Source organism: Notamacropus eugenii, chromosome 1, assembly GCF_028372415.1.
Source record: "Notamacropus eugenii isolate mMacEug1 chromosome 1, mMacEug1.pri_v2, whole genome shotgun sequence".
NCBI classification, from domain to species: domain Eukaryota; kingdom Metazoa; phylum Chordata; class Mammalia; order Diprotodontia; family Macropodidae; genus Notamacropus; species Notamacropus eugenii.
This window is the reverse complement of record NC_092872.1, coordinates 482,835,749-482,963,375: the sequence shown is the minus strand read 5'-3', so window position 1 is coordinate 482,963,375 and position 127,627 is coordinate 482,835,749. Positions and strand designations below refer to the sequence as shown.

Here is a 127,627-nt window from a genome sequence, read left to right as displayed (position 1 = left end):
TTTGTGCAGATTGGAGTTACAGTAAACATGATGACATCTAGACTGTGGAGAACTTTGAATATCAGACAATTGTCTGGTAACTATATGACTATGGTCAAGTTAATTCATTTTCTTCGGCTTCGGTTTTCCCCCTGAGAAATGAAAGAGTTGGATTATTTAATCAAGAATTCTTAACCTATGATCTGTGGATACCCAAGGGATCAATGGATAGATGGGGAGAGGGGTATGGATTGTGAAGTTAAATGGGGAAAAAATACATATTTCCATTAACCTTTGGCTTCCTTTATGTAATACTTTATATTTTATTTTAGCACTTAAAAGTATTAATCTGAGAAAGGGTACATAGATTTCACCAGATTGCCAAAGGGATCTATGACACAAAAAAGGGTAAGAACTCCTGGACTAAATGCTTTTTAGCGGCCCCTCTAGTTCTAAAATTCTGTGACTACAATTTATTCTGTGGCAGTAAAAAAAATCCTTAAAGATTTTTGAGGAGAATGGCATCACCAAAGGAATATATTAGGAAGATTCATCTTAATATATTATGTAAAATTGGGGGGGGGTTGGAAACTAGAGGGGCACTATGGAGGGTATACAGTCTTGAAAAAGACAAACCTACTAGTCAGGAGACTATTACAATATTAAGAGCATGGTATCATTTGAGAGACCTTGGAAGGGTTTCCTGCATTCAGATATCCTGGAATCCCAAAATGTCATATTTACATGGAACCTCAAAGTACATTAGAGCATACCAGAACAAGAATTCCCTTTAGAGTGGTCCCCACTCAAAGATGTCCAGGGATGGATGCCTTTCAAGGCAGACCATTGCACTTTTGGATAGCTCTGTTAGAAAGTTTTTCCTTGTGGAACATAAGATCTAGTTCACTCCGACTTTCACTTGCTCCTGGTTTTGTCCTTGAGGCAGCCTGTCTCTTCTACCTTACACCCTCAATCAATCAATATTTATTAAACTTCTACTATGTGCCAGGCACTCTGCTAAGCACTGAGGACACAAGAAATAAAAGACAGTCCCTGCCCACAAGGAGCTTACCTTCTAATCAAGACAGCATGCAAACAAATATAGACAAAGCAAGCTATATACAGGATAAACAGGAAATAATTAATAGAAGACAAGCACATTTAAAAGGGAAGGCTTCCAGTAAAAGATGGGACTTTTAGTTGGGACTTAAAGGAAGCTAGGGAGAGGTCATTAGTTGGAGCAGAAGAAGAGCATTCCAGGCATGGGGAAGAGGCAGAAAAAATGCCCGGAACTGAAAAATGAAGGGTCTTATTTGTGAAACAGCTAGAAGACCAGTGTCGCTGGATCAAAGAGTACCTGTCTGGAAGTAAGGTGCAAGAAAACTGGAAAGGTAGGAGAGGGCTAGGTTACAAAGGACTCTGCCAAAGAGAACATTTTGTGTTTGTTCCTAGAGGTAATAGGAAGCCACTGGATTTTATTGAGCAGGGAAGTAACATTTATGGGGTGCTTGTGTATGGACCCCAATTCCAAGATCACATTTCTCCCTAGTCTCAAAACACTTTCCCAGACAGTTTTCTCTCCAGTCCAAGGACACTATGCCTAGAAATAACTCATGAGTGTGCTCCTGTGAGGTAAACTATCCCTCCCTGTTCCAAGAACAAGCTGACCTCTGTAGAATTTCCCTTCTGTGAACAGGACTACCTTGTGCCAGTAGAATTCTCATGTATTGATTCCCAGTTATCATATACAATCCAGAGGTCAAGCTATAGACATCATCTCTCAAAGTTATCTTGCTACGGACATAACAGACCAAAAATACACCCCTTAGAAACTCCTTTCTCTGGTTTCCAGGAGTGAAAGATGCTGGTGACTAAGGTTGTACGATATCACCTAATTAGTGTATCTACCAGATAATCCACCACTTTTCCTATCTAAGCTTTAGCATCATTCTTGTTAAATTGCAAAGTTCCTTAAGCAGCTCTATTTGCCACATTAGCATTACAATAAACCTTTGAACTTCACTTAAAGAATATTTGAGTCTGTGAATTCATTCCAGATGACCCTTTCCTGTACTTTATTCCTTGAATCTCTCAAACCTTCATCTACATGACTGGACCTGAACTTTAAGAAAATCACTTTAGTGGTCGAATGTAGGAGTGGGGAAAGACTTGAGGCATGAAGAACACCAACAGGCTAGTACAGTAATCCAGGTATGAGGTGATGAAGGCCTGCACTAGAGTGGTGGCAGTATCAGAGGAGAGATGGGGTCATATAGGAGATTTTACAACGGTGAAATTGACTCCATTTGGGAGGTGAGAAATAGTGAGAAGTCTAGGATGATTCCTAGATTATGAGCTCAAGGGACTAAGAGGATGGTGTTACCCTCTATACTAATAGTGAAGGTAGGAGAGGAGAAGGTTTTAAGGTGAAAGGTAATGAGTTCCAGTTTGGATATATTGAGTTTAAAATGTCTACTGGCCATCTAGTTCAAGGTGTCTGAAAGGCAATTGAAGATATGAGATGGGAGGTCAGCAGAGAGTTTGGGGCAGGATAGGTGTATTTGAGGATCATCAGCATAGAGATGGTAATTAAACCCATGAGAGCCAACAAGATCACCAAGTAAAGTAGTATAGAGGAAAAAGGGAATAAAGTCCAGGTCCCTGAGGAAAACCTTCAGTTAGAAGGCATGATCTGAAGGAGGATCCAGCAAAGGAGACAGAAAAGGAAAGGTCTGATAGGTAGCAGGAAAAATAGGAGAGAGAAGGAGTGTTCTGAAAAACAAGAGAGAAAAGAGTATCAAGAAGGAGGGACCAACAGTGTTAAAGACTGAGGCTACTAGTTAATGTAGAGATTACACCAGTAGAGATGAATGCTCTTACTTAAATATCATAATTCAGTGAAAATCCACCTTAACCAAAGAAGAAAGGAAAACGTATTTACATAATATTTACTATGTGCCAAGCACTGTGCTAAGCACTTTTTACAAATATTACCTCATTCGATCTTCAGAACTCTACCAGGTAGGTGCTATGTTATCCTCATTTTACAGCTGTAGAAACTGAAGCAAACAGGGCTTAAGTGACTTGCCCAAGGTCATATAGCAGTGAGTATCTTGAGTCTATTTTTTTAACTCATGTCTCCCTGATGCTAGGCCCAGTGCTCTAGCCACTGTGCCACTTAGCTTCGTCTGACTAAAAAGAGTAATACATTAAAACTTAATTAATGATTAACATCTTAATGTGAATTAGTGGATCAAAGCTATTCCAAATCATAACTACTTTCCCTAGGCTTATCTTACTGCTGAGGGTGAATGAAGGTTTGGCAGGGAGGAGGGAGAGAAGTACCAAACATCTGTAGGGAATAGATTCAAATGTCAATGCTAGGGACTCAAGACACCTAAGAGGCACCTGAGGGAAGAGATTAAAGGAGGAAAGAGGAGGCAATCAAAAAGGCTTGTTGATTGTTTAGTCATGTCCAACTCTTCATGACACATTTGGGGTTTTCTTGGCAGAGATACTGGAATTTTACCATTTCCTTCTCCAGCTCATTTTACAGGTGAGAAACTGAGGCAAACAGGGTTAAGTGACTTGCCTAGGGTCATACAGCTGTGTATGAGTGCACAGTGAGTATACAGTGCCTGAGGCCAGATTTGAACTCAGAAAGATAACTGTTCCTGACTCCAGGTCTGGCAATCTATCTACTGTGCCACTTACCTGGCCTATGGCAAAGGCAGCAGGGTTCAAATAAACTTTCTTAATTGTCCCTACCCAGAGTCCTATTTCCCTTTTCATTAAAATATGTTTCCCAAGGGCAGAACCCTACTGTAACCTAAATGTATCTCACTTGGCACAATGAATATGTAGCAGAAAAGAGCTGAGTGTAAATTAAACTTTATCAATTAAGTCACACTTCAAAGTTCAATAAGAATGCTTGTTTTCAGGCAGGAATTCTTCAGGGGGGTGCTGTGAATTCTTAAAATAATATTTTGATAATTGCATTTCAATATAATTGGTTTCTTTTATAAATTCTATGTATTTTATTTTTATGGATTTAAAAACATTATTCCAGGTAGAGATCCAATGGCATCACCAGCTTGACAAACATAATATACAAAAGATTAAGAAACCCCACCCCCACCCCCACCCCCACTTTAAGGTAACATTTTAGTCTAACCTTCTAGACAACAAATAATTACTTCTAGTTTATATTATGAGAGGCATCATGATAATAGTAGAAGGCACACAGGACTTTAAATCAGGGTAGCTAGACTGGAATCCTAATTTTGGTGCTTATTAGCTTAATCCTACATAGCCAAACTCAAGAAAAAAAGCCTTCTGAGGCAGCTAGGTGGTACAGTAGCTAGAGCACAGGCTTTTCTATCTGGAGGATCAGAGTTCAAATCTGATCTCATACACTTATTAGCTGTGTGACCCTGGTTAAGTCACTTAACCCTAATTACCTCTGAAAAGAAAAAAGCTTTTATGCTTATTGCCTCCCTTTCCTGACCTCCCACTCACTCATAAATCCTTTGCAATCTGACTTCAGACATCCCTATATAACTAAAACTACCCCTTCTACAAAGATCTCTTAAGGGCTATATGCAAACACCTTTTCCTCACTCCAAATGTCTCCACATCTCTGCAGCTTTTGACATTGTTAACCACTCCGAGATATTCTCTCTCTCAGCACTTGCGACGAAGCTCTTTCCTGGCTCTTATCCTACGTAACTGTACCTTCTTAGTCTCTTTTACTAGGTCATCCTCCATCTCCATGTCCCACTCCTTAATCTTGGATGTCCAGCAAGACTCTGACCCGGGCTCTCTTTTCTCAGTGATTTGATTTCCTCCTATATGTTGGATTATTATCCATATGCAGATAATTCACAAATTTCTATTTCCAGTTCTAATCTTTTATCTGAGCTCCAGTCTCAAATAACCAATGTAATAGCCTACAGGCAACTCCAATTCACTATGTCCAAAGCAGAACTCAAAATCTTCCCCTCATGAAACCATCCCTCCTCCAAAATTTTCCTCCTCCTCTTATGGGTACCACCATCATTCTCATTACTGAGGTTTGTAACTTCAAGTCAGCATCTCCATCTCTCTCACTCCCCATATCGAATCAATTGACAAGTCTTACCAATTCTATCTGGACATTTTCCACATTCCTTTTTCTCAATTCACATAGTTGCCATATTTGTTCACACTCTCACAGTCCCATCTCCGGACTGTGGTGGTAGCCTCCTGGGAGCATTTTCCTTCCTTTCCAGTTCATTCTCCTCCAAGCTGCCAAAATAGTTTTTCTTAAAGCACAGATCTGACCACATTACTTCCTTCCTCATTTCTTTTGCTTCTAGAATAAAATACAAATTCCTCAGCTTGGCATCTAAAGTCCTTCAAAATCTGACTCCAACCTAGCTTCCTAGACAATTATGACTTCCTTTCATACACTCCCAGCCAAATGGATCTACTATCCCTAGAATTAGCTGTTTTCTTTCATACCTTTGCACTGGCTATCTCTCATGCCTGGAATGTTTTCCTTTCTTAACTCTCTCCAGCTTAGACTCCTTAACTTCCTTCAAGGTTCATCACAGGTACCACCTATTCCAGGAAGCCTTTCCTGTTTCCACCAGTTCTCTCACTCTTTATATTATCAGGCACTTACTCCTGTCCATTTGATATCCCCTAGAAGAATGTGAGCCTCCTTAGGACAATGTCTGGTTTTCCTTTTTATCTTCCATACCCAGCATGATATAAAGCCAAATGGTAGAGTGAAGGGTCAGTCTTAGGAGGACCTGGCTTTAAATCCTGCCTTTGCCACACATTGCTATGTGACTACAGACGAGTCACTAAATCTCTCACTGGCCCTGTTAACTCTCTAATATTTATGTTAGGGAAGAGATGGTGAACTGCATTGGTGAAATTTCCACCCTAGTAGTTCTGCCCATTCAATTCACAGGTACAAAAAAAAAGAACGCTCAGCACCTAGCTCACAGCCTTACATTGCTTTGTAAATGCTTGTGGAATTGAATTGAATGTGACCATGGGCAATTCTCATATCCGAGCTTCCATTTCCTCAGTGGGCATATCTGTACTTCCTATCTCACACAGAGTTGTTATGGAAGGGAGAGGGGCATTAAGATTGGTGAGACAGAACATTCCAGAGAGTGAGTCGAACTGGGAATGAGGTGAACATGGCTGGGGCCTCTCAAGAAATGGTGAGTCAATCCAGGGATGCAGGAGGATGAGACATCTCCTGGTGGTCAAGGTTGTAGGTGTGACTGCGTTATAAAACTGCATCAAGAGTGTATAACCTAAGCCCCATGTCAGTGGGCCCAGAAACTCCAAAATAAATAACCCCCAATGACCATTTTGTCCAGTTTATTTTCAGTCTATAGAAGTGACCCTCCCCACCCTGTGCTCCCCTCTCCCCAGACACACAAACATACAAACAGACACTTCACTCAGCTCAGGTGAACTCTTCGTTTTCAGTCACAAGAAAGGGTCCAAGCCCTTGGCGAAATCTGGTTGAGTTATAACTTGGTCAGACTTGCTCTTTCAAAAGTAAAAAGTCAGGATATGAAAATCCAGCACTTGTAAGTCCAAGGCAGAAAAGGCAAGCCGCAGAGACAAAAAGCAGCTCCTTAAATCCATCCAAGGTATCACCCTTACCAGAAATGGTTCTGTGCAAGGGGCAATTCCAACAAGTTGTAAGTCTCAATGAGCCATGGAGAAGGAGTTGATGTGTTTTATCAGAGGAAACCCCTTTCAAAGAGCAATATTTCCTTCTCTGCATCTTCTCTGAGCCCATGAGCAAATCACTTGCTCCCATTTCTTGGGGAAGTGGAAGGAAATGATCCCCAAGGCTTTCCTGGGGTCACAGAAAGCCACAGAACCCACTGAAAGAAGCCCAGCTCCTTCTTTCTTTTCTTCTAAGGGAGAATCATTGTATCTGTATCTGATTGGGATGCCAAAACAGACTTCATCTTGCTCAAAGCACATCCCAAAGAAAAAGAGACAGCAGTTTTAAAGGGGAAGGGGGAGATTTCAGCTGCTAGCTCTGTTGGTTGTCTTAAGGAAATAATAAGGGTAGAATTTATAAGGAGGAATGTTTCAAAGGTTAAACTTCAACTATGTTTGCACATATTGGTAGCTACTTGGGCCAAAATTCAACCACTCATAGCCAAAAAGGTTTCCTTGCTCCTGAACCTGTCAGGACCTGGTAGGCTCACATGCAACAATGACATGGCTCTCTATCTTAGCTTATTCACCCTGCCTCCAAGTTAATTCAGAAAACTCTTTGCTTAGCAGCATGTATTGCAATTAAGAATGGAGCAAGGTATAACACAGGCTAAGCCCTGCTCAGAATGGGGGCCATCCTAATATTCATAGATATGACTACTTACGTTTTTTCAGTCTTTCTCCCCCTGACAAGGTTGTAATTAACAACACCAAATAATACGGTAACATAGATCCACCCTCACTCCACCAAAGGGACCTAGGCAGTGACAAACTCCATCTTTGCCACGTTTTCTTCAGAGCTCTATTTATGCCTTTCTTGGTAAAGACATCCACGCTGGCATTACATGATCACCTGCTGCCCTGAGACTCAGCCATCCTGTCATACTATTATTGATGATAGGTCAATGCTATATAATAATCCCCTTCCACAGGCCCACTGCAATGCTGCTTCCAGAGAGACCTCCATATGGCTAGGCAGCTCAGACTTAAGGGTACTGTCTGTTAACTATGGATCAAGAGACTAACTTTGCAATTTCCTAAAAAAATTTCCAAGATTTAGCTTTCTGAAGCTAGGGAGGGCAGGAGGCAGAGAGGTCCTTTGATGAATGGACAGCCCACACAAATGGATTCCTCATGCTAATGCTAGACTATAAAGGCATGAACTGAGATACCCAGTCATCTTCATCTAGTTGTAGGATTTACACGAAGCATATACCTAGAATTTCTTTCTGGCTACCTTTCTCTGTCCTTTTATGCCACAAGAGACAGGTCTAGTCTCAGCTATTTACTAACAATGAGGTTGGACTAGAGGGTCTCCAGTTCTAATATTCCACGTTCCAAAATCCCTTCTAGTTCTAACATTCTGTTTCTGTAATACACTTAGGGATGCATCACAGATATCACACTCAGAAACCAGAGGTGTAACTTAATAACAAAGGTCAGATGAGGTTTGCAGGACACTAGGCCTTTGCTATCAAGAAGCATTAAAGCTTTCTGCAGAAAGTAAAAAACCAGCCAGGTCATGGTCAGAAGGGTTACCTCTTCTCCCCTAGTTCTATGAGATGTTCTTCATATGCCACTTTTTCATAGTGAGCCAGGTGTAACATTTTGATATTGGGGGTGTCAGTTCCCCACTAGCCTCTGATGCTGTTTTCAAGATTTTCCCTTGAAATGAGACTGAGACTGTGTTGACTCCCTGTGATGCTCCCATATCTACAGTTAGAAGAAAGTCCTCCGAATGTCCCCTCATCTTTTTCTCACATCTTTCTTGCCCCTGGAATAGACAGCATAAAGCCTAGTCTAACCTTCACTTCTCAGCCACCCAGGAGTTAGCTTGTTGTTCACCTCCGGGTCATCATTGGCCCCCTAGATGTGTTCACTTCCAGAGAGCAAGATCCCAAAGGTAATTCTGGTAATACTCTGCTGGGCCCAACTTTTTAGCTCTTCTTCCACACCCCCTCCCTTCTCAATCCTGGAGGCTTGATTTTAGCACCTTTACCTTCCTTCATTCATGATAACAGGAGTTGGCGCTTAGAGCTAGCAAAAGGCTACAGGAGACTTGGATCATACCAAATGAAAATGCTGTTGGCAGGATCTCTAGAAGACAGAGAGGTTCAGGAGCATCTGGGACCACAGAGCTGAGAGGGAAAAACTTAGTGGTAACCAGTTGTTTTGCTTACGTGCCTGGGTTTCTAGCATGCAATCTGTGAAAAAGGTATCTCTATCATGAGGAAGTCAGAGTTCTAAGGAAGGTAAAGTGAAATTCTGGCTCAGATCACCCCAAAAGCTACTGGCAGAAATGGGAAGCTAACTATAGGTCCTAAATCTAAGTCCTTTATCTCACTAATGGAGGGCACCTAATCTCACTCAGAGACCTCATGAAAGAAATAGTGGTCTCCAAGGATGGGTATTTGGTTTGACATCAGTGATACCCTGACATTCATCTCAAGTCTGATGAGACCTTCTGCAAAAGAAGGGAGGGACCAAAGGCACTGGATTCCTCCCATTTCTAACTCCTCTAAGGAAGATTAATTTGTGCCTTTAAAAAAAAAAATCACTAAAACTCTCTAATGTAAAAAAAGAAAAAAAACAAACCAACAAAGAACAAACAAAAAACACAAAACTTATAAGGGACAAACAAGAAAAGTCACAAGGAGACAGAAGAAGCCCCGTTGAGTGCTGGCCGGGGAAGCAGGCAGGCAGGCAGAGCAGGGACTTTCAGGGCAGGCTGGCAATGTCTCTCTCAGGAGGGGGACCAACAGGCTTGGGGGTACTCTCGTTGGCTTTTCCTTCAAACATCATGACTCTTTTGAGGGTGGGGAACAGAGAGAAAAGAAAATTGGATTAGGTTGGTATGTGTGTTCTCCTACAATTGGAATATGCCTTTTATTTACACAAACTTTTATACATGACCTCATCAGAATCTTACAACAACCTTATGAAGATAGCAGGTAGGATGGGAATTATTACTCTCATTTTACAGGGGAATAAATTGAGACTCAAAGTCTTTAAGCAACTCATCCTCGCATGGTTAGTAATTGGTGAAAGCAGAAGTGACCAGCCAGGTGTCAATGGATAGAGCACTGAAGTTGGAGTCAGGAAGACCTGGGATCAAATCCCACTTTAGGTACTTATTAGGCATGTGATCCCTTTAACTTTTCCCAGCATCAAGGTTCCTCATCTGTTAAAAGGGGGATAATGCAATTTCTGGGAGATTCTTAGCTGTGACATGCCAGTTAAGTTCCATGAAATTCCTGAGGTACTCAGGCATGGCATGCAATTGTTAGCTCCATGAAATTCACGGACCACCTAGCAAGCTTCAAAGTACACTGCATACCTTTAAGAACCACTGGTCTGTGGGGGAAGGAACCTTCTGACTTTGGCTCTTTTATTTCCAGTGATCATGTGACTAGGAGCAACTCCAGTCTGGTTCTACCTAGGACAGCCTGGGGCTACCTGAGTGAAGGTCAAGGGGGCAGTGAGATAGTAGGGATTTAAATTACTTACTACCCTCTGGTAATAAGAAACTAGCAGTTTCCAGTCGTAGCTGCTTTGCACAGAAATTTAAAGAAACTAAAATTGGCAATAATCACGTCAGGAATAGTAAATTTACTAAAAGGATCATAGATTTATTTTTTTTTTAAGGAAAGTCCTATTCTTCTCTACTAGGAATTAAGGCAAACTTTGAGAACAGAGTAGAATCATTGCTGTGCCCATGGAAAGATAGTGAGAGTCTGGGAGAGTGAAAAGAAGACAGCACGTGGGGGAAGAGCACATTATCTGAGCTGCAAGAGACTCTAGAGGTCCTCTAGTCCAATCCCATTTTACAAATAAGAAAACTGAGGCTCTAAGAGATTATATGGGTTGCCTAGGTCATACAGCTATTGAGCATCTGAGGCAGGATTTTAACCCAGATCTTTCTGATTCCTAGCCCAGTACTCTATCCACTATGACATTCTGCTGTTGGTCAGTCATTTTTCAGTTGTATCTCACTCTCTGTAACCCCATTTGGGATTTTCTTGGCAAAGATACTGGAGTAATTTGCCATTTCCTTCTCCAGCTCATTTTACAGATAAGCAAACTAAGGCAAACAGGGTTAAGTGATTTGCCTAGGGTCACACAGCTAGTAAGTGTCTGAGGCCACATTTGAACTCAGAAAGATGAGTCTTCCTAACTCCAGACCTGGCGCTCAATGCACTATGGCACCACCTAACTGCCCACTATGCCACATGGCTACTTAAATATCAATGTAAGCAGATGGAGAGGTACAGTTATTGGGAATCAAAAGGCCTGAATGATAATAATTCCCATTTGTATCATGTATGAAAGTTCCTAGGACCTTGAAGGAGTATTAGGGTTTTGAAAGCATTATCTCATGGAATTCTCTTGCCAACTCTGCCTCTAAGTTCTTATGTGACCTTGGGTAGGTTGCTTCTCCTTTCATGGCTTGTTTTCTCCTCTGTAGGATGGGAGTTGAATTAAATAATCTCTAAGATTCTCTAACAGCCTTCCATTCTGCGATGTCTCTAAATAACCCATATACACCTCTTCAAGGATGAGAAACAATGGACTGCGTGGGATGGATTCAGTAAAGAGGTAAGGACAAAGGCAGGAGTGCAGGGAGACCAGAATGCAAAGTCCCAGGTTGGGAAACACGCCTGCACAGAAAGGTTTTGGCTTCGAGGCTTGGGAAGGTGGGTTCTGGGAGTGCTACTCACAGCTTGAGGACAGCGGAACGTTTGCCAAGCATCATGTTCACGAAATCCCGGTAGGAGATGGTATCACTGACCCCACCTGTCACCTCGGAGATTATCTTCTTCATCTCCAGGTGGGTCTTCGGGACACCTAACTTCTCCATCATCCTTTTCAGGGACATCAGGTCTGCCAGGGAAAAAGCAAATTTTCTGAACTTGAACAAACTATATATACAAGGAAGACTGCCAGTCCAGGATATACATTTTTCTCTTCTCTTTTTCCTCACTTTCCTCTTCTTAATGACAGCAGGGTTGAGCTAGATCAGGTGTCAAACTCAATGCTGCTCCCCATGAAACACAGGTGGGAAGTGTTTAACAAAACAAATAAAAATACAACACAACATAGACAATGTTAAATCGTGACATATGTGGTCTGCAGAGATTCTTTCTATTTGAGTTTGACTTCACTGGACTGGATGACATCTAACAGGCCTTGCCTGCTCAGACATTCAATGGTCATTGTGTCTTCTAAGATCCTTTCTAGCTTTAGGATTTATGATTTTCTCTATAAAGGTACAGAGCATGGGATTCTCTCCTAAGGAGAGGTATGTCCCAGTAGGAGTAAGGGAGTCAAAGCTTGGTTTGACAAAGAAGAGATGAGAAAATGGATCTTCTTTCTTTGCAAAGGGTGAAGGCCTGGCTGTAGAACATGACATATACGGTTGGTCTTAGTTGATGTACTGGTTAAATACACAGAACTTCTTCCCCCCTCTTCTTGTTTTGTTCCAAAGGATACTCTCTGGGTAGGGAAGGGAAAAGGATACATATGGAAATGAACATCATATAAAAGATATCAATAAATATTAAGATTATTTGAAAATGTAAATGGGGTCAGAGTGTGTCTGACCATGCCACTCCCTGCTTAAGAACCTTCTAGGACTCACTCTTGCCCTGAGGATAAAATACAAACTCCCATACTGCGAATTATTTTGTTTTCCTCAATATTTGTTTGGATTACATCACTCTTTACTCTAATCACTATTTACCTTGAAATATACCAGTTGGAATGTAGGCTTGAGGGTACACTGCTTGCTTCATTTTTTTTTTTTTTTTGAGGTAATCAGTATTAAGTGACTTGCCCAGGGACAAGCAGCTAGTAAGTATCTGAGGCTGGATTTGAACTTAGGTCTTCCTGACTGCAGGGCCAGTGCTCTAGCCACTTCGACACCTAGCTGCCTCCTTGTTTCATTCTTTATATTTGTATTTCCAGTACAGAGTAGAGTGCTAGGCACACAAAAAGTTCTTGATAAATGCTTGCTAATAGATAGATCAATACTTATTTGCATATTCCTGAGCTCCTATTAAAAGATAAGTTTATCACAGGCTGAGATTGCATCTTTACATCCCCAGAACAGAGCACAGGGTCTTGTCATCCAGTAGGTGCTTAATAAATGTTCGATGGATTGTTGAAGGAGGTTACAGTAGGGGTCATTCCTGCCTCCTGTTGCCTACTTCCTGCAATAGAGTCAGGTCTCTGTTGACTGTGGCTTCTTTCTTAGTTTCATGGTAGGGTGGGGGCAGCAAGTTGGCAAGTCAACTTGTACTTTATGCAATTCAGCAGAACAGCTCCTCACAACGTCCCCCAACCCACGGGGAAGTGAAGGGGCACCTCCCCAGCTGGGAGGAACTGAGATGCCAAAAATACCACACAGAGCAGGAAAACAAACAAGAAAAAAATGCAAGAAAAACAAAGAAGGCACACACAGGCAAAAACCCCCCACCCCTGTGGAGCTGGTGCTTTGGACTGAACCCCACCCCAGTCCCAACCCCTTCCCCTCCACCACCCTTGCTCTCCTGTGAAACAATGCATTATCAGCTACCAGAGGAGGAGACTGCCAGGCTAGTTTCAAGACTTTGGGAAACAGTGGCTCAGGATGACAGGGTCTGGGCAAATGGGAGTGAGACCAGCCTACTCCCTTCTTTCTCTCCCTCTCCCTCCCTCCCTTTTTCTCTCTCTCTAAAAATTTTTGACATAAAATTTCATTGATATATTTTGTTTTTTACACCCCTACAATTTTTCCTAGTAATCTCAACCTTTCTACTTCTCAGAGAATCTGGGGCCATCTCTAGTCATCCTGATTTATATCTGGCCACTGGACCCAGATGGCTCTGGAGGTAAGAGCGAAGCTGGTGACTTTGCATAGCCCTCCCTCACTTAAATCCAATTCACTTGTAAGTCATGGCATCACCTCCCTGATGCCATGGTCCTCTTTGAGAATGAAGGGCAAACGTAACCTCTCAGAAAGCCATCCCATATGACAAATAATATATTTTTAAATTTTACTTTTCCCCCCCCAAAGACCAGCCATTTCTCTAGTTCCTAACTTTCTACCCTTGCACTTTACAAAAGGATGTTGGTGGCACCTTGCCTACCCAGCCTTGTACCAAAGATGAACAGAGAAATGCCACATTACCTTCCTTAAAATACATATTTCCTCTATCACAAATATATACATATATATGTATATGTATGCATGGTCAGGACCTGTGATTTCATCAGTATGATGAACCTTCAACAAAGGAATTCTCTTGACTCTTGTCATACTGACATCTGCTTTGCAACTTCACAAAATTAAAGGCTTTGGGAGTTGGTAGGGATCTCAGAAGCCACCTAGTTCAGTCCACAGATGAAAATGCTCTATTGACTGACATTTAGATCCTAACTCTGTCATCCACTGTGTTAATTATCTAACCAATCAATTAATAAATTTATTAAGCATGTATTAAGCAAGTGGTATCATGTACCACTGTGCTAAGCACTGGAGATACAAAAAGAGCCAAAAGTGAGTCTCTGCCTTCAAGGAGTTTACAATCTAATGGGAGAGACAACAGGCAAGCAAATATATACAAAGTGAGCTATATACAAGATAAATAGAAGATAATTAAAAGAGAGAAGGCACCGGAATTAAGAGGAGTTTGAGAAGGCTTCCTGTAGAAGGTGAGATTTTAGTTGGGATTTAAAGGAAGCCATGGAGATCAGTAGTTAGAGCAGAGGAGGGGGAGCCAGCCAGAAAAGCTGAGAGATGGAGGATCTGGCTTGTGGAACAGCCAGGAGGCTGGTGTCACTGGATTGAAGGATACCTGTCTGGAAGGAAGATGCAGGAACACTGGAAAGGTATGAAGGACTTTAAATGCCAAAATGAGTATTTTGGATTTGATCCTGGAGGCAATAGGGAGTCACCAGAGTTTATTGAATGGAGGGATGATATGATTGGTTCTTTGCTTTAGGAAATTCACTTTAAAGGCTGAATGGAGGATGGCTGGAGTGGGGAGAGATTTGAGGCAGGTAGACTTACCAGCAGGTTATTGTAACAATCCAGGCATGAGGTGATGAGAATCTACACTAGAGTGGTGGCAGTATTGGAGGAGAGAAAGGGGTATATTCTAGAGATGGTGCAAATCAACAGGCTTTGGCAACAGATTGGATGGGGGTTGGGGAAAAGCCAGTAAGTCAGTTAATAAATATTAAGTACCTACTATGTGCCTGGTACTGTGCTAAACATTGGGGAAACAAAAAGATGCAAAAGACAGTCTTTTCCCTCAAGGAGCTCATAATCTAATGGGAGACTGCAAGAAAACAAATATGTATAAGCAATCTGTATTCAGGAAAAATAGGAAATTAGGAAAATAGGAAAAAGAAGGAAGGTGATAGAATTAAGAAGGGTTGGGAAAGATTTCCTGTAAAAGATGGGATTTTAGCTGGGACTTGAAGGAAGTCAGGAAAGCCAGGAGACTCCCAGTTTTCTGTGATCTGCAAGTTTGATGAGCATACCACCTACTTTTATCCAAGCCATTGATAAAGGGCCAAACATAGATCCTTTAAGCATTTCTCTGGAGACCTCCTGCAGCTTTGATATGAAAATAGTAATGACTATTTTTGTTGGGCCACTCAACCAGTTCTGAACCCAGCTGACTGTACTATTGTCTGATTCATATCTCTCCATCTTATTTATAAAAATAGTATGAGAACTTTATCAAGGTAACCCATATCTATAGTATTCTCAGCTACTATTGTCCAAAAAGGAACTTAGTTTAGTCTGGTATGACCTATTCTTGGTAAAGTCATATTTGTAATCATAGTTTCAATTTTTAAATATTTGCCAACCATCTCTTTAATGATCCATTCTAGAATTTTCCCAGGAGCCGAGTTTACTGGCCTATAGTTTACTATTGGCACAGAGGGTTACCCAGAGGGACACAACCAGTATGTGTCAGACGCAGGACATTCTGAGTCTTAAGACTTACTCTCTATCCACTATGTTCAAGCTGCTTAAACCGCCTAAAAATGTTTTTTATTATGTCTGTGTTTGATTTTTTTTGGGGGGGGGGGGCAGTTGGAGTTAAATGACTTGCCCAGAGTCATACAGCTAACAAATGACTGAGGCCAGATTTGAATGCAGATCCTCCTGACTCCAGGGCAGTGCCCTATCCACTGTACCACTTAGCTGTCCTTGTTTGATTATTTAAAAAGAAAATTGAGACAAATAGCATGAGAACAAGAAGCTAAGGTCTTCTAAAGGCATTTGACTTCTTGTCTACTTCTAAAATAGTAGAAACATATCTGGGGCCAGGACACAGTTCAATATCCTTCATTCTCCATATATCCCTCTCAGATCTAAAGTTTCAGGCAAATTGCTGAGAATGGAGGTAGACTTTGGAAGAAATGGAAGGCCTAAAGAGGAGTGAGAAGCCAAAGGTTATCAGTTGATGCCAGAGGCTAGGCTTAGCTTCAGCAGTAACCAATTGGCCTCAGTAAAAGCCTTTCACTTTGGAGTCTGGGAGATGGGAAAAACCCTGAAACAGTAAGTACACTTCCTAGAAGCTCAAACTTCTCTGGAAATGTTACAAATGGGGGTGGGGATGAGGGGAGAGGAAAAGTACCAAAGAGGTAAACTTAGGCTTGATGTCAGTAAAAGTATTCAAAGAATCAAGAGCTATCTAAAATGGAATGGTCTTCTTTCTGAGATAGGGGGTTCCTACTCCTCGAATGTCTTCAAGCAGTGGCTAGATGCTCATTTGTCATGCATCAGTTGAATGAGTTTCCCTCTAAATTCTGTCATTCTCTCCCAATCACATCCATAGGTCAGTGTGAACTCTCACTCATCACCGTTGGGTATGTCTTCTGTATGCATGCATTTCCCTTCCCACCTTCCCTCTCCTTTACTCTCCTCCATGCTGGACCATCTCCAGTCATTCTGATCGATATCTGGCTACTGAACCCAGATGGCTCTGGAGGAGAAGGTGAGGTTGCACAGTCCTCCCTCCCTTAAATATAACTCACTTCCAAGTCATGGTATTATCTTCCTGATGACACGGTCCTCTTCAAGAAAAAGGACACACCACCACCACAACGACCCACCTCCATAGGATTTCCCAGCGCAGCCCTGTTTAGTCCTCAGTGAATTGACTTACCAATTTCTCCTTCATTGTTCAGGTCAAATTCCATATACTTCTCTGGAAGACAGAGTAAGAGTCTATGTTAGATAGAGTCCAGGGAAAGCAACAAACAAGAACTTCATCAAAGGGCCAGACTATCTCAGCATCAGTTGGCTCAGAGAAACAGGAATGGGGAAAGGAGAGCACAGAACTGAGTCAGAAGGCTTGGGTTTAAGTCCTAGCTTTAAGACTTCTGAGCTGTGTGACTGTGGGCAAGTTGCTTAATTCTGAGCCTCAGTTTTCTCATCTGTAAAATGAGGATGATAATGATGATACTCCCATCCTCATAGAACTGTTGTGAGGGAAACACTTTATAAACCTTCAAAAATAACATAAATGTGAATTATTATTTTCTTGGCAGTCTACTCAGAGAACTAGCATTTTCTTTCATCCTTATTCACATTCCTCCACTGACATCCAGTTTATCTTGAAAGGAAGGGTTTAACCTCTCTGAGACCCAGCCCTTTCTGGAAAGTGGAGGTAATGTTACCTGCTTCCTCCCTGTCTTTCTGTAATACTATGAAGATAATAAGAAATTGTGGAGAAACAAGTCCATCCATTCATTACTGGTGGAATTACAAGCTTGCAGAATCTTTTTAGGGAATAGTCTGGCAATGTGTAGTAAAAGTCACAAAAATAATCACACTCTTCTACCCAATTGTTGGGAATACACCCTTAAAGAGTCATTTTGAAAAAGAGCAATCTGTTAAAAAAAAATTTCAAAGCAGCATTTTATATGGATATATAGATATACACACATATATTTATGTATATATGTATATACGTGTATAATTGCAAAACAAAGATGGAAAAACAACCCAAATATCTAACAATAGAGGAATTAAGGGTTAAATTATAGTACATGAATATAATGGAAGACTATAATGCATTTGAGACCAATAAACTGGAGGAATTAAAAAAAAAAACTTTGTAAGGAATAAGCATCGTAAGGTGGCAAGAGTCCTGGATTTGTAGTCTGAGGTTCTGGGTTTGAATTTTACCTCTGCTACTTGCTACCTGTGACTTTGGGCAAGTTTTTTGACCTCTCTGTTTCTGGTTCCTTATCTGTAAAATGATGAAGTTGGACCAATGGCTGCTAAGGTCCCTCCCATCTCTAGATCTATGATTCTATGACCCTAAGACCTTTATAGAGTAATGCAAAGGGACCGCTCCTCCAAAAAAAGCAAAACTAGAAGGACAGAATACACTATGTCTATATGATAGCACAATAAATGAGAAAACAAGAAATTCTGATGTGGACTTAGAAACTAAAAGGCCTTTTGCTGAAAGTGGGATGAGTCTTTTAAAAAAATTTTATTTATTTAATTTTTAATTTCTGGAATAAAATAAGCGTTTCCATAATGTAGTATAATAAAAAAAATATGATTGCACATGAAACTGCAAATCTATTATGTACAACTTGCTATTCTTTTTAAATATATAATAAAGTTATCAGGGAACTTTCTTTTTCCCTTTTTTTCTGAGTCTTGAAGAAAGTCAGGGAGACCTAAGAGATAGAGATGAGGCAACTAAATTAAATTAAAAAGTACCAAAAAGTTTTTACGATACTTCACTGAAATTAAGATGTACTAACCAAGTTTAGTTGGTTGTGTTGATTTTTAGTAATGTTTTTAGTAAAATATTTAATTTTCCAAAAAAAGTGATCAGTGAGATGACACATAGGAGATTCTTTGAACCACTAGGAAGAAAGGTAGTCTAATTATCTATGAGATTGAGGGGAAAAAAGAAATGTAATGAAAGGGAATGTTGTCCAACCTCTCCTCTCCAGTATCCTTTGCTAGGTTTTGATCTGTGTGACATAAGCTCCTGTGTCACATGGGCATCCTCTAAGGTTCTGTCATGAGCTTCCTCTCTACTCTAAACTCTCTTAGTTGGTAAACTCCTCAGCTCTCAAAAGCTCAAGTATCATCTGTATGCAGATGATTCCCAGACGTACACATCCACACCTAGTCTCTCTCTTGAGCTACAGTCTCCAACTGCCTCTTGGACATCTTGAGCCAGTGTCCTACCGGCATCTTAAAGTCAACATTCCCCCACCTTCTGAACTTTCCTATTAGTGTTGAGGTGACTGCCTTGCCTCAAGTCTCTCCTCCACTCAGCTGCCAAAGTGATTATCCTAAAGGGTGAGCCTGATCATGCTACATCCTATTCATTGAACTCCGATGGCTTCCCATTACTTCCGGAATCAAATATAAACTACTATTTGGCATTATGCTCTTTTCAACCTGTTCCCTCTGCACCTTTTCTGCTTTCTTACCTCTCTGGACTTTGCCACCATGACCCAGCTGCCTTTTCATCCTGGAACATCCCTCCTCCAGGCAGGCCTCCGTTATCCACTGGTGTGTTCCTTCTGGGTCCTTCACTTTGGGAATGGGCACAAACCAACTATGGTTCATTCTCCTCCTAGCTGTGCTTCTGACTCTCTGGACCTCATCCCCTCACACAATACCTTCTCCATCTTCCCTTTTCCCTCTGCCTTTTCAGCTCCCTTTTTTTGTATCTCCCCTCACACACATTAGAATGTAAGCTCTTTGAGGGCAGGAATTGTCTTTATTTTTGCTTGTAATTATATCCCCAGACACTCAATTTTCTGTCTCTCGTGCCTGGCAGGCTCTACTTGCTCACCTCCACTTCTCGTTTCTTTAGCTTCCTTCAAGACTGCAAGAAGCCATGCAACGATTTAAGACAGTTCTATGAGGGAAAATGCTACTCACCTCCAGAGAAAGAACTATGGAGTCTGAGTGCAGATCAAAGCATACTATTTTCTCTTTTTTGTTCTTTCTCATAGTTTTTCCCTTTTGTTCTGATTCTTCTTTTACAACATAACTAATGTGGAAATATGGCTAATAGGATCGTTCATGTATAGCAGAATGCATGCTGTCTTGGGGAAGGGGGAGGGAAAAATTTAGAACTCAAAAAAAATTCACTTATAAAAGGGAATGTTGAAAATTAAAAATTAATTAAAGAAAAAAAAGACTGCAAGAGGCCTTTCCCAGTCTACTCCGCCACTAACACCCTCTCTCTGAGACTGCCTTCTACCCATCCTGGATCTACTTTGTATATATCCAGTTATTTGTATCTGGTCTCCCCCTTTAGATAGGGAGCTCTTTGAGGGCAGGGACCATGGTTTTTGGTCTTTCTTTGTAACCTCAGTCCTTAGCGCACTTTGTAAGTGTGTAGTAAATATTTGTAGACTGACTGGCTGATAGCATGCTATAAAGTTTGTTTGCTTAGGGTCACGAAGTTGTCTATTACTGCTTGTGTGTCCTGCCCAAGGACAAAGCTTCCTCTGCCCCATGTGTATGGACCCTCCAGAAAAGATTTACCCACTCACACTCCTTACATATATATTTCTTCTTTGGGGGGGATTGCTGGCTGGAAGCTGGAAGGCATGGCCTGAGACAGAAGAGTCTTTATGCTGCCTCTTTTCCAACATGGGCTCCATGTTCATGTTTTCTTTTCATCCCGTGCTGCTGGGATTCAATGGGCAGAAATCCTGTCCCCCTGCCCCGGTGCAGCTACACAAATGCCCATTCTCCACAGGGGCTCCTGAGACACTCTGCTTGGAGGGGGAGAGGGCAGCTCACAATGGACCAATTGTGCAAGGCTACAGAGAGCCAGTGGGGCTCGGATAGCAAAGCAGAAAAAAGCCAGCCAGGCAAACCTGAGGCAGGGGAGGAAGAGAGGAAAAGGAGGAAGGGTCTTGCCTAGGGTGGACTCTAGGGCAGGGAGCCCTAAAGGTGTGGAAAGTATCTTCTGGGCAGGAAAGGTCAAAGTGAGCGCCAGTCTGAGGGACCAAGAAAGGAATAGGAGGGCAAAAACTCTTCCCTCAGTAGGGTTCACTGAGAACCCCCACACTCGGTGTATCCGGCCTGGATTTCACAAAGGGACAGGGTGAGTTCCAAAATGGATATAAGGTCATGGCCCAGACCCATGGGACAGAGATCTATCTGGCTGCTTTGTTTGCTGCCCAAGGAATGAATCCAAAGAGAACAAGGGACAAGTCAACATCAACTGACCCTGGGCTTTCCCAGGACAGAGGGCTTCGTCTGGAAGCCCTCCCAGAGGGGTTCCGGGGGCTGCCAGCCCAGGCTTACCCTTGAAGGCTGTGAGTTTTTCCTCCAGATTTTCTTCATCACTGTATTTCTGGTCACAGAGAAATTCCTGAGAGAGAGAGGAACAGTCCTCAGGGGAGGGGAAGACAAGGAGGGCGGATTCAATGACAAAAGTTCATTTGCTTACAGACTCCCTCCACAAGCCAATGAGCCAAGGAGGGTTTCTGTACTCCAGGGTGGCACCAAAGGGAGAGGTCAGGCTCTACGATGAGAGATACTGGTTGGATGAGTTCCATCACTAATTCATTCATTCAACAAACATGAGATAAGCACCTACTGTGGGCAAGGGATGAGCTCAGTGTTATAGTTAGCTCACAGTAGCTCTCTGAAGTCTAGAGATGGAGACAGATGCAAAATGGGAGACAGGAGTGTCTTTCAACAAAATCTGAATATCTTCAACTGTACCTGGCCAGACACATCATGACTCCTGTGCTTCCACTTCCCAAGATAGCCTGATGGAGTACCAAGAGTATACCTGGGTTCCAATCTGAGCTTCATTTTGTAATCCTCAGCAAGTTGAGGTTTTCAGAGCCATAGTTTGCTCATCTGTAAAATGGGACTATAAATATCTGATCTACCTAACCCTATTCCCTGAGGACTACTATGAGGGTCAAATGACATCACAGGATCATAGACCTAAAGTTGAAAGGAATCTCAGGGCCATCTGGTCCAACCCCCCTCACTTTTACAGATGAGGAAAATGAGACCAAGAGAGGTCATACAAAAAGCTTAGAGGTGAGATATGAACTTCTCCATAGTTCGTTAAGGTCCTCTGATAATTTACAGGAAAAGTGCTGCCACTTTGAACCTTTCAAAAGTAAAGAGGAATGATAGATCTCAGAACTTAGAAAGACTCTTACAAGATCATCTGGTTCAACCCCCTGCCTTCAAGCAAGCAAAGTATGTATGAGTAATTCAACTTTACAGATCAGACATAAATCTACTTAAATAAATACGAGTGTGTTGGGAAAATATGAAGTTATATGTATATATAAGGGATTAATATTCTTTGGGGACTTTTGTTTGTTTTCTTTCTCACATTCCCTCAAACTTCCATTTTTCTCCAGAATTTGGGTGGGGGGGGTTGGAGATTGAGAGAAGTGACTTTGGGTCTACCTGGGGGGATGTAAAGGAAAATTCAATCAATTTTGCTCTAGTGAAACATAGGCAAATCCCTCCCCTACCCCCCCCCCCAAAAAAAGTACAGTCCTATGCAAAAATCACAGAATACAAATCACAAGGTTTTTAAGGAAAATGGGATTATGGGCACAAGGCTCAAAAACTTAGTGACAAAACATGACACTTTTCGTTCCAAAAGCCCTAAAGTTTGCTTGTGGAAGTGGGCATTGCAAAGGTTGTTGCTTGTGAGTTGGTATGAAGTGGTACCGTTTTCTGCTTTCTCAATGTTCCTCTTGGAAAAAATAGCGTATAAGTAAACTTGAAACTGGAGTTATGCTCAAAATGTTCCCTCATATTTCAATTGCATTGGAACAAATTTGTGTTTTTGAAACAAGTATTACAGCAGAACTATATGCTGACTATTTCAGAGTATGAGTAGCAAGGGCAGGAGGAGATGGTGTTGCCAAGTCCTGTCATTGGACACATCTCTTCTAACATACACCCCCTTCTCTCCTCTGACACTGTCAGCACCCTGGTGCAGACCCTCAACATCTTATGCCTGGCCTATTGCAATAGCTTCCTGGCTGATCCATCTGCCACAAGCCTCTCTCCATTCCACCCACTCTCCAATCAGCTGCCAAAGTAATCTTCTAAAATGCAAGTCTATAGAGCACTGGAGTCAGGAAAACCTGAGTTCAAATCCTGCCTCAGACACTTGACACTTATTAGTTGTGTGACCCTGGGCAAGTCACTTAATCCCAATCACTACCCTTCCATAAATAAATAAATAAAGTAGAATGTAGGTCTTACTCCCCCACTAAAATAAGCTCCAGTGACTTCCTATGACCTCTAGGATCAAATATAAAATCCTCAGTTTGACTTTGAGAGTCCTTCACAACCTGACTCCTTTCTACCTTTGCGGTCTTCTTACTGCCCTCCACACATTGTATGATCCAGTGACACTGGTTTTATCACTGTTCTTTCCCATTCACTCTGTGCCTTTTCATGGGCTGTCTCCCATGCTTGGAATGCTCTCTCTCCTTGTCTCTGCCTCCTGGCTTCCTTCAAGGTCCACTTCAGATCCCACCTTTGGCAAGAGGCCTTTCCTGGTCCCCTATCCCCCCAACTATTGGTGCTTTCTATGAGATTACTTCCCACCTTCCCTATATATATGCTGTATGTATAGAGTTGTTTACGTATTCTCTCCCCCATTAGAATATGAACTCCTTGAGGACACGGTCAGTTTTGGACTTTCTCTGTATCCTCAGCATTTATTATAGTGCCTCCCCCCAAATAAGCATTTAATAAATGCTTGTTGACTTGAGTTGGTCCGTGAAGAATATCACATACAGGGGCAGCTAGTTGCTGCAGTGGATAGAGCATTGACCCTGGAGTCAGGAGCACCTGAGTTTGAATCTGGCCTCAGACATTTACTTTGGTCACCTCCAAAAAAAGGAAAGAAAATTTCCTCCATGGCTCCTCTCTCTTCCCAGGACCCCACATTCCTGCATCAACTAAACCAGAAACCAATGAGATTAAATGAAAAGAGCAAGACAATGTAAACAAGGGTGAGGATCTCTGACTCTGTGACATTCAATCAGTTATCTGAGCAGGAATTGAGAGTCCTGCTTCTGCCACTGACTCTATGTGACCCTGAGCCTCAGTAAAATGGGGGCTGCCCTAGAATTCAGGAGTCCTTAGTCTAGGGCTTGTGACCTTTTTCTTAAAAAAAAAAAACAAAAAACAACACAACAAATCTTAAAATTGCATTTTAATATAATTGATTTTCTTTGTAATCTTACACATTTTATTTATGCATTTATATGTTATATGTATATTGTATTTACACACGTGTGTATGGATACATACATATGTGTGTGTTTACATATACACATACACATTAAGAAAGGTCTGTTAGGCTCCACTGAATTGCCCAAGGGGTCTAAGACATGATAATGGCTAAGAACTCGATTAGAGGCTCTCCTTGGGCCCTTCCAAAACCAACAGCCTATGATTATAGCTGCACACCCTTTGTCAAAGGAGGAAGCAAATGTGACCACCATGAATGAGGTACTGGAGTTTGGCAGCTGTAATTCCCTAGCTTAGCCACCCAGGCACTGCTAGCCCTATCCTGAGACAAGGCTCAGCTGACTTGGCTGGCTACCACGTCCCAGTGACTGCCACACCTGGGGCCTGATTTGTATGCGCCCCATCCCTCTCTTCTGTATTCATTTTACTGTAAACTGAATCTAGTCTTCCGTGGCTTCAAAGCCTCTCTTCTCAGAGGCCCCTCTCTTTCAAGGTTTTCTACTTGACTTCCTCTTTTCCAATCTTTTTTCCCCCCAGGGCCTTCCTCTGGGTCTTAGTTACTTCCTATCTAAAATGAAGGAGTTGGAGTAAGTCATCTCTACTCTGCCATCTTTTCACCTCTAACATACTGTACTACTCTAAGATCCCTTCCAGATCTGACATTTGACAGCCTATGGTCCCTTTCAGCTCAAAATTTCTATGAAATCTTGTAACAGCTCCTGATACTATATTGAGCGTGGATGAATTAACTTGTTAATTCATGCATTCATTCAACAAACATTTATTGAGCACTACCTGTATACATGGCATCTTCCTAAGTATTTGGGGAGTGGGGTCAAAATCAAGGTAAGTACAAGGCAGAGTCAATTCTCTCAGAAACAAAACCTACACCCATGAAACAACTAGGAAAAATTTGCAAAGTTGGACATGAATAAATGTAAGAAATAGAAACTGTATTCCCAAGTGCATATTGGAACATGGGCCAAAAGAATTATCAATACTGGGTGGAGATAAACAGGGAAAGCTTCTTGGATTGCATCTGATGTAGATATTTTCATTTTGATCTCTAAACAAATTCCTTTGAGAAGATTCAAGTGTGGTGTAGAAGAAATAATCAGAGACCAGGTGTTAGAACACCTGGCTTCCAGTCTCAACTCTGCTATTCTCATAAGATGGGAGGGACTTGAGAGATCATCCAGTCCAAACACCCCTGTCCCATTTTACAGATGGGGAAACTGAGGTTCAGAGAGGGAAAGTAATTGGCCTATGGTCATAAGATAATTAGCAGAAGGGCTATGATTTGAACCCAGTCCTCCAACTCCAAATCCTACTTCTGCCACTGACTTGCTGTTTGAATTGGGGCCTCAGTTTCCTCATCTGTAAAATGATAGGGTTGAGTCTTTTCTACCATGCACATTCTATGTTCTTCCCACTATACTATGCTATTAGCTCCATGAATTAGTGTATGATCTTAGCCAAGTCCTTTCCCATCTGTAAAATGTAGAGAGTTGAAATAGATGGTCTCTAATGTCCATTCTAGAAACATTCTATTTCTCTAAAATTCTATTTATAAAGAGCTGTGAGTTTTCTGCATTTCTTCTTTCCTGCTGCATCTAGAAGCTATCCTGGTCCCTCTACTCCTTATTTCTCCAGTACCCATAAGGCTTCCCTTGGGGTATGTATTGTAGTAGTATGAGGCCCCAGAAGGGAAGTTAAAAGTAACCTCCTTCTTTTGGTCCCAAAAGCCTAAATGCCTTAGCTAACAGAGGGGCCAGTAATGGAAGAAGCAGCTGAGATCAAACTGCAGGAGAGAGAGGCTGACCCTCTCTCCTCCATGCCTCCTCCAGATGGTCCTCAGAGCTGGCTCACTGCTCACAGCAGCTGCTGCTGACTGAATTCCCCTCCCTCCTTCCCCCCATCCCCACCACAAGAGGAGGGAAAGAACACATCAGAGGCAGAGGCTCTTGGGAAGCTAAATGGTCAGAGCAGGCTTCTCAGCTTCATGTGTCTGACTCTAACCATTTGAACCACCTGCCTCTTGTCCTGTACTGTCCACAGTTTCCTCCTTAAAAGGAGAGTGGAAAGGGAATAAGTACTTATTGAGTACCTCGGGTACTTTACAAATTATATCTCATTTGTTCTTCTCAACATCCCTGTGAGGTTGAGTTTTATCCTCCTTCTGCACTTGAGGAAACTGAGGCAGGCAGAGGTTAAGTGGCTTGCACAGGGTGACACAGTAAGCACTTAAGGTTGAATCTGAACTCAAATCTTCGTGACTCCAGTCCCAAAGCTCCATCCAGTGCACTACCCAGCTTTCTCTGATCTTCCTTGTCTTTGGATAATGACTCAAAGGTATGTACTACAGTAGGAGCAATGACCCTTGGCCCAGTTCTCTGATAAACCCTTTGCTAGTGCACTGGGTTGTAAATTAGGAAAGTGGCTGGTATGGGAAGTTTCAATGGAAACTGAAAATCTTAAAAAAAAAAAAAGCCCTCACAGCTATGGATAGGAGATATATTGTGAATCAAACAAGAGATAGAAGCAATTACAAAAGATAAAAGAAACTGAAAAGATTCTGCACAGACAACATTAATGCTTCTATGATAAGAAAGGAAATGATTGAAGAGGTAAAATATCTTCTCATCAAACTTCTCTGATAAATAAAGTGAAAGAAATGTCTTTATCTTTTGAACCAGAGAATCCATTGCTGGGCTGATATCCCAAGAAAGTTTTCAATACGAAGAAAGTCTCCATATACTCCAAAATATTTTAGAAGAGTTTTTTGTGATAGTTAAGACTTAGAAACAAAAGTTGATGCCCATGGATCGGGCAATAGCTAAACAAATCATGGTACCTGAATGTGACGTGTAGAATGAATAGAGAAGCATGGAATTTAAATGAATTGCTGCAAAGTGAAGTAAGCTGGGTCAAGAAAATAATATGCACTATAACTACAACAATCTAAATAGAAAGGACAACAAGAAACAAAAATCTGAAGTAAATATAACAAAAAGGTCCCTTCAAGACTTGAATGAAGAGATTAGAAGGCACTCCCAACCTACTCCTTCCTGGAGGTAGGAGGATGACAATGGACATGATTTCAGATGTTTTCAATGTATCGGTCAGTTGTGCTGATTGCTTTCCTCTCTAAAAAATTCCATTTGTTCTGGGAAGGGGTTGTAGAGGGATATTTGGATAATTGTGATGATGTAAGGAACAGGAGATAGCAATAAAAACTTTTTTTTAAAAAAAGCCTAAGGATTCCTGTCTCTCTGTCTGTCTCTCTCTCTCCATCCACCCCCATGTAGGCAGCTCAACACTGCTCTAACTATCATCAAGACCAAATTCCCTCCACTTTATCACCTTACCTATATATGCAAAATACACACATTCACACATACCCACGTGCCTTTTCCACTTCAAGTTACCTTATTGCAAAGGGTTCTTAACCTGTTTTGTGTCATTTGCCCCTTTGGCAGAATGATGAAACTTATGAACCCTTTCTTAGGATGATGTTTTAAAATGCATAAAACACAATGGATTACAAAAGAAACCAATTATATTTAAAAGTAGTTGTTTAAAAATTGGAATTGTCAGTTGACCCCATGTTAAGACCCCCTGACTTATTTTCTCCTTGAAGACCACCCCTGGAGTTCATTTTAAGCTAAGTTCACCAGAATAAAAATGGTTTCTTGTGTTCGGGTGAGGGCATCACACAGTGTGACTTGCCCTGGTCTTGAACTCTTTCTAAAGAGAATCAGCATAGCATGGCAGAAAGAACTTTGAACCTGAAATCAGATGCCCCAGCTGGGCTCACAGTACGGGTTCTGTCATAGATCTTGCTATGTGACCTTGGACAAGTGACAACCTTAAGTGGAATCAGTTTTCTTATCTGTAAACTGAAGATGTTGAAGAAAAAACTTGTACTCTGCAATTTAGGTTCAGGTCTGCTAGAAACAATTTAATTTATCATCTAACTTCTAAGCTATTTCTAACTTAAGAGAGATGTCCAAACTGGCGTAGTCTCTCGTGCCCCTGGATGAGACTTTCTGCTCCAAGAAGATTTCCAGTAACACTTAGAGGAACCTTAAACAAGGAAAAGATATCTTAAAATGGGAGTCTGGGTTAACATTTCAGAAGGGACCATCCAAATCACTACCCTCTATCTGCCTCCAGGACTAGTTGGCCTCACTCCAGAAGTTAAACAAAAGGGACCTCCTACCTCCAACAGATAACTTAATCCCTTCCCAGTGTAGAAGGCCAGCCTACCAATCATTTCAGGTGGGCAGGTAAGGCGATTTCCCTCAGATGGGTCAATAACCAGATCACTTCAAGGTTAGGGAAGGTGTAGTTAAATTTGATTATCATCTTTACTCCATTTTCCTAACGAAAACCATGTGTGCTTTTGTCCTCACCTATCATCCTCTTTTCCAAGGCGTTTTCCCCAAAAGTCTGGAAAGGCCTTTAAAGAGATATATTATTTCTAAAGAAACTAAAAAGGTTTTTTTTAAATATGCTTCTATAGGGCTAATAATCCTTACCCTTCTTTTCTCATGGAAGTGTTGTGAGGATTGAATGTTATAATTGTAGTGAAAGTGCTTTGAAAACTGCTAAGGTATTATTAGTAGTTTTTCCTCCCTTTCTTCTCTTCCTTTCTTTCTCAGTCTCAACCTTCCCTAAAGAGAATGACTTCCACATTTAAGAGAAAAACGTATCAGCAAATGATAGTGAAGCCTCTCAGAAAGGAGGTGACAGACTACAGGCACAGTGACACATATTTACAGACATGGTCAATAGGTTGATTTGTTTCACTTGAGTATTACAAAAGAGAGTGTGTTAGTAGGGGTGGGGGTGGGGAGTCGTTGGGAAAGGACTGTGATGCTAAAACATTTTTTTAAAAATATAGACATGAATATTGGGCATAGTGGAGGCAAAATGACTCAGCAGAAAATCCACTAGACTGAGTATTCTCATCCTTGGGGAACTGAGTTCAAATCTTGCCTCAGTAACTTAGTTGACTAACCTTGAGCAAGTCACTAAACCTGTCAGGCAGTAAAATGGGAAAGATAACCCCTATTTTGCCAGGCAGTGAGGTGCAGCATTGGATAAAGCACTGGACTTGGAACCAGAAAGACTAATCTTCATGAATTCAACTCTTGCCTCAGACACTTACTAGCTACGTGACCCTGAGCAAGTCACTTAATTCTCTTTGTCTCAGTTTGTAAAATCTGCAAAATGAGCTATGGAAGGAAATAGCAAGCCATTCCAGTATTTTCACAAAAAAAAATCCCAAAATAGGGTCAGAAAGAGTCAGACATGACTGAAAAAACTCAATAACAACTACCTTACAGGGTCCTTGTGAAGATTAAATGAGCTAGCTTATATAAAGTGCTCTGCAAGTCTTAATGGGCTATAGAAATGCTAATTGTGTGTATATGTGTATATGTATATAACATCATATATGTACATGTAAACACATGTATACATTATATACACATATTGTATATATATGTATATAAATCGTACACACGTATGTATAAAATCATTATTATTGTCTGGTGGAAAAAATATAGAAGGTACTTAGCTACATCCCTGAGACCCCTGGGAAATTATTCACCACTTGTACTCTGGGTGGTGCAGTGGGTAGAGCACCAGTGCAGGAGTCAGGACCTGAGTTCAAATCTCACCTCAGACACTTGACACTCACTAGCTGTGAGTGTCACAATTGCCTCATCCTGGGTCATCTCCAGTCATCCTGATGAATATCTGGTCACCAGATTCAAATGGCTCTGGAGGAGAAGTGAGGCTGGTGACCTGCACAGCCCTCCCTCACTCAAAACAAAATCAAGTGCAAGTCACGTCATCATTTCTCTGATGGCATGGTCTTCTTGAGCAACAAAGGACAAACACACAAATCTGTCCAAGGCTCCAGCCCAACTTTACCTTCTCCCAAAGTCCTGGTTTTCCAAATCAGGGCAGTTTCCCTGGCTAGCCACCATCTCCATGGTTTCTTCCCTGCTCTAGCAGCCATGATAGTTAGGAGTGAGTCAACTACGGGCTGCAAGGACCAGGTAAAGGAGAACCCCCACTCTGATGCATCCTATAGAGGCTGCATCTTTAAATGCCTCCATTGAGGATCCACCTCCAAAATGAAAAGGAAGAAACCCAGAGGATTTTTGCCTCCATTGACAAAACAAAAAGTTGGTATAGGAATACAGGACAGTTATAATTTTGTTCTCTAGAGTTTTCTATAAGGACTAGTGTGTGACCATCCTCAAAAGTTGTCAGGGGGAATTTTAGGAGCAATGGAGACTTCCAGCCAGTATGAGAAATGTGGGAAAGCACAGAACGTAGGAAGATAGCTCTGGAAGGGCCCACAGTGATCATGCAGCCCAAGCCTCTCATTTTACTGACGAGGAACCTGAGATTATAAATCGCTGTGGTATAGTAAAAAGAATATAGGGCCTAGAAACAGGAGAGATTTGGATTTGACCCCCAGCTCTGGCCTTTACTACTGATATGCCCAAGGAAAAGGAAATGGGCCTCAGTTTATAGGATTGTGGAATGGAATCAGACACAGCCTATACCAAGCAATGAATGTAATCTAAACGCTAGCTGATATAGTGGAGAAAGTACTGGACCTGGAGCCAGGAAGACTCATTTTCCTGAGTTTAAATCCAGTCTCAGACACTTACTATGTGTGTCCCTGGGCAAATCACTTAACCTAGTTTGCCTCAGTTTTCTTATCTGTAAAAAGAGCTAGAGAAAGAAATGGCAAACTACTCCAGTATTTTTGCCAAGAAAACCCCCAAATAGTGTCACAAAGAGTCAGATGCAACTGAAAACAACCAAGCAACAACATAAATGCTATCTATTTTAATAATTATTAGTAGTATTATTTTAAAGAAGTATACTTGAACTCTGCAGAATTTCCAGAAAAGTTAACCATTTGTAGAACTATCACAGAAGGCATTCAAAGTCCGGCAAGAATTGAACTTGATGGCTTTTGAGATCTCTTCCTAGAGTTCTAAAATTTAGTGATTCAATATGACATTATTTGATATGGAATGTACTATGAGAACTGGTACTAGGATATGGGGATCCTAGTACCTTTGCTCCTCATTAGGTTTTAGCTATAATCCTCTGATCTTATCCTAATGAAGTTGAACATTTGTGAATCTAGCAAGCAATATATTATTGGGCATCAGAGCTCACTTAGCTAGAAACATGTTTATTGACTGATTCTATGACCTATTTATTATCTGACTCTGCTAGCCTCGCTTGCCTGTTCCTTCCTGACTTAGCTGACTTTTCTGAACTTTACATCTTACCTGCCTGCACCTTCCATACCCTGCCTGGTCTTGTTCTCTCCCTTGGAGGGATCTATATGGCAGAATAGTGTGGAAGGCAGTTACATTCTGGACCTCATCCAGAGGGGTTCAATGTCTCAAAGGACCAAGAGGATTTGAGTATAAACCTTGAAACCAAGTTCAGCCTTATAGAAAGCTTCCAATGTCTTTACTAGTGTAGCACAGAAGCTTCTACAAGGTCAGGGCTCTATATTACTTGTGATCTGGGTAGTGCCTGCTGAATTGTAGGAGCTGTGTAAAGGTGATCACCAAGACCAATGATCTCACATTCGCCTTGGAAGCTCTCTTTCCTTGAGAGGACTTAACCCTCTTGCTAATGATCAGAAGGAGAGAAAAACAACCAATTATGCAAACGAGTCAAACCCCAAAGAAATTCCATCTTCACCTCCCCATGACTCTGGTCCCAAAGTGGCCAAGGCCAGCTGAACCTTTGGTGGTGACACTGTATCTGGGGCTCACGTGGCAGCTTATCAGCCATCTCCCTTATAATATATTAAGGAAGAGCAAGAGAGAAGGGTGTTTTTGTAATGCCAACTGGGCACATTCACTCAGGCACATATATGGGTGGCACACAACCTTCCCAGGTATAGATATAAACCCTTTTCTTTCCTCCCTTGTGAATTTATACCCACCCACCCTCTGCACACATTCAAATGGGTTGTGCTTAGCTTTTTATTGTTTGTGCGGGTACGCATATGTGCATGTGTGCGTGTGTGTGTGTGTACCTAGGTCTTCAATTGTTACTTTCATTCTAAAGTGACCCTTCAGAAATAAGGTGGATGTAAAATTTTAAATGTCCTTTAAGCCATTTGGGAAGGCTAGGAGTATGGGGCAGGCTTTGGGCCACAGATCCTTATCCTCATAAGCAAGAGAGCACTGTGTAAGAGCAAGGCTGCAACAGGCTGGTGAACTGGAGGACAGGGCAGACTATGTCTCTACAAAAGTCAGTCAAATGGCACCCTGAAGGTTTCAACTCTCCTTGAGTTCATAAGACTATCACAAAATCCTAGATTTAGAGCCATCAGAGACATGAGAGATCCAATCTCCCTCCTCTTCCCCACCCCTCCTTAGTTTGCAAATGAGGAAGTGACTCGTCAGGGGACACAGTCAGTAATGAACAGAACTGTGATTAGAACCCAGATCATCTGACACTGATCCAATTATCCTTTCCACTCTACGGCAATCTTCCCAGACTAGGCAGAGGCAGCTTGGGCATTCTAAAGCTCTGCCCACACAGTCCTGGGCCTCCTGGCCCCTGTGGGAAGTCTGAGCAATTTCTCTCTTTCCCATATAAGGCTGGACCTGGCTGGCCTGGGGTCGCCCCTTTCCTGTCGTCTGGGCCGTGGAGAATGTCAGCTATGTGGGGGGAGTGGGGAGCAGTGCTCAGGCCCTAATCTCCGTAGTCCTTTAGACAAAATACACAGTGAGAAAACAAAAACATAAGGCTAGGGCTGGACTGTCCCCAGCCCAGACATCACAAGGGAGGGTTCCTAGCTTGCTCAAGAGAGAAGAGAAAGGAGCTATAGAGTAGAACCATATCAAGTGGCCCTTCCTCTGATGCCATCCCCCAAATTAGGGGCCAGATTCTTCAATCCCAAAGTCCCCATGGGGAATGTTTCTATTTTTCTCTATCAGTTTTGTGATCTGGAGCCCTGAGTCACTGAAACCCCACAGAACCTGTTGCTGGGATCAAAGGAGTCTGGGGATGGAAGGGTACTTTGGATAATCTCCTCGACCCCAATACCAAGCTTACCCGTCATGGTACAGAACAAATCAGTGTCTCCAAGCCCAACATGTTTGGTACCAAACAGAGGCTGCACATGAGGATCTGAACTGAAGGTGCTTCCTCTCACAATGACCTCTATTCTTCTCCAGAGCAGGCAAGGGTGGCTGGGTGCCACTTTCAGCAAGCAGGCCAGTGGCTCAGTGTACACACACATATCTCCCTCCCACAGTGGCATCACCAATGTGATGGGGGACTCTGTTCTTAAGGAGGGAAGGAGATGAGTTTACACAGTCCCAGAATCTCAGAGTTGGGAGGCCCTTCAGAAGTGACTGAGGCAAACTTGACCTTGAATGAAAATCCTTTCCACAGCATCCTTGAGGTGTCATTCATTTGGGTGACTCCCCCAGAGCCATAACTAGTAATATTGGGGCCAGAAGTGCACAAACTTTTCAACTGGTGCAACACAAGGGTAGCTGGAGGACAGGTCTAGGAGGAACAGTCCTAGTATTTGGGAGTAGGGAAGCAGGCCAATCAGTAGCTTCATTTTTTAGTTAATTTGTTTTTGCTCCCTATTTATTAAATTCTGTGCCACTGAAAGATTTGCTTCCACTGTAGGGCTCTTGGTACCCCATAGATTTGGTACCCTAAATACTCATCAGTGGGAGAATAAGTGAAACACTATAGTGCATGAATATAACAGAATATTATTGTGCAGGAAGAAACAGCAAATTCAATGAATTCAAAGTAACATGGGAAGATGTGTATAGACTGATATAGAATATCTAGACATACAATATATCCTGATATAGAATAAGCAGACCCAAAAAGATGATATGGACAACGAACCCAACAATATAAATGAAAAGCCGATAACAACTCTAGAAAACTGATAATGAACCATAGCTCCCAATTCCTAAGCAGAGAGGTAGAAGACTGCTGAGACAGAATTGTATACATAATATTATATACATTGTTAGCTGCAATATTATATACACGGTCCCCACGTCAGATCTTTTGTTTATTATTTTTCTTTGTTACCAGGGAAGGTTCAATCTGAAGTTGGGGGAGGGGTAGGGTATTTCTAACCCCCAAGAAATGATTATAATGGGAAGGCCATCAGTAAACACTTAAAAAATAAACTTTGGTACCCTGAAACAAAGCCCTAATTGCTTCACATTTGATTTTTGTCTTTGGTACCCCACACTGTCCATTCCTTGATGGCCCACCATATCTCTATAACTATCCACTAATGTGCCAAAGGAGATTTTAAGCTATGGGCAAAGCTTTTATACAAGCATTTCTTAGATTCTGGTCTTCTAAATGTTGCCACTGCTCATTGTGTTTCTAAGTACTTTGCAAAATACAAAGTTTTTTGGGGGAACTCACCCCACCATTCCTGAGCCTGCCATGCAGCTCACAACTGACCCTTGACTATCAACTCACCTAGTAAATTCTACAAGGTACACAGAGACCTCCTAGCCTACATTCCTAACACAGAGGCTTCTATGGTGTAAGAAAGCTGCTGTTGCTTGTAGGTAAGTTGGGGCTCAGGTGATGAGGGCTTGGCCCCTAGAATTACAAAACCAGATAGCTCCAGGTTAGGTTGAGATCAAGCCCCACCCCAGGGTCAGGGAGAAAGAGACAAACTTGCAACGAGACTAGCTCCAGAGGCCCAACCAATGGTCTCACTAACAGATTTCCTCATCTTGACCCCACTCAAGGTAGAGTCTACGTGGATCACTAAAATCCAAAGCTCCTCCCTTTCCCCAAACCAGGCTCAGTCCCTCCCAAAGCTAGTCCTCTATTTCCTGTTTGACCTTGGGCTAATTACTTAATCTCAGTTTCCTCATCTCTAAGATTCCAGGGGGAAGGAACTAGATGATCTCGAACTCTCTTCTACCCCAAAATTCATTGCTTCTAAAACTCCCACCCCATTCCATCCCATTCTACCCCACCCCAGATCCCAGAAGGGTGTGGCTGGCTGAGGAAATAGCCAGTTAAGCCTGCCTCCCTCCATTGTTTCTCCAGCCTGACTGCGTTCCCCAGTTCTGACTTCAGCAGCCAAATGCTCAGGGTCCTGCTGGCTTTGGGTGGACTCGTCCAGCATGTAACTCAAGCCTGGACTGGAGTGGCCCCACTGGGACCTGGAAGAGGTTAAAACACCAGGATCTTGTCCAGTGGCCTCATAAAGAGCCAAGAATGAGTATGAGTCTGGCAGTATCTTCCTGATGACTTGCCAGGCAGCTCCACAGCAGGGCTGACCTGAGAATGAACAGAAGCATCTTCCAGAAAGGCCGTGGGCATCCTTTCTAACTCTCTTTTCCAAGGAAGAAGAGCTATGAGGGGCAGAGAGTGTAGGGTGAGTCAACTCATTTGGGGGACCTAGGAGACATAGGAAATGCCTGACCCTAGAAGTTCCTCTGCTTCCCCAAATCTCTAATGTTTGGAGGAAGAACCCCATCCAATAGAACAAACCAAAACAAATACTCTGGGAGGTTAGGAAGTGTGCCACTGCATTTGCCCCACATGTCTTGTCTCAGCACACCCTGCCCAGCTCCAATTCCATAGTATAGCACCAGAGGGACAGACTCTGGGGAGTATGCCCCAGGGGCACAGTAATTCAGCATGAGGAGTAAAGGTATATACTGGGAGAGGGTCAGGTTTTGGGGGAGAGGGATGGGAAGTCTGTGTAGTAGAGTTAAAAGATCAGGAACTAGAATACTTTCTTTGAAAACCACTAGCTGGGTGATCGTAGGCAAGTCAATTCGCATGTTTAAGATAAGTCTTCTTATCTCTAAAATGGAGGTATTGATAACCACCCTACTACTTGCCCTAAGAGGATTTTTGTTTAGAAAGCGCTTTGGAAACCTTAAAGCACTATATCAATTCTAGCTATTATTATTATTATCATCATCATCAAGGCAGAGTTTGAGATGGTTTACTTTTCCAAGTAAAAACCTCATTATTTTGCTCAAATTATACATGTCAGGTATCCCCCACCACCACAAGATTAAACTCCCCATTCTTCTTTAGTGTTAAAAGAATTTTCTTATACAAACTATGATTAAAAGAAAATGATAAAAAAAATTCCTTTTCTCTTGGTCCTAACATGTAAGACATCAGCCCTCTTTGCCTCCCCATGGGGAAGTTCTAGGAGCTATGAAGGAAACATAGAGGTGGGAAGCTTGGCAGTGGGGAAAGAGTAATGAGTGGTATTCCCTGAGCCCAGCTTATGGATGAGGTGAGGGAAAGGGGACAAGAGGGACTCCAAATATCTAGAAACCAGAGCATGCATTTAGTTCATGAAACCTAGTGAAAAAAGCCATGATCTCAAAGTAAGAAGACCTGAGTTCTTGACTCAGCTCTGAGTGACCTTAGTCAAGTCATTTGACTTGACTCTATCTATTAAATGGAATTGAACCAGATATCTAAGATCCAGTCCAGCTCTCACCTACTTTGTTCCAAAGTCCTATCCTGTGCTAACTTTCTATGCTTTTATGACTTCTGAACTGGTCTTTAAGTCATTTGCTTTCAGGTTGAGAGTCCCTAATCCAGGGAAAGACAGAACCACACACTCACCAGCAATGGTCTATCCCAGCCCCCACTTTTCATGGCTGGAGATTCACAATTTGCAACCTGAAACTTCAGTGACCTTGAGCAAATTGAGAGAAAGATCTAACTTTAGTGGACAGCGGAATGGGTCAATTGGGACGTATATTTAGAAAAGAAGGTAGAGAAACTTGTAGAAGAGGAAAGTTTAAGTAGGGTGTGGGGACAACACAGATCTATTCCAATCATGGTCCCTAGGACAAGAAGAAAAATAAAGGAGAGGAAGGAGGGGGAAAAAGGGCCCAATGAAGTTTTAAGTTGCAAAAGTGAATGGAGGCAGATTCCAAACTTCTTTCCAGAGGGGACACAAATATTTCCCAAAGAAAGATACAAAAGAGGTGGGGGAGAGGTTCCAGGGTGACAGAGACCCAGGGAGCCAAAATATACTCCCCAGTTCACGGTGCTTACGGAAAAAGAGAGAAGCAAGGCAACCACGTCCCAGCGTGAGCCTGCCCGGACCCATGGCCTGACCTACGAATCGATCAGAGGGAAGTTTTTCCAGCCACCTAGAGGCAGCCAATGGCTTTCTTACCCTGTTAATTTCCTCCAGCCTCCTCCCCTGCCGGGCTTTCAGCAAGCCGAATGCTTTCCCTCCTGTAGAAAACAAAGACAGGGGAGTTTTGAAGGGGATCATCTTTTCCAAGCGGCATGATTCCCTCTCCCCCAAACTTTCTAGGCTGTAAAAAGTTAACTTGGAAAACCCGACGCAAGGCTGAAAGTTGGAGGACCAGGGGAAGTGGTTTGGGGACAGGCAGGTGTCCGAAGAAGGATGGGGGGAGGCGCGGGGGGTAAGGAGGATGGAGGTAGATTGGGAGGGAGGCGTCAGGAGAACGGGGAGACCGAAAGAGATTGGGTTACCTTGGAATCTCTTGCTCAGGGCTACAGACATGCCGAAGTCCATCTTTGCGGCTCTCCGGTGTGAAACTCCAAAGCAGAGTCAGTGGAGTGGGCTGCGGAGTCCTCTGGCCAGAGGCGGCAGTGGCTGGGGGCAGCAGAAGGGCGGAGGGACCGGCAGCGCTCCGGTCACACCCCCCTCCTCCCCGCCCCCGTCCCCCCTCCCAAGACAGCCCAGCCTCCCTTGAATACAACTATTATGTAGGACAACTGAGACAGCCCAGACCCTCTGCTGGAGAAAAGGGAAGAATGCAGAAACCAGCCCAGCCCGCCTCAACCTGTTGCTGTCCTCCTAGCCAGAGGGAAGTTTTAACCCTTGTGTGCCCACAAGTCGCAACCCCCAACCCCTCACCACCCCCAGCAGCAGAATCTCCTGCAGAAGGCCCCTGTATATGCTCAAGGGGAAGGCATATATGCGTTTGGAGGTCACAGACTCCCTGAAGGATTAAGGTGCGCCTGCCACGAGAGTGGCAGCCACACAGTATCAAGTCTAGGATGGAATTCTGGTCTGGGAATCGGTAAAGGAGGGGCGGATGGGGGGACACGCCACGTCTAAGCTCTGACTTAAGCTCTGACATTTTCTCTGGCTGTCTCCCATGCCTGGAATGCTCTCCATCCTCTGCTCGGACTACTAACCTCCCTGGCTTCCTTTAAGTCCCAACTAAAATCCCATGTTTGACAGGAAACCTTCCTCAATTCCTCTTAATTCCAGTGTTTTTCCTCTGTTAATTAATTCCTATTTGTCCTGTATGTAGCTTTTTTTTTTTTTGGTCTTTGCATATTGCCTTCGCCATTAGATTATAAATTCCTTGAGGTCTAGGGCTGTCTTTTGCCTCTTTTTATCCCATGTGCCTGACACATAGTAAGCCCTTAACAAGTACTGATTGATTGATTGATGGTTTGACTTTGGGCAAATCTGCTCTGAGACTCAATTTCACTGACTGTATGAAGTAACATATGAAAAAGATACTTGAATTCTTCTTTGGGACAAAAAGATAAGAGGCAGCCTCCTGTAGTGGAGTGTTGGACTTCAGATTGTGAAAGAACTGTGTGCAAATTCTGCCTCTAATATTCACTGGCTGAGGGGTCAAGTCACTTCACTGCTCTCTGAGCTGGGTGAGCCTGTTTCATTATCTAAAATGAAGGGGATCCTTTCTCCATCTGCCTCATTTGGCCCCTTTGAGCAAGGTGCACCTCAATTTCCTCATCTTCAAAATGGTGTTGCTAACCCCTGTAATGCCTACCTCACAGGGTTGTTTGAGAAAAAGCTTTGTAAACCTTCAAGTTTTATAGAAATGAGCTATTATTAAAGAAGTATTGAGGCATTTGGAGAAGAGAATGACAAACTACTTTAGTATCTTTGCCAAGAAACCCCCAAATCGGGTCACAAAGAGTCAGACAGGGCTGAAAAAGGACTGAAAAACAAAATGAGGAATTACTATTTGATAGAAGGCTCCTATTTCTAGAGCTATGGAAGGGACCTTAGTGGTCAAATAATCCAACTGAGGAAACAGGTTCAGATAAGACTTGCTTTTCAAGTCACACTGTTGGTAAAGGTGGGAGCTAATTGCGACTCAAGTCCTCTCACTCCAGATTTGGACCTCTTTCCACTTCATGGTGATACTTTTATAAACATCATGGCCTTCTGGAGGTGGGCTCTTGGATTCTTTTTGTCATAGAAACAGTTAGAGGCCAATAGTGAACAGTTTACCATTCAGTGAGGGGTGCAACTGGAAAAAAAAAAAGAAGTGATTTCTAGTCCCTGGTATTGGTAGGAACTATTATATCTAAGGATTATGATGGTGAGAAGAAAGCAATGGAAGCAAACAGAACAATAATATCAGGGTAGAATTCAGATCCTCAAAATCTGGAAATTCTGCCTCATCCTGGCTGAGTTGGCTTTATATGTATGGTCAGCCTTCCTAAATCTTACTGTCATTCAGTGGCAGTAAGGAGTTCCTCTTTCATTTCCTGACCTCAACAATTGTATGGTGTTAAAAACCAGATGTTGAACAGCTGTTCTGCTCCTCTGTGGGGTAGCAGGGATAGTGATTTCTTGAAGGAAATCAGATTGTTAACAATAGAAAGTCATGGCACTTCCAGGTCTCCCATAACTCTAAGTTGGAGAATTGTCCCATCTTCTTGAATGCATAGAGGGAGTCAAGTGGGACTTGAGTTGATAAAAAGAATTAAAGCCTGGAGAACAGTCACCAGAACCAGCTTCATCCCTGAAACCGCAATAGCTATGTTAGAATGCAAGAGAGTAAGGATTGTCCCATTCTTTGCATGTGTATCATCAGGGCCTAGTGATCAGTAGGTGTATAATAAATGCTTTTGGACTGACTGAATGACTGGAAGATAATGACAAAGATCTACTTGATAGCCAAATCCAAAAGATTATTATACATCTTTATATGTCACTATTGATAGTAATGACTAATATTTTATGTAGCACTTTACAAATATCATGTCATTTGATCCTCATAATAACCCTGGGAGGGAGGTGCTATTCTTTATCCCCCTTTTATTGATGAGGAAACTGAGGCAGGCATGTTATTAAGTGACTTTCCCAGGTTCACACAGCTAGTAAGTATATGAGGCTAAATTTGAATTTAGGATTTCAAGATGACTCCAGATACAGCATTTTCTATAAAATACACCCCCTAGCTTGACTATTACTCCTGCCCCACAGCTGTACTTTAGCAGCATCAGACTACATTACAAGCAGCTTCCTAGGTGACCTTCCTGACACTTGTCTTTTTCTCATTCTAATCCTACATATGTTGCTGGACTTAAATGCCATTTTTGTCGTCACTCTCTGACTCAAAACTTCCTGCATTTTTACAGGGTTGTCTTTCATGCCTACATTTCTCTCCTTCCTCATTTCTGTCTCCTGGCTCATCTCACTTCATTCAAGTCCCAGCTAAAACCCCACCTTCCACAAGAAGTTCTTCTGAGCCACCTTATTGCTACTGCCTTCCTTCTGGTGATTATCTCCCATTTTTTCCCCATTAGATTATGGGCTTCTTGACAGCAGGGACTATTGGGGTTTTTTTGGGCCTTTTTCCATCTCCCCAGTACTTAGCATGGTGCCTGGCTGTATCAGTAAGCATCCTAACCTACACAGGGGCGCCTGCTATCACAGGTTCTTTGATTTACTTTTCTAAAAGGAAAGGCAACTTTTGAGGGGTCAACAATCACTTTAATCAAGCACATGTATCATTTACTTAGTTAGGGGGAGAAAGTCAGCACCCTGAGCTTCAGAGAATACAGAGAAATAAAAAAACAACATAAGCAATATATATATCATAAATCAACAGACAGGTCCAACTGTCTGACCATAGTTACCAGAGAGGGAAGCACCAACATCTGGGTTTTCAAAGCCAAGGGGCTGCTTAACGGCTTCCCAGAGTCTCATCTGGCACACAAACCTTCCAAAAACTAAGCCCTCACCCTCAGAATATTCATACCTTTTTTAGAGTTAGAGGGCATCCCAACCTTTGAGAAACCATGCCTCATCTACAAAAGGTGTAGACCTTCCTACAAATCCTCCTCAATCAAACTCCCCTTAATGGGCAGGCCCATTAATGGGTGGGGAAGATCTTTAATTACATTAACATTACAAATACATATACTGTTTCTACTTAAAGAAACTTTTGTTTCTGTACTTCTAGTAAAGACTCTTGGTTGATAAAGGCTAGATTCAATCAGAGGCACTTGATTATACTAAAACAAAAACAGCAAAAGATCCTACTTTACTTGCCATTACACTGGCACACAGTGTGCATTTATTAAATGCTTGTAGGCTGTTTCCTACAAGATCAATTTAAGTTGTCTCTCTCTGACTTCCCAGGGCTCCTATCAAATTATTTGGTATCCTTTTATTTACTTTTTATGTGTTTTTTATATACTTGTGTATATATGCTTCCCCCCTTCCTGCCCCCATTAAACGTAAGCTCTTTGGGGGATGGCAATGTTTCATTTTTGTCTTGTTATCCGCAGTGCCCAGAACAATGCCTGATACATAATAGGTGTTTAATATATGACTGTTCATTGTTTGAGTGATGAATACGCGTACATACATGTGTACCCCCCTGCATCTCCCCACAAAACATCAATGTTGTAATAAAACTCAAATATCCTTCTAAGGCCTTTTATTTGGAGATTAAACAGAAGGGCTTTATGCTATTGCTCTGTCTCCAGACCACATTCTAAGGTGTTGCCTTCTTATTGAAAAACCTTTGGGGATTTGGGGACCTTCACTCCATATCTCTGTTTACAGCTAGGAATCTATGCAGCAGGTTGGTGGGAGAGGGAGAGAGGTGGCAGCATTCAGAGAGGTGCTCAAACACCCCATCTCTCTGCTCTTCCTACCCAATGCACCAGAATCCCTCATAGAAATCCTCCTTTTTAGCCTCTGTGATCCTTCTTGCATGTATGCCCTTATCTGTTCTAAACCTGGAGGTCAGAATTGGAGGAGCAAGCACCTGATTAGATGAGCTGAAGTAGTGAGATCTCCTCCTGGCTGAGGAGATGCAGAAGTCAGCCTTTTGGCCTTCTGAGCTCCAGCTCGACTCCATTTCTTTGGATGCTCCCTTGTGTGGGCTGTGGAGGGTGGCTAATAAAGTCCAACAGGAAACTGAGCTGCTGAGTCAGAATCCCTCTAGCTGACAGAAATATCTGTGCTCCTGTCTACCCTCTGACCCAGGCCTGCAGTCTTCTTCCCTCCAAGGTACAGGCAATTTTGAAATGAATTCCATGTGGCACCACATAGTAAGAGGGCCTCAGTGCAACGGAAAGGGCTGTCAGGGGAGAGTTCCTTAGGAGACTGTAATTAATTCCAAGAAACAGAAATTAAGCATCAGAATAAGCCAATAGAAAGAGAGAGAGAGAGAGATAAGATATTAGGAGGGAGAGACAAGACCCTGCAAACCTGCCTAACTGGTCAAGCAGTGGACTCAGGAGTCATTTGGTTTCAAGCTCTACCACTGAAAGACCCCATGCCTATTTAGTTTCCCAATCTGTGAAATGGGTGGGGGTGGGGTGGGAATGGAGGAGACACTGATCCCAATCTGAGTGGAAGCTAAAGAGTCAGGGGGTGAAGAACTGGGATTCAGAAAGGGGTAAGGTTGGAGAAAACACAGATCCCTCTGAATTCTACAGCCTGAGCTATCCTGTTTCCCCAGTGATCATCAGTTAGCACCTGCCAGTTCTCCCAGCCCAAGGGAGGCAAGAACTCTGTCCACACAGCATCGGGTTCTTGAGAGTTGGTAACTGTACATGGGAACTTGTAGGCTGGCAAGCAAAAGGACTTCACAGCTCACCTGGCATGAATGGATATGAGCGGGATACGTGCATCCCAGCCATAACATGGTGAGAGGTCTGTCTGTGGGGATGTGCCATGTGGATGGATGCATGCACACTGGTATGAGTGTGAGCACACATGGAAGAGCATAAGCACACATACTTATATATTCATGAGTTGTTAGAGGGAAGAAGGAATTGTATTCATGGAATAGAAATGTGTACACAGGTGGTTATTTCTATAAGCGCATGCTGGTATTGGTCTATGTGTATGCAGAAGTGTACATATATATACACATACACACAGTGGTATGGATGTGAACATACTTAGTAAGATAGAGTATGTGCATATAGGTGGAAGGATACCCATAGACATGTTGCTATGGGTCTATAAATATGTTTCTCTGAGTTTTTGTGTGCCCACATGGTGGTACAGCTGAAGGGATACTTGTTGGCATGAATGGCTGTGCAGATGTGGAACTGTATATACAACGTATGATAAGCATACATACAGGTAGGGTATATGTGCACAAGTGTTGGAATGGATTGTGTGCCTATCTACATATTTGTGTGGTCACATGTTGTGTACCTGGTGTGTATGCACATGAGTCTCAGTGTACTCACAGGGGTATAGGTATGTGTGTGTGCGCATGTGCATACACACATGTGTGTGTGTGGGGGGGGCTTGGGTTGGATTCTCACTGCCAGGTAGCACAACCTTCAGGTAGGCTGCGCAGAATGTCCTCCAGGTTCTGTTTGTCTGCCTGGATCTCCTTGAGGTCACTCTCCAAGTTCTGGATCTGGAGCTCCTGCTCTTCTGCCTCCTGCTGCAGCAGGCTCAGTTTCCCCTGCAGGGGCCCCTGTCCATCCAGGCGCTGCCTCAGAGGCTCCAGCTTCTGCTCTGTCTCGTTCAGGGCTGAGGCTAGGGTTTGCTGGGTGTCCAGCTTCCCTGGGGTGGGGGGAGGGAAGAACAAACACTATCCCACAACTCTCCCAACCCAGACCCCCAGATGCCCCTGCTTATCATTCTATGGGGCCGGTAGCTCCAGGGTAGCCAAGACCATCTCCCTGCAGAGCCAGGTGCTCTTTAGCTAGAGGCTGTTTTCAACCAACTGTGTTTAATGAAAGAACTTGTTCACCCCAGATACCATCTCCTTCTAGGAAACTTTCTCTGGTCCCTCTCTCTCTCCCAGCTGAAAGTATTCCCTTCCTCAATTTTTCCTTTGCCTGGATCTCTCCAGAGAATCATTTTCAACCTTGTATGTATAGGACACATATATGTCCTATCTCTTTGGGAAGACTGTTAAGGGGAAGGACTTTTATCATCTGTGCCTCTCCAGTTCCCAGCTCAGGACCTTGAATTTGGAGGGGTGAGATAGAATAGAATGGAATTCAATCCTGAAATAAGATTGCTAGGCAAGAGACAAGCTGGGATAGTAGGAAAAGAGCCAACCTCAAAATCAGGTGGATCTGGGTGTTAGCCCTGTCTTGGGCCATGTGACCGTTTACATGTCAAGGTTCTACTCAACCCTCTGAGGCTAGCAGATACAGTTCTGTATTAGGAGACAGTTTCTTCACCAGGAATTTCTTGGTCTTTACATTCCCTACCGAACCATATTATCTCTCTATGAAGTCTTCTCTGACCACCCCAGCACACAGGGATCTCTCACTCCTTTGTTATTGTTCAATGTTTTTTCAATGGCATCCCTCTCTTCAAGACTCCATTTGGGGTTTTCCTGGCAAAGGTGCTGGAGTGGTTTGATATTTCTTTCTTCAGCTCACTTTACAGAAGAGGAGATGCAGGCAAACAGCATTAAATGATTTGCCCAAGATCATACGGTTAGTAAGCATCTGAGGCCAGATTTGAACTCAGGGAGGTGAGTCTTCCTTACTCCAGGCTGGGTGTGCCAATTGATTGTGCCAACTAGCTGTTTTATCTCTCTCCTCTACCCTCCTTCAATCATGAGTATCTATTTAGTCACCCATTGGGCACTTACCTGGCAGACACACACTACTTTGTGAATGATTTTGTCATGAGTCTTATCCCATCTTCCCTTTAAACTCTAATCTCAATGAGGGCAGGGATTGAATCTTATCTATTTCCTTATCCTCAACAGCATTAAGCAGAGTGCCTTGATATAGCAGTTAATAAAGATTTGTTGGTGGTGATGAAGCCCTTCATGGGAGACAGAGGAGAAGGTGTCCTAAGAGACACAGTTCTTACCCAGTCTAGTAAGCAGGACAGACAAAATCTTGATGTCCATCTCCAGGGAGATCCGGGCTTCCCTTATGCTTCTTTCCACGTTGTTCAACCCAGTCCCTACCTTCCAAAAGAGAAAGATGAGGTCTGTGAGTCAGCCAGGGAAAAACAGGAAGTAATCAACCAAAGGAAGGCACTAGAGGAGTGGTGAAAAGCTTCCTGTAGAAGGTGGGATTTTAGTTGGGACTTGAAGTCGGTGGAGATAGAGTACTTTGTGCAAGGAACAGCAAGAAGATTAATGTGACTGGATTGAAGAATATGTGTGGGGAGAAGAGGGAATGTGATGTGTAAGAAGACTGAAAAAGTATATGGGTGAGGGCCAGGAGGGAGGCTGGTCTACGAAGGGCTCTGAATGCCAAATGGAGGATTTTATATTTGATCCTGGAAGTAGTGGGGAGCCAATGTAATTTACTGAGTAGGACAGAGTGACATAGTTGAATTTGCACTTTAGGAAAATCACTTTGGCAGCAAAATGGAGGAAGAATTAGAGTGGGGAAAGATGAGGTAAGCAGATGCACCCACAGGCTATTGCAATAGTCCAAGTATAAGGGGATGAGGGCATGAACCAGGGTAGTGGCAATGTGAGAGTAGAGGAGGGGGCTTATTCAAAAGATATTGCAATGGTGAAATCAACAGGTCTTGGCAACAGATTGGCTACGAGGAATAAGAGATGGTGAGAAGTTAAAGGTGACACCTAGAATAAGAGCTTGGGGAATTGGGGGGATGGTAATGTCCTCAAAAGTAATAGAGAAGGTAGGAGGGGAGGGTTTTGGGGAAAGATGATGAGTTCTGTTTAGGGCATGTTGAGTTTAAAATATACATGTGTAACTTATGACAGAGAGGCCACCACCCAGTAAGAAATTAAGTGGGCTTTGAGAGTGGTCAACTTACCCACTCAACTTTCTCCATCTCCCTCCTTCGTTCCTTGGACACCATCACTTGCCTGGAGATGTCTCGGAGGGTTCCTTGTGCTTGGTTGGCAAGTTTGACGGCTTGTCGGTATTCCTGTTTACTTTCCCTCAACAAGGCCTTGGAATGCTGGAGGAGGAGAACAGGACAAAATAAAGAGTAGCCTGAGTTAATTACCACCATTTAATGGAAGATGATTATTACCAGAAAAATGCCCAGGAACCCCAAGCACCACATGAACAAGATCTCATTCAGCTGTCCCAAAACAAGAATGGTAACTGAGGGGCAGCACTGTGTACTGGGGAGAGAGTTAGTCTTGGAGTCAGGGAGAACTAGGTTCAAGTCCCATCTCTGACACATTTTGGTTCTGTGATGCTGGACTAATTATTAATCTTCCAGCTCTGGATCTATAAGTAGCACTCCTGATCCATGACTCTTTCTACTAGCCAATAGCTCTTTGTCTGACCAAAGACTTTTCATGGGTGCTAAGTAATGTTAGTTACAGAATGGTTGAAACAATTGGAGGGGAGGGCGGGGTAGGAAGAAATGCTTATCAGAATTGGGTCCCAACTTCAAGTAGGAAGGCCAAGTGTGATTCAGGCCAATCCCCTTCTACTGGCCCATAGGGACAAGAGAAGCAGCTGTTCTGACCTTTATCTTCTCTTTAGCCAATAGCTCAGCTTCCTTGGCCTTCTTTGTAGCTGTGGCAGAGACAGAAGCAGCATTTCCCAACATCCTCTCTGCCTGTTTACTCTTCTTCTGAGTGTCACCAATGAGTCTGTCTTGGATGATCCTTGCTTTTTTCCTTAGAGCTGCCTGGTCCTTTGGCTGAGGAAATGTTTTGCTCATGTCTGCAAAACAACCATGAGATAGATAATGCCCTTAGAACTTTTGATTTTAGATATTGCTGGTTCATTCATTCATTCATTCAACAAAGGCATCATTGCATAGTAGAAGGAGCCTTGGCCCTGGAGTTGGGAGATCTGGTTTCAAATCTACCTTTGACAATTATTAGTTATGTTACCCTAGGCAAGTGACTCAAAAGGTATCTGCTTCAGTTGCTTTATCTGTAAAATGAGGGTAATAATACTTGTCTTCCCTAACTTTTAGGGCTTTTGTGAGGAAAGTGTTTTGTAAACCTTAGAGAACTACATAAATGTGAACTATTATTATTTTTTCCATTAAAAAACTCTTTATATCCATTTCATGTTGTTTTGAAAACACAGAAATAAGGTGTGTGTGTGTGTGTGTGTGTGTGTGTGTGTGCGTGCGTGCGTGCATGTGTGCGTGGGAAACCTAAGAGGACAAATACAGCCGTAGAATACAGTGTCTCCCAAAAGTTCTCAGCTTTCACAGGAGTCTAGGGAGAGGAGGGGAACAAAACCCCTGTATCTTCTACTGTGTAACTTAGTGAAAGGAGTAAAACTCAAGTCTTCTTGAAGGTGTGTGGCATAAGAGATGGGAAAGGCAATGCGAGCTATTATTAATGTGCTAATTGCATACATTGTGTTAGATGCTGAGACAGATGTAAAGTTTAAATTAGATATAGGCTCTGCCCTCAAGAAACTTTTAGTCTGTTAATACCTAATAACCCATGAAGTTGTAAAAAAAATTTCTATGCAAGATTCATGAAAGAAAGCTCAGGGAAGACTTCATGAAGTAGGTAGTATTTGGGTGCTGATTAACTTAACAAGTAAAGAGAGGAGTGAACGGCATTATAGGAACCTGAGCAAAGGTGAGGTGAAATGAGATTACAGACTGAGTTTGGAGGGACAGAGAGCAGTCCATTTTGGCTGAGCTATAGCATTCATGAAGGGGATTGATATCAGAAAAGGCTGGAAAAGTTGAAGGGTCCCAGACTGTGGATGGCTTTCAATGGCAGATAGAGGAGTTTGGAGTTTACTTAGTAGATAATAGGTAGCCACTGAAGATTTTTGAGCAGAGTAGTAGCATGACCAAATAACAGCATTGATATAACACTTTTAAGTTTTTAACATGCTTTTAAATCTGAATCTCATTTTGCCTTTCTTTGAATCCCCAGAATTTAGTACAATGCCCACCACATAGTAGGTGCTTAATAAATGCTTGTTAATTTGACTTGATCCTAACAATAACCCTATGAAATAGTTGTTATTTCCATTTTGCAGATGAAGAACCTAAAGCTGAGATAAGCTAAGTGACCTATGGAGGAGCATATACTTACTACTGTATTACACAATTCCAATTCAAGCTTTCTAATTTCTAAGACTAATACTCTATCCACTGAACTGCCCAGCTGCCTCAAATCTATAGATAAGAGAGATTATTCCCTTAAAGTAAAATCAAACACCATAAAGTATCTGCTTGTACAGATCTGTGTTTGATTTCTCTCAATAAGAGTTAATAAAATTTAAAAAAGCAATTTCCCTCAAAACAAAGTGAGGTTAGCTCATCTCAGAACAAGTAATGAACATTTATATAAAGGTTTACAAAGTACTTTACAAATATTTCATTTTATCCTCAAAATAGGTAGGTGAATTTATTAGCCCCATTTCACAGACGATAATTTTACAGATGATGAGGCAATCAGAGGTTACATGATTTACCCTGGGTCACACAGTAGGAAGTAACTGAGGCTGGATTTCATCCCTATAAACAAGCATCAACTAGTGAGTGGTAGAGGAAGGTCCCAGAAACAAGTTAAGGATTCAGAAATGCAAGTTTCGAATGATGTTCATCAAGAACAAAGTTCACTTCTTCCTAGAAAATGCACTTGGAAGCAGTAATAACTAATGTTTATATAGCACCTCAAAGCTGACAAAGAACTTTATATGGTTTATCTCAGTTGATCCTCAGACTGTCTGAGATAAGTACTAAAAATGTTAGTACTTTCCCAGCCTACCTTAATCTTAGTTCCTTCTTTCAGACTACCCCTGTTTCTCCCTTTTATATCTTTGTTTGTACAGTTGTTTGCATGTTGTCTCCCCCATAGAAAACAAAATGAATTTAATTAAGCAAAAAGTGTTTAATAAATGCTAATTGACTGACTGACTAGATTATCATCTTTACAGATGGAGAAACTGAGGCTCAGAAATAACCTTTCTGCATTACTCTTCTTTGACTTACTCATCTGGTCACATGGCTAGTAAGAGTCAGGGGTAGGATTTGAATTCAAGTCCTTTGGACTTCAAGTTTAGAACTCAACCCACCACACCAGTCTCCTGTGTATTTTATAGCTCCATATTAGAAAAAAAAAATTGTGATATGAAGAAATCTACCTGTCTTCCATGCCTGGAATGCTTGCTCTCTCTCCTCACTCTGCCTCTTAATTTCTCTGAATTCCTTCAAAAATTTGCAGAAATCTCACCTTCTCCTGGAGGTCCTTCTTGATCCCTCCAGCTGCTGGGGTATATCACATTCCTTCAGTCTGTATATATCTTGCCCATTTCTAGTTATTCTCCCCTTGATCTACCTTAGAATAATGGTTCCTTTGGAGAAAAGCACAGTATTTTTGCCTTTCTTTGCATCCCTAGGTCTTAGCTAAGTGCTCGGAGTTGAGTTTAATAAATGCTCCTTTTGGTTTCAGACCAAAACAAGAACACTGAGAAAAGTCTTGTTCTTTTATCTTCAGATCTTGAGGTTCTTCCACAGCAATTTTATCCTAGATGGGACGTCTGGATCCCCTTCATCTCCCTTCACTCACCCAGTGCAGGCTCAGAGCATCAAAAGGACTCTATATACATATGAAAAGGCTGGAATGTGGTTAGGTAGGGGGGAAACAATTACTATGCCCCCTAGACTTAATTTTGTTCTCCAGGGTCCCTTCTCTTCCTCCCCCTTCATTTGCATGGAAAGCAAAAGAGTTTTAGAAAAGAGAAAGTGGCTTGCCCAGGGTTTGGAGAATCCTGGGTAATCCAATTGTAATTGGGGTCTCTAGACTAGGAGATTTCAATCTTCTTTGTGTCCCAGGCCCCTTCCCAGAATGTTTTTAAAGATATATAGGAATGATTTTTAAAGATATATAGGATTTAAAGAAACCAATTATGTTGAAATACAGTTATCAAAATATTTTAAAAAAGCAACTTAGAGACCCTATGGTAAGAACCTCTCCTAAATAGATGCAAATGACAGTATAGCAAGAGGAAATTAAGAATTAAGGTATATAGAATTTTGTGCCCTTCTTTCTATAGTAATGTGTATTTAATTGTTCTGTATATATTTGTACTGATTCACTTTGTATTTATGCTGCCTGTGGATGGTCATTAGAATATAAATTCTTGGAGAACAGGGATTGTTACATTCTTGGTACTTGTATCCCCAGAGACTAGCACAAAGTAGGGGCTTAATAAATACTTTTTGGTTGATTGACTCTTAAGTGAGATAGTGTGTGGCTCTTAGAATCCAGGAAATACAGTTCAAAAAAGCAGATTTAAGATTGAAGGTATTAGGGAGACGTTGGCACCTGGGGCAAGGAATAACCTTCTGGAGAGGGAACAATCTTCCTGGTAAGCCAAAACTCTGAGAAAATACAGCATTTTATGGAGAGGGCCAGAGGATCATAAAACCATTAAGAACTAGAAGGGACAAAGCTACTGGAGTTTTTTCCTGGTCCAGTGATTGGGTTGTAAGGGCTTTGGTCTTCATAAAATGGCTTGTAGCAGGCAGAGTCAAGATGTAGCAGGAAGAAATGTAACTGAACTTCATCCCACAACATCTCCACAATGCTTGAGAAAATGCCGCAGATTGAGTTCTGATTGGACTCAGTAAAACACACACACACACCCACAGACACACAGACACACACACACACACACACACACACACACACACACACACACACACACACGAGTCATTTTCCCAGTCCAGGTCAGCAAAGGGAGAGTGGTCTGTGTACAATGAAGATGAAGGAATGGCCTTGTGGAGTATTCCAGTGGGAGAGTCGGACTCTAGGACAAGAGGAGGTCCCAGCAAAGAGACCTGACCTTGTGTAGAGGGCAGGGATAGATGCCAACGGGCAATTCTGTTGCTCACAATCCAGTTCTGAATTATCCCTGAAATCACACAACATCCAGTGTCCCAAGAAAGCAGCAGCAGGACCCTTGAAGATACAAACTCAGCCTAGAAATTCCCTTCAGAAGTTTGCAGAGGCTAACTCTAACATAAATCCCAAAGTCAGGAAGTAAATCTGGCAGAAAATGAAACAAAAAAAGAATCTTACCGTAAAAAGCTATTCTGGTGATGGAAGTGCTCAAGGCTCAAACTTAAAAGAAGAGAATGACTCAAAAACATCTACAAGCAAAGCCTTGAAGAAAAACACAGCTTTGGCACAAATTCAACTTCAATTCTTGGAGATAAATCAAGAGTTAAGAAAAAGAGTTTAAAATGTTTTTATAAAAGAAATGAGAATGCTACAGGCAAAATTTGGAAAAAAAATTAGTGTTATGGAAGAAAGAATTGGAAAGGGAATTAACAGCTTGGCGCAAGAGGTACAAAACCAAACCCAGGCAACAAACTCTCTGAAAATTAGAATGGACCAAACAGAAGCTAATGGCTCCATGAGACAAGAAAAATTATTAAAGTTAAAAGACTTAAAAAATAGGAAAAAATGCAAGGTATCACATAATAAAAACAACAGACTTGGAAAACAAATTGAGGAGAGATAATTCAGGAATCATTGGATTACTGGAAAGTCATGACAAAAAAAAAAAGCCTAGTCATCACATTTCAAGAAATTATAAAAGAAAACTGCCTAGATTTCTTAGAATCAGAAAGCGTAGTGGAAGTGGAAAGACTCCCTTACCATTTCCCAAAATGAAAACTTCCACAAATATTATAGTCAAAATCCACAGCTTCAAAGTCAAAGAAAAAAGTACTTCAAGCAGTCAGGAGGAAAGAATTCAAGCGTCCAGGAGCCACAATCAGGATCATATATGATTTAGCAATCACCCCTATAAGGGAGCAGAGAGCTTGGAATATGATATTATTGATGGCAAAAGATATAAACTTATATCCAAGAATAACTTACCCAGAAAAGCTGAGTATAATCCTACAGAGGAAAAGAAAACACCTTTAATGAAACAGAGGCTTCCCAAGCACTCTTGATGGAACCATCAGAGCTGAGTAGAAAATCTAAAGTCAAATACAGGAATCAAGAGAAATATGAAAAAAACAAACATGAACTAGCCATCATAAGGGATTAAACATAGATAAATTGTTCTCATTTTAATATGGGGAAATGATAGATGATATGATCCCTCCAAATCCTATCATCATTAGGGGTCACAGGAGGAGTCTAATTAAACAAATGACTTCAGAGTAGTTCTGTTATGTTTTGATTATCTTAAAAGAAGAATGGAAAGGGAGGGAAAGAGGCAGAGGTGTGGAACCAGTTCTAACTAGATCATGAGAGCTGATTGTTAATTTTTCAATGTGAACAGCTACAGCTTGGAAATAGGTAAATGCTATAAATCAGGGGTTGATTTATTGTTTTGTTGATTTCTCGAATTAAGAAAGTGATGCTGAAATGTTAAAAATTCGTATTAAACTTAAAAGTGTGTTGTGTGTACATTTTAAGTGATCCAATTGTTAAACATTTACCAACAATACCACAGAAAAGAGAAATACACTAGGGGGAAAAATGAGGAGGAAGGATGGGGAAAATTATCTTACATAATCAGGATGCCCAAGGAGGAAGGGGTAGGGAAAGTGACAACACTTAAAGCTCACTCTCTCGTTTACGAGAAGAATATATACATGTACATTCAGTTTGGTACAGAAACACTTTTTACTCAATAGGGAAATAGGAGGGAGAGGGGAGAATGGAGAGGAGGCAATAAGAAGGAGGGTAGACTAAGGGAGGTGCAAGTTTTATGCAAATTAATCCTTACGTATAGATGTACAATCAATCAATAAATATTTATTAAGTGCCTACTATGTGCTGGGCATGGGTAACTAGGTGGCAAAGTGGATAGGGTGCCAGGCCTGGAGTTGGAAGACTCATCTTCCTGAATTCAAATCTGGCCTCAGAAACTTACTAACTGTGTTACCTTGGGCAAATCACTTCACTCTGTTTGCCTCAGTTTCCTCAACTATAAAAAGAGCCGGAAAAGGGAATGGCAAATCATTCTAGTACCCTTGCCAAGAAAACCCCAAAAGAGATCACGAAGCCCCAGACGTGACTGAAAAATGACTCAACAACAATAAATGTGCCAGGTATTGTGCTAAGCACTGGGGATACAAAGAGAGGCAAAAGAGAGGTCCTGCCCTCAAGAAGCTTACACAAAAATATTTATAGCACCTCTTTTTGTGGTGACAGAATTAGAAACTGAGGGTATATCCAGCAATTGAGTAAAGGCTGAACAAAGCATGATATATGAATGTGATGGAATACTGTTGTGCTGCAAGAAATGGTGATGGTGATAGTATCAGAGAAACCTGGGAAGATTTGTTTGAACTGATACAGGGTGAAGCAAGCAGCAACAAGAGAACAATACATGCAGTGACAACAATATTGTAAAGACAAACAATTTTGAAAGACTTAGGAACTCTGATCAACACAATGACCAATCATGATTCTAGAGGACTTATGATGAAATATGCTGCCTACCTCCTGATAGAGAGGTGAAGGACTTCCATTTGAGAGTACAGTTGTACAATTTTAGAGGGTATTTTTGGGACATGGACAATGTGGAAATTTGTTTTGCTTGACTATACATGTTTGTAACTAGAGTTTTGTTTTTCTTTTTTTTTCAGTGTTGGAGGGGAAACTGAAGGAGAAAGTGGGAGGGAGAGGAAGATTTTTTTTTATTAAAAAATGAAAAAAAACAAAAAAATAATTGTAACAAAAGTCTTAGTCTTTAAGCAGAGACATGGTGGAGCAATTCTCCTTACAAGGAAGAGATATCAAGAACTTTATGCCCAAGGAATCTTGCTTGGCAGCAAGCAGCAGGAACCACGGAAATTTTGGAATATCTCTGAATTGTATCCATCGATGACCAGAAGGGAGCAATGCCTGGCAGAGACTATAAGTTGGTCAGAGATTACAGGTCTAGTAGAGACGACAAGTTGGGCAGTGACTACATTTTCTTTAAAGATGATACCCAGGGAACAAAATCAGAGAAGACTGTACAGTGATGTCTACCAGAAGATGTGAGGGACAGTGGGAGAATTCAGTAGTGTCACAGATCCCTTTATAAGGTTGCCCCTGGCCACATGTTTTCCTCATATGCATGCTCCTCATTGTGTGTATCCTATATACACACCTTCCCTGTGTGTGTCCCTCTCCACATATACTCCTAATGCACATCCTAATGCATAAACCATTCCCTCCAGTGGTTATGTGTGTTTATTGTAGAGAGTGTCCCAGGTTTATAGGGAAAATGTTTTATTGCTATTTTCCTTGCTTTGCTGTTTCACTAAATGTCTTTACTTAGAGTTAATTGTGTCCTCTGGTTGACTAGATATGGTTTTGAGCCGCTATGGGTCTGAGGATGTTGTGGACCCAAGGCAGCCCTGTTCAGGTAGAGTAGAGAGTGGTGCCTCAGCATACTACATTCTTAACACATAACCACAAAGGAGGGGAGATTCTCCCTGGAGGAGAGGTTTTCTCAGGAAATCTGTTCCCCAAGGAAGGAGATGTGGAACCATTTGCCTAGTTCTAATAGGTACAGGCTGTCTGGCTTTTAATTTCAGCTCTATTGTGTCCCTGTGCTCATGTATCAAGTCCTTTCCTGTTTACAGCTCATTTTTCTCATCTGTAGATCTGGGATTCTACTCTTAATGTGCTGAAAGCCAGAGGGAGCAGCTTGGATTAGGACCAGAATGGATAAGAACTTAGATGAAAGAACTAGGTGTCCCCTAGTGAAGGAGCTCCTATCTCAGAGGGTAGCTGTACCTTCCAGATCGGTCAGCAAAGCCTTGGAATAACTGACCGTGCCTCTGGCGTTGGCAATGGAGGAGGTGGCCAGGGTAAGGGCAGCATCCACGCCATTGTGCAGCTGTGGAGAGAAGAGGGAAACGGGAAGAACATTTCATGTAACCATATCTCATGGAATTGTGATCTGATATCAGACCACAGGGAGAGAGAGAACCAACAGGAATCCCATATCTTCTCCTGGAAAGAGGCAGCATGGTGCCATGGAAAAGCTCAAAGGGTCTGCAAAAGATAGGAAAAGGTAACGACCAATCTCAGTTCCAGAGGATCCCTACTTCCCTCATTAGAGATAGAGAGGTGGTAGCCTGTACGTGTGTGTGTCACTGTGTTTGTTACACTTACCTTAATTTTTTAAATTACAGGGTAGTTAAACATTAATTGATTTATTAGTAATTATTTATAAATATAATTATTTGTAGTTATATATAATTGTAAGATATATAATATGTAATTGCATTATATATAATATAATAAAATATAGCAGCATATATTGTTAATTTTTATATTTTTGTATTTATATTTTCTGTTATATATTTTATATAAAATACATGTTATATGATATATTATTACATATTATATTGTAATATATTATATATTACTATGTTTACATATTTTATATTATTATATTAGTAATGTAATAATATAATATGTAATTATAACAATTATTTATAAATATAATTATTAATTAATTTACCTGTAATTAAATTACAGGTAAAATCCTCTATGAGGGTTGTAGGGATATTATGAAGTGTAAAAAAATTGATAAAAACATTAAAAAAAAAAATAAATAGTCATGGAGTTAGGCAACCTTGGTTCTAGTAATAATTCTAGCACTAATTCTCTGCATGACTCTGAGCAAGTCACTTCCCCTTGGTGAGCCTCACTTTTCCTCAACTGTAAAATAAGGGTGTTAAATTAGAGATCCCTTAAAGTCCTCTCAACTTTGATATTTGTATTATTCCAACTTTAACTTAAAATTTTTTTTTACTTTAACTTTTTAGTGATTCTGTAAAAATAATGATTGCCTGGAAGAGCTGAGAATGAACATGAGGCCATTCTATCCCCTTCCCTTTCAGCCCTCTGGAGTGATGTGAGGTCCCTTGGATTTCAGAGCCAGGGTGAATGCAGTGGAAAGGACCTCACCTGCTCAAAGGGCTGGATCTTCTGGAGTTCTTCCTGGGAAGTGGCCAAGAGATCCTGGGCTGCTTTGGTGAATGCTTGCTCCCTAGCAGCCACTGTCTTTTCTAGATCCTGTAGCTTTCTGTCCAGGTCCCTGGCAAGGTGTGTGAGAGGCTGGAGGAGGATGCAAAGTCAAGAACTCAATTCCTTGGCAAGGATCTCCAAGGAAGGGTAAAAATAAGGGAGTTGTGGGGAGAATCCCATTTATTAACCTTTCTTACTCCTGACCTGGCATCCAATCCAGAGCCTCCCCAGAAAACCCAAGGAAAAATAATCCAGTGGGGATTCTGCCAAGCAAACAGATACACTTCCAGTATAGGGATAAAGAGAGGTGGGACAAAACCTTCTGCTTTTAGCTGAGCCCTTGCATGTTCCCTCTTTAAAGGGAGTCCAATATCTGACTCCCCCACCCCCACTCCCAGAGCCAGGAAGGAAACCTGCTCTGACCAGTATTTCAGGAGGGGAGAGCTTCACCAAGCGCTGAGCCCCCTCTGAGCTGACGCGCTGAACAGATGCTAAGACGCTCTTGGCTTCTTTGGCTGTCTGCATTGTAGATGTTTCGAGCTCCTCCTGGGCCTTCTGCATCTCCTGGTACCTATTGAGAATGGAGCCAACACACATCAGGGACCTGGAGTGCCCCTCCCCAGATCTTCATCTTCTAAGGTCCTTTCTAGTTCTGACATTTTGGGATTCTTTGGTCCTGTGTCGAGAAGGTCTAGTCTGGAGTAATGCCTCCCTCCTCATCTCTCTGTCCTGGCTTTCCCCCTCAATGCTAGGATCTCTCATATAAGATTACCTCCAATTTACCCTGTATAAATCTTGTACATACATGATTGTTTGCATGTTGTCTAATCCTTTAGACTGGGAGCTCCTTGAGGGCAGGGACAGTATTTTTGCCTTTCTCTGTATCCCTGTCTTCTAGCACAATGTCTGCTGCTTGGTAAGCTCTTAACTTGTTGACTTATTTATTGACTGACTGATTTCAGACCAAGTGAACTTGTCTGAGACACTGATTAGCCAAATCATCTTAGGCAAAAACTTAAGATCACATGACCACAAGTTTTAGAACTGGAAGAGATTTTGGAGATCAACCTTTTCTTTTTACAGTCAAGGAAACACTTCACCTTCATGAACCTCAGCTTATCCATCTTCAAAAAGAGGGGAGCTAGGTAAATGAAGGAAGATCAGAGCTTTCATAAAAGATCTTTATTAAACACTTATTATTTGTGCTTGTCAAAATAAAAGGTGTAGATGAGATACAGACTCTGCTCTCAGGGAACTTGCGGTCTAGCAGGGAACCTTGTCACTAACTAAAAAATGTAACATAAACATAAAAAATGCATGACGTAAGGGCATTAGCATACTTTAGGGGGAAAAAATGAGTTTCATCCAGGCAAACAATTTATTTAGTAATGTATGTGGTTGCCAAACTAATTGGGTCCAAGGCTCTTGGTAGACAAGGACTCCAAAGCTTGGTTTCTACACAGATAAAATACAATTTGGAGAGAGTGAGAAACAGAATTATAGGAATTGAGACACCTGGTTTCTCATTGGTGGAAGGTATTGGGAGACATTGAGGTGCAAGTGAGAGTAATTGTTTTGTGACATTCCTTAAGTTGGATGGCCTTTGGAAGGGGAAGTAATCTTGTGACTTCTCCAAAATCAGGCGACTTATAAGTAGCTGAAACTTAGCTTTACAAAATTGTGGATAAAGGCAAAATGAAGTCACTAATGTTATTTTTTTTAATGTAACTTCAGAGTTGTACAAAACAGAGTACCATGGGAGAGCCAAGGATGGAGTATGTTTGCCAACCTAGGGGATCAATGAGGGCTTCATGGAGTAGATGATGTTTTGGTTGGCCTGCTTGACAGTTGCACAACTAGATGAGTTCTAAAGTTCATTTCAGGTCTGAAGTTCTATGATTCTACATGCCACCCCTTACTGGTTGTTGTGTTCCCTTGCCTGTCCAGTCATTCGCTGGCTTAACTCTTTGTCTTTTCATGCACGTAACTCCTAACCACATTCTATATATGCGCCTTCCTCTCTTTATGGCCATCCCTACCTCACTCTGGGTCTTCTTGTTTCCAGGTTAGTATAGACCCTGGAGATAAAGAGATTTCAGAATACCCTGAAATATCAATGCTGTCTTTGCAATAGGGTACAAAATAGTCTGGGGATAGACAAAGTCTTTAGCCAGTGATTCCCACTTTTTTTCCTCTCTTCCCATTAAATCCACAGCCTCCTTGGAGACTTACTTGTCTTCTAGCTCACGTTGTATCTTCTGTGCATCTGTGCTCTCCACAAGACTCCACAGAAGAGTATAACTGGTATTGGAAGCAAGCAGGGCCCTCTGTGCTGCTTCCTCTATCTTCATGGCCTTATCTCTATAACTGTGGGAAGAAAACACTCCAACCAGTCCACATCAGCAAGACACATCCCCAATTCACATGTTCCTCTGGTCTCCCCTACTAAACTGTAAGCTCTTGAAGGTCGAGACCAGGCTCGATATTTCTTTGAAACCATCACCAGAGTGCAACATAGGTAACTTTAAACAAATCAGTTCCTCTCCCTGAGCCTCAGTCTTTTTATCTGTAAAATGAGGGGTCTAGAGGGTCTCCAAGGTTTCTCCAAGTTCTAAAATCCTTATAAGCTCCTAGATTTACAGCCAGAAAGGAAATTAGACATCACCTAGTCCAACCCCCTCATTGTACAAACTGTGGCTCAGAAAGTTTACACACATACACTCACTTCCACCTGCCACAGGGGCCCTAGGCTTCTTAAATACTCTAGTGACACCTCTAGGTATGGGCTGGGGGGAGTTGAAGTATGTATTTGACATGGGTAGATCCTTCCAAGGGCTGATTATTTGTGTTTGTTTTTTGAAAGTAATAAAGCATTTTTCAATCTGTATTCAGATACCATCAGTTCTTTGGAGATGGATAGCATTTTTCATCATAAGTCCTTCAGAGTTGTCTTGGATCACTGTGTTGCTGAGAATAGCTAAGTCATTCACAGCTGATCATCTTACAATACCGCTGTTACCATGTACACAGTATATTTCATTTTGCATCAGCTCATGTAAGTATAGTTTTTTCTGAGAGCATCCTGCTCATCATTTCTTATAATATAATAATATTTCAGCATAATCACATAGAACAGTTTGTTTAGCCATTCTCAAATTGATCCCCTCAATTTCTGATTGCCACCAGAAAAGAGTTGCTATAAAGATGTTTGTACATATAGGTCCTTTTCCTTTCTGTTTGTTATCTCTTGGGATACAGATCTAGTAGTGGTATTATTGCTAGATCAAAGGGTATGCATGGTTTTATAGCCCTTTGAACATAGTCCCAAATTGCTCTATAGAGTAGTTAAATCAGTTCACAACTTCACCAACAGTGCATTAATGTCTCATTTTTTCTCACATTCCCTTCAACATGGGTCATTTTCCTTTTCTGTCTTATTAGCCAATCTAAAAGGTATGAGATAGTACCTCAGAATTGTTTCAATTTGCATTTCTCCAATCAATAGTGAGTTAGAGCATTTTTTCATATGGCTGTAGATAGCTTTGATTACTTCATCTCAAAGCTGTTCATATCTTTTGATCATTTATCAATTGGGGAATGACTTTTGGAGTCATCATTCCTTCTTGCGTTTTGTCGCCCTGCTCCTCTCCTACCAAATAGTACTTAAAAGCCCTGAGCTTCTTATATGCATCCAGTCAGCCTAGAGTCTCCCACCCTTATGCCTCCAAAGACCTGGGACCCACCACAACTTAACAATATCTCTCCTCATTTACTCACACCCAGTCAGTGTAGCACTTAATTAGTGTTCATTGTAATCAGATTTCACCAGGATACAAATGTGGTTTCCACCTCGCTCCACCTGTTTCTTTTCCCCCAACACATATACTATATGCTTCACCCCTGCAGCCTACACTCCTCCTAGCAGGACAATCTAGCTGGGAGTTGGGAGTGTGTGCACAGTGTGCAAGGACAGGCAGGGTCTGCATTATTGGTGCTGTGATTCACCTCTTAGCCAGGGTCTGAGACTCAGTGGCTAGACGACTCCAATTAGTGAGCTGGTTGGGCACTTCCTGAGGTATCACCTGTTATTTTAAAAAGAAAAAAAGAAGCAAGAAAATAAGAAAGAAATAGCACATCCTTAAAGGCTTCACTTTTGGACAAGTCACTCAATTCTAGAAGTGCTACGTTTTGAATGAATCATATAATGTCAGAGCTAGAAGGGACCTTAGAATACAAATGTCAGAGCTAAAAGGAGTCTTAGGACACAGAATGTCAGAGCTGTAAGGGATCTTAGGATACAGAATATCAGAGCTATAAGGGATCTTAGGACACAATGTTAGAGCTGTAAGGGGCTTTAGAACACAGAATGTCAGAGCTAGGGGGATCTTAGAGTACAGAATGTCAGAAATGGAAGGAATCTTAGAGACCATCTATTCTAGGAACCTTTCTGTTACAAAGGGGAAACCTGAACTCCAAAGAGAAGTGACTTGCCCCCAGTCACATGGCTGGGACTAGAACCCTTATCTTCCTAGTTCCCAGTGGAGCATCTTTTCTTCTATGCCATGTTACTGCTCTTTAACTTAAAAGTCCAAGGGTCCCAAAGGTACCATTGTGGTGAGGACTCCAGATGCCTGCTGAATCTCCAGTTCTGTGGATAGCAGCAGATCCTCGATGTCCACCATCTGGATACAGGTCTTCTCCAAACTACTCCTGGTGCACCTAGTACTCTTGCTAGCTGTCCTCAGCTGATGCCGGGCAGCCCTCATGGAATGCTGTAATTCTTCCATTTGCTCCAGGAAGGCTTCTCTGGTGCCTGTGTGGCCAATAATCAAAGGATTAAAGAAGGTTGATGAGTTAGAAAAGAAATGTCCTGTAACTTGGCTTCCTCCAGCACTCTTTCCAGGCAATAAGACAACTCTCATTTTGCCATACCCATCAGGCCTTCCCACTTATCTACTGGTATACAGCCTAAATGAAGGCAGCTAGGTGGCTCAGTGGATAGAGCACTGAACCACAAGTCAGGAAGACCTGGGTTCAAATCTGGCCTTTTTAATTTCCTTATCTGGAAAATGGGGCTAACGATACTAGCTACCTTCCAGAGGTGCTGTGAGGAATGAAGAATATAACATTTGTAAAATTCTTTATAAATCTGAAAGTGCTATACAAATGCTAGCTAATATTATGTTATTTAAAATTTTTTTTTTCCAAATGTGATTTCATTGGTATAGGAACCTTCTGGGTTCTGTCTCTATCAATGCTGATCTTCAACTTAGGATCTTAGAGAGTTGCCTGAGGAACAGCCAGTATTTGAACTCAGGGCTCCTGCCTCTAAGGTTGGCTCTCTAGCTATCATACTATTCAGCCTCAGAGTCCTTATCATTACTGTCATGATGATCAGCCACTAATGACCTCTAAGCACGATGGATGGATGAAAAGGCCAGAGGTGGCTTTCTCTTCTAGGGGGTAATCTGACTCTGACTTGGTAGCTTCCCTAAGGATTCCCTTGCCTCCTTTACTTTGTGACCCAGTTCTCTTACCGTACCTTGAAGCAGATAATGACCCTGGTAGGCGTCTCCTCTTGGTGACTCTCCAAGCAAGATATAGTCCCTCCAGGGGCTGTCACAATCAGATTTCTGCAGCCATTGCTCCATCACTGCTAGCTTGGCCTTAAGTTTGGTGGCCTGGGGGCAACATGAAAACAACATTTCAGTAAGGGATGAAACTTAGAAGTTGGTGCCTAGATGAATTTCGTTATTATTTTTTCTAGCTCTATAAAATATATTTTTTGGTGATTTGATTGGTATGGTACTGAATAAGTAAATTAATTCAGGTAGGATTGTCATTTTTATCATATTAGCTCAGCCTACACATGAGCAACTGATATTTTTCCAATTATTTAGATCCAATTTTGTGTGAAAAGCTAACATAATAAAAATGACAATTTTAACTACATTAAATTACTTATTCAGTGCCATGCCAATCAAACTACCAAAAATTATTTTATAGAATTAGAAATGAATAATAAAATTCATCTGGAAGAACAAAAGGTCCAGAATATCAAGGAAATTAATGAAAAGAAATGCAAGGGAAGGTGGCCTAGCTATACCAGATCTTAAATTGTATTATAAAGCAGCAATCATCAAAACTCCTGGGTACTACCTAAAAAATAAAATAATGAATCAGTGGAATAGGTTAGGTACATAAGACATAGTACTCAATGACTATAGTAATCTACTGTTTGACAAACCCATGGGCTCCAGCTTCTAGGATAAGAACTCACTATTTAACAAAAACTGCTGGGAAAATTGGAAAATAGTATGACAGAAACTAGGTATAGACCAACCTCTTACACCTTATACCAAGACAAAGTCAAAATGGGTACAGGATTTAGATATAAAGACTGATACTATCAGCAAATTTGGAAAGCAAGGAATAGTTTAACTGTCAGATTTATGAAGATTGGAAGGATGTATGACTAAAGAAGAGCTAGGTTGTGAAATGCAAAATGGATAATTTTGATTACATCAAATTGAAAAGGTTTTGCACAAACAAAGTCAATGCAACCAAGATCAGAAGGGAAGCAGAAAGCTGGGAAACAATTTTTACTGCCAGTATCTGATAAATGACTCATTTCTAAAATATATAGAGAACTGAGTCAAGTTTATAAGAATACAAATCATTCCCCAATTGATAAATGGTCAAAGGATGGCAGTTTTCAGATGAAGAAATTAAAGCTATCTATAGTTATATGAAAAAAATTCTCTAAATCACTATTGATTAGAGAAATGCAAATCAGAATAACCAAGTACCACATAATACCTATCAGACTGACTAACATGGCAAAACAGGAAAATGATAAATGTTGGAGAAGATGTAGGAAAAATTCAGACACTAAATCATTGTTGGTAGAGTTGTGAGCTGATCCAACCATTCTGGAGAGCAATTTGGAACTATGCCCAAAGGGCTATAAAAGTGTGCATACCCTTTGACCCAGCAATACCACTTCTAGGTCTGTATCTCAAAGAGATCATAAAAATGGGGAAAGGACACACATGTACAAAAATATGTATAGTAGTTCTTTTTGTGGTGGCTAAGAATTGGAAGTTGAGGGGATGTCCATCAATTAGGGAATGGCTGAACAAATTGTGGTATATGAATGTGATGGAATACTATTGTTCCATAAGAAATGATGAGAAGAAGGACTTCAGAAAAACCTTGAAAGACTTACATGAACCAAAGTGAAGCGAGCAGAAACAGATCATTGTATACAGTAACAGCAACATTGTATGAGGACTAACTTTGATGGACTTAGCTCTTCTCAGCAATGTAAGGATCTAAGACAACTCTAAAAGACTCATGATGGAAAATGCTGTCCACATCCAGAGAAAGAACTTGGAGTCTGAATGCAGATAGAAGCATATTGTTTGCTCTCTCTTTTTTTATTTATTTCTTCTTTCTTGTGGTTTCTCCCATTGGTTCTAATTCTTCTTTACGACATGACTAATGTGAAAATATGTTTAATATGAAGGTGTAGCCTATTTCAGATTGAATGCCATCTTGGGGAGAGAAGGGGAGAAAATTCAGAACTCAAAATCTTATGGAAGTGAATGTTGACAAATAAACAACAAATACAAACAAACAAATAATAAAAGAAATTGGTGCCCAGAAGTATTTGCCTTTGGTCACATTAATCCCTTCACTGAAATGCCTCCAGCTGGTATCTTTATATTCCACTTATTCTGGATATATCTCCTTTGTATCTATTTATAGATTGGCTCCCTCATTAGAATGTAAACTGTTAAAGGATAAGGAGTGTGTTTTCACCTTTCTTTGTATATTCAACAATTAGTATAGTACCTTATACAAAGTGAAGGCTTGATAAATGTTTGTTGATTGATAGATTTGCCTACTGGAGGCTACTTTTTCTTTTTCAGTTTTCAAAATTTGCTATTATAAGATTTCAAGTTCAAAATTTTTGTCCCTTCCCTTCCCTCTCCCCTCCCCCCAAAAGCAAGCAATCTGATATAGGTTACACATATACAATCATATTAATCATATTTCCATGTAGTCATATTGTGAAAGAAGAATCAGAACAAAAGGGAAAAACCATGAGAAAGAAAAAACAAAAAAAGTGAAAATAGAATGCTTTGATCTGCATTCAGACTCCATGTTTCTCTGGATTTGGATGGCACTTTCCATCATGAGTCTTTTAGAATTGTCTTAGATCATTGTATTGCTGAGAAGAGCTAAGTCAGTCAACGCTGATCGTCACACAATGAATGTTTCTGCTACTGTGTACAGTGCTTTCCTCGTTTTGCTCATTTCACTCAGCATCAGTTCATGTAAGTCTTTCAGGGTTTTTCTGAAGTCCTTCTTCTCATCATTTCTTATGGAACAATAGTATTCCATCACATTCATATACCACAATTTGTTCAGCCATTCTCCAATTAATGGGCATTCCCTCTATTTCCAATTCTTGTATACCACAAAAAGAGCTGCTATAAATATTTTTGTACATGTGTGTCCTTTCCCCATTTTTATGATCTCTTTGGGATACAGACCTAATGGTGCTATTGCTGGGTCAAAGGGTATGCATAGTTTTGTAGCCCTTTGGGCAGAGTTCCAAATTGCTCTCCAGAACGTAAATCAGTTCACAACTCCACCACCTTTTATCATTTTCCTGTTTTGTCATGTTAGTACTTCTGATAGGTGTGAGGTGGTACCTCAGAGTTGTTTTAATTTGCATTTCTTTAATCAGTAGTGGTTTGTAGTGGCTACTCATTCTTATAGGCCCTGCTCAAGTCCCTCAGCCCACTCTAATCTGCAAAGGTCATTCTTTCCTCTGCATATAAGTATTGCACTCTACTAATCAATGCCAAGTGGGTTAATGGATACCTTCCTCTGCATCTTTGCACAGGCCTAGAATGCTCTCCCTCCTCACCTCTGCCACCTGCCAATCTGTAGATCTCTTCAAGACTCAGCTCAAATTTCACCTCCTACTCAAGGCTTTTTCTCATCACCCCAGATATTAGTACCCCACTCTGAAACTACTTTGCTTATGTTTTATGTTTTATGATTTATATATAGATTTTTTTCTTCTCCCAGTAGAATGTAAGCTTTATGAGAGCAGGAATGATTCATTTTTACCTTTGTATCCTCCGTGCCTAGCAGAGTGCCTACAACTGGCACTCTGTATGTGCTAATAACTGCTTGTTTAATTGAATTGAATTCAGCTAAAAAATGTGTGACCTAACGTCCATGTCATTGAGGCTAGAAGAAGGAGGGTCATGTATTTTGTGTGACTTCCATCCAAATAATTGGGTGAAACCCCAAAAGAAGAGGGGTAGAATGAGGCAGAGTGAGATGGGATGGGGTTGGGGTGGAGAGAAATGTGAAGGAGGGTAGTAGGAAATTGTTAGGGAGAAGAAGAGGGAGATGAATTAGTATTGGGTTGAAGGAAGGAGAGGTAGGAGTGGCAAAATGGGGAGTCCAAGGAGTGAATTACCTCTTTCTTCACTAGGGAGAAGCAAATTGGGCACTCCTGGCATTGAGAACCCTCAGCAGTGAGGAAGAAGTTCTCCTGGCAGCGATCACACTTGTAGCCCACAAAGCCTGGCTTACACACACACGTGCTGTTCTCATGGCATTGGGTGGTGACAGAGCCCAGCGGGGAACAGTTACAGGCTAGACACAAAGGAAAGTTTATTAGGAAGTGCCCCATCAGCTACTGATTTTTGTGTAAAGGCTGAAGTAGAAGGAGCACTCAGTCTGGGTTGGTATGTGAGTTGTGTTATGAACTCATTGTGTGAGCTTTGGTGACTTAACTTCCAAAACCTTAGTTTCCTTATTATTTAAAGTAAAGTTGATGGATTAAATGATCTCTAAGGTCCCTTCTTGTGCTATATCCTATTATGGCAGTTCCCAAGGCTGTGCTGGGGGCAGCTTCTCAGCCACAGCCAGTATTTTAAAATCTCCTTGGAATGAAAAGGACCTGATGCTCTTGGAATTTTAGGTCTGGGTGGTCTTTTAGAGGTCACCAAATGTAACCCTCTGTCTCTGTGCTGGACCATACTAAAGCCACTTTCTTTTCTACCTTCTTCTTTTCACCCTCCCTTCTTCCTTCTTCCCTTTCTTCCTTCCTCCCTTCCTTCCTTCCTCTGTTACCTTTTCTCTCTTTATCTCTCTATCTTTCCTTCCTCCCTTTCTCTCTTCTTTCTCCTTCCTTCCTTTCTTTCCCTCCTTTCTTTTCTTCTTTCTTCCTTCTTTCCTGCCTTCCTTTCTTTCTCTCTTCTTTCCTTTCCCAGAATTATGACTTCATTGGTGTGAGGAATTCCCAGCATGGAAAACTCTCTCCACTGATGCATCCCAGCAATTCATCTATAACTTATAGTCTTTTTCTAATTTTATTTTTTTAAATTAATTTGCTTTCAGTTTTCGACAATCACTTCCATAAGTTTAAATTTTTCTCCCCCTTCCTCCCCCCTTCCTCCCCGAGACAGCATGCAATCTTATATGGGTTCTACACATACATTCTTATTAAACATTTTTTCACATTGGTCATGTTGTATAGAAGAATTAAAATGAATGGGAGAAACCATGAATAAACAAAACAAACCAAAACGTAGCACAAGAGAAAATAGTCTGCTTCATTCTGTGTTCTGATTCTACAGTTCTTTCTCTGGATATGGATGGCATCATGCATCAAGAGTCCTTTGGGAATGTTTTAAGTCCTTGCATTGTTGAGAAGGGCTAAGTTTATCATAAACAGTCCTCATACACTGTGACTGTATAACTTATAGCCTTAAGAGAGTTGCCTGGGAATTGTTTGGGAAATGGTTACTTACACATGGTCACATAGCTAGTCCGTACCAGTCTTCTTGACTCTACCACTAGTCTTCTAAATACTGTATGACACCACTTCTCAAACTATCCTATGAGATCATAAAATGTCAGGTCTGGAACGGCTTAAGCATCATATAGTCCAGACCCATCATGTTGCAGATGAGGAAACTGAGGCCCAGTGAGGTAGTTTCTTGCCCAAGGTCACCCAGCTAGTTCCTGAAAGAGATAGATTCCTGCCACTTCATTTCATGTTCAGAAAGATGACCGAATGTCACTGATCTTCACCATCTCTTGTGTTCACCTGCAGTTTCTGGTACCTGTTCTTGGAAGGAAGATCTGCCTGAATTCCCTACTGATCTAGGTACACTCTGCCCAAGGATCTCAGTGCCCCATCATCCAACCAGATCTGTTCCTCCTCTGCCCTGGTGAAACAGCTTTGAAAGCTGCCTGCCTCAATCCTCCAATTCTGGGATGATTCCTTACCTCGACAGCCCTTGGCAGAGAAGCCGAAGAAATCAGGTTGGCAGCGGGTGCATGCCACTCCACCGACCCCAGGAAGACAAGGGCACTGCCCAGTCACAGGGTGACACTGGTTCTCCCGAGAACCTATAGGATGGCACTTGCAGCTGAGATAAAGGAGAGCACCAAACATCAGAGCTGAGCCCTATACCCCTCTTACTTAGTTCAGCATGTGGGGGGCACAGAAATGGAACCTGGGTTTTTCCTATGCCCAGGCTGAGAAAGAATATAATCAAGGCATATAAAACCAGGAGCAGGGTTAGGCAACTAGAAAAATCCCAAACAAACAGGTTTAGACATATTTTTTTGTGCATTAATACAATATGGAGACAGATTGATGAACAAATACTAGGATGAGGGGCCACTGTTGAAACTAGAGCCTGACCCCCTTCCCTTCTTTTGCAGAGGTGAGGGACGATGGATGAGGAATACTGCATATACTGTCAGAAGTGGTTGATGTGGTGGTTGGTTTTGTGGTCATTACTTCTTTTCCTCTTTTTTTGTCACAAGAGAAGGGAGGAAAGGCTACATTTAGAAAAGAAGATGATGGAAAACCAAAAGAGGGCAATAAAAACATGATCAGAAAAATAAACTAGAATATGGTAAATCTGGGACAGATAAATGGAACTCCTCTTTTTTGCAGTGCATAATAAAATAACAAAATGAATTATTCAACCTTTGTCCCTACGTTACTACTTCTAGAACTATGCACCAAGAAATTCAAAGAAAAAGGAAAAGGATTCATATGTATAAAAACATTTATAGCAGCTCTTTTTGTGATGGCAAAGAACTGGGAGATAGAAGGATGCCAATTAGGTGGGGAATGGTTGAACAAACTATGGTATATGAATATAATGGAATATTATTGCATTGTAAGAAATGAGGAAAGGGATGGTTTCAGAGAAATTTGGGATGGACTGATTAGAGGGAGCAAGGCTAGGATAACTATTCCTAAGATAACAATATTATGTTGGGAAACAACTATGAAACACTTGAGAGCTGTGATCTATGCAATGAGCAACCACAGTTCTAGAGGCCTGATGAAGATTCTGCTCATCTCTTGAGACACAGGGATGAACTCAAGGTGCAGAATAAGACATAAATGTTTGAATTAGACCAATATGAGAATTGAGTATGCTTGATTGTGCATGTTTATTGCTTAGGCTTTCTTTATTTTCTTCCTAGTGGGGATAGGTGAGAGGAAGAGTGAAAATATGGATAGGGTAAAGAGGGAGAATCAGAGAGTGATAGAGATAGAGATAGAGATAGAGAGAGAAGAAAGGAGGGAGGGAGGGAGAGAGAGAGAGAGAGAGAGAGAGAGAAAGAGAGAGAGAGAGAGAATCATAGAGTATCTTTTAAAAAAACAGAAGAGAACAGAAAGAAGACTAGAAGGAATCATAAACTGGACAGTTTTGAAAATTACATGTTGAATTTACACACTGAATCATTTAAAAGAAGAGTAAGCTCTATAAGAGATTCACAACTTCAAGTATAATTGTTTTTTCTACTCCATTAAGTCAGGGGTTCTTCTCCTTTTGTGTGTGCGTGTCATGGACCCATATGGCAGTCGGATGAAACCTATAAACTTCTTCTCAGATTATATGTCTTTAAAACAATTCATAATTGAAGAAAAAGCTAAAGTTCTACTAAAAATTAGTGAAAATAAAGATGTAATTGTTTTCCCATCCTGGTTGATAGACCACTTTGAAATTTGCCCAAGGTTTCCAGATTAAGTACCCCTCTACTGTTTGTATGGAAATGATCATTTTACATAAGTTAAGAATAAAAAGAAATACACAAATATGTAAATATTTTTAAAAAGTTCAGCCAAGCAGAGTGTTGCAGAAGAAGCTGAAATAAATGAAACTGAGGAGGGCTTGGACATATTTCTGAATGACAGAGTCACACATTGGCTCCTGACAAAAACTGGGATAGACCCAACCAGAAAGCCTGCTGTCAGGGAGAGCAGCCCTGCCAACCCATGCACTGAACCCTGGGCACTTCTGTTAGCCAGCTAGACCAGGGGTCTGACTCAGTGTGGCAATCCCCAAGTGCCTATTTAGTAAGTGACACCTGCCTGCCAGGCAGTTGGCCCAGTGCAGCTGGGACATAATGATTCACAACCACAGCTCCCTTCTCTGGATGACCAGCCTCTACAGGGCATCCAGTTGCCTCCCTCCACCCTCAGCCGACAAAGACTACCAAGGAATGAATGATACAGACTCTAGAAGTAGCTTGGCCTGGTCCTACCCACCTCTGGCAGCCCTTCTCTGGCTGGAGATCATAGAAACCAGGGCTGCAGCGACTGCAGTCTCGTCCAATCACATGGGGGAGGCAGGAGCACTGGCCTGTACCAGGGTCACAGGCCCCCTGCTCTTGGGCTGAGCCTGATGGGTTACAGTTGCAGGCTGGGGGATAGGAGAAAGGAGGAAAACATGAAATGTTTGGGTTCATAAGTCAAAGGCAGAGAAGAGCAGCTACTGGGGCTTTCTCCTTGGATTTTCTTGCTAGGATCTTTCCCTCTGGCAGTAGAGGGCATCATACAATGGAATGTACCATGAGAGTATCCCAGTGGAGAAGAGGACAGAGCCCTGGTCCCTTCCTTTGCCTTCTCCTCCCTCTTTCCCCACAGGATCTCGCAGGGCCCTCTATACTCACGAGTGCATTTGTCTACAGGGCGAGGGGCCAGGGCACTCCCGTAGAAACCCTCCTGGCACTGCTCACAGTGAGCACCTGTCGTATTGTAGAGACAACGCAGGCAGTGGCCTGTTGTGGGGTCACAGTTGCCCACAGCATTGGGGTCCAAATTCCCATTGCATTGGCATTGCTGGCAGGGCTGAGGAGGGCCGGATCTTCCCAAGGGGTCCCCAAAAAAGCCATCATCACATATCTCACACAGACGTCCTGAATGGGGGTAGGAAAGAGGAGAACATCAGAAAGAGGTTTACAGAAGAGGGGATCTTATCCTGTCTACATAGAAAATCCCCTAGCAGCATAGGGAGGTGAAAAGAGCACAGACCTGACAGTCAGAAAACTTGAGATTTCATTCTGGCTCTGGAACTTAGAGAGCTATCTAATCATTTCTGTTGACTGCTTGCTTATCACTAATATCTGCAGCATTTGTCTTGTACTCAGTTTTGAGACAGCATGAGTTTCTCTGCTTCCCTTATTAACAAAGGAAGTAGCTGAGGTTGGGAAATGACTTGCCCAAGGTCATACAGCCAGTAAATGTTAGATCTAGAATCCAGGTCCCTTGCTTTTCAGTCTTGTGACCTCTTCTACTAGAACACTTCCTATTTCTCTCTTTATATTTTACTTATAGACTACCCACACGGAGCCAAAGAGGTCCATTGCTTTCCCAAAGCTGGTGACTCCTCAGAGTAATACCATCAACTTTACTTAGCTCAGTTGGGAAAAAACAAAAAAATGAACAAAAACAAAAAAACTGCTGAAACTCAAAAGGGAAAGGGTATGCTTTGTTATAAAATTTTTTAAAAAGTTTACTTCACTTCTCACTGTAAAATCATCCTTCCTCCAATTCCCAATTCTGTTGACAGCATCATCATTTCCCCAATCTTCCAGGTTGAGAACATGAATCATTCTTGACCCTTTTCTCTTCATCACCCTCGTGTTCAGTTTAGTCACTGAAGCTTATCAGTTCTGCCTCTGTATTTTTCCCCCCTTTCCCACTCATACTCATGGTATCCAAGTTCAGGCTCTCATGGTCTGTTGCCTAGACTATCGAATAACCTCCAAATTGGCATTTCTCCTTCCAGGCTCCTTCACTGTAATCCTTCCTCCAAACAGATGCTTAGCTAACATTCCTAAAACACAGACCTGACAATGTCGACCCCCTCCCTATCTTTAAATATCTTTAAGGGCTCCCTGTAATTTCTGGAATAAAATGTACAGTCCGCAGACTGACCCTAGGGATTATTACAATGATTTCCAAACTGGTTTTCCTGTTTCCAGTCTCTCCCCTCTAAGATCCATCCTCCACATAGCTGCCAAGTGGATATCCTAAAACTAGGATAAAATACAAAATCCTCAGCTTGATCCTCCTAGCCTTTCCAAGATAATTTTATATTATTCCAATCCGCTCACTCTGTTCCATCCAAACTGACTTACTAGTTCCAAATAAAATTCACTTTTTATAGGATGCTCTCCCCAACCTCTCTTAATTCGAGTGCCTTCCCTCTCTTAATTACCTCCTATTTATTCTGTATTTACTTTACACATCTTTGTTGTCTTCCCCATTAGAGTGGAAGCTCCTTGAAGGGAGAAACTCTTTTGCCTCCTTTTATATCCACCACGTGCTTGGAAAATACTTTGTTAACTGACTGGTTACTAGCTCTTTCCTGATCCATCTGCCACCTCTGTGCCTTTGTTTGGGTGGCTTATGAAATCTTTACTGTATCCTTCCTTCCCTTGGTCTCTTGAAATCCTGAGATTCCTTTAAAACACACAGTCCAGATGCCACTTCCTATGAAGGGCCTTTACTAATTTCCCAGTTGTTAACACTTTCTCTCTCTTGATTACTTTGTATTATTTTGCATTTACTTGTCTGTAGATACGTTGTGTTCCCCCAGTAGAATGTAAGGTTCCTGAGGTCAGTAACTTTTTTTTTTTTTTATTGTCTGTACAATTCTAGTACCTGGATCAGGGTCTCACACATAATAAGCACTTAATGAATATTTATTGAGTTGAATTGAATTCACTTGGATGGGTTTCATAGAAACGCTTTTCTTGCTGGAGTGGTTTGCCATGTTCTTCTCCAGCTCATTTTACAGATGAAGAAACTGAGGCAAATAGGGTTAAATGATTTACCCAGGATCATACAACTAGTAAGTGTCTGAAGCCAGATTTGAACTCAGAAAGATGAGCATTTCTGATTCCAGGCCAGTCACTCGATTGCCTAGCAGCCCCAGAAAAGACCTTAGACATTATCTAATCTAACCAGTTTACAGAAAAAGAAATCGAGGCTTCAGAAATGACATTTTGAAAAACTATAGTAAGAGTCAAAAGAAAGTTTGAACCAAGAAAAGGTCTAATTCGCATTAGAAAATAAAATAGGTGATGGTCTGTGGTAATGGGGTTTTAGAAACAATTTTTAAAAAGGCAAGGCCCTTGTCTGTGCAGGGCTCTGTGTTGGGCTGTGCACCTTGGGAAAACAGAGCTGATTTTGAAGATAATGAAGAAGGGCAGTAGGTATGAACTCTAGGCTTCCACTTGAGCTAATTCTTCCAGGATCCACTTTATTACTCCCAGAAGGTGTACAGTATTGTCTAGATTCTTGTCAAGAGGGCCTCCCTTCCCAGTCCCACATTCTCTTAACCCTCTCCTCTGGTCTGTTTTCTCTATTTACACCATAATACACAGTTCAGGACTATTTGCTATCTCCTATACATGACAAAGTCATCTCCTACCTCCACACCTTTGTACAGGTCATCCTCCATACCTAGAAGTGTTCTTCCTCACATCTACCTCATTGCCTTCAAAGTTCAGTTCAACTGATATGAGGTTTTTCTGATTCCCCTAGACATTAGTGTCCATCCCCAAATTAAGGGGTATTTATTTTGTACCTGTATTTACCTGTGTTTAAACATGTTGTATCCCTTTAATAGAATGTAAACTCCTTGAGGTTAGAGCCTGCTCTTTTGTATGTATGGTCAGTGCTTATTTATTATTATATATTACGATTATTATTCTTATTGATTGATTGAAATACCTCTGTGCCTATGAGGCTGAGGTCTTTAAAAAGGAACTTGGAAAGTCAGAAAAGATAGGGAATGATGGAACGGACTTTCTTGGGAAACCCAGAACTGTAGGAAAAAGACAATCTCTCCATTTTCCCCTGAGTCTCTCCTGAGAGCCCTCCCCATTTTCAAGAGGATAGACTTATCGGAACAATGTATCTTTTCTTTATTCTAGGAGGTTCTCAAGGGAAGTAGTTTTGTTTCTTTTTCTTTTAAAGGGAAATTGTTTTGAAACTATGTTCATTAGCCTGCTGTGTCCCAAGGAAAATGGTTTTGGAACTAACAGTATTAGAAAACCAGAGACTTGGAAAGGGCTTCAGAAATCAGCTGGTCTAATGTCTATGAATTCTGCACAGGTATCATGGAGCTATCTTTCTATCTCGCTCCTTCCCTTCTCAGCTAAAATCCTTTACAAAGCTGTCTACACTAGTGTCTCCACTTCTTCTCCTGTCACTGTTTTCTAAACCCTTTGTAATCTGGTTTCCAGTCTCATGATTCAAATGAAGCTGCTTTCTCTAAATCTAATGGTCTTTTCTTAATGCTCATCCCTCTTGACCTTTAGGCAACATTTGAGACTCAGTCTAGGTCTTTGTGACACTAATCTCTCTTCTCCTATTGATCTGACCTTTCCTCAGTGTTCTTTGCTGGAACTTAATGTATCCTTGCCATTCACCATGAGTGTCCCCCAAGGCTCTGACCTTGGTCCTCTCTTCTGTCTACTCTGTTTCATTTGACGATCTCACTAGTTTCCATAGGTCAATTTGCAAATGAGTCCCAAATCTATATATCCAGCCCTAATCTCTCTCTTACGATATAATTCTATCTGACAAACTGAACTATTGACATCTTGAACTAGATATTCCATAGGTACCTCAAACTCGACATATCCAGAATAGAATATATTATTTTTTCATTCCCTCAATTCACTCTTCTTTTTTTAATGTTTATTTATTTTTAGTTTTCAACATTCATTTCCACAAAATTTTGAGTTCCAAATTTTCTCCCCATCTCTCCCCTCCTCCCACCCCAAAATGCTGTGCATTCTGTTTACCCCTTCCCCCAATCTGCCCTCCCTTCTATCACACCCCTCCCTTCCCTTATCCCCATCTTCCTCTTACAGATTTTCCTACAGACCTTACAGATCCTTCTCTCTTACAGATTTTCAACTCTGCAGTTAAGTGACATGATAGATAGAACTCTGAACCTGGATTCAGGAAGACTTGAGTTTAAATTCAATCTCAGATACTTACTAGTTGTGCGACCTTGGGTAAAGCATTTCAATTTCCTCATCTGTAAAATGTGAATAATAGTAGTACCTACATCCTAGAGCTGTTGCGAGGATCAAGAGAGATAATATTTGTAAAACACTTTGTAAACCTTAAAGCATGATATAAATGTTAGCTATTATTATTTTTAGTCACTCTGGGTTCAAATTCTCACTCAGTAATATCCTATCTTTGTTTAAGTTTTACCAAGTACTTTCCACACATGATCTCATTTGAATCTTATAACAATCAACCTTTAAGCGACCTGTAAATAACAGTTGTTATTATTATCTATGAGCCCTCACTCACTCACATATCAAATCCATTGTCAAATGTCGTCATTTCTTTTTCCACAATATCCCTTGTACTCCCCACCCACACCCCCAGATTTTGGCTCTCATCACCTCCCACTTGGAATTCCACAAGAAATTTCTCTTTGGTGTCTTTTGCCTGTCTCAAGTCTCTCCCCACTCCAAACCATCTTCCATAATCTGCCAGAGATATTTCCCTAAAGCATAAGTTTGACCATGTCATTTCTCTGCTCAGTAAACTCCAACGTCTCCCTATTACCTCCGGGATCAAATATAAGGTTGTCTGCTGGGCTTGACAACTTGACTCCTTTCTACCCTCCTATTTTGCTTATGTATTATTCTCTACGCACTTCTCAAAGGGAGGAAGAAGAGAAGAGAATAAACATTTATTAGGCTAAGTGCCTATTAGGTGCCAGCCACTGGGGTGGCACTTTACAGATTCTTTGATCCTCACAACAACCCCAGGAGACAGATGCTATTATAATACCCATTTTTTTGTTGGTAGTTGTTTAGTCATGTTTAACTCTCTATGACCCCATCTGGTATTTTCTTGGCAAAGATACTGGAGTGATTTGCCATTTCCTTCTCCAGCTCATTTTACAGATGAGGAAACTGAGGCACACAGGGTTAAGTAACTTGCCCAGGGTCACATATCTACTGTCTGAGGCCAGATTTGAACCCAGGAAGACGAGTCTTCTTGACTCCAGTCTGGATGCTCTATCCACCATGCCACCTAACTGCCCCTTTCTGTAGCATAACTTGCATTTTAAAGCAGCCTTTCCACCCTGGTGTTATCTCCACACTCAGGCCCATTCTCAGGATTGGGAAATCCCTAGCCTAGAATGCTGGTTGATGAGGGGACCCAGCTATATTTGCTTAATTCCTCTCTCTACTTATTCTCTCGACCACCTCCTTGTGAGCTGCCTTTCCTATGTGGGTTCCCCTGAAACTTTTAAAGTACATTTTATGTGTTATCTTCCTTAGTTAGGATATAAGCACCTTGAGGGTAAGGACTGCCTTGTTTGCTTTTATTTGTAAGTCAGACCCTCAGCACAGTGCCTGGCATACAGTATACATTTGATAAATGCTCTCTCTCTCTTTCTCTCTCTCTCTCTCTCTCTCTGTCTCTCTCTCTGTCTCTCTGTCTCTGTCTCTGTCTCTGTCTCTGTCTCTCTCTCTCTCTCTCGGAGATAGGAGGGGAAAATAGCCAGCTGCTACTAGTATACTCCCTTGTCCCTCCTTTACCACACTCCTCCTGGGGCATTCCTCTCCTCCCCCAGTGGCATGGCATTCTAGGAATCTGTACATCCCTCTGAGTCACAGAGGCCCCACCCTCTCCTCCTTACACCTCAGTCGACCTTCATGTTCCTGTCATTAAGTCAGAACCAACAAGCAGGCCTAGTCTCTTACCTCTCTGGCCCTTGGGGCAGTGGGTACACACCACCTCCCCACTCTCTGGAATGGTCGTACATGCTGATTGACCAGGACAGGGACACGGCTTGCAATCATTCTCATGACCCAAAAAAGGGTTGCCATGGAAACCGGGCATGCATCGCTCACAGTAGGGGCCCTCTGTGTGGTGCAGGCACTGACAGATCCCTGAGAGGGGATAATAATAGGCATGTCATGCCCTGGGTTCCTGGGCTCTGAGGAGTCCAGAGCACTTTAGTGATGAGGTCTCCTATCTCCCTTGCAAGAAAAGATGGAAACAGGATATATTCTCAGTTTAGAGGATAGAAAAAGAGGTCCAGAGAAGGGCATGAAGTGATTAAAAAACACACAGCCTTCTGTGATCAGATGATAGAATTGTGGTCTAAATCTTAACCAAAGGATTATTTTGCAAGTATATGACTTAATTATTTCTTATGAGACTACTTTTCTTTCTTTTTCTCAGATAGTTATAACCAGGTTACATATTCTCATATTTTGGGAAATATGCCCCGTAACCCCAGGTACTTGCTTTGACCCCAGGTAGAACAGAACTCTAGAGTCTGCTAAGTGGGAGGTGATGCTAAGATAGTGAACATGTAGAGATTGCCCAGAACCAGCTTTTTCCCAAATTCTCAGTTTTCTATGGAAGTAGGAGGGAGAGGAGAGTGGGAATTCTTTAGCTTTCTTCTCCAGGAATCAGTATGAAAATTTAAGTCTGTAAAAGACAGAAATCTAGGAGAGCAAGGCAAGACATTGCACATGACAAAATGGAGCTTGTCCTGAGGCCCAAAGGAGATAGTCAAGATGGGCCTGGCCAAGAAGGGGTAACATGGATTTTCACGTCTGAGATCATTCCCAAGGATGGCTAGAGCTCCCAGACATCACACAGCTGGGGTTTGGGATTGACAGGAATATGGAGAAAAAGTCTAGGGGGTGAACAAGGGGAGATGCAGCCTTAGAAGGAGACCTTCAGTGTTGAGCTCTGAGTAAGTCATGCTATGGGGCTTCCTTTGGGCTGCAGAAACTAGGGAGTGGAGAAGGACATTAGGACTGAGAGTAGTAGGCATGTGAACCCTACATGCCTACTGTTTGTATTTCCTACAAACCCAGGATTTCCTGTGGGTATATCTCACAATCACAACATAAAGGTGACGTCAACCCACATTCTCTCTCCTGTAAATGTGATTGGTGCTGGAAGGTGTGTTTTCAGGATTTTTCCATTCATATCTATGTAACGCTTATAGGCTACCTATCCACTCAGGTTATGATCCTTGCTGGTAGGAAGTCCAGAGTCTTTGAGGTGACAGGTCACTGAGGAAGGAAGGATGGTGGAGAGAGGGATCTACTCTGACCACGTATCCAGTAGTTAACCAGTTCAAGCTCACATGAAGGTAGAATGGTACCAGTGAAGGGCTATGGAAAAAATCTGACCTGTTTCAGGGTCACAGGTACCATGTTGATTACAGGTGCAGGGGACACAGTTGGCATAGGGCCCACCCAATGGTGTCTCCCTCTTGTACCCCAGAGAGCAGGATTCACAGAACTGTCCCATGTACCCCTTGGGACATGTACACTCCTCTACCCAAGGGGCTAGAGGGGACAGACCAGGGCCTGCTGAAGTCAGATGGACTTGAGTCAGGGTCATTTGACCTGTAGAGGGGAAGAAAGCAGAGACAGAAGATGAGTTAATGCATGCCCTTACCCCATAACATCATTTTCTTGGACTCTGACACTTCCAAATGAGAGATAGTCAATACTCAAAGTATCACAGGTTCAGAGATTTAGAGCCAGAAGGGACTTCACAGGTCACCCAGTCCAGCGGGGTCAAACTCAAATAGAAATGGGGGCCTCTAAACTGGATGTAAGGAAAAAATCATAAAGTGGATTGACTTAGAAAACCACATAGCAGTATTCTCTGGGTTTTACTGTATTTTTACTTATTTTGTTAAATATTTTCCAATTACATTTTAATGTGGCTTGCCCAGCACTTGGGAGTGTAGTAGGTTGCATATGGCCCTGCTGTGTGTTTGATGCTTCTGAACTGGTCCATCTCCCCTATTTCTGCAGATGAGGAAACTGAGGTTCATAGAGATGAAAAGACTTGTCCAAAGTCACACAGGTAGTAAGTAGCAGAATCAGGATTTGAACTCAGGTTCTCCGACTCCACTGGGTTGTCTCCTTGAGAACACTCATCTCTCAGGCAGTGAATTGTTCTGGGGAGTGGTGGGGTGGGGAGGTTGTTTGTGGAAAGGGAGAGACCCACTCACTCCCTGCAGCCTTCTCTCTTGGCCGCAAAGCAAGCTACCTCCTCTTGTCCCTTTAGGTCCTTCCTTCAAGCAGACTTCTTTGGTGAAGCCAGGAGGGGCGTCCTCCCCCCTCCCCCAATACCCCTCCATCTCCCTTCCCAACTAATCTAGACCTCCTCTCCCTTTGTAAAAGTGGTTGGTTTTAGAGGGGACATTTGCATGATTGTCCCGTTTCTATCTTTGGGCAACAGAAAAGTACTTCGTTTCCTCTGGGAACTTATCTCTTGTGTCCTGGTGGTCTAGCTGGTTTCAATCTTAAGTTTAATAGAGAGGGCATTGCCCTTATTTCCATTTTCGTGCTGCTGGCAGAATGCTCTTGCTCAATGAATATTTTTCAACTTGAAAACCATCTTTAATAGGGAAGAATTTAGCACCCTGGGCTGGATGGCGGAGGGAGCTGCTAAAAACAGATAGAAGTGTCATGAGGAAGTTAGAGAGGACCTAACCCAAGAGAGATTGGAGGGGGCCAGCTATAGTGAGGAAGAGACATGGTAACTGTGACCTCCAAAGGTACCATTTATTCAGTGGATAGAGACCAGGCCTGGGGGTTCCCTGGAATCAGGGAACTCCTGGGGAAAGAAACTCTTCTTGTCAAGGCAGGTCAGTCCCTTCTCTGCAATGTATAGTCTTAGAGAGCTTCCCAGAACACTAAGAGGCTAAGTGACTAGCGCTCAGAGGCAAGGCTAGAACCCTAAAGACTAGAAGCTATTGTGGTCTCAAAGTTGCCTCTCTAGCCACTACTTGGAGCTGCCACTTCTTTTCTTCTTCTTTTCCCTCCCTTTCTCCCTTCCCTCCTCATCTTCCTCTCTTTCTTCTTTCCTCCCATGTCTATACGACACCTGCTAGACCTTAGCAGACCTTAAGTGGGGCAGTGGATAGAACACTAGGCTTGGGGTCAAGAAGGTTCTTCTTCCTGAGTTCAAGTCTGGCTTTGGAAACTTACTTATTGTATGACCTTGGGCAAGTTACTTAATCCCAGCTGCCTCAGTTTGTCACCTGTAGAATGAGCTGGAGAAGGAAATGGCCAACTACTCCAGTATTTTTGCCAAGAAAACCCTAAATGGGATTCAACAAAGAGCTGAACACAACAAAAGACCCTAGGCAGGAGATCCCAATTTTATGTTACATATGGACACTATCCTCATGGAACAGGGGAATAAGAAACCAAAACGTATTATAAGATTTTGTTTTACTTGGCAAGTGTATGAAACAGATCAGGGAAGGCTTCATGGAGAAGGTGGTCATTGGGTCATTTAAAATGTTTGCAGAAATTCAAAAGGCAAGGGGTGGCAGGGGAGACATTTTACCCCATAGGAAGCCTCTCCCTTCTCAATCTTGGCTTCCTTCAGGTCTCAGCTCGAACATCACCTTCTGCAGAGAGACCTTTCCCAGTCCTCCTCTATCTGCTAAAACCCTTCCCTCTAAGATTACCCTCCATCAGGTCTCTATGTAACTAGTTATTTACATGTGGTCTAACTTCTTGGGGGCAGGACTATTTTTGCCTTTCTTTGCTTCCATAGATATTAGCAAAGAGCCTCACACTTAGTAGACACTTAAAAAGTACTTCTTGATGGATGGATGGATGGATGGATGAATGGATGGATGGATGAACAAAGGCTCAGAGGCTGTTTGGCTGGAGCAGAAGACTTTGACAGACAGTTTGCAAAATTAGGAAAGAGAGAATGGAGTCATGTCTGACTAAGAAGGAGTAAGAGGAAAAAGAAAGAGTAAAGAGTTGTCATCTTGGCCATAAAGACTCTGGGGCAGCAGGAATACTGAAGTGGAGAGATACTGAAAATAATGAAAGGACTGGGCTAGGAGGTAAAGCCCATTGTAGGGAAAAAAGATCTAACTGTGTTGACAAGAAATTGATATATGATTAAGCTTGTGTGGGAAAATATGTAAATACCTCTGACAATTTTTTTTAAGTCCTGTGGAATTTCCTTGTTTGGAAAAGTAAAAAATCAGATTTATCTGTTTAGGGTGATTCTGGACACAAAGGGATGGGTCAGAGGAATTCCCAAAGACTTTTCTAGCCTAGATGCCAGAGTTAAGTCATAAATCTGTTTTATAGTGTTTCTTTGGTACAAAGTAGTTCATTAGATACTGTTCAGTTTCCCTTCCTTAGACCCCACATTTCCCCCCTATCCTTTACCTGCAGGCTGTCTGCCTCTGTGACTTGCGACCTGGATCTGGAGTGCTGTCAGGTTGGCCAAGAGCCTCTGGAAGTGAAAGGCGGGGAATGGGGGTTTTGTGTCCTCCGACGTCTCCTGCAAGCTGTCAGGGTGAATGGAATGAAGAAGGGGAGGGATGGCAACCTTCCTCATTTCATGGAGTCTGAAATGCTTGGGGCCTTTGCCCCTAGCTGGGTGGGCCAGAGCAGAGAACAGGCTGGGCTGCTTATTTGTTTCCCCTGAGACAAGAAGGAGCCTGGGAGATTTCTTTAGGAAAAGGTGGGAAGAACAGTTACTGTTTACAGCTTTCTGATAGGATGTAAGGATATGGCAGTGGGATCCCACCATCTATCAGACTAGACCAGACTAGATTGGATTAGACTACTTTGGGATAACAGAATTGGAAGGGAACTTTGAACCCTCTTATTTTACAGATGAGGAAATTGAGTCACAAATGGATAAGCGACTCACATAGCAGGTTATGGCAGAGATGGCATTCAAACCCAGGTCTCCTGCTGCCCCATTCAGGGCTCTAATCTAGAGCATGAGATTTGACATCAAGAAGACCTGAGTTCAAATCCTGCTCTGGATAGTTATCCTGTTGGCTAGCTGTGTACAAGGAACTTAATCTTTTTCAGTCTCAGTTTCCTCACCTGTAAAATGGGGATAGAACAGCATTTTTCTCATACAGTATAAAATAAAATATGTAAAATGTTTTGCAAAACTTAAAGCATTATATACTTTTTAGTTATGCATTATTATTATGTATTCTTATTAATATTGCCCCACATTGACTTTGATCAGATAAGGAATGAGAAAACACTGCAACCTTTTCAAAGAAGGCAGAAGGGTCACCCTGTTTGTTTATAAACAGCAGAGTCCCAGAAGGAAAATCCAAGTATATCATCTTTGGTAGTTCTTTGCTGGGTATCACCACTATAGTATACCTGGTGCTTAGCAAATGCTTATCAGTGACTTGACCAGTGCTTGGAGCATAGTAAGCCCTTAATAAATACTTGTTGATTAAAACTGGTCATTCACTCTCTGCTCAAAGACCCCTAAGGAGGAGAAGCTCACCACCTTCAAAAACATTCTAGTCATTCCATTTTGGGACAGTTTTAGGAAGATTTTCTTGGAATGGAACCTAAATATTCCTCTTGGCAAGGAGGGCCATTGCTCTTGGTTGTGGCCAAGCTTCCCAGACCAGGTATTTGGCACCCCATTTGTTACCCCAACTTGCCTGAACAGCAGCAGGTATTCCTCAGGCCCTCCAGGCTGTTGGGTGCTGGTTGGGCTGGAGGGTTTCAGAGTCAGGGCTAGTCCTGCCCCTTCCAATTTCAGCCAGACTGGGAGGAGAGAGCCCCCAGGTGGTACCCGGAAGGTCAGAGAGAGGGACTGCCCATAGCTGAAGCGCTGGTCTCCCAGGAATTTCTCTAAGGAAGAGGGGAAAAGAAAGGGAGGCCCAGGAAGAATGAATAAATGAATGAATGACCCAGCAACCTGTTGTTCTTGCTATGGGGTGTTTGAGAAGTTGGAAAGGATGATAATAGGACACTGTCTGAGATTCTCATTTGGTGGGAATCCCTAGAAAGGGATATCAGATAAGAAAGTCTTGGCAGCCAACCATGTGGCCATCTCTCCTGGCTGCCTACGGGATACCTGGTGCAATGTAGTCCCACAACTCCTCTCTCTCTGGCTTCAGGAGGATTCCACTCTGGCTCCATTGTGCAGGCTCCTCTCTGCCCCCTGGTCCTCTGGCTTGCCAGCCCTCAGCCCCTTTACACCAAGCACACAAACAAATACAGAGAAAGAAGGTCACTCTGGGGGACTGTCAGGGAAGCATGGATGATGTTTGAAGCCACTAGAGAACACAGCAGTTGGTTGCGGAGATCTACTTCACACTTAGTAGCAAGTCACATGATCTCCCTATGCCTCAGTTTCCTCATCTGTAAAATGAGACGGTTGGATTTGATGGATTCTAAAGTACCTTCCAGCTCTAAATCTAAATTATACAGTATAATGAAAATAGCACAAGATTTAGAATTGAGTTTAAACTCTATCTCTGTGTCTATATGTGTGACATTGGATGAGTCACATCCTCTCTAGCCTTCAGTTTCCCTATCTGTAAAATGATGAGATTGTACTACATGATCTTCCCTTCTAGCTTTAAATATTTTGGTAGATTAAATACATGTTAAATTCCTACTACATGCAGGGCACTCCTCCTAGTATCCATCAAAGGGCATGGATTCTGGCTTGTCTCCATGCATCCACTGCCTCTCTGTAGTCCCAGGAATAGCACAGACAGCCTCTGTGTGGGGAGATGGGCCTGGCTTCCCATGCCTAAATATGCATCACCCAAGGCAGACCTACAGCAGTTAATTGGAACACATTGAATCAATAGAAGATAGTGGTTTTATTTCTAACAACAGAGACAACTCCCTAGAACGCTGTCAGGGAGAGAAGAAGAATGAGCATGAATGTTCCATGAACCTCTTTGAACTTGTACATACTCTGGATCTGTTTTTTTCCATGCACAAATCATAGCTATTCGTTCATTCATTTGTTCATTCTCAGTAAATACCTGCTATGCACAGGTGCCAGCATCAGTATAATAATCCTTCATACATGTATCTTTTGACAATTTAATTAATTACTAATAATTTTATTTATAAATTATTTATAAAATTTTTATAAAAACCCACTTTATAATTATTAATAATTTATTAATAATTCAATAATTATTTAATAATAATAGCATCCATATAAGTGCTTTAAGGTTTGCAAAGTGCTTTACAAACATATCATTTTATCCTCACAACCACCCCTGGAATTATTATTATACCCAATTTATAGATGAAGAAACTGAGGCAGGCAGAAGTTAAGTAATTTGTTTAGAGTCACACAGCTGGTAAATGTCAGAAGCAGGATTTAAACTCAGGTCCTCTCAGCTCCACATCCAGCACTGTGCCATCTAGCTGCCCATAGCAGTTTACAAAGAGCTTTCATCACAAATGTCATATGAAGTAGTTAGAATAAGTATTATTATCTTTAACTTACAGAAAAGGAAACTGAGTCTCACAGCAATAAAGAAGTTTGCCCATGGTCAAATGTCTACAGGAAGCTCTGGAGCTAGAAATGGAACTCTGGTCTCCTGACTTCAGGTACAGTAAGTACCCTTTCCACTATCCTGCTCTGCCTCAAGGAGACTTACATTACTGAGCTGAAAATGATCTGAAATGTGTGTGTCCTTGAGAAGTCTAGGATTCAGGCCGGCCGTAGAATTCCAACCTGTGGGCAACCACTGGGTACCCAAGGACTTGGTACAAATCCTTATCAAAGCCCTTTTTGTGAGAGATTAAAAAAAACTTATCTTTACCTCTTACAAAAACAGGGCAAGGACTAGAATCCAGTCGAACTTTTAACCAATCAATCAACCCATACGTAAGGGTCTGCTATGTGCCAGGCACTGTGATAAACACGGGGGACATGAAGACAAAAATAAAGCTATCCCTGACTTCAAGGAGCTTACGTTCTATTTGAGGAAAGAACATGTAAACATATACATATATATGTAGAAATATATATGTAAACTTACAAGTCCATATAAAACATATTTTCTGATCCCAACCTGTGATTTCATTAGGTTTAGTGTGAAGAACATGGAATGTCCACTGAGGAAACTTTCTCTACCAATGTAGATGAACACCTGCTTCTGCAACTTCTAGTCCTAGAAACTTGACTCGGAACAAGGTAACTGGAGGTAGGGGCAATGATGGCCATTTGGGCATCAGGAAAGGCCTCCTGTAGTAGAAGGCAGCATTTGAGCTGAGTTTATAGGGAGGGAGCTAGGGATTCTAAGATGCCAGATGTGGAACCTTCTATATGACACCTGCTCCTCAGAATGTCCAGCAGAGGGTAGCATTTCCCTACAGTTGGAAGCTCTCAGCTCCAAGTTCAGAGCAGCTTTCCAGGACTGAAAGTTCTCTCTCCTTGGTGGGTGGTAGGGTCAGCCCAAGGTTTCAGTCTCAAGGGAAATTTCTTGACAGAATTCAAAGGACAAGAGGGAGGAAGCAGCTGGGGTCTTTGGATTCCGATGAAGGTCCTAGTTTCATCCCCTAGAACTGACATTGAGAGTGGACTATTGCCTTGAGGGAAACAGTTTCTGACTGGTGAAGCCAGAAAATGGTCATGAAGGTGTAGGCTTGAGTGGGAGTGAGGTGGTAAGAAAGTGGATAGCAGGCAAACAAACAGCTCAGGGCTCTTTAGAGTCAACTGTGGAGCTTGTATGCAGAGAGAGAGAGAGAGAGAGAGAGGCCTTCAAAGAACAACTCACAACATTGAGTGTCTCATGGAATTGAGTCCCACATCGCTTCCCTTCTGATTAACTTGAGGAGGCTCAGTGGCCTACAGGGAATCTTGCAGCTGCAGCTTGAAATCTACGGCAATCTTAAGATGACAATCTAACTATGATCTCCTCTCGGATATCTGCCCCCTCGCTCTCAACCCTCAGAGAACATATTGTTCAATTCTACCATTTTACAAACGAAAAACAAGGTCAAGGACAGTTAAATGACTTGCCCAAAGTTACACAGGCAATAAGCATAGGAGACAGGATTTGAACCCAGGTCCTCTGACTCTAAACATAGCATCCTTTCCCTTGTACCAGGCTAGTTATTCCACATTTTCCTAAGTGAGAAGACCTGGATTCAAATACGACCTCTGATGTTTTCTGCCTGTGTGGCTTTGGGCAAGTCATTTAACCTCACTTGGCCCTAGTTTTCTCATTTGCAAATTAAAGGAGTTGGACAAGATGGCCTTTTATATCCTTTCTAGCTATATTTTAGTGATCCAATGATCTTTTGCCTTGGAAATTTTTAAGAGTAACATCAACAGTTATCTGCCCAGCACCCAGAGGCAAGGAGATGGGTGTGTTAATCTTCTACAGAATAGATTGGGAGTTACTGCACCCAGTCAGCTAGGGAAAACACCCTGAACTTGGATCAAGTTTGAGTACAAGTTACTTAGACTCAGTTTTCTCATCTTTAAACTAGGAATGATCATGCTTATGCTACAAAGCTTACAGAGCTGTGGTAAGGAGAGTGCTTTGTAAACTTTAATGATTCTTCTAGATTGGAGCTATCGTTACTATCGTTATCTTTAGCAGACATTAGCACATAAACCTGACCTAATCAAGCCTGTGTCTTCCCCCATTCCAGGACTAGCGGAGCATGGAGGGATACAGAAGGCTGGGGGAAAGGTCACAAATGGAAGGGAAATCCTTACCCTGGTGGAAGTCAGAGATGATATGGCGCACACCATAATGGGCAGAAGCAGCACACACCATAGAGTGGCCGTAACAGAAGCAGCTGGTGCAACCCGAAGGATCATGGGGCTGCAGGTTAAATGTCCCAGGTTGGCACCTAGAATACAGACAGGACAAGAAAAACAAGTAATGATTAACCAGATGATAGAGGGAAGGGAAGACCTGGCCAGCAGCTACAAGTCTCACCCCTTCTCATTTCATCTCATCTATTTCCCTTGCACCATTAATCAATCAATAAGCATTTACAAAGCACTTACTATGTGCTAGGCACCGAGCTAAGGGTTGGGGATATAAACACAAAAATGAAACAGTCCTTGCCTTCAAGAAGCTACAGAGTTCCAAAGGAAGAGCCAACATATATGCATACAAGTACATATATGAAATACACCAAGTGTTTATGGAAGGAAGGGTACCAGGAGTAGGTTACCAAGTGGGGATCAGGAAAGATTTTGTGTAGAAGGTGGTACCTGAGCTGCAACTTGAAGAAACTAGGGATTCTGAGAGATTGGGGTGAAAAGTATATCCCCAGCATGGAGGACAGCCAGGGCAAAGGTAAGGAGGCTGGAGATTGAGGGTCGTGTATATAGAGTGAGTGTGGCTAGACTGAAGAAGAAGAGGAGGAAAGTAATGTGCAAGCAGTGCAGAAAGGTAGGAAGTGGGTGGGAACAGGTTCTGAAGAGCTTTAAATGCCCCAGACAGGAATTTCTATTTGATTCTAGAAGTGAGTGGATCTTGGGCTAGAAGGACAGATAGGAAGGACTGACCCTGGATATTACTGGTGTGCATATGTTGGTTGCAGCTCTCTCACCTATCACATAAATAGCCTTCCACCTTGTTCTTGCAGGGGCACCGTCCGTTTCGGGAATCACATGGTCCTAAGCTGCCAGCAGCATTGCAGGTACAGGGTCTGCCAAGAAAGGCAAAAGAGAGCAAATCTTCTGTGAGCTCCTCTACAGATTCCAATAAGCCTCTCCCTCTTGCCTCCGTGAGCACCAGGAGGCAGACCGGTTCAGGGATCTGGGTCTCAGCTCACAAATGTCCCCTCCCTTGTATTTCCTTTTTCCATCTCTTTCATACAGAAGCATCCCTGACTAGTGGGTCACACCGTTGTAGGTAGAAGTAGGCAAAGTCAGACACAGCAAAGGGGAGAAAGAACTGCTCAGGCTACTTAGGGGCTGACTTTTTCTTTTCTTCCTTTTTTGGTTCATGAATGAGCAATTTTGAAGATTTAGATAAACTGTTAAAGAATGAAATGAGGAGAACCAGAAGAACAATTTATATGGTAATGGTAATACTGTAAAAAGAAGCAACTTTGAAAGTCTAGAGAATTCTGATCAATGCAATGAGCATTCGTGTTTCCCGAGGACAGATGCTGAAACATGCTATCGATGACAGAGAGGGGATGGATATAAGGTGCAGAATGAGACATCATCTTTTTGGACATGAGGAAATTAGTGTTGTTTTGCTTGACTATCCATACTTATCATGAGGATTTTGCTTTTCTTTCTATTTTTGTCTAGTGGAATGGGAAAGAAAATAGATTTTTGTTAATTGAAAAAAATTCATTAAGAAAACAATCCTAGAATGAGAGGATGTGGATTCAAGTATGACATCTAATGTTTACTACCTGTGTGACCTTGGACTAGTCACTTACCCTCTCTCAGACTCAGTTTCCTCATCTGTAAAATGACCTGGAGAAGGAAATGGCAAACCACTGCAGTATCTTTGCCAAGAAAACACCAAATGAGGTCACCAAAAACTAGACATGACTGAAAAACAACTGAATGATACAAGTAGCCAAACCCCTATCCCTACTTACCTGCATCCACCTTCACTGAGAGAATGGAACCCTGTCAGACAGCGATCACACTTCCAGCCAGTCACACTGGGTTTACACTCACAGGTGCCTGAGTTGTCACACTGTAGACTAAGAGATCCTGGGGGTAAAACGGGAGAGAGCAACATGAAGTTGGAAGTGGCGGGGTGGGAGACAGGGTGAGTAGGGATAGTAAGGAATGAGGGAGAATAGGGAAGAGTCTTTGGAGGAGAGGAGAGGGGATGGGTCGGAAGAGTGTGGAATTTGAATCCAGAAATCTGGGTTCAAATCCCGACCCTACCACTTACTGCTTACTTGGCCTTAGGCAAATCATTTCATTTTCTGAGCCTCAGTTTCCTGACATAGAAAATGCTGGGGTTTGGCTTGATGCCCTCAAAGGCCTCTCCTGGCTCTAACTAAGCATCCAACTAGGATCCTATAACTATGGCCTGAGCTGGGCTGGAGGAACCTTACTCCCAGGTAATTTAATACCTCCTGGACTGAGTTGGAGTTTCCTAAACCCTCTTCTCCCAGCTACCCTAGGAGTAGATAACACAAATCCAATTATCTCCTGGCTTGTCCTCTCACCCTCACCCTCCAGCAGTTTCTGCCTACCTGCTGGGTGGCAATCACAGGGCTGGCATGGCCTCTGCTGGTCCCATCGGTAGAAGTTCTCTTGGCATTGCTCACAGTGGGGTCCTGCAGTGTGGTCCCGGCAGTTCTGGCAGTGACCACCATGACCAGTGCTCCGGTACAACTCCCAGTCATAGAAACATTCTTCAGAGAGGCCACTACAATTGCAGGCTGGGTAAAAATATCAATATTACATATAGAAAACATATGGGGATATTATATATAAAATATACAACATTCTATATTATAATAAATACAGAGTATTTAATATAGTGATATAGAATTATCGGCTATATAGCAATACTATAATAATATTGTTATCTAAAATACAATAATATTATATTCTGTTGTTGTTGGCCAGTCATGTCCAGCTCCTCACAATCCCCTGGAACATAGAATGACAGGCCCTTCTATCCTCTACTATCTCTCAAAATCTGTCCACGCTATGTTTTTCCCACAGCACCATCTATCCATCTCTTGCTCTGCCATCTCCTTCTCCTTTTGCCTTCAATCCTTCCCAGTATTAGTCTCTTTTCCAATGAGTCCTGTCTTCTCATTATGTGATCAAAGTATTCAAGCTTCAGCTGCACTGTTTGACCTTTCAGTGAATAGCCTGAATTAATTTCTTTAAGTATTGACTGAGCTGATCTTTTTTGCTGTCCAAGGGACTCTCAAAAGTCTTTTCCAGCACCACAATCTGAAAGTGTCAATTCAGTGGTGCTCAGCCTGCCTCCCACTGTCATACATGGTTACTGGAAAAACTGTAGCTTTGATTATATAGACTTTTGTCAGTAAGGTGATGTCTCTACTTACAGTAGTATAATAATACAACAGACTTCTACATAGCATTTTCACGTGTAGAGTGCTTTATTCTTTTTCTCAAGCCTCTCAATAAGCTCATCTGGCAAGTGTTATGAGTATTATTATCCCCATTTCACAGATGAGGAAACTGGAGCTTGGAGAGTTTGTTTTTTAAAATCTCTTCTTAAAAATTTTCATTGACATATTTTGTTTTTACATAACTTTCATTCCCAAAAATATTCCTGAAGAGTTTAAGTGACTTGCCCATTGTCACAGAACTAAAACCTCTTTCTAAAAATTTTCATTGACATTATTTTGGTTTTGCATCACCTTTATTCCCAAATATTCCCAGAGAGATTGAATAATTTGGCCTTTGTTACAGAGCTAGTAAAGGCGACATTTGAACCCAGGTCTTCCTGGGGCAACACTCTCTCTACTATGGCATGCTATCTCTTGAGAAGATTGTTCAGGAATTTGAAAGGGGATAGATGTTAGAAGGTTGGGGGTGGGGGGGAAAGGAAGTATAGATCTCTTACACGAAGGGCCTGAAACCATCTACCTTTCATGGGGAGGAGCAGTATGACACGGTAGCAAGATAAACTGGACATCAAGACACCTGGGCTCTCATATCTGACCTGCCCTAGGTAACCTTGGGTAGGTGACTTGACCTCTCCAGGACTATTTCCTCATCTATTAAATGTAGCAACAGGGCCAGATGACCTCTGAGGTCCCCAGCAGTGTTAAATATCTGTTTCTGTAACTACATTCTCTCCCTAGAGCTTTGTAGGCCTTATCTCACTCAGACTGCTTCTCCAAGTTGCACATTTGTGCCCATGTCATATGTGGGAATATCAAGGCACAGAGAAGTGGCTAGCTCAGATTATTATAATTCTCTTTAAGGCAGAGATCTGGTTTTATTCATCTTTCTGTTCCCCATGACATATGGTAAGTGCCCAACAACTATTTACTGAATGAATGAATGAATCATTGTGTGGCACCAGCATCAGAATCAGAAGGCCTCACTGTGGGTACAGCCTCAAGGAAGTCATATAACTTTTCTGGACCTCAGTTTTCTCAATTGTAAAATGGTAGGGAAGAGGGCAGTAGTTCCATCTCTGCACAAGTCCATTCTAGCTATAACATCTCATGGCCCTATGAATGAAGTCCTTTCAGAGATGTCACAAAACAAACTCTGATTGGTTCCATCCAATTTTCTTTACCTACAAAATTTCTTTACTTTGTAGTAAGCAATTCTGCTTGGACCCAGGTAACTGATTGATTGACTGTGCCTTGGCTCACTAGCTATTTTATCTTCATGGCTTCTCACTAGAGGCCAGGGAACAGAGGACTCCCAGCACTTTAGAGGGATATGAAAGGGAGATAGGATATGGACATAAGACAAGGTAGGGTGGAACAGACGAATAAGAGATCCAGCCCAAGAAAAATTGGAGGCGAGAATGCTACCAAACAGGGGGTGGGGGGAATAGAGTCGTGGAAGGCTTCACGGAGGTGATGGCATTTGAGCTCACTCAAAGGTAGAGGAGGATTTTTAAGTCAAGACAAGGAGCACATTCCAGGCATGGCCAACAGCCTAAACAAACATGCAGGCCCAGGAGATGGTGTGCAGAGCTTGGGGAGCAGCCTAGTTAGCAGGCCAGTTTGGCTAGATATTAAAATGTGTGGAGGTGTCTCATTTCATATACTTAAAATGGATGAAATAAGTTTGGAAAGGCAGGTTGATGCCAGATTGTGGCTGAACTTGAGAGTTCAGGTCGTTTCGTCTTTCTAGCAGGGAAGCAGGGGACTAGAGGGGGATGGGTGGGCTTCAGAATTCTGCCCATGTTCCTCATTTGCCTCCTCCCTTTCTTTCTTCTTTGATAATAATAATAATAATAACTCACATTTATATGGAGGCTTAAGGCTTGCAGAACAATTTACATACATTATCCCTTTTGATCCTCATAACAGCCACGTGAAGTAGGTGCTCTCATTATGACGATTTTTACAGATCACTTAACCTAGAAGTTAAGTGACTTGCCCCGTGGAACCCAGAGAGTAAGTGCCCCAGGCTAGATTTGACCTTTGCACTAGTCACACGACAATATTTCATTCTTTCATTCTTCTCTGGAACCTGCTCTCTAGACTCCTTTCTGCACAATTCACTGGTGCTTTCTCTTCTTGGAGATATGCCTTTGACACCAGACTCCAGGAGCCTTCCTTAGCTGGAAGATCCCTCCACCTGGCAGCACCTTCCTCCATCCATCAGGTCTGCTCTTTTTCATAGATTCCCAAAGTGGGTGCTACCAGCCCCAGGTAGGGCGTTGCAACAATGGGGGGGGGGGGGGGGGGCGGTAGCAGCCTCAGGTGCAATGCAGGGTATTGAATAAAAATACGGGGGCCGTAGAAGCATAAGCAAAGAGAAGAAAATTTTGAAAAACTGTACATTTCATCTGTTATGTAATAAAGTTAAAGTCACTGCGATTACATTATTTTCCAAATAAACATACGGAATCCAAGTTACAATTGATTAGTAGTCAAATCCATGGATAGGTCTTAACAAACAGTGTTGGCAGGCAAAGGTGTCAGGTGTTGTAGGGATGTCCAGCAGACATCGGCAGGAGTGTGTGCATGTAATGACTTGTTTACAGTATGATACTACACATGACACAATATTGCATCATCAAAATTTTAATGCAGGAAAAACCTGCAAATTTATAATAAAATATTAAATTTTAGATGTCATTTTAAAAAAATTGTGAAATGATGCAAATTTTAAAAAACCCACATCATTAAAGTGTTGAAGAAAGTAGATTTCCAAGGGAGTATTGAGTTATTTTTTTTTAAAAAGGGGACAGTAGGCCAAATAAGTTTGGGAACTTCTGATTTCAAGGAAAAGCCTAGGTCAGTCATGTTCACACCTTCATTCCTCTACAGGATATACTTCTGAGTTTTCATATTTCTTTCTCCATCATGCCCCATCTTCCTTCCCTCTTTCAGCATCTTTTTATATGTTATCTTCTCCCATTAGAATATAAGCCCCTTGGGGGAAGGGGCTATTTTGTATTTCGAGTGCAAAGCATAGTACTTAATCCATACTTGTCAATGACATGATTTCAATGCTTCTATGAGTTCATTGATAGGATTACTACCTCTTGTGCTATAGATTCTATCCCATCCATATCTCATCCTGTTTAACTTTTGTCCATGTCCTCCCATAAATCCTTCCATGGGAATGTGGAGGTGCATCCAAAAGACCAAAGGAAAGCCTTCCTTCCAAGGTTTAAACACTGCACAAATGTTAGTGCTATACTCACTGTCATTCTGAAATGCTGATGCATGACCAGCCCATCTCCTTTTCCCACAATACATCTCCTATCTTGTGATCAAGTCACAATTGGATAACAATCTGTAGCCTGTTTGATGGAAATTGTATTTCCTGGGTCATCTGAAATTTTGGTTCTTTGGAGATTGTGGTGTTCCAGGATGGATGCCATGATGCATGAGTCCTGTCTGGATTCAGTTCAGCAAACATTCATTAAATATCTACTATACATCAGGCCTCATGCTTGGTAATGGAGTTATAAACATTATATTCACCTCCAACACTTCTTATATAACTTTGGACAAATCATTTCACCTCATTTTTCTCACCTGTAAAATGAAGTGTTTGGACTATGAAATTCCTTCCGGATCTAGATCAATGTTCCTATGATTTTTGGAGCACAGTGCCTACTTTCAGGGAGTTTACATTCTATTGGATTGAGGAAGGACAGGGTTAAAAGCCATGCTGAGATGTTCATGTTATCCTTGTTGTTTGTTCTTTGCTCTTGAAGAGGACCATGACATCAGGAAGATGATGCCATGACATGCAAGTGAATTGGATTTAAGTGAGGCAGGGCTATGCAAAGTCACCAGCCTTACTCTCTCCTCTGGAGTCATCTGGGTCTAGTGGTGAGATACAGATCAGGATGACTGGAGATGGCCCAAGATGCATGTTATCCTAGAGGCAATAGGGAGTCACCTATCGGGCTTTGAGCAAGGGAGGGGAATAGTCAGGCCTTTGCTTTAGGAAGATGATTTTGGCAACTGTGGGAAAGGTAGACTTTGGAGGCAAGGAGATCAGCTAGGAGGCTATTACAATAGTCTGAATGAGAGATCATAAGTCCTGGATAAGGGAGGCAACACTGTGAAGGGAGAGAAAAGGAGGGAAATGAGATGCACTGGGTACATAGAATAAACAGGACTTGCAAAAACTGTTGTGGGATGAAGCCTGTCCACCTGGCAATTGCTCAGTGGCCCAGTTGGAGCACGAGATTCAGAGCAGAACTATAAAGGAGAAAGGTGGGAGAACTCCCTTAAGGAGGCCCCACAATGGATACCAGCAGGGGCCCATTAGGGCAAGGCCAAAGTTCTGCAGGGCTGTCATCCTGGGCTGGGCTGGGGAACACAGTGTTCTGCCATCCTTCTCCCAGAGCTGGAGTCCATTGCAGGCCAAGCCCAAGGAGACAGCCTGGCTCGGGAGTCCTGTCTGCTGAGGAGTTTTTCTGCTCTGCATCCACAGCCCGACAGCAGCTGGCACCAAACAGGATAGGCTTAAACACAAACCGATGGTTGTCTGGCTAGAGGAAAAGGGCAGAGTTGGAAAGGGGGAGGTGGGGTGGTGGTGGCAGTGGGGATCCTCACGCTATGCTTGGGGCAAACAGGGGATGAAGTCACTGCTGATTGGCCAGTACTTTTCCCCTGCTGGCCCCATCTCTCTGGGAGAGGGAGCCATCCTTGCTTTCTTTGTGTTTCTGAGGTTACACTGGGAAAACCACAGCATGGACCCAGACTCAGAAATGAGGGGGTGAGGGGCAGACATCAAAGCACGGCCACAGGCCTATTGGGAAAGATTGACTGGGGAGGTTTAATCCTTCTACGTTTGACTACCAGCTGGGACTTGAATAGTTAAATCCATATAAGGAATTACAAAGCCTCTCCCTAATTTCTGACTTGCCTCCTTTCCCCCAATGAAGTTGATCACTGACACGCATCACAGACTCTCAGACTTGGATGGAACCTCAGAGGCCAGCTAGGACAAGCCAGGACATAGCAGCCTAATAAAGGGTCATCCAACCTTTGAGTGGAAGAGGGGGCCACCGAGTTGCAAAGCAGACTATTCTGTGTTGGGGTAGCTGTAGTTGTTAGGAAATTTTTCTTCATATCAAGCTGGCAGCTTCCTCCCATTGCTCTAAATTTTCCCCTCTGAGGCCAAACTGAATGAGCCTGATCCTTCCTCTGCCCATCAAATGCTTGAAAACAGCAATTGTCTCTTCCTAAGTTTTCTCTTCGGCAGTATAAATATCCCATGTCTTTCCTTTTGATCCTCTTGGGGCATGGTCTTCAAATCTTTCAATGTCTTTGTAACTCCATTTTGGATGCTCTCCAGCTCGTTAATGGTTTTTTCTTTTTAAAAATAATTTTAGTTGATTTGTCCTTTATTTTTATCCACCCCCCACCCACAGAAAGCTATCCCTCATAACAATGAATATAAAAGGGGAATGAAAAACAATTCAGCAAAACTAGTCAATATATAAAAAAATCCATCATCATATGCAGAGTTCCACACCCCTAGTCAGCAGAGAAGGGTGAAAGGGATCTGCTCATTCTTTGGGAATGAGCTTGTCATTATAATTCTTCTGCATTCATTTTTATTGCTTTGCTGTTCTTTTCATTTAAATTGTTGCAGTCATTGTACATATTGTTTTCTTGGTTCTGTTTATTGTGTTATTCAGTTGTGTCCAGCCCTTTGTGACCCCATTTGAGGTTGTCTTGGCAAAGATACTGGCGTAGCTTTGCCATTTCCTTCTCCAGTTCATTTCTACTGAGGCAAACAGGGTTATGATTTGCCCAGCGTCGCACAGTTAGTAAGTGTCTGAGGCCATATTTGAACTCAGGAAGATGAGTCTTCCTAACTCTGGGCCCAGCCCTGTGTTACCTAGCTGTCCATTTCTTTATTGTGCTTTGTATCCATTCATATGGATATTTATCTTGTCATGCTCTCTGTATTTATCCCTTCTTACAGCACAGTAATATTCCATTACATTCATGTACCACAATTTGTTAAGCCATTTCTCAACTGAAGCAGAATCAATGTCCTTTTTAAAATGTCTTTTCCATACCAGTTGGTAAATAAACATTTATTAAGTGCCTACTATGTGCCAGACATTGTTCCAGGCACTGGGGATACAAAAAGAGATAAAAGACAGTTCCTACCCTCAGGGAATTCACAATCTAATGAAGAAGACAATAAGCCAACAAATGTATATATATATATATAAACATGCTACAAATAAGGATAAATAATAAATAAGAGAGAGAAGGCACTGGAATTAAGAAAGATTGTGAAAGGTTTCCTGCAGAAGATGGGATTTTAGTTGTGACTTGAAGGAAGCTAAGAAAGCCAGGACATAGAGATAATGGAGAGCATTTTAGGCATGGGAGACAGACATAGAAAATGCCAGGAGTCAAGAGATGGAGAGCTTTGTGGAACATCAAGGAAGCCAATGGGTGTGGACTGAAGAGTATATGTGGGGAGGAGAGGGAATATAAAGTGTAAGAAGACTGGAAACGGGGCAGAGCCTAGGTTATAAAGAGTTTTGAATGCTAAATGTAGGATTTTTATTTGATCCTGAAAACAATAGGAAGCCACTGGAATTTATTAAGAGAGCTAGAGAGGTGACATGATTGGATTTGTGCTTCAGGCTGAATAGGGGAACGACCTGGAGTGGGAGAGAGACTTGAGGCATGTAGACCCATCAGAAGGCTACTGCAAATGTGAAATGGTGAAGGACTGCACCAGGGCGGTAGCAATGTCAGAAGATAAAAGGGGCATATTCTAGAGATGTTGCAAGGATGAAATCCACAGGCCTTGGCAACAGATTGGATTTGTATAGTAGGTGAAAGATAGTGAGGAGTCAAGGATGACTCCTAGTTTATGAGCCTGGGGGACTGGGAGGATGGTGTTGTCTTAATAGGAAAGTTAGGAAGGAGAGAGAGTTTAAGAAGGAAGATAATGAGTTCAGTTTTGAGCATGTCAAGTTTAAGATGTCTACTGGAATCTACTTCAAGATATCTGAAAGGTAGTTGGAGATGTGAGACTGGAGGCACGATGGGTAGAGTTGAGAATTATCACTATAGAGATGGCAATTGAATCCATGGGGACTGATGAGATCACCAAGTAAAGTAGAATAAAAGGAAAAGAGAAGAGGACTCAGGACAGAACCCTGAGGGACACCTACAGGTAGAGGGAGTGATCTGGATTGAGGATCCAGCAAAAGAGATTGAGAAGGAGTCTCAGACCTGGAGAGAGTTGTATCTAGAAAAAAACCAGAGAGAAGAGAGACTTAAGGAGAAGAGAGGGATCAACACCATCAAAGACCGCAAGAGAGATCAAGGAGAATGAGGATGGAAAAAAGACCGTTGGATTTGGCAACCAAGAGATAATTGGTGACTGTGGAGAGAACAATTTTGAGGGGATGATGAGATCAGAAGTCATTATAAAGGGTTAAGGAGAGAGTGAGAGGAGAGAAAAGTGGAGGTATCTATTGTAGATGGCTTTTTTGAGGAGTTTAGCTATAAAGGGCAGAGGAGATCTAGGACAATAGTCCTATATGGAAGGATCAAATGAAGATTTTTGGGAGGCTGCAGGAAACATAGACATGTTTATAGGCAGTAGAGAAGGAGCCAATAGACAGGGAGAGACTGAAGACAAGTGATAGAGCTAAAATGACAGAAGGGGCAATATGCTGGAAGACACAGGAAGGAATGGGATTACTTGTGCAGATACAAGGATTGACCTTGGAAAAGATTCAGGTCACTTCTTCATGTGAGATAGGGATGAAAGAGGAGATCATAGCAAAGACATCTGAGTGATATGAGATGAGGAAGAAGGGAGAAGAGGGAGCTCAGACTGGACTTGAGGTAGGGGATATGAAGCTTCTTAAAGGCCTCAGCTGAAAGGGATCTTAAGGGGAAGCCTCCAAAGATGGAAAATAGTCTTCCCTGATCATTTTACCAATGAGGAAACTGAGGTATGGACTGACATGTCTTGCCCAAGTCAGTCAGCTGACTTTGGAGCCCAGAAGCTGCCATTAACTACCACAGAGGAGGTCTTTTGAACCTTTCACTGGGCAACATGGTATGGGAGGAAGAATCACTGGATTCTGAGTCAAAGAAACTAAGTTTTAACTCTGCCTCTACTACTAACTACTTTTGTGACCTCAGGCAAGTTGTTTGGCTTCTTTGGACCTCAGTTTCCTTATGAATAAAATGAGAGTTGAACTCAATGACTTTTGGGATCCCTCCAACTCTAAATTTACAATCCTTTGATATTTAAGGTTTCTTCTAGCAAAATCCTATGATATTAAGGTCTAGCCAAGAGCCACCTGCCAGGGAAGACATTCTGTCTTTTTTTCAATTGGAGCTTCATTGAGAACTCAGGTAACAAGCTTGTTTTCCCAATCCTGTCTGTGCTTCCATGTCATCTCCCAACATACATAGTAGCAGAAACGGACACTTGTCAACTTACCGTCTTCCTTCCACACCTTTGTCCCCCTCCCCCAATCCCAGGACTGATTCCTCCCTAGGATACCTACGTAGACATTCATTGGCAGCCTCTGCTGTTCCCCGAGCCCAGGGCCGGTCTTGGTAGAAGGGGAGGCACTTCTCACAGTCAGTTCCTGTGGTGTTGTGTTGGCAGCTGCAGACCAGCTGGCCTCCTTCATCAAGGACACATTCACTGGCATGCCCATTACACTTACACCTGGAGGGAAAAACAAGGAGGTGAGAGGAGCTGGAAGCCCCCTAAGCCAGTAGTAGAGGCAGCATCATATGGTAGACAGGATGAACAGAGTTTGAATTCCACCTCAGATATTTACTTTGTGTTTGACTCTGGGCAAAACATTTATCCTTTCTGGGCCATACTTCTTTCATTTGTAAGATCAGAAATATGGACTTGATCTCTATGGTTTCTTTCATCTCTAAATGTATGCCCCTAGGAGTAACTGGAAACCTGGCAAATGAAGGGTTAAAACAACCTGAAACCATAGAGTCATAGATCTAGACCATCTTGGGCAATTCTCTCATTTTACATATAAGGAAACTGAGGTTCCTTGACATGAAGTGATTTGCCCAGGGTCACAAGGATGGTAAGTGTCAGAAGTAGGACTCAAACCTAGGTCTTCTCTCTCCAAAGCTGGAATGATGCCTATGGTTCTAAACCCTTTGTATCAAAGATAATGGCCTGGATTCTGTTCATAGAGTACATAACGGTACTGAATTCCTCCCAGACTCCCAAAGGTGGCAGCCATTCCTAGTAAAGTATACTTTTTTTTCTAGAGGGAAATAAAAATTCAGGGCATAACCAAGCACGGCCAAATACAGCAACTATACCAGATACTGCCCTCTCTACTCCTGCCCCAAGTAAGGACCATTATCATTTTGAATTAGCTCCACCCACTCTTATTACCATCATACTCTCTTTGACAACTCCTGGATAGCATCTTTTCTAGTTCCCTTAGGTCCCTCAATCCTTATCTGTCCTCTTCTTCCCTCCCACAGAACTGATTAAATTCTCGGTCCTCACTTTGTGCTCAATAAATACTGATGACCAATTAAACGTAAGGTCATTTTCATTTCAATGGAATTGGGTTGGGTTTGGAATTGGGGGGTGGGGAGTGGGGGATGGGTGGGTAGTCATTATTCTATAGCTTAGTTTTTTAAATTTGGAGAGGGGCATACATTAAGGCAGTTCCTTGAATGAACACAAGACATGACATCTCTCAATCGGGTGCTTTGATCTCCATATAACAGCATGGCTGAGTCAAAGGCTAACTTTGTCTATATCATGGTTGGGTGTCAGGCTGGTCATGGGGAGAGGGATGGATTCCCTGCAGGGAGCCACAGGGTGCCTCCTAGTGGAACCACCTGTTCAGGACCTATAAGCATCTCTAAAGCCAGCTGCTGGTCTGAGGGTGGTCTGGCCTGATGTAAATTGAATGCAGATGTTCTCTGCCTCAAAACCCCTAAAGCGAAGGGGGGAGGGAGATCAACTGGAGACCTCTGGTCCCCTCTACCCCACCAGGCTGCTCTCTGTCTCCCTGGAGGCTTCAAAGTGGAGACTGAGTGTGGATGATGCGGCAGACAGAAATGTAGCTGGTCTCACCCATCCCACGTTCAGAGTGTACTCCTCCTTTCTCACCTTCATCCATATATTCTTGGGGAGGGGGGTGAAGAAGGAGAATTCCCTGTCTTGTATTGCTCTCTAGTGGTTTGAAATAGATTCCTCTAGGGTCTCCAACTAAAGTGTAAACTACTTAAAGGAAAAAAGTCTCCTATTATGTTCTACTTTATTTTTGTGTTCCATACCATGTCTAGCATAGCGCCAGGTACGTGGAGTTTATGGATTGGCTTTCTTGACTAAGGTACTAGAATGGCCCTGGATTCTGGGACGAGATGACCCAGGTTAAGGAGATATGGAATAGACAGGAGTGGCTAGCACCATCCTGCATCACCACTAGGTTATAGCCTTTAGTCTTCCCTTCCCCCCGTTCACTTTATGGGTTTTGAGGTAGAGAACATTTGCTTCAGTTCAATTTACATCAGGTCTCCCTGTGTTCCTTCAGCTACATTATCTTCAGCTCATGGACCAGTTGTTCAGGAGATGAAAGACCTGCCCCTACCTCAAAATGATTGTTTACTCCATCTCTCTCTAAATGAGTCCCTACCATCGTGTCGTCGTCGTCATCATCATCATCATCATCATCATCATCATCATCATCGTCATCATCATCATCATCATCATCATCGAATCACAGGTGGTTAGAACTGGCAAGACCCTTATATTACAGAATATTAGAGCTGGAAGGGACTTCAGAGATTAATGCAAACTCCTCATTTTACAGATGAAGAAACTGGGGCTCACAGAGGAGAAAAATTACTTGCCCAAAGTCACACAGGGAGTTAGTGGTAAAACTAGGACCAGAATCTAGTTCTCCAGACTCCCCATCCTACGTTCTTTCCTGTACTCCATGTTATAGTATTCTCTAGAATAACTCTGTGTCACGCAGGGAAGTTTTTCCATTCATTTTCAGCTTTGTGGGGGCAGGGGTGAGAAGTGTTCTTTCAGCAGCTTACAAGCCCAGGCTAGGGAGTGTGCAAATTTAGGCAAAGTGGAAACAGATTGAGTTTCACAAGAACCCATTGGAAAGAAAGCTGGGCTACTAATTGGCAGGATCAGCTTTTTGCCAGTGGCTGGTCTGGCCAAGACCTAGGAGAACCCAGGCTGGAAATCAAAAGTGATTTAAGGCAAGTCACCCTACAGGGACTCTAGTGGCATCCAATTGCACCTCCAGGGTCTGTAGAGACATTGATCATTTTCCAAACCTCATACTATCTCTATTTAATTCTGGCAGATGGAATACAGTGTCAGAAAATCTGGAATCTAGTCTTGGTTCTGCCACTGATCTGCCAGGTGATATAGGGCATGTTGCTTTTCCTCTTTGAGTCTCATTTTCCTCATGTGCAATGTGTGTTTATGTGTGTTTGTAGGAATAGATGATGTCTAAGGTCCCTTCTCTCTCCAGTGTTCTATGCTCTGTGTTCTCATGTTCCTTCCAGCTCTGATAACTATAATTTAAGGCCCCTTTCAGCTCAGATATATCATATTCTCAATTGGCTTCCAGATCTGCCATTCTGTGCTTTAAGGACCTTTCTACGCTGGACATTCTATATTTTCAGATTCCTTCCAGGTCTAATAGTCTATATCTTACGGCTCTATCTAGCTTGGACAGTCTATGATCTCAAGTTCCCTCCAGCTCTGACATTCTCTGTCATAAGACCTTTCCTAGTTCAGACATTCTTTCCTGTTCTAACATCTGCTTCTATAATTCTTATTCTGCCCACTCATGTAAAAGTTGGCATTTGGAGTTAAATATGGGAGTAGGGAGGAGAGACAAGAGAAAAGTCTGACTAAGTTCCAGAAATGTTGTTTTCCCTTCTTCTCTGTTCTCAGGGGAAGACTATACAGGAAGGTGGAGTGATTTGATGGAAAGGGGATCGATTACCTGATCCTACTGGGCTGCCTGAGTTACTTGGGGCAGACTTGCTACTCTAAGGGAGTCTAAAAAGCTCTCATCACATCCTGCCTTTCTGCTCTATCCTGAGATCATTCCTAATAGCATAGTCAAAAATCATTGTTTAATTTTCTTTAATGAGACTCTTTGCTCCTCATTCTCTCCACCAGCTGCTTTCTCCCACCAGTCACCTTCCATTCTGTCCCTCAGCTGCCTTGAATTCCTTCCCAGTCAATCAATAGCAGTCAGTTGTGCTTAGTGGGGGAATGAGACTCCCTCTCTTGGTGAAATGCTGAGCAGGCAGAAACGGAAGAGGAAGGAAATGAAGGGAATGGGCCTAAGGGACTTGCTGAGGTCAAATCAATGAGATCAGAACAGTCTCTTTCCCCTCATTATTTTTACCAGCCCATTAAGTGGTACTCCAAGAATGGTACTGCTGTCAGGGGCCTTAAATGTCATCTTGTCCAACCTCTTCTTTTTATAGAAGGGAAAACTGAGTCTTAGAGGAAGTGACTTGACCAAGGTCATATATATAGACCTGACAGAACTGGAACTAGAGACCTGGATTTCTGCCTCTTAGTTCAAATGATGACTGATGATAATAGTGAGAAAGACGACTTTATTTCTATCTTTCTTTTGTCAGGTCATCAAAATTGGGGATGGGGAGCTGGATGAGTACACAAAAGTTACAGCATCATTGATAAGGTCCCTTCCAGTATTACGATTCTAAGTAATAATGATGATAACTCATTTTTATTTTAAGATTTAAAATTTACAAAATGCTTTTTTTGCAGCAGTCTGGTGACAGCTAGTGAAAAATCTGATTGTCCCTATTTTTCAGATGAACAAACTAAAGCTCTTACCCATAGTAAGTAGAAACCCCTTTCAAAAGGGTTTTGAATTAGAGGGCATTTACCAGCAGAGACACTTTGAGATAGTGAATATAAGGTCAGCTTTGATGTAAAGGGTTCATTCATGTGCTGCCTCTGATGCAGGCTACCTGTGAGACTATTGAAAACAGCCCAGGTAACTCTCTAAGACTAAGTTACAGATGAGGTGCTGAGCCGCATGGATGGAAGGATTTTTCCACACTGGGAGTTCCCTCCCCTAATGAAATCCCAGATCTGAACCCAAAAGACCTCTATTTAATTATCATTGAGAAAGGAATAGAATTTAGATCTTCGTTTTGGAGTCTGAAGTCAAGCCTCAAACCAGTTCAACCTGACTTTTTTTTTATTATTACCATATTAGTCATACTGTGAAAGAAGACAGATCCAGAGGGGAAAAAAACACAAAAAAATACAGAAAATGGAAAATAGAATGCTTTGATCTGCATTCAGACTCCAGAAGTTCTTTCTCTAGAGATGGATAGCATTTTTCAACATGAATCCTTTGGAATTGTCTTGGATCATTGCATTGCTGAGAATAGCTGTCACTCACAATTAACCATTTTCCACGATATTGTTGTTACTGTGTACAACGTTTTCCTGGTTTTGCTTAATTCACTTTTCATCAGTTCATATAAGTCTTTTCATTCAGCCTGACTTTCAAAAGCTACTGCAAGGCTCGGATGTCCCTTACATTCATTCAGCTGAGGCCTGAGACTGCCCCTACCTTTTACCTCCCTCACCAGGCCACTGGAACCTACCAGCCACTTACCTGCCCCCAACAGAGAAGTCACTGATGGCATAATAATAAGACTGTAACACCTTGGGGTCTTTAAAGATGTCATCTCCAAATGTATTGAGCCGGTTCAGGGAGATGAGCAATTCTGTGCTGGTTACCCATTCCTGTAGGAGAGGAGGAGGGTCACACACGTTAGTGGCTATTTAGGCATTCACTCCCATCCCTTGGTAGTCTCTTTCTCCCTGGACATTCTACATTACTTAGGTGCCAGCCAGTTTCAGCTAAGGACATAGAGTCACAGAATCCTGTGACCCAAGAAGTTATCTACCATCATTTCCCTGCTTTTAAACAATGAGACTGTCTTTTAAGTTTTCTCTTTTCCATCTACTTTCTTGAGGTTCCTCAATCTGAGATTCATTATAAAATCATTGATTTAGCATAGGGATGGATATTAGCAATCATAGCCCAACTCCTTCATTTTACAAATGAGTAAACTGAGGTCTCGTAGAAGTTGGCTTGGCCAATGTCACAAAGAAGTGACAGAAGCAAGATTTGAACCTAGGTTCTTTAAATCCAAATCCAATCAATCAACCTATTAGCAAGCCTTGATTATATGCCTACCATGAGTCAAACAATGCTCTAGGCACTGGAAATACAGAGACAAGAACAAAACAGTCTGTGACTTCATGACACTATTGCTTCCTGCCGTTACCCAGTCTGGTAGCAGGCTTGTGTTCTGCCCTTAGAAATTCCTCTTCCCTGCCAAAACCATTGTTCACCCTTGTTATGACCAGTGGTTCCGAAACTCAGCAATATTCTCCCTGTCCATCACTCATGCTCTGGCTCAGGGGTGGGGAACCTGAACCCTCAAGGCCACATATCCCCCTAGGTCCTCAAGTACGGTCCTTTGACTAAATTTGTCCTGTGACGTTTGTATTCAGTCACAGGACTTCAGTTGAGGAACTAGAGGGCCACATGTGTCTTTGAGGCCATAGGTTACCCACTCCTGCTAGTCTAGCTTCTACTTTCCTCACTACTTTGTCTTGAACCAATGTTCAACTGAGCAAATGCCTTTTCCTTCACCTTGATCCCTTGGTCTCTGGGCCTTCTGCCATGCTGATTCCCTGAGTAGGTCTCACAAGCCTCTTCCTTTGTACGTACTTCCACATAGCAAAACATTGATGGAGGTAGTTAAGAAATCATTCTGATTGCTTCTACCACAAATTCAAGCAATCTAACTCCAGCTGAGCCCTTCTGACTACATGGCAAGCCTTTTACTCATCTCTGATTGACTCCTTATCATGTCAGCTACTGAGGCGCTTTTAAAACATGTTTTCTCCTCCATTGACCAATTCTAGCTCTTCCTCTATTTGCCCTTAGCAGATTACAGTGACCCTGACTTGACTGAGGAGACAAAGATCATCCAATCTGAACTTCTTTCATTCTCCAAATATTCAGTTTAATAAATATTTATTAAGTACTTACTATGAATGGAACAAGGCACTGTGATAGGTACTGAGACTTTAGAGGTGAAAAATGAAATAGCCCCTGCTCTCAAGAAGCTTATAGTCTAATGGTGGTGATGGGGGAGATGGCAAGTACAGATAAAATGTAAGCTCTTTGAGGACAGGGATTGTTTCCTTTCTTTCCTCCTTCCCTCCTCCCTTCCTTCCTCCCCCCCTTCTTTCTTTGTTTCTTCCTTTTTCTTCTTTTTTTCTTTCTTTCTTTCTTTCTTTCTTTCTTTCTTTCTTTCTTTCTCTTTCTTTCTTTCTTTTTCTTCCTTCCTTTTTTTTTTTTGTCTTTTTATACCACTATCTAGCATAGTACCTGGGACATAATTAGTGCTTAATAAATTCTTGTTGACTAATTAGCAATTCTAATACCTGCTGCACAAACAATCAGGACCAACGATGCTGATTGGTTCTGGGATGATTTCACAGTGCTCTGCTTTCTGGAAGAGTGAATCTGCTTATGGTCTCTGAGGTTATAACCTAACTCAGTTCCCAGCTAGCGAAATAGGACCACCTTCCCTCCCTCCCTCCCCTGGACAAATCTCTCCCTCTTTTGCAAAGATGGAAGCAAGATTCTTCTTAGTTTATACTAGCAGGGATATATTTTAAGACCAAGGTGATACAATTCCAAAACATTTGCTCCATCCTCCTGTTTAACAGCTGACCAGATGCCAGAGCCACAGAATGTAGAGCTGGAAGGAACTTTAGAGAGATTATCTGATGCAATCCCTTCAAAATGTCTAGATGAGGAAACTGAGGCCCCAGAGGTTAAGTGATTTGCCCAAGTTCATACAATTAGCTATGTGACTATACCATGAAGAGATTGATTGATTCTTGGCCCAGCTCTTCCTCCACTAATTCTGGTTTTATGACTTTAAGATCTATGGTTTGCTGGAGGTCGGACAAAAAGTCTGGACTGAAACTCCTTGGTCTATCAGACTCCAGCTCAGGCCTTTTTCTCTGAGCCAGGCTGGGGCCTTCTTACCTGCAGGATGGGGCTCTCCTCAAAGCTGTAGGCACTGGGCCGGCCTTCCAGGGTAGAAAAGGCTACGTTGCCTCCACTTAATGGAGAGATGTCGCTGAACTCATCAGTGCAGAAGGCCACCCTCTCGTCCTCCCCGGGCCGAAGGTACTGGCCCTCCTGTTTGCCGTATGTCTTCTCACAGGAAGCACTGTAGTACTGGTACGGCACCCAGGGGCCCCCAGCCCAGCTGCGCTTGTAGATGGCAAAACTCTCAGGACGACTGGTGTGGAACTTTAGCCTCACATAGGTGATTTCATAAGCTTTTCCTGCAGCCAAGAAGAAATCAGCCCTGCTTGCTCAGAGTAGAAAGGACCTGGGAGGTCATCTAGTCCAGCCTTCCTACCCCACACAAGTCTGTCCTCTGCAATATCCTCAACAGTTGGTGATCTAGCTTCTTTATCACTTCCAGGGAGGGGAGACATAAGGCAACCTATCCCACTGTTGTCTATCAGTGTCAGAAAGTCCTTATAGTGAGTTGCAAGCTATCTCCCCAGAACTGGAACTTGCATGGGGAGAGCAGTGCTTTGTCTCAAGGTGCTGACACCTAGGGTAGTAGAAATATGCTTCCTCCAGGGAGGCATCCCTCTTTCCTGTGGGGACAGATTTCCAAACCCTTACCTTACCTTTTGGTCTTCTACCAGCCGCTATTCTAGTACAGACTGACTGCTCTCAGGTCTGTGCAATTGTGCTCACAGCCAGACTGTCGTCTGTACTACCACTACCCTGCTCTGCTGATTTTGCTCCAGGTGAAATAATTCCTTATTAAAACTCTGTACTGCCCTTATAACTTCTACCCACTGATCCTGGAGATGGTCTCTGTAGCCAAATGGAATAAATCTATTCCCTCTTCTATATAAAGGGTGGAGAAGGAAGAGTTGTTCAGTTGTGTGTGTTTGACTCTTTGTGACTCCTATAGACCATAGCTCACTAGTACTGTCCATGGGGTTTTCTTGGCAAAGATTTTGGAGTGTTTTGCCATTTCCTTCTTCAAAAGGAGAGTTGATCTATCCCTGTTTGTGGGGTCTTGGAGTATATTTCTCAATACCACTATCATAAAAACCCCCTGAAACTTAAGGTTATAGGATTTAAGACTGGAAGAAACCTTAGAGATCATTTACTGCTAAGTTCCACATTACACAGGTGAGGAAGCTGAGGCCCCCCAAAAGGCAAATGCCTTTCCCAAAGTTGTATGAGTAGTAGAACATTTAGAGAGTTGGTTGGGTGATTCAGTGGGTAACAAGAGTCTTACAGTGAGGAAGAAATGAGTTCAAATAGACACTTACTAGTTATATGACCCTAGGAAAATTATTTTACCTCTTAGTCTCAGTTTCTTCATCTCTAAAATGGGTATGATAACAGTACCTACCTTAAAAGGTTGTTGTAAGAATTCAGTGAGATAGTCTATAGGAAGTGTTTAATAAAACTTAATTAAATGATAGATATTATTAAGCAGGGATTTGAAAGTCAGATCTCTTTCTGCTATTCTATAATGTCTCCCTTCATTATGTGGAGTAGAAAAATAACTCTCTACCTTTATTTAAAAAAACCTTGCTATGTTCTGTCTAAAACCCCAAGACTCTGAGTTACATTCTGGTATAGTTGTTTACTGTGTTCATACCATTGCTTGCTGTAAAAATGCCAATAGGCTTTAATGAATCAGAGAACAATGCAAGGCGGAGGAGATCTGGCCTGAGCCACAGGCAGCAGACTCCAGGGCTTAGAACTTTAATTCCCCATTTGCTAATTTCACATTTGCTATGGACATGCTGTGTGACCTTGAACTACTTCCTTGCTTCCCCTGGGCCTCATTGACTTTCCCTCCCCACACCCCCACACTAAGATTAACTGTCCTTCAAGGGGTACAGGGGCAATTGGAGGGGTGTGAGAATCATGATTGCAAAAGCTCAAACCCTATAGGACAGTAGTGGTTTGCTAACACATCCTGAAACCCAAGATGCCAATCCCAATGCTGGGATGAAGGTGACTGTGTTGAGACAAGGAGGGATGAAGCTGCCAAAAATCCAAACAGCTGACCTAACCCCACCACCTCTGCATGTTTTTCCTATGGTGCTTGGAAAGCTGTGTGCTGATATCCTTGGCTTATCAGGACACTCAGGCTTTCAGGACCAGAGAAGCCTCCTAGTGGCCTGAGGAAAGGCTGAGAAGGAAAGCTTGGCTTCAGGGAGACAGGGACCCCCTCAGGGTCAGTGTTTCTCAAGTGTGATGGCCCAACTGTGTTGGGTCAAATTGGGTTATTGTTCCCGAGAGGGCACAGAAGTGACAGGTAGCCTTAGGGATCTGGGCACTGGCATCAGATTACACTACTGGGAAGTCAGGCTGTGCAGGTGTGATGGGAAGAGTTTAATTAGCTCTGCATGTGATTCTGATACAAATTCTTTCTCCACTTGGGCTCTCTTTTGGGTTAAGCTTCTGGGGACACCTAACACGAGGGTGGCCCATGCTGCATCCAGATGGCAGAGAAACAAACTGGTAACCCCCAGCAGGCTGGAGCCTACCTCGCATTATCTACAGTTTACTTCCACAAACATTTGGTAAGCAAGGATCAACTGTGTGCCGAGCACTGTTCTTATTACAAGGGAAAATGCAAAGTTTAGAGAAGATGGGATTCCTGTCCTGATGGAGTTCACAGTTCAGGACTGGACTAGACAATGGGATGCAGATCTCAGCAGCCTCTTGGTTGCCTGGACCAGATTGTGCCCTGGAGGACTTAACCCTTTCAGTTTCAACCCTCCCTCCCCTCCTCTTGTCCCTTACTGTTGAGTACCTCACTTGACTCCAATTGACCTACATTGCTTGAGAAATAGTAAGTTTTTTCATTCATTCTCTGATCATTCATTCATATGCAAAAATTATAGTACAAAACAATACAGGGTGTCAAAATGTGCAAACTGATCAGTTCTCTAATCTCTTGAAAATTTTAACTATCTTATATTGCCTTTCTCTGTATCCCAATACTTGCAATGATGACTGTCAACAAGCATTTATTAAGGGGTTATCATATACCAGGCCCAGGATAACCCATTAATAAATGTTTATTTTTTTAATTTTTTAAAAAAAATATTTATTTCCAGTTTTCAATATTCACTTCCACAAAATTTTGAATTTCAAATTTTCTCCCCATCTCCATCCTCCCTCCACCCCAGGACAGTGTGCATTCTGATTACCCTTTCCTCTAATCTGCCTTCCCTTCTGTTACCACCTCCCCACCCCTATCCTCTTCCTTTCTATTTTCCTTTAGGGCAAGATAGATTTCTATACTCCATTGTCTATATATCTTACTTCCTAGCTGCATATAAAAGCAATTTTTAATATTCATTTTTAAAGCTTTGAGTTCCACATTCTCTCCTGTCCCCCTCCCCATCTATCCTCATTGAGAAGGGAAGTAATTTAATATGGGTTATACCTATATGTGTAGTCATGCAAAACACTTCTATAACAGTCATGTTGTGAAAGACTAACTATATTTCCCTCTATCCTGTCCTGCCCTCCATTTATTCTATTCTCTCCCTTGACCTGTCTGTCTACTGAAGTTTGCTTCCTATTACCCTTTCCCTCAATCTGCTGTCCTTCTATTATCCTCCCTCTCTTATCCCCTTTCCTCCTGCTTTCCTGAAGGATAAGATGAACTTCCATACCCAATTGAGTATGTGTATTATTCCCTCCTGAAGCCAAATCCGATGAAAGGAAGGCTATTTTTTTGCTTCTCATCTTCCCCTTCTTCCCCTCCATTGTAAAAGCTCTTTCTTGTCTCTTTTATGTGAGATTATTTACTACATTCTACCTCTTCCTTTCTCTTTCTCCTAATACATTCCTCTCAACACTTAATTTTCTTTTTTAAATAACATTCCTTCATATTCAGCTCACCCTGTGTCCTCCATCTCTGTCTGTCTCTCTCTCCATATATATACATACATACGTGTGTGTGTGTGTATATATATATGTATATATATATATATAGATAGATAGATAGATAGATAGATATGTACACATACATATATTTCTTCTAACTATCCTAATACTGAGAAAGGTCTCATGAGTTACAAATATTATCTTTCCATATAGGAATGTAAACAATTCAACTTCAATAAATCGCTTATAGATCCTTTTTCCCATTTACCTTTTCATGCTTCTCTTGATTCTTGTATTTGAAAGTCAAATTTTCTATTCAGCTCTGGTCTTTTCAACAAAAATGTTTGGAAATGCTCTATTTCATTGAAGTTCCATTTTTTCACCCTGAAGTGTGATACTCAGTTTTGTTGGGTAGGTGATTCTTAGTTTTAATTCTAGCTCCTTTGACCTCTGGAATATCATATTCCAAACCCTTTGATCTCTTGGTGTAGAAGCTGCTCAATCTTGCATTATCCTGTTTGTTTTTCCATAATACTTGAATTTTTTCTTTTTGGCTGCTTGTAATATTTTCTCTTTGACCTAGAAACTCTAGAATTTGGCCACAATATTCCTAGGAGTTTTCCTTTTAGAATATCTTTCAGGAGGTGATCAGTGGATTCTTTCCATTTCTATTATACCCTCTGGTTCTAGAATATATGGGTAGTTTCCTTGATAATTTCTTGAAAGAAGATGTCTAAGTTCTTTTTTTGATCATGGCTTTCAGGTAGCCCAATAATTTTAAAATTGTCTCTCTTGGATCTATTTTCCAGGTTGAGTTGTTTTTCTAATGAGATACTTCTCATTGTCTTCTATTTTTTCATTCTTTCGGTTTTGTTTTATAATTTCTTGATTCTCATAAAGTCATTAGCTTCCATTTGCTCCATTCTAATTGTGAAGGAATTATTTTCTTCAGTGAGTTTTTGGACCTCTTTTTCCATTTGACCCATTCTGCTTTATAAACCATTCTTCTCCTTATTGACTTTTTGGACTTCTTTTGCCATTTGGGTAGGTCTAATTTTAAAGCTGTTATTTTCTTCAGCATTTTTTTGAGTTTCCTTTAGCAAGCTGTTGACTTGTTTTTCATGATTTTCTTGCATCACTCTCATTTCTTTTCCAAATTTTTCTTCTACTTTTCTTACTTGATTTTCAGAATCCTTTTTTGAGCTTTTCCATGGCCTGAGACCAATTAATATTTTTCTTGGAGGCTTTGGATGCAGGACCTTTGACTCTGTTGTCTTATTCTGATTGTGTGTTTTGATCTTCCTCATCACCAGTGATGTAAGAAAATAACTCTTCACTGAGAAAGTAAGAATCAATAGTCTGTTTCTTTTTCCCCTGTTTTCTCATTTTCCCAGCCAGTTTGCTTGACTTTTGAGCTCTTTGTTAAATGTAGGGCTCCAGAAGTAGCCTCTGCTTCAGCAGTGCTGCCACAGCCCTGGGGCTGGGGCCAGAGCTGAGGCTGGTGCTGCGACCAGACCACACTCCTCTCAGCTAGGTGAGAGACCCTTTCCATTGACCTTTGAAGCTGTCTATGGCATTTGTGAGTTGAGAAATCTGGAAACCACAGCAGCCACTAGCAATTCAGTCCCCTAAGGCCTGCTCCAGCTCTTTCTGTGCCCAACGCAACCCACATTGAACTGTGCTCTGCTCACAGCCTGGTGTGATAGACTCTTCCTGTCAACCTTCCAGATTGTCTTGGACTGGAAATTTGCTTCAGTCTGTCCTTTTGTGGCTTCTGCTGCTCTAGAATTTGTTTAGTCATTCTAACAGGTTTTTTGAGGGGTTTGGGGGGAGAGCTGTAGCAGGTCCCTGCTTCTGCTCTGTTATCTTCCTTAATAAGCATTTATTAACTGATTGATATCACCTCTAGTTACCATTATATCCCTCCATTCACCTTACCCAGAGAACTATCTCTTATAATAAAGAATAACCTCCTCCCCATCCTCCCCCAAAAGCAGGTCAGTAAAACTATTCCAACCCAACAACCGAATCTGACGTAATATGTAGCATGCTCCTTCTAAGTCCTTCTCCCTCCCTTTGCAAAGAAGGGAGGGAGGTGCATTTGCACATCTCTTTTGTGGGGGGACAAACTTGGTCATTATAATCATACAGCATTCAGTTTCAGAATTTTTATTATTCTTTCCAATTTCATTGTTGTACTCATTGTGTATAATGTTTTCTTTTTTGTTTCATTTTATTTCAGCCGATATGTCTTCCCCAGGCTTCTCTCTATCCTTTATATCTTATTGTTGTTTAGTCAGTTAGTCATGTCCTACTCTCAGTGACCCCATTTGGGATTTTTGTGGCAAAGACACAAGAGTGGTTTGCCATTTCTTTCTCTAGCTTATTTTACAGATGAGGAAACTGAGGCAAACAGGGTTAAGTGACTTGCCCATGGTGCATGAGAGGCCCTTCTTGTTAGCTTTGACTTCTCTGGCATAGGTGCCAAGCAGAGGGGTGCCTGGATCAAAGGGGATAAGCATTTCAGTCACCTTCTTAGCATAACTCTATGGGAATCCTACTACAGGCAGCCAAGTGGTGCAGTAGGTAGAGTGCTGGACCTGATATCCATACCACCTGGGTTTCTATCTGTCCCTGGATGCCTATTAGCTGTGTCTTCCTTCACAAGTCACTCTGTCATCCTCTTGCTTTCCTCAGTTTCCTCTTCTGTAACACAGAGATGATGATGACAGCATCTGCCTCCCAGGGGTATTGTTAGATTACAGTGAGAGATGTGTAAGCTCTTCGCAAGCCTTAGGGTACTATGTTCTTGCTATAATAAAAATGATGACTGTTGTTATTCCAAATTGCTTGCCAGAATGGTTCCAGGGGTGGAACCTTGAGGCCTTGAGGCCACATGTGGCCTTCTAGGTCAGTGGGAGCAGCCTTTTCACCCAGTCCAAGTTTTACAGAACACAACCTTTTATTAAAGGGATTTGTTCTGTGACGTTTGGATTCAGTCATAGGGCTGCACTTGAGGACCTCGAGGGCCACATGTGGCCTTGAGGTTTCAAGTTCCCCACCTCTGACCAATTCACAGCTCTACTAAGACTGCCTTAATTTTCCATAACCCCTTCAACATTGACTATCTGTTATCATCTTTGCCGATTTACCAGGCATGAGGTGAAAGCTCAGTTTTGTGTTGATTTGAATGTCTTATTCTTAGAGATTTGGAGCAATTTTTATATTGTAAATAGTTTCTGATTCTTTTGAGAATTGTTTAGCCAATATCCATATCTCTAAGCAGCTTGATGAGATTAGAGAATGTGGACCTCTGTCCTGTAACATCTGGAGGGTCCCTCCTTAGGGGTAGGCATATGCACTGGAGTCTTGCTGAAAGGAGAAAGGGAGCTCCTCTGATTGGTCCATAGTGACTGATGATCCCTCCAACCTGATTGGCAGCTGAGAGTTGGTGAACTGATGTTTTTGTCAGAGGCACCACCCCTCTTTGCCTTTTTCAGTATTCTCCTCTTGCTTTCCCCCTTCTTCTGGATGATAGCAAGGGGTGGTTTGGGGAGGAGATTTCTGACCTTCATCTCTAAGAGCAGTTGATAACTACTGACAGAAATTACATGGCAAGCTGCCTGAACTTGCCTGAAGCCCCAGAATGGTTCTTGCTACCTTCAGCCTTGATGTTTCCTTTTCAGTGTACAGATCTGAACCTAGATTTCCTGAGAATGGACTTTCTCTAACTCAAAATAAGGCAGCCATGAGGGCATTGATAGAATCCCAGGAAGAGCACATGGTCTAGGCTTTCAAGGCCTTATAGGAAGGGACCTAAGAGTAGACTTTCTCAGATTTTGGAATTATCTCAAGTTTCCAAGTTCTTAGGTTTAAAATTCCCCAGGCCAGGAGGAGTGGCTTCCAAGAGGGAGTTTTCATCAACTATACGCTTCTTGGCGAAGTGGTTGTTCAGTCATGCCTGACTCTTCATGATGTCATTTGGGGTTTTCTTGGCAAAGTTACTGGAGTGGTTTGCCATTTCCTTCCCCAGCTCATTTTACAGATGAGGAAACTGAGGTATATAGGGTTAAGTAATTTGCCTAGGGTCACACAGCTAATGTCTGCGGCCACATTTGAACTCAGAAAGATGAGTCTTCCTAAATCTAGGGCTGCATGCACCACCTAGCTGCCCTGGAGAAGGAGTAGGACCACCAATATAACCCTGCAGCTGGAGGACAGCATGCCTTGTCATGGGGTGCCAATGGACCCTCTCTGCTGTTGTCTTTAGTTGTTTGGACAAGGCAGATCTGATGGGCTTTTTCATCAGCCCCCAAAGTGGGTAAATGGGTCTTCCTTCCAAGGGGAATCTAATGGGCTATTGGAGTGCTTTTGCAGGTTTCCACATTTGGTAGAGGGCTTCTGTGAGTACTTTGCAAGCAATGGGTTTTGGCTTTTTTGGGGGGGGAAGTGAAATAAAGATTGTCTCATACTCATCCTTTAGATCTTTAGATTTTTTAAATTTAGATCTTTAAAAACCTATGCAGAAGGTGGAGTCCCTGTATTTACATCGATATTTTCTTAAAATGCCTTCTTATAAACTAAGTAAAAATAATGTTGATGTGAATTCATGCAATACGACTTGGAGAGTATTTCTTAGCCAAAAATACCTGGAATCTGGGGTAGCTAACTGGGTCCCCAAGTGAGGGAAGTCTCTATTGTTATCCCAAAGATGAGTCTTTGATTCAAAAACATGTTTGGAGTCACACACACACACACACACACACACACACACACACACACATCAACCTTTGCAAGTTTCCATAGACAATCCAGCTGGCCATTCTCCTCTTGTTCAATTTTGGGTCCAAATCATTGTCCATTTGCAATGTCTATATAAGATGTATCTACTGTTGCACTAGCTTAATAGTTGCTCTTCAAACTTCAAACTGTGATCTGCACAGTAGTCATTCTGCATTATATCCTGGGTAGATAGTTATTTCACACTGTTTAGAAAAGTTATAGATCAGGGCAAATAGAAGGTGCAGTGGATTAAGTACCAGCCCCAGAGTGAGGAGGACCTCAGTTCAAATCGGGCTTCACACATTTATTAGCTACGTGACCTTGGGCAAGTCACTTAACCCTGATTACCACAAACAGACAGAAAACGATAACAAAAAAGAAAAGCTATGGATCCCATCCAAGAGGTTCTATAGGAGTCTCATCAAATGAGATATTTGTAAGGTGCTTAGCACAGAGTCTGGCACATAGTAGGCTTTTAATAAATAATTATTCATTAATAAATTTCCTTCTCTTTCCCTCTGCAGTGTACCAACACTTCAAGCCTTCAGAACAATGTCATCTGTAAGCAGGAACATATGGAGGGTCTCATCATCTATGGGGAATCCCCCTTCAATTTGAACTTTATGCTGGATCTCTTCCTTAATGGCGCCAAACACCCTTGGCAAACACATGTTTCCCTGTTTCACGCTTCACCTACCATTAATAACAGTGCTAGCTAGCAGCTAATCTTTATAGAATGCTTTAAGGTTTGCTAAGTATTTTGCATATGCTATCTCATTTGGTCCTCTGGACAGCTGTGAAGGAGGCATTGTTACCACTCTCACTTTATAGATAAGGAAACTAGAGCTTAGCGGAGATGAGTGACTTGTCCAGGGTTATCTACCTTGTAAGTGACTGAGGCAGGATTTCATCTCAGAACTTCCTGACTCCAAATCCCATACACTGTGTCACTCAGCTTCCTCTAATTAATGATCCAAGGGTTGTTGAACAAAGTTATCTTTTTTGGTAAGTTTTGACAGATGCATGGGAGACACCTTGATGGAGGAGAACCTTTTAGGCAGTTTTTTGCTGTGTTAAATTAAATGCTTTTGGGGGCAGTAGTCAATAAACAATAAATGCAGTGGAATCTTGTGTTGTCTCCATGTAACTCAACTGCATGATAATAAGGAAATCTATTATGGAATATCTCTTGTAAAAACCTTCCTGTTCCCTTCTAATATCCTCATCAAGGCTGTTCTTGATAAGCATTTAGATTATTCTCATAAACATTTTATATAGATGGGAGATTAGAAATCATCATAATAATACTGATACCTACTAGCACTTTAAGATTTGCAAAATGCTCTCCCTGTATTATTTAATTTGAGAATACTGAAAGGACTTGGAGATCACACACAGTGCAAGGCCTGCCAAATAACAAAGAAGTGATTAATAAATGCGTGTTGATTGATTGATACTGTATGAATACTAGTTGAAGAAACTGGTGATGTTTAGGCTGGAGAAATGAAGATTTGGCAAAGGGAATATTCCAGAGTTTTTGAAACTATCACCCAGAAGAGGGATTAGGTTCCTTCCACTTAGCTCCATAAGTATCTGCTATGTGTCAGGTATTGTGCTAAAGGCTGGGGATACAATGAATTCAAATTCAGGCTCCACAGAGAGGAAGAATGACAAATAATCAGTTATTCCAAAGTACGAAGTGTGGCCTTGGGAGTAGTGGGTTCTCCCTCCATGGAGTACTTCAAGAAAAAGGCTAGATGTCAACTTGTGAGACAGACTCTTATTCAGGGATGGCTTCAATTAGACAGACCCCTAAGGTCCTGTCCAACTCTAACATTCTGTAACCCTTTCAGTTAGTCAGTCAATACACATTTATTAAGTACCTACTATGTACCAGACACTGTACTATGCTCTGGTGGTATAAAGAAAGGTAAAAGACAGTCTCTGCTATCAAGAAACTCACAGTATAATGGGGAGACAATATGTAGACTAAATTATGTACAAGCAAGCTATATGCAAGATAAATGGAAAATATTGGAGGGGATGATCTCACCGAATCTTATTGGAGGTTCCCTGGACAAGACCACCCTAGGTTCAACATACTCTGTGAAGGTGCATTCACTCAACCATAGGTGACAAGCCCCCACTGATGTACTTACCTTTACTAATCAGCCAAAGGACACAGCTGGTTTGAAACTAAGACATTTAATGAAATAACCATAGCAAGAAAAGGGACTAGAATGAAGGAGGATCAGTCAAAGCTTCTTAAAGAAGATGAGATTTTAGCTGGAACTTGAAGAAAGTTGGGGAAGCCAGAAGGTGGAGATGAGATCACAGACATGCACGACTAGGAAAAAGGACACTGGCCCGTTATGTAGTAAGGCTGAGACATATATGGGGAACAGCTTGATACACTGCTATAGGCCTATAGTGCATTAGTATTAGGATTTATGGAAAGACATGGAAAATTTGAAAACGATGAGAAGGTATGGATAGGTTTCAGATCTGTGCCAGTGGTTGGAGTGAATGCATTGATGAGATCCCAGACCTACTGAAGGCCAGATGAGGAATATGAAACCCAGAGGTGAGGTGACTTGTGTGAAGTCACACAGTTTGTTAGAATATGGACTGAAACTCAAAACCATATCTCTTGCCTCCAAATTCAGGGCTATTTTGACTATAGCATGAAGACCTCTGGTAGTCTAGATTGCCACTGGGGGATATCAGACACGTTTGAGTATGAGCGGGAGTCAGAAAAAAAAGAAGAGAGGAGGGGAGAGAAAGTGGAAAGAGGTAGAGATGATGGATAGTAGAGGGGGGAGCCAGTACCAAAGTTCTCAGTTGCCTCAGGTGACCTGCCCCTACCCAGTCTCAGTCCCCAGGCATCAGCCATCATGTCCCCTTTGTCTGAGTGGTCCCAGCAGGAGGAGAATCATGTTCTGGGACAGGGAGAATGTAACCAAGCTCAGACTTCCCTCTTCCCTCTATTTCTACTCCTCTCCCCCTCACCCACTTTCCCAGAGTCTAGGCCCAAGGCGACTGCTCCCCAGATGGCTTTAATTACAGGACTTTGTTTTGTTTGCCTTTTCCCAAAATAAGCCTCTCCCACTTTGAACTCATTATTTGCTTGGACAGAGCCAGGAAGTAGGGCTGGATTTGTTTTTTATTAACGGCCCAAGTGTCATTCTAGATGAGTTTCATTTCCCAGCTGGTCCAAGGAGATGGCCATTGGCCCATCTGATTCTCTTATTTGGAGTTACTCGGTTCGATTGGGACACAGGTGATGGACTGCGCTGCCCTGGGAATTCCATGCTCCTAACAGGCTGGTTGCCTAATTTCTCTCCTGTGCCAGCTGAGAACCCAGTTCTCTGGTCAGGTGGTATAGTCCAAGTTCTAAAAAGGAGATGACCAAGTCATCAGTCATTTCCTCCCTTCTCCAGCCTCCTACGGCCCTTACTATCTGTGCTGTCTATTTGGTACCTAGTACTTTATTGAGTGCCTACTGTGTTCTGCATGAATGCTAGTTACTGGGTCTATAAAGATCAGTAAGATATGAACCTTGCCTTCAAGGCTCTAACAGAGAAGACAACACATGGCCATAAGTGTAGTCCCTGTGTCTGGACATAGAGATTACAGCTGTGATTAATATGGGGAACTCCCTCTATTAGCACAGGCCGTAACCTTCTCTGAAACTCGTAGACTTAGAGCAGGGGTGTCTTAACTTATTTTTTGTCTTGGACCCCTTTGGCAATCTGATGAAGTCTCTGGACCCCTTTATAGAATAATGTTCTAAAATAATTGAAGGGCATCCTGAATTTCAGTTAGAAGTGAGTAAAAATGAAGATTTATTTTTTCCCCATCTTAGCTCCCAGACTCCCTAAAATCTCTCCATAGATTGGTCCATGTGCCCCAGATTGATTCTCTCCCTTACAGATTTTCCTGGAACTTGGAGGGGTGAGGTGACTTATACATACTCAACTAGCCCATATGTTCCAGAGGGGTCCCACATTTTCCTGTCTCTAAAGCCAACCCTTGGTTGGACCCTAGAACCCTTCTAAGTAACTCTGGTATAAATTGCAACATGGTAAATTTACAGGAGAAGTCAAAACCCAGTGTGACTATCTTTTTATCAACCTCTTGAGGGTTGATTCATCTCCGTACACCCACCAAGCACAGTGTTCTTGCAGCTGTGGGGTAATAGAATTGACGTCAGAGAATTTGAGATGGAATCTGCTGCTTATAAATGATGTTAACTTAGACTGTTTTACTTAAATTTTTCTGCCTCAGTTTTCATCAACCTATCAATGAGCATTTATTAATTAAGCACCTACTACATGCCAGGCAAATGACTGTTTGCCATAGTACATAAAAGACTAGCCTTAGAATCAGGAAAACTTTGGGTTCAAGTTCTACCACTGACCCATACTGATTGTGTGACCTTGGACACAGTCTTTCAATGCACCAGGTAATTCTCTAAGATTTTAATTTGCAAAGTGGGTGCAAATCTGCACTGGTAGAGGGCATTCCCTAGAAGGAAGACCCTTTTATGAATGAAATCATAGATCCAGTTAAAAAAAAAGAATGAAAGGAAGGAAGGCAGAAAGAAAGGAGGAAAGAAAGAGGAAAAAGAAAGAAAGAAAAAATGAAAGAAAGAATGAAAAAAAGAAGACAGAAAAGAGGAACCAGGCACCAAGCTAGATGTGAGGGATACAAGTATGAAAGCTAAACAGGTCTTGACCTCAAGAAACTTCTACTCTATCTGATAGGATGGGGTTGAATTATATGGTCTCTTAGATAATATCTTTCAACTTTAAATTCTAGCTTCAGGTAATTCAGAATCTTAGAGCTAAGAGGGATCTACCTGCAAGATCGTCTAGTCTTACCCACTCATTTTACACATTGAGGGGACTGGGCCCAGAGAGAGAAAATGGCTTTTTCAGATTATACAGCGAGTAAGTGGCAGAGCCAGGATTGAATTCTGTGTTCCTGATTCCCAGTACCATGACCCCTTTCATTCCATTACTCTTATTTTCTAGTTAATATCAACACCACTTCCCTCCCCACTTCCTGCCCGCCTGATAGACCACATTCACCCCACCCTTATTCAGTTTCAATTTTTCCCAGCTCAGCCTTAGTTTCCTCTGAAGTTGGACAAGTGTTTGAGCCTCATTTATTCTTATCTGCTAACTGGGTGCAATAATTCCTGTCCTTCAAAGGATTGTTGTAAGACTCAGAAAGTGTGCTTTGCAAATACCAAGCATCATACCTTTTATTACTGGTATGATCTCAAGTAAGTCACTTTCTGAGCCTCAGTTTCCCCATCTGCAAAATAAGGGGTTTGGACCAGATGACCTCTTAAGTCCCTTCCAGATCTGCTCTAGGATCCAGTAAACCCTGGGCATTTCTTCCCTGTAGTATCTCAGTCCTCCTATCTTCAGTTTAGATGAGTTTTTTCTTGCTATCTGAGGATTGGAACCATGATTTTTGCCTTTCTCTGTATCCCCAAGAGAAGAGGGAAAGCGATAAACATTTATATGGTACCTACTATGTGCCAGGTACCATGCTAAACGCTTTACAATACTTATCTCATTTGATTCTTATAACAAGCTTGTGAGCTAGGTGCTGTTATTATCCCTATTATATAGTTGAAGATACTGAGGCAGAGATTTTTCTAAGTGACTTATCCAGGATCACATAGCTAGTAAGTGTTTGAGTTTGGATTTGAACTCTGGTCTTCCTGACTCCAGGGCCGGGGTCCTTTCTGCTGCTTCAACTCCCTCAGCTGCACTTAGCTGGCTGGAACCATCGGCCTTTAATAAGTGCTTGTTGACCAACTGACTGACTGTCTCCTCAATGGCACCATAAGTTCCCTGAGAACAGGGACCATATCTCTATTCCCTTTGCATTTTATTTCATTTCAAGAAATATTCATTAAACACCTGCTTTATGCAGTATCTTCTTCCAGATGCTGGGGGAGACTCAGTTTCCATAAAATAAAGTTCCTGTCTTCATGAAATTTATAGTCTACTAGGGGCAGGAAACAAATAGGGATAATTGAGGCAGCTAGATGGTTCAGTGGATTGAACACTACACTTGGACTCAGGAGGGCCTGAGTTCAAATCCAGCCTCTGACACTTACTAGCTATGTGACCCCAGGTAGGTCACTTAACCTCTGGCTAGGATGGCTAATCATTCTAGTATCTTTGCCAAGAAAATCCTATAATGGGGTCATGAAGAGTCAGACACGTGAATGACTGAACAAAAAACCAGTAATATACCGCATTACAGAAGTACAGTTGACTATGCTTACATATATGATAAAATATTACACACCTCATACCATGTTAGAACATCTTTTGATTGAGTTCCACATTGGAACAATCAAATATGTGATTTTGTAAATGAGGCTTAGACTTTATTGACTGAGCATAAGCCAGGTGTCCCCAAAGAAAGTGTGCTGGGATTGGATGAATCCCACATATCCCATGGGGCTTGGATAAAAACAGGGAGAGACTGGTGGAACAGCTTCAGCCAAGGCCCTGAGGAAGATCTGGTCTGTTACAAAGACACAGAGACAAGACAGAATGTAATGTACCGAGTGCAATAACAAACCTCACATGATAATATTGATAATGATATAATAACCAAATATAATAAATAAGAATAAGCCTTGAAGCATCTAAAGAATGTGAGTTATCCTTATTACTGTCTACAAGTGTCAGAGCCCAGATTCTCCTTCCTCTATGTCTTGCAGCCTCAAGGTGCTGTGTGTTGAGCTCTGAGCTCTCCTTCCCCTCAGGGCTTCATACAGTTACTGTGGTTGGCTGACTCTCTACTTTCCCATTTCTTTCTGAGGATGTTCCTTGTGGTTTTCCTATAGGATCATATCCCTCTACTCCACAGGCCCCCAGCCCAGTTGGATCTCTCGGCACAGCAGTCCTAGAAGGAGGAAGAGTGAATGGGTTTGTCCTGGGAGATTCCCAAAGCCCCTTGGAGCCCTCTGTCCAGCCTGGGGAGGAAGGGAAAAGCAGAGGCAGCCAACCCAGGAAGGGCCTCTGCTGAGGCCAGCACAAAGGAGGAATCAGGGGACAACTGGCTGGGCTATTTCCGCCCACTGGGCTGGAGCCACTGGGGGTGTCATGTCAACAAACAACCCCTGATCCTACCCAATAGACCTGCCCAGGACCCAGCATTCCAGACCAAATCTGGAAGCAGTGGAGAGCAGGGAGCTTGTCTCCTGGCCCCCCACCAAGTTTCCAAACCAAATAAAGCTAGACTCTAGACAAAGTTGGGAGGGGGTGCAGAGGCAGGGCAGGAAGAGTTCTCTATCAAGCATCAGGGCTAGTGCTCTCTAAGGCAACCCAGCTCCCAATGTCTGGAACTCCATTTTCCAAGTCTATACATAGCCTTTCACTTCAGGATGGGATGGGATGGGGGAATTGTTAGTGCCAGTCCTTTACTGCCTAACATAGAGGGTCCTAGGCCTTCTCCTAGTATTGTGAGGAGTGAAACTAGCTGCTCTAGGAGCAAAGCATTGGCTGTTGTTTTTTCCACTGCCTAACTGCCTTCTCTAATATGTCTTAGTTTAACTCCATGGCCTTCTGGGGGGCTGGGGAGGGGATAGGTGGGGAGGAGAACTAACCTCTGCTTGGGAGTCAGGAACTTTTTAAAAGGTTCATGGGGATTGGAAAGACACTGGTTCTGAAGTCAAAGGACCTGGGTTTATATCCTGCCTTGACGGGTTATTGCTTGGGAGACCTTGGGCAAGTCACTTAACTTTTCTGGGACTCATTTTCCTCATCTGTAAAATGAAGGGGTTAGACTAGATGGATCCTAAGATCCTTTCCAACCCTAGGTCTACGGGCCTGTGATTTGTGATTCCAGGGCAGTCTAAGGTCAGATTTAGAGAAAGCAACAGATTTAGCCAACTTAGCTTGGATGGTAACACCCAAACCAATAAGGCCAACAGATGGAGCAGGGAGCCATCTGGTATAGATGAGTAGGGTTCAGTTGACTTCTCCCAAGCAATGACTTGGGAGTCCCTTTGGAATCGAGGGCATTTGGCTGTTGTCATTGTTGAGTCGTTTCAGTTACGTCCGACTCTTCATGACCCAATTTAGGGTTTTCCTGGCAAAGATACTGGAATGGTTTGCCATTTCCTTCTCTAGCTCACTTTGCAAATGAGGAGCTGAAGAAAACAGGGTAGAGTGACTTGCCCAGGGTCACATAGCTAGTGAGTATCTGGGGATAGATCCTGGTCTAGCATTCTATCCACTGCACCACCTAGCTGACCAACATGCAGAATAGATACAAGGTAGTCTTTGAAAGGTAGACACTGGCAGGTAGGGAGCATGGAAAGGTCTCCCTCCAGAAGGAGGGATTTGAGTTAAATCTTGAAGGAAACCAGGGATTCTAGAGGTGGAAATGAAGAAGGATAGTGTTCCAGGAATGAGGCACTGCCAGTGCAAATGCATAGAGATAGGAAATAGAGCGTTATGTATGAGAAACGGCAAATTAGTGTATGTCTGGACCATTGAGTGCGCAGAGGGGTGCCAGGTGTGAGGGCTCTAGAAAGAGAGGAAAGGGTAAGGCTGTGAAGAGCTTTAAGCACCAAACAGAGTAGTTTATATTTGATCTTAAATGTAATAGGAGACCCTGGAATTTATTGAGTAATGGGTGGTGACATGGTCTGACCTACACTTCAGGAAAATCACGTGCAGGAGGGCTTGGAGTGGAGAGAGGCTGGAGTCACTAATGACAGTCATCCCAAAGGGGAATGGACTGACTCAGGAGGTGGGCTCCCCCCAGTGATAAATTTTCAAGCACTTGAGAGGGTTGATGTTGAGGGAATTTGTGTTGAAATGTGGGTTAGACCAGATGGCCCCTGAGGGTTCTCTGAGATTTTGTGATTCTATCTTGCTCTGATTTTGCAATTCTATTATCATCCCCACTTTGTAGGTGAGGAAACTGAGGCCCGGAGATGTTAAATTATTTACTTAATGAATTGGTTACTAGACCTCAGATCTCCTTTCTTCAAAAATGAAACATACAAGATATAGTCTTCTGGGAACCCCATGATGGTCCAGCCTATTTTTCTCAATGACACCCCCATTCACCCATGCTTTTCCTTCCCCTTCCCCCTCCACATACAGCCAATTGCTTCATCCTGTCATTCTAGCTTTGCAATATTTCTCCTTCTTCCTTTCTATTCCCTTGGCCACTATAAATCCAGGCCCTCATTACCTCTCTCCAGGACTATTATAATAACCTCCTAATTCACCTTCCTATTTCTGGCCTTTCTCTCTGCAAGTCATCCTGTTATTGGCTGCCAAATTAATAGTCCCTAAAACATAATTTTGATCAGGATCTACACACACACACACACACACACACACACACACACACACACACACACACACACACACACTCCCCACTCTATAGCACAGAATCTATCCCCTTGTCTACCTAATAAAGTTCTAACTCTTCAGTCTGGCATTCAAGGCCACCAATCATCTGGCCCCAGACTTTCTAGTCTTATTTCCTGTGGAAGCAAGTGGACTAGAGTGCTGTCTGGGGCATCAAGTCTGTCATTAACTCATTACCTGTGTGATTTTCAGCATGTCATTTAATCTCCCTGGGGCCTCAGTTTCTTATCTACAAAGTGAGGGGTTTGGATTAGATGGCCTAAGTTTCCTTCTGGCTCTGACTCTCTGAATCGACTTCCCTGCACATATAGGACCCCTAAGCTTGTGCCAAGTGAATTCGCTTCCCATTGCCTGACAATGCCTTGTGCTGTCCCATCTCTGTGTCTTTGCTCATACTGTTTCCCCCACTAATCCCCTGAATATTCTCTTATCACACTCCTCTGAACCAGACTATTCAACCCTTCTTCAGGCCTAGCTGAAATGTCATCCTCTCCATGAAGCCTTCCCTCCTGATCCCCACAATAGAAGAGATCTTGTCTCCCCCAACTCCTTCAGCATTTTGTTCACACCTATCTTGTGTCATTAATCATGTACCTAATAGGATGATCATTTTGTGCATTTGTTTTCCTTTCCTACTGGACATATGCTCCTTGAGGGCAAGGCCATGTTTTATCCAATTTTATATCTTATTCAATATCAAGTACTTTGCAGACAGTAAATATTTATTGAATAAATGAATGAACGAATGAACCTGCTCCATCCAGCCCTCCTTCACAAAGCAAAAGCTTCGCTCACTCTTCATTGGAGGCTCTGGGAGCTGGCCAGACCCTACTGCCTTTTATCCCAGACAGGAAGGCTAGACCTAATAACTTGGGGATTTGGAACAGATGTCCATGAGCTTGCAGGGGGCTGGGAAAGCAGCGACCTCCATCCCATTCTGGTTGTCCTGCCCCCTTCACTTCTGTCCTTGACCCTATTATCCCTGGGGACCCCTAATCAGTTCTGACCTCTTACACTCCTTCTCCAAAAATTCCCCATATCCCTAGGGCAGAAAGCAAGGCAAAAGAACAAGGACCCATTTCCCTGCCATGGGCTTCTTACCCTGGAGATGAGCCAAGAGTTTTCTGCTAATTATGTTGTTCAACTCGGCCTTGGCCTTGAACCTTGCAAATGGAGCCCCATCCTTAGGAGTGAGACCAAAGAGTGGGTGGGGGTTCTGACGTTAACATGATGACCAATGGCCCCCTCTTCTCCCCAAATATTACACAATCTCACCTCTTCCAAGCTAAAGTTGAAATCTATTGGCACCCACTCAAGGCCAACATAGCCCCACGTTCTATTTCTCCTTAATAGCAGGGACTGTGGCTATCTCTGTCTTGTGATGAATTATAATAGTATGTCCAGGCTGTAGAGAATACCCATCCCTGTGCTTTGTAATCCTGCTTTGTATAGTTTTGGGTATTTTTAACGAACTTGCAGTAAATATGTTAATGTTCCTCACTCACTGGAAAACAAAGATTTCAAGCTTTTATAATGGGGCAAAATATTCCACAATATAGTAGAATATAACACAGTCAAATATAGGATGTTGCAGAGTAAACAGCATGGCAAAAGAGGCCGCAGCTAGTGTGACGTAGCAGAATTCAGGAATTCAAATACTATCGCCTTTGCTTCATGCCTCATTCTTAAAGAATCCCTAGGGTTGTAGACACATGTAACCCATTTAATCAAACCAGCATCTCTGACGTGAAAACAATACATCTTCCCGTTGCTTCCCTCCCTGTCCCTATCCCTATTCCCTGTCCCAGATTCCAAATTCCTTCCCCCTTAGCTCTGGTCCCTGGCCAGTCCTATTCCTGGGTAGCCAGCTCTCTCCCCTGCTTCCCACCTCCGCAGGCTCAGGACTTAGATCTCTCCTGCTTCCAAGCAACCTTGGTCCCGTAGAGATCCCAGACCCATCTGGGGAGCCCTCTTTAGCCTTCTTTGAGATAATTGCCAGATCTGGAATTATAATGGATTAAGCTTTCATCGACCCAGATAAGTAATAAGGGCAGATTCCTGATGTACTGTTGAATCAAAGTGTGCAAGGGGTGTGGGGCACTGGGGAGTTAGCACCCAGATGGACGATTATTTTAATTACTTGGTTCCTAGAAGATCAAGTCCTTTCCTTAGCACAGAAGTTCTTAACCTGGGATTTATGAATTATTAAAAGAAATAGTCTTTAACTGTCTTTTATTATAATTGGTTCATTATTTAATCCTATGTATTTTATTTTGTGCATTTAAAGACATTATCCTGAAAACAGGTACATAGGCTTCACCAGACTGCCAAAGGGGTCCACGATGCAAAAAAGGTTAAAAACCCTTGCCCAGAATCCCTCACCCTACTTTTACTCAGACACACATGCACACAAATGTATATAAATATATGTATATGTCCCATCATATATATCCCATGCACCATCATAAATTCTGAGTGCAGGCAGTTTAGGGATGAGCAAAGAGAGTCACTCATTACAGAGAAAATCTAATTTCATTTAGACCAATGGTCTGCAAATAACTCCCATTCCTCTCTGAAGTAAGAGACTTCACTCTCACCTTTATGCCCCAGTGTAAAAAAAAAAATCCATTTTGACTTCTGTCCTGTGTGGGCACAGAGGGTAAGATCGTTGTTCTTCATGCTAACCAGGCAAATGCCTAACTTTGACTTCCATGGGAGGGATGGAAGGAAAGGGAGGAGGAGACAGAGAGGGAAAGTTCCCCCAATTTCATTGAAACAGAATTTTCCCTCTATGTTTCAACCCACTTCTCTATCCCTCACCCCCACCCAGTTCTCCAAATCTTGTCCTAGCAATTGTTGACTGAAAAACTTCTGCTGTCATTTTCTTTGCACCCAGAGCCTCATGGTGCTCAGTATTGGATAGAGAAGCAGGGCAAGTAGTGAGAAGGGAATGCCTGGGGGCTGAAGTCAAGGCATTGGAGGGAGCCTGTGACTGTACTTACCCAGTTGTAGGGTGATGTTGACTGAGTTGGGGTACTGGACCCCAAAGGCCATGGACTGGCTCTGCCACCAGGTACTTTCTTCCTGGCTGTGGAAGTCAGTCAGGTAGGAAGCATTGTGGTTGTGGCCTGGATCACTGGCATCGCAGCGGTGGCACAGCTGAGTGTCTCCAGGGGCCCCCATCTGGAGGCAGTACTCTTCGGGTGGGGTGCCACATGTGTTGGTCACCTGGACCTGGCGGCCGAATGCTGCATTCTCGAATATAGGCAGACAACGTTGCGGGTGCCCTTGCCCATTGTAGCAAGCATCCATGCCCCCATGGGCCAGTTGGAGGCCCAGGCAAAGCAAGATCCCCAGACAGAGACTGAGAAACTCTTCCATGGTGAAGATTCAGAATGCCCTCTCCTTGTGTTCTCTTTACTCACTTGGGATTGGGCTCCAGGTCCCTCCTCCAGGAAAGGCAGACTCTATGGAAGAACAGGCCCCTTTTCTCCCATCAGAGGGGACTTTTCCCTCGCGCTCAGTTCCATCTTGTGGACATGCCTGGGAATGCCCAAAGCCCTGGTCTTAGCTCAGAGACTGGATGGAATTTTTCCTTTGCTCCTTGACCTTGAAACAAGGAGGATGTTGCTGACCAGGTTTTCCAGGGTTCAGAGTTCAGACCCACCTCTGCCCTCTGCTTGCTGTACTTGAATGCCTAGACAAACCAGCGCCTCCACCTGAGCTTCAGTTTCCTCTTCTGTTAGATGGGATGATTGTCATATTAACTGCTTAAGATGAAAAAGACAGTGCAATTACAATGAAAATAATAAAATTAATGATACAGAAGCCCTTCCTATTCACAAAGAAACATGGTCTAGAGACCCTCCAATACACAAATCTAGGAGACTCTGAATAAGTCAATCAGCAAGTATTCATTAAGCATCTACTATGGGT

General features: G+C 42.3%; 2 protein-coding genes and 1 long non-coding RNA gene across 4 annotated transcripts; 1 reads left to right on the top strand and 2 right to left on the bottom strand.

The window, feature by feature from the left end:
• Positions 1-6,343: 6,343 nt before the first annotated feature.
• On the bottom strand, positions 6,344-37,700 carry AIF1L (allograft inflammatory factor 1 like). Its single transcript, XM_072632749.1, has 6 exons — positions 37,538-37,700; positions 37,212-37,273; positions 21,029-21,095; positions 16,887-16,928; positions 11,439-11,601; positions 6,344-9,526 (listed from the first exon to the last, which is right to left on the bottom strand). Exons 1-6 carry the CDS (start codon positions 37,578-37,580, stop codon positions 9,439-9,441), a joined length of 465 nt encoding a protein of 154 aa, XP_072488850.1. The 5' UTR covers positions 37,581-37,700; the 3' UTR covers positions 6,344-9,438.
• Positions 37,701-41,712: 4,012 nt separating this feature from the next.
• On the bottom strand, positions 41,713-127,119 carry LAMC3 (laminin subunit gamma 3). Of its 2 annotated transcripts, XM_072632747.1 has the most exons (28): positions 126,694-127,119; positions 105,576-105,880; positions 103,113-103,243; positions 97,977-98,143; positions 88,522-88,710; positions 87,910-88,027; positions 86,899-86,997; positions 86,051-86,187; positions 82,424-82,540; positions 82,005-82,197; positions 80,746-80,867; positions 77,716-77,934; positions 76,264-76,452; positions 70,180-70,425; positions 69,776-69,929; positions 67,486-67,628; positions 65,666-65,844; positions 61,703-61,841; positions 60,768-60,973; positions 60,166-60,242; positions 58,393-58,527; positions 56,584-56,731; positions 56,101-56,250; positions 54,919-55,021; positions 46,698-46,897; positions 46,029-46,175; positions 45,102-45,201; positions 41,713-43,826 (listed from the first exon to the last, which is right to left on the bottom strand). In XM_072632747.1, exons 1-28 carry the CDS (start codon positions 127,070-127,072, stop codon positions 43,576-43,578), a joined length of 4,743 nt encoding a protein of 1,580 aa, XP_072488848.1. In that variant the 5' UTR covers positions 127,073-127,119; the 3' UTR covers positions 41,713-43,575. The 2 variants fall into 2 exon arrangements, with proteins under 2 accessions (XP_072488848.1, XP_072488849.1); XM_072632748.1 differs by lacking the exon at positions 76,264-76,452.
• On the top strand, positions 97,739-100,092 carry LOC140519582 (uncharacterized). The gene is made up of 3 exons (XR_011972239.1): positions 97,739-97,821; positions 98,941-98,999; positions 100,005-100,092. It is a non-coding gene; the product is annotated as an uncharacterized lncRNA (long non-coding RNA).
• Positions 127,120-127,627: the final 508 nt, after the last annotated feature.

Bases quoted from the DNA above. Each gene is read 5' to 3' on its own strand.
- AIF1L (XM_072632749.1), bottom strand. From the start codon at position 37,580: ATGGACTTCGGCATGTCTGTAGCCCTGAGCAAGAGATTCCAAG. The intron at 21,096-37,211 runs GTAAGAAAGCCA...TCTCTCTCTCAG, and splicing joins GGCTGGAGGAAATTAACAGG to GAATTTCTCTGTGACCAGAA. The intron at 9,527-11,438 runs GTGAGTAGCACT...CACCCTCAAAAG, and splicing joins CGTTCCGCTGTCCTCAAGCT to AGTCATGATGTTTGAAGGAA.
- LAMC3 (XM_072632747.1), bottom strand. From the start codon at position 127,072: ATGGAAGAGTTTCTCAGTCTCTGTCTGGGGATCTTGCTTTGCCTGGGC. The intron at 88,711-97,976 runs GTAGGTATCCTA...ATTTTTACCCAG, and splicing joins GGCTGCCAATGAATGTCTAC to CCTGCAATTGTAGTGGCCTC. The intron at 46,176-46,697 runs GTCAGAACAGCT...CTCCTCCTCCAG, and splicing joins TGGCTAAAGAGAAGATAAAG to CATTCCAAGGCCTTGTTGAG.